This window comes from Hyaena hyaena, unplaced genomic scaffold, assembly GCF_003009895.1.
Source record: "Hyaena hyaena isolate Hyena2069 unplaced genomic scaffold, ASM300989v1 scaffold_41, whole genome shotgun sequence".
Taxonomy (NCBI): domain Eukaryota; kingdom Metazoa; phylum Chordata; class Mammalia; order Carnivora; family Hyaenidae; genus Hyaena; species Hyaena hyaena.
Genome location: NW_024080673.1, coordinates 634,416 through 764,686, shown reverse-complemented (window position 1 = coordinate 764,686; position 130,271 = coordinate 634,416). Strand labels below are relative to the sequence as shown.

General features: G+C 37.6%; 2 protein-coding genes across 4 annotated transcripts; both read right to left on the bottom strand.

The window, feature by feature from the left end:
• Nucleotides 1-9,948: 9,948 nt before the first annotated feature.
• Nucleotides 9,949-10,544, bottom strand: LOC120230381 (protein dpy-30 homolog). Its single transcript, XM_039229951.1, has one exon. The coding sequence runs from the start codon at nt 10,511-10,513 to the stop codon at nt 10,214-10,216; it is 300 nt and encodes a 99-aa protein (XP_039085882.1). The 5' UTR covers nt 10,514-10,544; the 3' UTR covers nt 9,949-10,213.
• A 4,935-nt stretch (nt 10,545-15,479) lies between these two features.
• On the bottom strand, nt 15,480-77,600 carry DARS1 (aspartyl-tRNA synthetase 1). Of its 3 annotated transcripts, none has more exons than XM_039229940.1 (16): nt 77,364-77,559; nt 75,377-75,434; nt 72,434-72,526; nt 62,166-62,268; nt 37,678-37,780; nt 34,615-34,695; nt 33,571-33,630; nt 31,732-31,843; nt 30,757-30,891; nt 27,811-27,958; nt 24,111-24,257; nt 22,788-22,830; nt 21,347-21,427; nt 19,933-20,044; nt 19,658-19,729; nt 15,480-16,153 (listed from the first exon to the last, which is right to left on the bottom strand). In XM_039229940.1, the coding sequence occupies exons 1-16, from the start codon at nt 77,427-77,429 to the stop codon at nt 16,062-16,064; spliced, it is 1,506 nt and encodes a 501-aa protein (XP_039085871.1). In that variant the 5' UTR covers nt 77,430-77,559; the 3' UTR covers nt 15,480-16,061. The 3 variants fall into 3 exon arrangements, with proteins under 3 accessions (XP_039085871.1, XP_039085872.1, XP_039085873.1); XM_039229941.1 differs by lacking the exon at nt 77,364-77,559 and adding an exon at nt 76,709-76,769; XM_039229942.1 differs by lacking the exon at nt 75,377-75,434 and having other exon boundaries at nt 77,364-77,600.
• Nucleotides 77,601-130,271: the final 52,671 nt, after the last annotated feature.

The window sequence follows — 130,271 nt, the reverse complement described above, 5'->3', positions numbered from 1 at the left end:
GTGCCTAAAATGTCTGTACAAACAATTTGGTTTATGCTGAATTTGTTCTAAGAATCTGGAATCTTGACATGTGCTAGGTAGAGGGTGCCTGTGTGACCAGCTCCCAGTAAAAACTCTGAGCTTCTTTAATGAGCTTCCCTGGTAGACAGTGTAACATGCACTGTTACCATTTGATGCTGGGGCAGAATTAAACACATTCTCTATGACTCCACAGGAAGATGACTCTGGGGTGCTTGTGTTTGGTCTCCTTTGGACTGCTCCATGTCCTTTTTCTCTTTACTGATTTTATTTTCTATCCTTTTGTTGTAATAAATGGTAGCTGTGAGTATAGTCATATGCTGAGCCCTGTGAGCCTTCCTAGCAAATTATCAAAACGGAGGATGCTTTTGTGGACCCCCAATACAATATACATATCTATTTTTGCCTTCTTGTAAAAGAGAATTTTAAACAGACAGAAGTGTAGACAGAATAGTATAATGAACTTCCACTATAAGCTGCAATATCCATCAACATGTGGCAATTCCTGGTCCAACCACACACCTCTCTGCTTTTCCTTCTCCATTATTACTACTGTATTTTTAAAAATTCCATTTTAGAATGGTCTCAGATTTACTAAAAATTGCAAAATATAGTAACAGGTTCTTATATATTCCACGCCCATTTTTTCCCTGTTGGTAACATCTTACTTTAATACATTTATCACAATTAAAGAACCAACTTTGGCACAGTACTAGTAACTTAACTCCATACTTTATTTGGATTTTGCTAGTTTCCCCCTAATGTCCTTTTTCTCTTCTGGGATTCCATTCAGAATACCACATTACATGGAGTTATCATGTCTCCTTAGTCTCCTTTCATCTGTGACAATTTCTTAAACTCTCCTTGTTTTTTTTTTTTTAATTTTTAGTCTTTATTTATTTTTGAGAGAGAGAGAGAGACAGAGTGCACGTGGGGGAGGAACAGAGAGAGAGACACACACAGAATCTGAAGCAGGCTCCAGGCTCTGAGCTCTCATCACAGAGCCCAACATGGGGCTTGAACTCACAAACTTTGAGATCATGACCCAAGCTGAAGTCAGACGCTTAACTGACTGAGCCACCCAGGTGCCCAAACTTTCCTTGGTTTTGATGACATTGATAGTTTTGAGTTATACTGCTCAGATATTTTGCAAAACATCCCTCAATTGGGATTTGTCTGATACTTTTGGTATGGTTAAACTGTCACTTTGGGTTTTGGGAAGAAGACCACAGAGGTAAAGTATGGTTCTCACCACACTTTTTATAATTTTGCAAATCCTAGGTATAGTATCATTTCAGACGTAGATATTTCAGAATGAATCTCTAAAAGATACCAGCTATTGGAATATTATTGAGTAATAAAAAAGAATGAGATCTTGCCATTTGTGACAACATGAATAGACCCAGAGGGTATTATGTGAAGTGAAATAAGTCAGGTAAAGACAAATACCAGATCGTTTCACTTAAATGTGCAATCTAAAAAACAAAACAAATGAACAAACAGAAATAGAATAATAAATAACAAAGAACTGATGATTGTCAGTGGGGAAGGAGGTAGGGGGATGGGTGAAACAGGTGAAGGGGATCAAGAGATACAAACTACCAGTTATAAATAATTCATGGAGATGAGAGTACAACATAGGAAATATAGTCAATCAGATGGTAATAACTGATGGTGACAAATGATGACTGTACTTAATGGTGGTGAGCACTGAGTAATGTATACAATTGTTGAATCACTATGTTGTACACTTGAAACTAATATAACATTGTATGTCAACTATATTTCAATAAAAAAGGGCTATTTTTCCCGAGACATATCTTTGGCTTGGAAGGAACTTTCCTTCAAACAGCTGTAGCAGAACAGATTAATGATGCTAATTCTTTTAAATCTAACTGTAATATTTTACTGGATTACCAACACTTCAACTTACTATGAATAAAACTAGCAGATTAAATTTTTATGTGATTTATTTTAGCTGGTGTGTGATGTTCAATAAGATATTTATCAAACATTATGAAAATATCAAACATAAATTTTCTTCCAAACATCGTCAATCCCCGTCTTATAAAATAATGTAATATATCCAGGGGCACCTGGGTGGCTCAGTCGGTTAAGCATCCGACTTCAGCTCAGGTCATGATCTCACAGTTCATGGGTTCAACCCCCCGCTTTGGGCTCTGTACTGACAGCTCAGAGCCTGGAGCCTGCTTCGGATTCTGTGTCTCCTTCTTTCTCTGTCCCTCCCCAACTTGAGCATGTGCTCTCTCTCTTTCTTTCTCTCAAAAATAAACATTAAAAATTTATTTAAAAATACGTAATATATCCTACCTCTTACTAATAAAATACAAAAAATTTATGCTAGTTACTGACCAATGAGGTTTTAGCAGTACTTGATGAAATGCCTTTTTAGTCATTTGCCTTTCTCTTTAGTTACTTATACATGAGAAGTTTGATCATTTTGTCTATCAAAAGTAGCACTGAGTGCAGTGTGAATGATGGCAGCTTTTACCTTTTTTTATGTCATACTTATTTAATTTTTCCCAAAAGCTAAAAACCAGAATTATACACACAGAGAGTTACTGAAAAAATATTTAAAACTCTGATCATACTTCTCATTTCATAATTTATTTAAACTATACCTTACATTATATTGTTATAAATTAAAAGAATGAGAAACTACATACAAATTTACTATTGTTTTTATAGCTTTTATAAAAATGGGTATGTTAGTCACATTTTATCTGTGTTATTTTCATATTGATTTGACTGCTTTTAATCATCAGTTTTATAAATTATATTCCGTATTTTGTCTCCCAGTGGTTTTTAGACTATTTCTTGAAACAGGTATTAACATGTCTGAATTGAAAAATGAAGTTGTATTTTTTTCTAACAAACAGTATGATTAAGCTGATTTATATATTTTTTACTTTTTTATTAATTTTTTAAATATTTTATTTTGAAAGAGAGATACAGAGCATGAGCAGGGGAGGGGCAGAGAGAGAGGGAGACACAGAATCTGAAGCAGGCTTCAGGCTCTGAGCTGTCAGCACAGAGCCCAACATGGGGCTCAAACTCACAGACCATGAGATCATGACCCGAGCCAAAGTCGGATGTCTAACCAACTGAGCCACCCAGGTGCCCCAGAGTAAGCTGATGTAAAATGAGTATGGGCTTTGCTTAGTAGGTTAAATGGTGAACACCCAGACTTTGAATGACCTAAATCTTCAGCTCCAAGATTTTGATGGAAAAATATTTTTAAAAGATTGTAAAATGAAAGAACTTCATTAAAAAATAAATACACACATACATGCCTATCTTAAAGATACATACTGGACTATTTACAAAAGAGATTATATGATGTCAGAAATTTGTCCCCTAATAATTTGGCATCAGGAGAGATGGACAGTGGGCTTTTCAGTCCAAGATTGGACTAGGTGGTGGATACATGTAGGTGTATGGAGCTGAACTGTCATATGCCTGAATAGCTGATTCAAGCAACAAGCCCAAAATGAAAGCCTTAAATCCTTCACTGCTTTTAGCAAGATGCTAAAAATGGAGAAAGCAAAGAATTTTCTGTTGCATTTCTCCCACAGACTGATGAGTGGTGAAGGGTCAGGTGGATCAGTGCAGATGTGGGTGTCATCTCACTGTTGAGGGAGACTTGAACCAAAGGCTATCGTGGTTTTATTGACACTGAGGTGGAGAGTTGTACTGAGGCGGTGTGGGAAAAAAATGTCTTCAAGTTTTCCCCCTCCCCTCTTCTATAAGGAGGTCTCAACAGACCTGAAGAAGACTTCTGTCCAAGGCTTCAGATGGAAAAAACCTAAGAATGAAGTTTAAGAATGTAAATATATGAAGAGTATGACCAGCCAAAGGGGTCTGAGTCCTTGACTGCATCTCACTTCCAAGGTTGTGATTCATTCGCTATGTACCAATTTGGTGTGGGGAGGGCACTTTTCCCCTATGAGACTTTCCAGGTAAAGCCTTTGTAATTACCTATGGCCAGGTCTGCAAGATCACACATAAATTTATTTATTATTATTATTTAAAATGTTTTATTTATTTCTGAGAGACAGAGAGAGAGAGAGAGGCAGCATGAGCAGGGGAAGGTCAGAGAGAGAGAGAGAATCTGAATAAACAGAATCTGAAACAGGCTCCAGGCTCTGAGCTGTCAGCACAGAGTCGATGCGGGGCTTGAACCCAAGAACTGTGAAATCATGACCTGAGCTGAAGTCGGACACTTAACCAACTGAGCCACCCAGGTGCCCCAAGATCACACATAAATTTTTAACCCGGAGTTGAACTCAATCAGTAGACCCCATGGTATTGTGCCTACTGCTGTGCTATAAAGTGGGACTCTTAGTATGAGTTGTAATATGGGATTCCATGTTGGTAGATCAAAATTTGTAAGCTGCTGGATACTGCTACTAGATGATACTTTATGAAAAGGAAAGGAAAAGGAAATAAAGGGGAGGGGAAGAGAGAGAAAGGAAGGGAAAGGAAGGGAAGGGAAGCCATATCTTAAGTATGTGTTGAGTCAAGTCAAGGTGAATTGCTGCCATTTCTAGGGTGGAAGTTCACCATTTCAACATGGTGAAAAGTGAATAATTGGTTTCCTCAAGAGATGGTGTCATACTGGGGCTCAGCACTGATTTCTGTCACTGACAGATATGACATTTAGCAGTGAGAGTAATTAGATCAGATTTGATGTGTGGAAACTCACACTGGGCCAACATACGCTATCTCTGTCACCTGGCTACTCTTGTAGCCATGTAGTCATGTAGTGGCTGATGACACAGGCTGGCTGACATCAATTGGTCCAGTCACTCTGTGTACCAATGCCTCTTCCATGGTGGTTTTTCTCTGGTGGGCATTAACTTGTGATATTAAGATCTTTACATTTTGTGCATATGCCTTTTTAAAAAAATAGTTTATTGTCAAGTTGGTTTCCATATAACACCCAGTGCTCATCCCCACAAGTGCCCTCCTCCATGCCTATCACCCCTTTCCCCTCCCCTCTATACCCATCAGTCCTCAGTTTGTTCTCAACAGCATATGCCTTTTCTATAAGTCTCCTTATTCCCAATTTCCAATCTTCCTCTTTCCAGGCCTACGACTAATCAGTGTAGCCATTTCCTTTGCCTGTAAATGAATGCATAGCTTTACCTAGGACCACTTCTCTTTCTAGACAAAACAGATAGCCAGAGGCACTGTCCACTGGGAGGATCTCAAATCTTTCAAGTCCACCCTTGAGCGGTAGTAGTGTACAACAGTAGTCACTTGCCAAGGCAGCCCAACCATTAACCAAGATGCTCCTTTTCCTCCTCTGCCAACTGGTCTTAAGAATCTTCTTTCCCCCTCTACCCTATATACGTGGTCATAAGTTTGAGCTGAGGAGCAATGAAACAACAGTAGTGATGACAAGGGACTTTGGGAGTCCTGATTATCTAACTTACTTGGACTTTTTTCAATTCATGCCCAATCCCAGATGTGCCAACCATTATCTAATGATGGATTGCTTTTGACCCTTATAATTTGATGGATCTGACAGAATCTAGAACATAATGGGAAGGTCTAGCCACATGTCAATTGATGTCCTATAGCCAGGTGCTCTAGCCCCACCAGGGCCCTGTAACAAGCCAGGGGCTATTTACTGAATGGTGGTGTATGGTTTTCTGCAGCAGATGGCATAGCATTGCTCTGGAAAGCTATGGGGATTATAGCTTATTGAGACCTCCTATTGAGACCTCCTATAAAATCTCCTTGGCAGGTTTCCCCACCACTGATACCATTAGAACCATAGATTCTGCTGCTTGAACCACAGCCTGGACCTAGTGAAAAGCCTTCTCCTGTTGTAAGCACTGCTCACACATGATGGCATTCCATGTATATGGGCCAGAACAGTATTCTGTTAAGTAGTCTGTTAAGAGTTATTAGTTCCCCCCCAAAAGTTATTAGTTCCATATATTCTGGACTTGGAAAATAAAAGTAAACTAGGATATTATTATTACTATCACTAGTATTATTACACTTTTTGAATGTCTTATAAAAAGTGGGGCAATCACAAAAATGTTATGGAGGAAACCTCTCATTAATCCATAGTTATGAATATAGCACAGTGCCTTCTGCAAGTATTGCTGGAGTAACTGTCAGGGCAAAAGGAAGGAGTCCCAGTGAAGAGATCTTTTAGGATACTCTTGAATGATAGGTTTCTTTAAAAACATTCAAAAGGGGAACCTGGCTGGCTCAGTTGGTTGGGCATCCAATTTCAGCCAGGTCATGATCTCGCAGTTTGTGAGTTCGAGCCCCACATTGGGCTCTGTGCTGACAGCTCGGAGCCTGGAGCCTGCTTCAGATTCTGTGTCTCCCTCTCTCTCTGCCCCTCTTCTGCTCATGCTGTGTCTGTGTCTCTCTCTATGAAATAAACATTAAAAAGAAATAAAAAATAAAAACATTCAAGAAATGATTTTCTTTCCTATCACTTTTAAATAAAAACCAAAAACTCCCACAAAAAACCAGAACCTTTAGTATTTTAAATGATAAAGTCACATGTGCATTTTCAAAATCCATTTAGTAAATATATTTAGCCTCACCATGTCTCCTTGCCTTGTTATGGCAAAAAGAAAACAAAAGAATTTTGAAATTAGTATTTTAGTGCTTCTGGGAAATTCAGTTAGGTCTGGTCCTGAAGGAAATATTAAGTTAGATTTGTGGAGGCCTTGACTAATACCCAGTTAGAACAGCAAAAGAGCTGTGTGTGCATGTCAATAGTTTTCCTGCAAAAAGGAAATGTTAACTATCCCAAACTGGATCCAGTGACAACCCAGATGCAGGAGTGTGTTACTGCATAAAGCATGTTTTGAGTTACTTGTTTAAAGAGTACTGATACAAAGATATGCTGCCTGTATATGTTAAAGAGTAGAGTACAGGCATACCATCATTTTATTGTGCTTTGTGTTATTGTGCTTCACATATACTACATTATTTACTAATTGAAGGCAGCCCTGAGTTAAGCCAGTCTATTGGTGCCGTTTTTTTTCAACAGCATTTGCTCACTTCATGTCTCTGTGTCACATTTTAGTAATTCTCACACTATTTCAACCTTTCTCATTATTGTTATATTTGTGGTGGTGACCTGTGATCAGTGATCTTTGATGTTATAATTGTAATTGTTTAGTGGCACCACAAACCATGTCCATAACATGGCGAACTTCATCAGCAAATGTGTGTGTTCTGACTGTTCCATCTACCAACCATTCCCCCATCTCTCTCCCTCTCCTTGGGCCTCCCCATTCCTTGAAACACAACAATATTGAAATTAGGCCAATTAATAACCCTACAATGGCATCCAAGTGTTCAAGTGAAAGGAAGAGTCACACATCTCTCACTCTAAATCCAATGCTAGGAATGATTAAGCTTAGTGAGGACGGCATGTTAAAAGCTGAGACAGGCTGAAAGTTGGGCCTCTTGTGCCAAAGAATTAGTCAAGTTGTTAACGTGAAGGAAAAGTTCTTGAAAGAAATTAAAACTGCTACTCCAGTGAACAATACCTAAATGATAAACAACTGAAACAGCCTTATTGCTGATATGGATAAAGTTTCAGTGGTCTGGATAGAGCAAAGCAACCACAATGCTTTCTTAACCAAGGCTTAAACCAGGGCAAGTTTCTACCTCTCTTTAATTCTTTTTTTCCCCTGAATGTACATTTATTTTTGAGAGCGGAGGTGACGAGGGGCAGAGAGAGAGAGGGGATAGAGGATCTCAAGCAGGCTTTGTGCTGACTGGAGTGAGCCCAATGTGGGGCTTGAACCCATGAACCGTGAGATTATGACCTGAGCTGCAGTCAGATGCTTAACAACTGAGCCACCCAGGTGCCTGCCCCTAGCTCTCTTCAATTCTGAGAGAGATGAGGAAGCTGCAAAAGAAAAATTGGAAGTATCAGAAGTTGGCTCATGAGGTGTAAGGAAAGAAGCCATCTGTGTAACATAAAAGTGCAAGGGGAAGCAGTGAGTACTGATGTAGAAGCTGCAGTAACTTATGAAGGACATCAACCTAAGGTAACTACTAAAGTTGACTACACTAAACAGATTTTCAATGTAGACCAAACAGTCTTCTATTGAAAGTAGACGCCATTTAGAACTTTCATAGCTAGAGAGAAGTCAATGCCTGGCTCCAAAGCTTGAAAGGACAGGCCGACTCTCTTTGTTAGCAGCTAATGCAGCTGGTGACATGAGGTTAAAGCCAATGCTCACTTACCATTCTGAATATCCTAGGGCCCTTAAACATTATGCTCAACCTACTTTTTCTGTGGCCTATAAACAACAAAGCCTGGATGAGAACATGTCTACTTACAACACAGTTTACTGACTTTTAAGGCTACTGTTTGAGACCAACTGCTCAGATAAAAGAACGCTTTAAAATCATTACTGCTCAGTGACAACACACCTGGTCATCCAAGAGTGCTGATGGAGATGTGCAATGAGATAAATGTTTTCATGCCTGCTAACACAACATCCATTCTACAAACCATGGATCAGGAGTAATTCTGACTTTCAAAGTCTTATTGTTTAAGAAATACCTTTCATAAGACTATGGCTCCCATGGATACTGATTCCTCTGATGGATCTGGGCAAAGACAATTGAAAACCTGAAAAGGATTCATCATTCCCAGTTCCATTAACAACATTCATTATTCACGGGAGTGGTCAAAATATCATCACAAACAGGACTTTGGAAGAAATTGATTTCAATGCTCATGGACGACTTTGAGAGGTTCAAACTTCACTGAAGGAAATAGCAGGAGAACTAGAATTAGAAGTGGAGCCCGAAAATGACTAAATTGCTGCTTTTTTTTTTCTTTCCAATACATCATAAGGAACACTGGCTAATGGTTCAGTTAGATCAACAAAGTTAATCTGATGGGGGGGTGGGGTGGGGAAATCTATGTCATTAGCTGCAGAATTGCTTCTATCTTAAGACAAAAATTTAATGGATGAGGAGTTCCTTCTTATGGATGTAGTTCCTTGAGATGGAATCTACTCCTGGTGAAGGTTGTTGAAATAGCAAAAAGGACTTAGAATATTATATTAATGTAGTTGGTAAAGCAGTGACAGGGTTTGAGAGGATTGACTCCAATTTTGAAAGAAGTTCTATTGTTGAGTAAAGTATTATCAAACAGTATTGCATGCTACAGAGAAATTGTTCATGAAGGAGTCAATTGTTGGAGCAACATTCATTGTTGTCTTATTTTAGGAAGTTGCCACAGCCACCCCAACCTTTAGCAACCACCACCCTGATCAGTCAGCAGGCATCAACATGGAGACAAGACCAGGCAGAAAGTTTACGACTGGCTGAAAGCTGGGATGATGGTTAGTTAGCACTTTTTAGCAACAAAGTGCTTTTTTTTTTTTTTTTGATTAGACAACAGAAATTTATTTCCCCACAAAACTGCAGTCTAGAAACCTGACATAGGGTGGCAGCAGGGTTAATGTCTTCTCAGGCTTCTCTCCTTGGCTTGTAGATGGGGATTTCCTTGTCTTCACATGGTCATTCTTCTGCGCCTGTATCTTTATCTCCTCTTCTTATAAAGGCACCCGTCACGCTGTGTAAGAGTCCATACTGATAACCTCATTTTAACTTCAGTATCTCTTTAAATATGCTATATCTAACTATAGTTACATTGTGAAGTACGGGGCAGGGCAGGGATCACAAAATCAACATATGAATTTTGGGTACACAATTCAGCCCATAACAAAGGTCTTGGGTCATAATGTAAATTAAGGGCCAAGCTGGAGAGTGAATATATACATATATATATTATTTACTTGCAATTATCCTTTTTGAGACACAGTAAGTTTGGGATGCAATGAAATCTGTTCACCCCTTTGTGCTGTGCTGGCAGAGCCCAATCCTTCTTTTTTTTTTTTTGACATTTTAACAGTTTATTTTGAAGGTTGTTTTAAAAACAAAGTTAAAGACAATCTAAGAAAAAATTGCACAGAATACACTCATTAAATAAGCATGGTGATTAAATCAAAATAAGGGAAATGTTTTCTTCTGCAATTCCGGAAATAAGTTCTGTTGTCCTGAAGGTTCGTATACTTCCAAAGGGGGGGAATCTTGGCAATTAAAGCTGCCTCTTAATCATGTAAATCTACAGTAGAAACCAAATTTTTCTGTTCTTCTCAATAAGTCAGTTTCGATCTTCAAACTGTGCCTTGTTTTTTAAAAGATATGATGCTAGAAATTCAATGGGATTTGGTGGTCTTTCTTTTGCAAGCACAGCCAGTCCCTGTAATAAAATAGGCATAACTGTCTGATCCAGGTAGGCACTAGTTGGCAAAGACTGGAGATCCACTTTCTGTTTTGATGACTTTTCTGCATTAATCTTCTCATTGTCTACTATCCTCTCGACATTGTCTGTGAGACTGTACTCAGAGTGAGGATTTTCTGCAACCTGCGTCTGTCCCTCCAGCATCTGCTCTGGCTCCATGGCGGACCCTGCAAGTCACAATCCCTGGAAACCAGTCTTGGAAAACAAGAAGAACCGTGAGTTACCCGGGAGATTTCAACATGAAGATGCCAGGATCCCAATCCTTCTTTTGAACCACCCCTTAGGGTAAATACAACACCTAGGATTAGAGGTAATTAAACAAAAAAGGCACTTAATGCATAAACCAGTGGCACGCAATTCCTGTGTTGGTGACTCGGAAGCTGCAAAGATTTATCACAAACATCATGAGACCAACAATGACCCTAAGAGATTTAGTCTTTTACTGCAAGACAGCACCCAGAACACAGATCAGGTATTGTGGGTTAACACTGGGTCATATCCACACCCTTACTTAGAAGGGATTGAGGAGTTCCAGTGACCCATAACTTAGATCAGCAAATGAAAAAGCACAGAGGTCAGCATCCTTAAGCATGTTGGGTGGTGACTGATGAACGTTATTGGGACCTGCCAGGTGGCAAAGGTGAAATGACTTATGATACAGAAACTGGCAATGACTTCAAGGTAGTAATGACTCCAGACACATCAGAAATTGTAATGCAGCTTCTGAATTTTTCCCAAATAGCTGAAAATGTTGACATTCAGGTGAACAAAGTTAAATAAAGGAGGTAGCTGCCTCATAAAATTCTTCTCTCCTCGCGTGATTACACTCTATTTTTTTTAAAAATATTTTTATTGATTTTTAGGAGACAGAGAGAGAGACAGCATGAGCAGGGGAGGGTCAGAGAGAGAGGGAGACACAGACTCTGAAATAGGCTCCAGGCTCTGAGCTGGCAGTCAGCACAGAGCCCGACGCGGGGCTCGAACCCACAAACCACGAGATCATGACCTAAGCGAAAGTCGGACGCTTAACCAACTAAGCCACCCAGGTGCCCCTATACTCTGCTATTTTAAACCTTTTCTGCAATGTGAACTCTCAAGTGTGGAATGAAGGCAGATGGCTGGCTAAAGGAATTGTGTCACTCAGCTCACTCATGAGGGCTTACTCTAGTGTGAATTCTGATTTTAATGAAACTGTATCTTTGGCCAAAGGATTACTCATGTTCTTTTTTTTTTTTTTAAATGCTATTCAGTATTGAGTTCAACATTTTCTTCTTTTTTTTTTTTAATATTTTTATTTATTTCTAGGAGAGAGAGAGAGACAGCATGAGCAGGGGAGGGTCAGAGAGAGAGGGAGACACAGACTCTGAAATAGGCTCCAGGCTCTGAGCTGGCAGTCAGCACAGAGCCCAACACGGGGCTCGAACCCACGAACCGCCGAGTTCATGACCTAAGCGAAAGTTGGACGCTTCACTGACTAAGCCACCCAGGTGCCCTGGATTACTCATGTTCTTTACATTTTGTCTTACCTCAGGATGCACTAACAACTTATCATGTACTAGATAGCTTGTAAACAACAGAAACTTATTTCTGGAGGTGGGTATCTGACATAACAGTCCCTAAGGGGTCTGGTTCTATGTCTGGTGAGGACCAGCTTCTTGATTTATAGATGATCTTCTCAAGGGGTCTTCATATGATCTATAGAGGAGGCAAGTTCTCTCATAACTCTTCTGAGGACAATAATTCCATTCATGAGGGCTTCACACTTGTGACCCATTCTAATTCAAATTACCTCCCAAAGACCTCACCTGATAATCCTATTGTGTTAGAGGATAGGAATTCAACACATGAATTTTAGTGAACATAAACATTCATTTCATAATCTCACTCATAAGGACTTGATCTACTGTGTACCTTCTGTTGTTGAATGAGCCTGGAGCTTTGGCTGAAAGATTTCCCACATTCACAGCACTCCTAAGGCCTTTGTCCAGCCTGAACTCTACAACGATAACTAAGGGCAGTATGACTGACAAAAGATTTCCCACATTCACTGCACTCATAAGGCCTTTCTCCTGGCTGAATTCTCCGGGGTTGAACAAATGTTGCTTTCCACTTAAAAGATTTCCCACATTCATGACACTTAAAAAGCTGTTCACCAGGGTGAAAGTTTACATGTACATTGAGGCTATTTTTTCAGATAAAGGGCTTTCCACAATCATTGCACTCATAAGGCCAACAAAGTACTTTTAAATGAAGGGATGCACATTGTTTTAGATGTAACACTGTTGTACACCTAACAGGCTACAGTATAGTGTAAACATTAATATGCACTGAAAAGCCAAAATGATTCATTTGACTTGCTTTATTGAGATATTTACTTTATTGTGGTGGCCTGGAACTGATGCACAGTGTCTCTAAGGTGTGTCAGGGGTTAATTTGAAAACTATTTCTACAGAGTTGACTAAATTAGAAAACTGGATAACTGGGGCGCCTGGGTGGCTCAGTCAGTTAAGCGTCTGACTTCGGCTCGGGTCATGATCTCATGGTTTGTGGATCTGAGACCCACGTCGCGCTCTGTGCTGACAGCTAGCTCAGAGCCTGGAGCCTGCTTCAGATTCTAGATCTCCCTCTCTCTCTGACCCTCCTCTGCTCATGCTGTCTCTCTCTCTCTCTCAGAAATAAATACAACATTAAAAAAAGAAAAAAAGAAAAGAAAACTGGGTAACTACTCTGAAGCTGAAAAAAATCCATCAATATATATATAGATTTTTTAAAGTTTATTTAAGACCGAGAGAGAGAAAGAGAAAGAGAGAGAGAGAGAGAGTATGAGCAGGGGAGGAGCAAAGAGAGAGGGAGAGAGAGAGAGAATTTCAAGCAGGCTCCGTACTGTCAGTGCAGAGCCTAGTGCAGGAATTGAACTCAGGAATGGTGAAATCATGATCTGAGCTGAAACCAAGAGTTGGATGCTTAATTGACTGAACCACCCAGGTGCCCCCTACTTGCTTTTTTAAAATGTTTATTTTTCTGAGAGTGCAAGTGGGGGAGGGGCAGAGAGAGGGGAACAGAGGATCCGAAGTGGGCTTTGCACTGACAATAGTGAGCCCAATGTGGGGCTCGTACTCAATGAAACTTGAGATCACGACCTGAGCTGAAGTTGGATGCTCAACCAACTGAGCCACCCAGGGGCCCTACCCATTGGGTAGGTATACATTTTTATATAGGTAGGTATATTTTTTTATATTTTAAAAGCAGATAGGGAAAAAGCAAAAGGTTAAAAATGATGTTACCATTTATATCTTTTCAGACCTCTGTCAGTGCGTGCACATATTTGGATATGTACCTATAATCTTCCATACACAGTGTGACATGGCATCTAGGTTAGGTCCTGGTGGGAAACATGGCACACTCAGGAGTGGTATGCTGGAAGACAGCTTTGTGACATGGTCACAAGCAAAGGTTTGGGAAGTTTAAAGAAAACAGAAAGGGATGGTGATGCATCCTGGAATCAGCAACTATAGGAAGTTATTGTGGCCTCTGGGCCTGAAGGGGTAAAGAGAGAGCACTAACTGGAACTTGAGAAGCTGTGGCTGTACAGAAGGCACTGTGACTGCTCAGTGCAAGCTGTGGCCTTCAGGACTGGAAAGCACCCATGGCCAAAATGTGGCCCAGCAGAGAAGGAAAATAAATATCCTGCCCTTTCTCTTCTCCTTCCTTCTAATCTCCCTTTGGTGACTTCCGAAGGCCAAACCCAACTAGAAGCCTTTGAGAAGGGTACCTGGTTGATGCAGCCCAGAGAAGCTGGCCTCCCAGGGCATAGAGCATGAGTGGAGAAGGGAAGAAAGTGAGAGAAGGGGAAAATAGAGAATGCCCAGCTTACATAAAGAGATTTAAATAACAATGAATATATATATATGTAGTCCTAGCTTGGCATGGTTCTGATACATACAGCTTTCAGGTACCATTGTTTGGTTAAATTAGACCTGACTTCTAACAATTGGTTCAAATTCCAGTTATCATGGTATATTAACATGGTAATTCCAGTTATCATGGTGAGTAACTGCATAAAATACAAACTTTACTGCTAGCTCTCCAGTCCACATATCACTCCACAAATAACAGATATTCATCATGGTCAGTGACCGATCATATCACTTCTTGCAAAGTCTGTCAGTGATTGGTCACTGCACACATTATTCAGTTCATATAGACAACGAAGTATGTATAGACAACAAAGTATGTAGCTGTGTTTCCTTCTTGTCTCCACCTAATGAACTCATGTGACATTTTACAAAGACAGATTATTGAAAGAGGAATTGGCCAAGAAAGATGAAAGTAATGCAAAGAAACAAAGAACTCTGTAAGTGAAATCTGAATCGAATGTACATGGAGTTCTGGAAAAAACAGCTGGCTGGGGGTGCGTGGGTGGCTCAGTTGGTTAAGTGTTTGGCTTCAGCTCAGGTCATGTTTGTGAGCTCAAACCCCTTGTTGGGCTCTGAGCTGACAGCCCAGAGCCTGCAGCCTGCTTCGGATTCGGTCTCCCTCGCTCTCTGGCCTTCCATCACTCACACTCTGTATCTCTCTCTAAACATCAAAAAAACCCAAAAAACCGCTGAAGAAACAATAGGAAGGAAGAGTAACAAGAATTTTAACTTACATTCTTAAAAGTTTATTTATTTTTGAGGGGTGCCTGGATGGCTCAGTCAGTTAAGCGTCTGACTCTTGACGTTGGCAACCGAGCTGCATGTCAGGCTCTGTGCTAATGGCACAGAGACTGCTTGCAATTCTCTCTCTCCTTGTGCCCGTACCCTGCTCATGCTCTTTCTCTCTCACAAAAAAAAAAATAAATGTAAAAAAAAAAAAAAAAAAAAGAAATGGAAAATTCTGCAATATTTTTAAATCTATATGAAATAGGCTATTAAGGAGCCCAAGCTTTCAGTTTTAAGAATGCTATCCTCTTATATCCATCTGAACTTGTATCTTGATATGAATACATGTTGTGAATATATCAGCGTTCATTTGTTTTTAGGCATTTATAGAAAACAGTTGTATACTTTTTCTCTTCCCAAATTATAAATACCAAGAACCAATTACAAATTCAGAGTGCCATGAAATTACACAAAGACAAATGTAACCAGCTTTAAAATTTTATTGAAATTCAATTTAGAAGTTAATAATTTAATATAGCATTATTTTGAATATTTTCTAACCAGTTCACCTGCTTTACATGATTTTTGGGCACAACTTTAAAGATTTGATACTTTCTGCTTAACTTTCCATGATATGTCAATTATACATTCATTAAAATCTCAGATAGTTCCCTAAAACTGTTCTTTTGTCAATGTCAGAATTTAAAAAAATAAGCTCAAATATTGAAAATTTAAGACATTAATATAGCCACTGTAATATAGAAAAGAAAAAAAAATACCTTACACAATCTGACTGTTTAAAATTGTTAACATTTATTGTAATAATGCAATATGAATTTTTAACATAACCATATGAATTTTTCATTAAAATGTTCAACCATTTCCTACTGAAGCATGTCCAAAGTTATAAAAATCTTCTCCTTTAAAGTAATCTATACTGAATTAATCCAAAGTAACTGTGGCACTTTACATAAGACATTTACTCCACTGTATATTTTAAGTAGCTAAGGGAAAGCCTGATCAATAGCAGGTTACTGGAAAGAATAAAAACTGCATGGTTTTCTTCAAGGAGTGAGTCGTTTGGGATCACGGGGGAACATTGAGGTCTGGCGAACATTATGCAATCCCAAGAAAAGCATAGTGACTCGTTCCAATCCTAGGGGAAAAAAACCCATTAATTCCTTTTCTGAAAACCTTTCAGTGTCTTACTTGATGAAACTGCCAACATAGTATCATTGATCAACAAAATACTTCTTTTATTTTGAGTTTATTTAAAATGAAGGGTTTTGGGTCTGACACAGAAATGATGCTGTATGTGGGAAGGACTAAATGAGATATCCTTAAGTTGTGTGGATTCTGCTAAGTACAAAAATCTTGTAAATATCCAAAACTTATGATTTAAACAAACATAAAAAAGCCATTTTATAAGCCTATATTGTTTTTAAATGAGACCAGAATCTTAATTATGTAGCCCAGGCCACCAGTATAAGATGAGGGCCATAAACTTGTTCACAGAAGTTTATTAATGGAAGTACCAGAAATTTACTATAATTCAATAGCTGTGTAACATGGTGGTTCCTAGTATAAAAGACTCTAGGATACATTATTGTAAATGTTCTGAGTACAGAAAAGACCGATTTTGAAATGTGACTTAAATACTGTATTGCTGTCAAGAATTAAGACCGAGTACCACCTAAGAAACTGAGAACTAGCAAATGAAACTTTGTGTAATTTAGTTATTTCACCAAAGTTGTAGAAGACATGGATTATAGAAAAAAGGCAAAGAACATATTTATATAGCCATAATTTTTAATTTTAAAGGAAGGTATTTAACTTTTTAAAAAAAGTTTTTATTTAGGTAATCTCTACCCAATGTGGGGCTGGAACTCATGACCCCAAGGTCTAGAGTCGCAGGCTCTTTCAACTGAGCCACCCAGGTGCCCCCAAGAATGTATTTAACTTCTAAAACAGATATAAATAAGATAATTAACATTTTTTCAAATGTTTACTTATTTTTGAAAGAGAAAAGAGCACACGAGCAAGTGGGAGGGAGGCAAAGAGAGAGGAGAGAATCCCAAACAAGCTCCATGCTGTCAGTGCAGAGCTTGATGGCATCATGACTTGAGCTGAAATCAAGAGTCAGAGAGTAAACCAACTGAGCCACCAGGCACCTCTGAGAATTAATTTTTTTATTGCTATCCCTTACCAAAAAATCTGCAGAAGTAAATTTGAACTTTGTATTAAAGTAATCTAATACTAATCTAATACCCACCACTATATCCCACTTTACCTTCAATCATTAATTACCAAAAAACAAGTATTTGACTTCCACTGTCAGTAACAAAAATATGTGAATTAAACAAAATGCACAAAATTCACAAACAGTTGTGAATTTCCCATTAAAACTTAAATTCTAGGGGTGCATGGGTGGCTCAGTTGGTTAAACATCTGACTTCAGCTCAAGTCAAGATCTCATGGTTTATGAATTTGAGCCCTGTGTTAGGCTCTGTCCTGACAACTCAGAGCCTGGAGCCTGCTTCAAATTCTGTGTCTCCCTCTTTCTCTGCCCCTCCCCTGCTCACACTCTGTCTCTCTTTCTCTCAAAAATAAATAAATCAAACAAACGGACAAAACTAAACTCTATATCCAATGTAGCACTGTAATAACAAAAGACTAGTATCAACCTACATGTCCATCAATAAGAAGCTGGTTAACAAAATTATGATGTACCCTTTCAAAGGGTTGATTCTATGTAGCATTAAAAAAATACTGAAAATGTCTTTAAGTACTGATAAGGAACAAATGAGAAAATACAGTAAGTGACAAATGCAAGGTATTGAATGATTTATATAGTATGCTATAATTTGTGTAAAAAAATATTTTTAAAAGTGTCTATTTTTGCATATGCAAAGATTATCTCTTCAAAGGTAAAAAGAAAACTAGAAACAATAGTTTCCTATAGGGCGGTGAATACATACTCTTCTATACCCTTTTAATTTGAAACATTTTAAAGTACTATATTACTTATTCACCAACCTCCCACCCCCCAACCAAAACAAACATCAAACAAAAATTTCAAGGAAACTATACATTCAGAATTCTTTTAAGAGTCTCTGATAGGGTCTTCTAGGGGGTGCCTGGGTAGCTCAGTTGGTTGAGATCTGACTTGATTTCGGCTCATGATCTCACAGTACTTGAGATGGAGCCCTGGGTTGGTCTCTGTGCTGACAGCATGGAGCCTGCTTGGGATTCTCCCTCCCTCCCTCTCTCTCTCTCTCTCAAAATAAATAAACAAACATTAAAAAAGGTCTCTGATAGGGACATCCAAAAATTTAGCTAAATTTTAATTTATTCTTTTATTTTTAAAAGATTTATTTTTTTATAAGTTTATTCATTTTGAGAGAGAGAGAGAGAGAGACAGAGCGAGTGTGTGCTCATGTGGGAAGGGGCAGAGAGAGAGGGCGAGAGAATCCCAAGAGAATCTGTCAGTGCAGAGACTGACATGGGGCTCAAATTCAAGAACCATGAGATCGTGACCTGAACCAAAGTCAAGAGTCGAACACTTAACTGACTGAGCCATCCAGGTGCCCTGATTTCTTTATTTTTTAAAAAGTAATCTGTACACCCACTGTTGGACTTGAACTCACAACCCTGACATCAAGAGTTGCATGCTCCTGTGACTGAGCCAGCCAGGTACCCCTTACCCTTTGTAAGTTACAGAGTGGTCTCTTACATTTACTCTAGAAGTGGTCCTAGAAGTCAATGAAATATTATTACATTACAACAAAAAATTTAGCAACAATCTGAGCTAACTTGAGGAAGAGCTTTAATTCGGGCTATTGTGAATGAACTCATAGATGCAGAGAAAAAATAGGGTACTCAATTTAAAACACATTTTGTGGGGCACCTGGCTGGCTCAGTTGGTTAAGCACCCAACTTCGACTCAGGCCATAATCTCACAGCTCGTGGGTTCAAGCCCCACATTGGGATCGGTGTTGACAGCTCAGAGCCTGGAGTCTGTGTCTCCCTCTCTCTCTGGCCCTCCCCCACTTATACTTTGTCTCTGTCTCTCTCTCAAGAATAAACATTTGAAAAAAATTAAAAAATAAAAGACATGTTGCTTCTAAACTCATCAGAAAAAAAATGACTAGAAATTTACTACAATAATGTAAAACACACAAATTAGCTGTTCATTTGGTTCCTTGGAAGTTAAATTTTCCTTTAGTCATAACTCACAAATTTGTTATAATTCATATTTGTACTATATTTAGCACTTATGGATCTATTTGTAAGTAATAACAATATATAAAAATACTTAAGAGTCTAATGCTGAAGAAATTTAGTTAGACCTGAACAAACACTCTGCCAAATGAAATCTGGGTTGGAAATATATTGTCAAAATATTACTTTTTTTTTTTTTTAATGTTTTATTTATTTCTTAGGAGAGAGAGAGAGAGACAGCACGAGCAGGGGAGGGTCAGAGAGAGAGGGAATCACAGACTGAAACAGGCTCCAGGCTCTGAGCTGGCAGTCAGCACAGAGCCCGATGCGGGGCTCGAACCTGCGAACCGCGAGATCATGACCTAAGCGAAAGTCGGACGCTTAACAGACTAAGCCACCCAGGTGCCCCTATATTGTCAAAATATTAAAATAATATTACCAATGCCTCCACCAGCATGAGGAGGGGCTCCAAAGCGGAAGGAATCAATGTATGCCTTAATTTTCTCCAAATCTAGGAAAAAAACAAAAAGAAATTCAAAAGCCAAACATAATTTATCATTTTATTTAGTAACTCAAAAAAAAGGTACAAAGCAATAATTATTATTCAATGAAGATGAAAACAAATGACTACGTTTCTGAGAAGTCTTTAAAAGGTTTAAAATGTGTTGCTTTCACAATATACATTACTCTCCCAAATATATTTAAGTTGTTTACCAATTCCATGATGTAAGGCTCTCTCCGTTAGCAGCTGAGGATCATGTATTCTCTGAGCTCCTGACAGTATTTCTTCTCCCCTCATGAACATATCATAAGAGTTGGACTGCTTCTGCAGGGAAAAGCAAACAAAAGAAAACACTACTTTTCTAATGGCTATCATTCTATTTCCATTACTCATATGAGGAAAAAAAATCTGTTGCTCAAAGAGCAAGGCCATTTTCCCATACAATTAATGATGCAATCTGCTCCAATGAACACAATTTGTTTCTCTAAAACAAGATTAAACTAGTGAGAGCTGAATAATAACTTCTTCCTTCCCTCTATCAGATATACTCCCCTTCTCCAATACCTTCCAATAACAAATCAGAGCACCATATCTAACTTGTAAGAAGTAGTGCTGATTCTCATTTCACTTTATCATCTGAAATGTTTTTAAGTATGATATAATTTTGAGTCATTTTTGGAACTTCAAATTATCAACAGGTGTAGTCTTTTTAATTTAGATTCTTAAAAATGTTGGGGCGCCTGGATGGCTTAGTCGGTTAAGCGTCTGACTTTCGCTTAGGTCAGGACCTCGCGGTTCGTGGGTTCGAGCCCCGTGTCGGGCTCTGTGCTGACTGCCAGCTCGAGTCTGGAGCCTGTTTCAGTCTATGACTCCCTCTCTCTCTGGCCCTCCCCTGCTCGTGCTGTCTCTCTCTCTGTCTCTCTCCTAGAAATAAATAAAATATTAAAAAAAAAAACGTTAACAAAAGTAAATTGAAAATCAGTTTACCATAGCTTAACCTATTCCCTTATTATGTTTTAACTTACTTTCCCTGTCTTTCAATAAACCAGTGGTTCTCAAAGTATGATTCCTGGACTAGTAGCCTCAGTATTACCCAGAACCTGTTAGAAATGCAAATTATTAAGCTCCTCCAAGACCAACTAATCAGAAAGTCTGGCGATGGGGCCCAGTCATTAGTGTTTTAAAAAGGCCCCCAAGTGATTCTGATGCACACTGAAGTTTGGAAAGCACTGTAATGGAAAAACAGTAAAAGGCCAAAAGATAACACAAATTAAATGAACTCCCAGGACAGAATGCTGTTTTTTAGTTCAAAGTCAATGATAATATGTACTATAGTCTGCAAACCTAATGATGCTATTTATTATTTATATGGCATTTCTTCCTCATAAATCTTTAAAAAATGAACCATGAAAATGATTTTTAATGTAGGTTTTGAGACTAATTTTCTAGAATACTCAAATTCCACAGTATCATTTTGACCTCAAATGACAGAAACTAGTAGTCATACATATAGTGGTCCATCAAAATTGCATATTACTGATGAAAACCATTATTCCCACTGTACAATTTAATAAACTCACAATAAAATTTCCCCCTTCCCCAATTGTTTAAAATAAAACTACTTACAGGATTTCTTGGGTCAGGCATGGTATAGAACGGTCTTACAGCCAATGGATATTTATCAAGAATATAAAAATCTGTATCATACTATAAAAAAATGATTAAAATAAATTAAAAAATTTTCAACCAAGGTAAAAAGAAGGCTAACATTTTGATAACTGTCTTTTAAAGAATAAATTTTGTTTTCAAAATTATCATAATGACACTGTATATACAATAAGTACTCTGTTTCTTTCAAGGAACATCTGTATCCTATAGTATTTTGCCACTATGTTATAAATTCCTCTAATAATTTTTGGCGGCTATTTACTGTTCAGTGATAGTTCAAATATTGTTTTCTTCTTCTTTTTTTTGGATAGGTAATCTCTTTCTAATTTCTTCCCACTTAAAATTATGCTGCAATAAACCTTTGATTTTCATTTCTTTCTTTTGGTAATCTAATTTCAGATACAATTTAACTTTTGTTAAATTATTCTAAATCTCTTTGGGTTTTACAGAAACTATATTAAATCTATAAATTATATTAGGAAAAGCTGGCATCTTTTACAATATTCATCTTCAAGAAAACCTTGATTATTTTTCCAATAATTTACATTTTTGTATACATATCTCAAAAATATCTGGTAATATTCTTTTAATGAAAACTATAATTGAATTAAATAAGTAACATTAGCATGAAGTTATGACATTTTTGTTAGAAAGAATAGTTCTATATGATTTAGATTTAATGAAAAAAATCACATTTCAACAGTTTTGATGCTAACCATTTTTGCTACAACTCAAGCATAGAGAGAACATCAAATGAGCTGACAAACTGGAACCGGCTCTGCTGAAACAGCATTAAAGGTATAAACTCAACACTGTAGTTTCAGGAAGAGGTGAGCTCCCCTGTCAGTTTTGAGTGCAACCACCAGGAGGGGCTCAAGGACCGTCTTCATTCATACACAAGTCTGAATTTCTTGAAAGATCACACTAAATTCAGCTTTTACCTTTTTTCAGGTTTTAAACAATGAGATAGGAAAGCAGCAGAGGTAGAAAAGAAAACTCATTCACCTTCAAGTCCCATCAGTCAGCGAAGGTACTCAGAGAAGGCCATTTCTAAATAATTTCAAATCATCTTGAGGTCCTTTCTGACCAATCTGATTATCTGATGCAGGTACCACTTTTAGGGATACCTCAGTAAAACTTACTACAAAAATCAAATATTGAGCTAATTAACCTGACCGAGTAAAGCCTGTCTGAATATTTTTTATTTTCCCAATAATTAAAAAAAAAAAAAAAATCAGCTTCCTTGGTTTTTAAATTGGTGTTTAAAACCAGCCTCCTTGGTGTTTAAAATTTATTCTGGAATCCTAACATTCCGGAAGAATGTTGCCCCCTGCAACTGTTCTTTAGTACCAGAATATGTTTCAGATTTAGAAAAATCCCGCATGTACAAGTGTCCTACCTTTTCCTTCACCAAACGACCCAACAGTTTTTCATTTGGTGTACTGAAACAAACAAACAAAAAACTCCATAAAATTAGATATCTGAAGATCAAACAGCAATTTATTTAAACAGTTTTAAGTTAATAAGGCACTTCTATTTGAGGTTCTCAAAGGACAAAAAATTTGGACAAAATATATAGTTGTCTATCCTGCTCCTTTTTAAAAAGGTAATTCCAGTGACTTAACAGTAGGTGTTACTCAAAAATATTTAAATAACATGATAAATAGATTTAGCAATCACAGACTCAGAAATTACATGGATAATTTTTCTACAATTATATATAATAAAAGTTCACTATAGCAACATGGGTTACATTCTTGCCATTAAGTAGTTCTACTTTCAGATGGTCTCTTTTTTGTTACTCTTTATTTATTCATTGAGAGAGTCTGCAAGCAGGAAGGGGGCAGAGAGAAAGGAAAGAGAGAATCCTAAACAGACTACATGTTCAATGCAGAGTGACATGGGGCTCAATCTCACGACTGCAAGACCATGACCTGAGCTGAAATCAAGGTTGGACACTCAACCGAATGAACTACCTAGGTGTCCCTGTTACTCTTTATCAAAGGTTTATAAAACAAAAATCAGTATTTCCAAGTCTTTAAAATTTAATAGTGTTATATAAACCAATTAAATTTTTATACCTAAGACGCTGTTACTTTAGCTTCTATCTTATGTAAAAGCAATTGCCAAAATACTTAAGAAAATATTGCTCAGCTTAAAATAATTATAGAATTTATAGTTTCCTTTAAAATGCAATAAAGTTTTGAGCAACATAATGCTTTAAAAAGCACCAAGAAAGACAATAACCACCCTTTGCACTCCTATATCCATATGAATTATTGTGAGGGCTTAAATATTTTAATTTAAGAACTTTGAACAGATATTTTTATAACTTTTGGAGATCTTAATTTTATGCCCTAATCCTGTGTGGGGATGGATTTAGTTTGCTGTCTACCCTCTCTAACACACTGACTTAAAAAGAGAGCTAACATATTAAAGGACAAAATCACAGCCAGAAGTCCCTAAGTTCTTCATATATGGGGGGGGTAGGGACAAAAAATGGTCTGCATATACAAAACTATCAAAACTCAGGCAAACCACATCACACAACATTTTATTTCAGATCACACATTAAACAAAACAGCAACATGTTCTATAACCAAAGTTAATAAAACTAAAGTTTATTACCTGTGTGAAAAAAAATCATCATTCATTAATATACTCATTCTTTCATATCTTAAACCTAATTCCTAAAGTTTAAAAAAAAATCACAAAGTCAAACCTCAGATCTTCTTCATCTCCCATTTCGATTCCAGCTTCCCTAAGCATAGCCAAAGCTTCACAATACTCCAGTCTTAAAGTTGGCTCCAAAAATTTGAATGGCTCACACGGGAATTGTTTATTCACTGTCTGAATTTCAGTTTGAAACCTATTTGTACAACGATGTAGTTAGTAAAAAAATATATGAAGTGTTTTCTCCACAAGAGGTCGCTGTGGCAATACATAAAAATAAGATTTTAGAAAAATTTTTACTAATACTGGTAAAATAAGCAGCATACAGCTTTATTCTTCTACACACTTGATACACGTTTTTGTTTTTTTTTTAAAAAACAAAGAAACATTTTTAATATTTCACATGAGTCATTATACGTGCAATGATGAGGAAAGGGCAATGAGTCGGTTCAGTTGGGATAGCAGCTCCACTGTCAGCCAAGTGCCTTCTCCAGCTGAACCACCCAGCCGCACAGAAGCTTCTAGCTGTCCGGGAAGACCATTCCCTAATGGCCGGCTGACGGAGACCCAAGAGTCTACTGCACATATTATTAGTTCTATGTGTTCCACTGATAACATTTTTTAAAATTCAGAGGTTATAACTGAAAAGGAATTGCTTTTAGAGCAAAGTTGTTTTGTGTACCATTAGCCTCAATACAAAAATTGCCTTGGGGACTTTTAGGTAGGTGTTAAGGATCTATTTATGTCATATAAAATCACTCTTTGAATCATTGAAGCACTAGGAAACAGTGTCATCAAGAAATTCTTTACGTTAAAAGATGAAATTTAAATACTCAAAATATTTTAATACCTTTCTCAGTCTCATCTTGTTTTGTTACCCCAGTGACATTAAAGGATTAAAAACTTTATAACTTACAACAGCTAACACTCTTAGTAATACAAAATACCCATTTCATGAGGCACTGAAAATAACTTTTTAATCCTTTAACAACACTTGTTACATCAAGGGAGACCAAATTAATGAATACTTATCTTCCCCATCCCTATTATACTGTAAGTCTGTGAGTGCCAAGTTCCCATTTTAATAATCACTACAGTATAGTGTTTAGCCTTTAAACAGCAGGCATAAGACAAGTATTTACTGTACTGAATTGTGGAAAATCATATTTTAGTAAGATTTAAAAAGCTATTTTTTAATTAAAAAAATTTTATCTTATTTTTGCTATTTATGGATGAAATGATACCTGGGATTTGTTTCAAAATACTAGGGGGTGGGAGAAATGAGTAAACAAAATGGACATGGTTACAATGGATGAAACTGGGTGATGAGTACATGCGGGTTCATCAGACTAATCTTTCTACTTTGTATCTGTCTTGAGATTTTACATAATTAAGAGAATTGAAAAGTGTGTTTCTATTCCATGAAAACAGTAGAAATCAAAACTTTATATTTCCTGACTAGTGTTAAAGACTTTTTACGGGAACAATATAGCTTAGACACTGATTTATTCAAAACTTTTCTTTAATGTTTTATTTATTTTTGAGAGAAAGAGAGACAGAGTATGAGCTGCGGAAGGGCAGACAGAGAGGGAGACTCAGAATCTGAAGCAGGCTCCAGGCTCTGGGCTGTCAGCAGAGCTTGATGTGGGGCTGGAACTTGTGAACCATGAGGTGATGACCTGAGCTAAAGTCGGATGCCTAACTGACAACCACCCATGCGCCCTCATTTATTCAAATCTTGATGTAAGAAGGGCTAAGACCTCAATAATTGATTTTTATTTATTTTTTATGTTTACTTATTTTTAAGAGAGACAGAGCACAAGCGGGGAAGAAGCAGAAAGAGAGGGAAACACAGGAATGGATGCAGGCTCCAGGCTCCGAGCTGTCAGCACAGAGTCTGATGTGGGGCTCAAACTCATGAACAGTGAGATCATGACCTGAGCTGAAGTTGGAAGCTTAACCAACTGAGCCACCCAGGTGCCCCCCAATAATTGATTTTTAAAACGCCTTTCTTTGCTTTAGATATTAATCCACATTTGCATCTATCAATGGTAATACAAAAATATAACTACCAATATTTTAAAATACATTTGTATATTATTCTTCTATGTGAAATAAGTACTAAGGATAAACATGAGAGGGACATGACATAAACCAGGTAACTCAAACTGACACAGAAGAGGTGCCTGGGTGGCTCAGTAGGTTAAGCATCCGACTTCAACTCAGGTCATGATCTCACGGTCTGGGAGTTTGAGCCCTGCGTTAGGCTCTGTGCTGATAGCTCAGAGCCTGGAGCCTGCTTTCGGTTCTGTGTTAACTTCTCTCTTGGTCCCTCTCCTGCTCATGCTCTGTCTCAAAAATAAAACATTAAAAAAAATTAAAACAAAAACTGACACAGAAACTTAAAATTCCTAAATGACTTAGGGAATATAAGAAGGCGGCTTTCCTTTCTAGGTTGCCACCTTAAGTCTACTTGAAAAAGTCCAGTGATGATGGTGGCCAAATCTGTAATTTGTAAACAAAGATTTGATTAATCCCAAGGGCCCAATTCATGCTTGATCTCTTATTACAGGAACCAAAGTGGAAATTTCATATTCCAATATTAAAGAGAGAAGATTATTAAAACCCCAAATAAACAGGCTTCAGAAACTTTGAGTTATAAATGTGAAAAGAGAATGAGAACAACTCTGCTGCTTCACTGTAGTTCAAAGGGCATTTTATTTTATAAGGAAAGATTAGTTGTCTCATAGATTATCTGAATAAAAACTGCTTTAAATAAATTATATGGAAATGTTTCAGAGAACAAAGGTTTAAAAAAAGGCTGTCTACAATTAGCTAGTCATCAAAGTAACAATGCAATGCAGAGAACCCCTGGAAAATATCAGTGCTTATGCTACAAGATTTTTATAAGATCGATGATTACTTTCTATGTCCCTGAAGTTACTCATTAGACTTGCAATGGAACATAAGTAAGATTTATACTATTTCTGAATCTTTTTTAAGTATCAATGAAACATATCTAAAGACATCAACAGTTAACAGTTAAATCAGCAGTCATCAAATTAAAGTTTCAAATACAGTCCTTTGTCAATTATCAAAGCATTAGATAACTCTATTGTGGCCTACTTAATATTTAAGTATTGTCCCAAGTACAAAGGGAAAAAAAGACTCTTGATCCTCCTACTTGTTTTCTAACTATTTTCTCTGTGTGAAACATCAAGTAAACAACTTTCAATGACCTTTAAGAGGGAAACTATTTGCCAGTTTAGAGGGCGTACCTAATGTGAACATTTTACATAATTCAATTGAGCCTCTTCAACATGTTTAATAATTTTCTGTTAAGATTCTTATCACATTATTATTATTACGACTACTAGTTTAATAATAAACTGTTATAAAGGTAATATAGGTTCTATTTCTTTCAGATACTCGTAAGGAAACATAAAGGGAATGTAACATAAATGTAACAGAAAGAAAAAATATAGTTAGGTTGGTTCACAATCTGGTAAACTTCCCCACCAACATAAGGTTAACTAGGTGAAGTCCAAACTGTCTTGGATCCAGAAGTACTATTTTGAAGTGTACATTCCTTCACTAATTAACTATTGATCATCTAAGTGGCAAGTGCTCCCCCCTCATATATGTTCAATATAAACTTAGTTTTCCATGTTTAAGAATTGCTTTATTTTGAAGAACTCAAACTGATTAGACATTAAGTCCATCTAGGGATATAAAATATTTGTTTTTACCTTTCTTGGAGTCCTCTGAATATTTGTACTAAGGTGTCAGCAATTTCTTCCACAACTTCATGGTAATGGTAATTAAAAGCCATTTCAATGTCCAAACCAACAAATTCAGTTAGATGCCTGTGGGTATTTGAGTCTTCAGCTCTGAATACTGTAACATCAATAAAAGAAACAACTAGTAAATGGTGTTTAAAATTTTGGAAAAATTGGAATTTAAACAAAAATTTATTTACTAGTACTCAAACGGTCTTATTGTCATTATCATTACAGAGTTTTGGAAAGACTTTTGATAAGCCATCTGTTTCTGCATTCTCTTGGACAGCAAGTTCATTACTAACTCTTAAGAGTCACGTAGTAAAAGCTATAACAAATGTAAATTAATAAATGAGGCTCATGAGAATCCTGAGGGAATGCAAGATCCTGAAGTGCCTTCTCAATAATTAAAAATAGGTTCAATAGTGAGTTCTCAATTTTATTAAAACCTGACTCAAACTAAATGAAATTTGTACAAATGCAGTAACATTATATATATTCCAGCCTTTACCTCAGTCCAGCTCTTATTGTTCTCACTGTACTGTCCTCCTTTCCCCGTCTTCCTGACTCTAGCTCTGCTCCATCTTTCACATCATTTTAAGATTAATATTCCTGTAACACATCCTTGCTCAGTAATTAACTACTTACTGATCATCAATGGTTCCCAAATGGTGACTATAATAAAATATAAAATGACAAAAAAAATCTAAAACCTATATGTTTTCATAATTTAATGTTACTCTTTATTTTCCATTTCTTCTTAACACAAGTCTTATCTTTATTTTCTCCCATGCTCTTTACTCATTCTGCTTCCGCTAACTAGAAAATGTAGTCTGTCCTTAAAGCCCACTTCAGTTTGCATTCTCTTTTATGGTAACTCTAGCAAATTCCATCTTTTCCCTCTTTTTACACTATCTATGCTACATAATTAACACCAATCTGCTGATTGTACACAGTACAATCTGATTATTCACTGTGAAAGTCCGTTGATTATTCCCTGAGACTGCAATATGTATGCATGTCTTCTTCTGTCTGGGGAGCAGGGACAATGTTTATTCCCTTGTCACTCAAAACTGGGTCTGCAAATCAGCAGCATCAGCAGTACCTGGGAGCTTGTGAGAACTGCAGAATCTCAAGCCTCCCTCCAGACCTAATGGTCAGAAACTGTATTTTAACAAGATTCTCAAGTGATTCATGCGCACATTAACATTTGAGAAGTGCTGGTTGACTTTTCTTTTATGTACATGTTATCTAGCATAAGCCTATGTATGCAGCAGGCATTCAACAAATTAGTTAATAAATTCAGAAAATTAACACAATTAATGCTCTTGCCAGATTCTCTAACAACAGGCATTTAATTTTTATTTATCAAAAAACTTACATATGTAAAATAACTTGGTAAGTTTTGCAGAATGAAGCAAAGCTGGTTTTTGCTTATAATCAGCTTCATTAAATAATCTGCCACATGATTATGTGATCATGCTTAACTTTTAGCCAATATTTCTTAAAAACCATGTTAACATAATGTAGTAAATATCAGAAATTTCTTGTTAATAATTTCTAATGGACTTTAACATATTCTCAATATTAAGAACAGTACAGACAGTAATAGTAAAACAGAATAGCTCTGAAATAAAATTGGTAGCAAAGTATACAGAGGTTCATTTGTAAGCTTACAACAGTAGTAAGGGGCTATCAAGGAAAATAAAATATGTTATTTGAAAGATTGCAACTACTTGTTCTTTGGTGTTTATGGAGAGTTGAAAAGAGAGTCCAGGGGCACCTGGGTGGCTCAGTTGGTGGGGCATCCAACTTCAGCTCATATCACGATCTCACAGCTTGTGAGTTCAAGCCCTGAACTGGGCTCTGTGCTCACAGCTGAGAGCCTGGAGCCTGCTTTGTATTCTGTGTCTCCCTCTCTCTCTGCCCCTACCCTGCTTGCGCATGATGTCTCTCTCTCTCTCAAAAAAAAAAAAAAAAAAAGCTGAACTTTTGAGAAAAAAAGGAAAGAAAAGAGAGTCAATACAGGAACTAATTCTGTTTTAATTACACTGAAAAAATAAAAAATAATATACTCAGAGAGGGCATACATTACCAAAGCATGCATTTTTAAAGTGAGATATTCCCAAGGCAAACATTTCCTTTAGCTATCTTCTCTAGGAATATCAAATGCTTATGCATCTATTCACATAAACCATGTTCAACTACTTAAGGAACTACCGAGCATACAATTTTTGGGGAGAAATTTCTACCTAAGCACACTGTCATTTTTACCTAAAATCAAGTGGTTTCCAACCCGCCCCCACCCCTCATTTTGTTTTAAAGTTTATCTCTTTTGAGAGAGTGGGATAGAGAGAGGGAGTGTGAGAGAGCTCATCACAAGTGATCATGGGGGAGAGGCAGAACAAGACAGAGAAAGAATCCCAAGTGGGTTCCCGCTGGCTGTCAGGCTGTCATTGTGAAGCCCCACCTGGGAGCTTAACTCAGGAACTATGAGATCATGACCTGAGCTGAAATCAAGAGTCAGATGCTCATCCCATTAAGCCACCTAGGTGTCCCAAGTTTTAAGTCTAGTGTTTATGTAGCCAACATATAAAAAGATTTAAGCTTTCAAAATGTCTATATGTAGAGGCATCTGGGTGGTTCAGTTGGTTGCGCATCCAACTTTGGTTTAGGTCATGATCTGATGGTTCATGGGTTTGGGTCCGCATCAATCTCACTGCCATTTGTGCAAAGCCCACTTCAGATCCTCTGTCCCCCTCTTGCCCCATCCCCTGCTTCTGAGTACTCTCTCTCAAAAATGAAATAAACATTAAAAAACAACAATAAAATGTTTGCATGTAAAATGTGTTCCTAAGACCATACCTATGGTACAATTAATAAATTTTGAGAAAACTATAACCACCAATACCTTACCTGGTCCAATACAGAACACCTTCTCAAAATCTGCACAAATACACATTTGCTTGTACAGCTGTGGGGACTGGGCCAGGTATGCATTATTTTTAAAATATGACACAGTAAATACATTGGCTCCTCCTTCACTGGCAGCTGAAATATAAGTATTTATATTATTATAAACAACTGCAAACTGATCAATGCGAATTTCTAGTAAAAAGAGTTTATATACTTTTGGTTTAAGTACTTCACTAAAAAAAAAAAAAGAACTGGAAAATCAAAAATTGCAGAGAAACCATAGTCTATACATGTCTTATACCTGATTCTAAACAGTTCGTATTTAGATCAGATTTGGCTATCCCTTCATTTTACTTCTTCGGATATATACACTTCCTTTCTATATCAATTTCAAATCTATTAGATACTGTAGCATGACAAAAATTTTTTTTAAAAAGGAAGAGATACTGTTAATGATTTTTCTAAGTATCAAGAATTGCAATGTTCAATTCTTGATTTATAACTAAATGCCATTTATAACATATTTTTTTAGTGTTATTTAAGTAAGTCTAAAAAAAGTAAAATGATTAAAATAAGGTCCCCATGTAAGAATGAGAATTAATGTGATTTTTTAACTAGTAGTATTTAGTAGTCTTACAATGCGGTTTATACAAAACAAAATTGCAATCCCAATTTAGAAAGAAACCTACAGAACGTAAGCAATTTCTAGTGCAACTTACATAATAATCTTGTTTCATGTACTACTGCCTCATTTCATAATCACTACCACATAAGGACTTCTGAAAGGAGATGTTGTATTGTTGGTGTCAGTGGTATGTGACTGCTGCTATATTACACAGTCTTCAAAATATAAAAGTCTCATAGCAATACACCTTCAGGGACAGTCTGGATTCTCAAATTAAAAAAAAAATATTAAGCAGCTTGGGGGAAAGCAAATTTATTTTTAAAAATTAAGAGAAATCTCTTAAAGCATACCTGAGATAATTTTAGGAGTTTGGATCTCCACAAAACCCTTGTTAATTAAAGTTTCTCGGAAAAGATGGCAGATACCAGACTGAAGACGGAAGATTGCCTGACTAGTTGATGTCTAAAAGACAATAATAAAATTTAATGAAATCAATTCGACACATTAACTGAGAGGGAGTATTTTCTAATCAGGTCACCTGTCTGGAAAGTTCACAGAGGAAACAATTCATTCTATGAGAGAAAAGTTAGGTCATAGGAAAATTAGTGTAAGGCTCTATTTTTCATATATGCAAAAATGGCAATTTTGTCCTTTAAGTCTCCAATGTCTCCAACTCTTGACTTTGCTGAGAGTCTATAAGAGATTAGAGAGTAGTTTAGACATAAACTAAGATGCTCAAAAGATTTCAAGTACACAATACTTCCCAACATGTAAAGTCAAAGTAGGGGTTAAAAATGTGAATGCTTACAAAGGCCAGACAAATAACCTAAATGGAATAAATGAATGACACTTTCTGAGTAGTGCAGGGCATAGTAAAGGACATAATTCTCCATCTAGAGTGCTAACTAATGTTGCCATGCCACAGTATTGCCAGATTCACCCCCAACATTTTAAGGAAAGCCATTTACACTTACTGTGCAAATCCCTACTTTACAATGGCAGCAATGAATTTAAATTAAAAAAAAAAAAAAATGCCCAAGAAAAATACTCCTAGGACCAAATTCTACAGGCACAACCAATAACTTGTGTGAATAACTAGCATGGGCAAATAGAGTATGATGTTTAACTATTGTGGCCAAAATTATGAAAAACCTGAGGTTTCTAGGCAGCATCAAGAGGACTTTTGAGTACTGTTATAGCCTTTCTATAGAGACTATAATTTAAAATGGAAAAGGAGGGGCACCTGGGTGGCTCAGTCGGTTAAGCGTCTGACTTTGGCTCAGGTCATGATCTCGCGGTCTATGGGTTTGAGCCCTGCATCTGGGCTCTTAGAGCCTGGAGCCTGTTTCAGATTCTGTGTCTCCCTCTCTTTCTGCCTCTCCCCAGCTTGTGCTCTCTCTCTGTCTCAAAAATAAATAAACAGTTCTATAAACCTAAGCTATTTATTGTTAAAAAAATAAATAAAATGGAGAAAAGGAAGAGGGACAAAAAAAAGCAAATACTCAGGGGAAACATAAGAGTGTATAAAAAAGGTAGACCCATATGACTGCAGAAAAGTTGGAAAGGATTCTTAAGGTGACAAAGAATTTAAGCTTTACGTAGAATGTTTAAGGAGGAAGATGTGGTCAAAACATTAAGAAAGAGAGATGACACTGGTTTTACTACAATGATGAAACCACTGAACTCTTTCACTTGCAACCAAAGCAGAAAGGGAAATAGAAGATGTATGAGATTGCTAAATAACCACTAGGGCCAACTACTTCTTTATTATTAATTCTATGCTCAGACTAAATCCAAAGGATCGAGGCATTAATTACTAATCTCTACCTGGTCATTCTAAAATGTGCATATAATTTCTTTCATAATTCTGTAGTGATATTAATGGTTATGTTTTCACTTACTAACTTGTCTAAAACAGGTTATCACCTGGGAGCAAACCCATTTATATGTTGGCTTCATGTTCCTTTGTCATTTTAAAACAAAGCAGGTTAATATCCTGTGAATCACTGCTCCATGGTCCTTGTTGCCTGCAATTCTTTTTAGGGAAAAGGTCGGTCAGCAGGGTAAATTGTTTTCTGTATTGTCATATGCATAGGCAATTAGTTCTATAAACCTGAGACATGTATGGTATCCCTCCCTCCTCTTGATTTCGGCACAATCATGTCACTTAATAAATAAATGAGGCGTACCCTAAGATCAATGACTCTGTTGTCCAATCTTGTATCCTGGTTAACAGTAGCTCTCCCTTCCTAAAAAAGGATGAAAAAATAGATTTTACAAATTTTTAATAACACAAAAACACTTTAAGAAGCCATGTTTACTTTTAAGTGAGAACAGGTGTGCTTATATGTGTTAATATTATACCCCCAAATCGGGGGTCTGAGAAACAAGCAGCAGGGCCAGAGAGAAGTTATTGTTAAAAGAGAGATGGAAAGAAAAGAAATGTGAGTGAACAGAGGTCAATGCTTTCTTTACATCTACCACTGCCTCAAAGTCTTGCCTTATTACCTGCAACATCAGAAGAGCTAACCACCTGTACCTTCATTGATTCCTGGATTTTACCTGCTAGTTAAAGACTGAAGGGACAGATAAAAGCTGACAGAGTAGTGGGTCTCAAAGTACGTTCTGGGCACCACTGAGTGTCCCAAGGACACTTTGAGGGAGTCCATGAAGTCAAACCTATTTTTCACAATGATACATTTTCACTCTGTACTGAGTTTTTCCAAGGCTTCATGATAATATGCTATCACAACAGAATAAATACAAAGGAAGGTAAGAGAATTTAATTGTTGCCTATTAAGGCAGACATTACAAAGATTTGTAGATATATAAGACAGTGTCATTCCTGACACAAAACTATTTTGTGAAATATTTTTCAAAAAATGTTATTTTTTGTCTTTCATATGAGATTACTAAACATAAACACATGATATTACTGTTACTCTTAATAAATACTAAAAATTTCCTGTGTTAATTTCTAATACTGTAAATATTGACAGATATACCTAAGAATATAAAAGCTTGTGGGGGCAATTACTTTAGGGAGGTAAAGGGATCTTGAGATCAAGAAGTCTGAGAATTGTTGATGTAAGAGTAAATTCAGATAAAAAATGAAGTTCAAATCAATTCACAGGTATCTTCATACAAAAGAAGGACACCAAGCATTCAATGTTTTATAAACTAAACATACAGAGGAAGCACAGTGTTTCAAAAATACAAAAACACAATTTAACCTCTTCTCCTTCCACCTCAGGCCGAACAGCATCATCCAGCTGCAAGGGCAGGCGGGGCTCAGCCAAACTGACCACGTAAATCTGAAAGTGAGAAATTACCAGAAATACCATCAGGCACACAAAACCTGTTATCTTTACTTAAAAAAAAATCTACAGTTGACTTAAATATGAAGCTATGTTTGCATAGATGTTAACTGAAACTCCTTGCTAAAATCAAACAAAGATATACATGTTTTTCCACCTATAAAACGGGAATAATAGTATTTCTTGCCAACCTCCCTCAGTTGTTGGAACAAATGAGGTAACACATATATAAATACTCTGTAGACTCTAATATGCCTACCAAGGTGACAAATAAGTACTAAGTGTGGTCAAGGTGCCTGAGCTTAAGGCCTTGCTTTGTCACATAAAACTTGTTGTTAGGCAAATCATTTAATCTCAGAGCTTCATACCCTACTCTGTAAAAAGATCTGTGGGAAGAATCAAATGGACTCATGAATATGAAAACACTCTGCTCTTTTGAGGGAGCCATTAAACAAATGTGTTATTATCATTGTTAACAGCATTTGGCCATTTCTATTACTAGGACCAAAGTCAACCCAACTCTGAGGTACATCTCCTCCCATTTCTCATTCTTCTTCCAAATATCCCTTCCTTGCTATCTTTCACCAAACAAGTTATATCTCATTTCTTACTGCTCTTCTGGGCTGAGAGCCACCACAGAAGGTATTCCTTTATGGTGTTAAATTCACTCATATTACTTGTACATTTTAGTGCTAAAAACCAGTTGGGTCAAAAGAATGAGCCAGGGTTTCTGGCTACTTTTAAAAATGTTACCCTATTAGTTATTCCCAACTATGCTTGTTAAAGCACAAAAGGGAAACGGATCTTATTTAGTTAATTCAGGAAAGGAAATTATATTCTTCCAGTTGGTAGATCACAGTTAGCACTCAGCTCAGACTCTTCAAGAAAAAGTTTCAGAACACTCCAGTCTTCCTTACAGTAAAATAGATTTGTCACCATGTCTATACTTAAGTCATAGTGTTTCCCTTTGATGAGTTAATAGAAACTTGATTTCCCATGCAAAGTTGGAGAATGGAACAGCTTCCCCTTCTACTTTTATAACCAGCAGAAATTCACTTCATTAGGTTGTGAGCACTCCCCATAACTTCACAGTGCTGGAAGAAACTATGTACTCACTAACTGTTGGCTGAAAAAAATAAATAAGTGATAGGAAAGAGTCAGTGCTTATTATAAAATCCTTTTCAGGATATAATACTTTATACTTTGTGAGATACTTTATAATTATTTCCATTAAGACAAATTTTATAAGATCTTAAGGCTTTATATTTATCATTAGCATTTATTAAGATTGTATTGAATGCTAGATATTTGAATATTTAAATTTTTAAAGTTTATTTTGGGAGAGTGAGCACATGCATGCACTAAGTAGGAGAGGGACAGAGAGGGAGAGGGACAGAGGGAGAGAGAATCCCAAGAGGCTCTGTGCTGTCAGTGCAGAGCCTGACGCAGGGCTCAATCCCACAAACTGAAATCATGACCTAAGCTGAAATCAAGAGTCAGAAGCCTAACTAGCTGAGTCCACCCAGGCGCCCCAGGCAATTAGGATATTTTAGGAGTACATTTACTTGCTCTATTCACTTAAATTTTTAATTAAAGTACTGAAAAAGAAGTATTACTTAGAAGATAGGTTTTGTTTTTTTTTTACTTGGTCAGTATACCCTTAGGTTGGTTTGCCTTTACTAGGGTACAAACTTCTTAGTGGGCTTGGTTTGAAATGAAACTTACACAAAGAGAAGAGAGTCATCTGGCAAGTTAGGTCAGTAATAAATATAAGGTTTTCTAAGTCTTGAAGTGTTCCCATGATGACTCCAGTTAAGTACAACCTAGTACTCCTAAATTAGTGTGTATGTAGGAGTCTATCTTTCTGCATCCATCAGTCTTCTTGACTGCTCTATCTTACATATGCTCACACACAAATACACATACAGGGGTGAGGGTGGTAAGGGATTATTCCTTAAGAAAAATTTAATGATGCCTACTGTAAATACAATCTAGGCCTAGACCTAAGAACTGCAGGTTTAAAACTGAAAGGTTATTTCAAAAGTAGTAAATATGTTTGAGTTCACTTACAGTATTTAAAAAGTCAGTGATACTGAACACTTCCAGTTTTTTTGTCCAAGAAGAAGACAGATGTGAGATAAATCTTGTATGAAAGGAAGTTATTGCTGGAATGTAAGACCAACAGTTTTGCCTCTTTTGATCTCTCTATACTATAAAGTATCAGAAATATGATGACTATAAGGAAATATAAGCATTAGGAGTTAGTATAATTAACCATTAGAAGTATATTACCAGAAGAAAGTTATTATCAGAAGAAAGTTCACAGCAAAGAAAATGCATAATACCTTTTTAGACATTTTTTCCATTTTTATATATTTTTAAATAATTTTTCCCCTGTGTGGTAGCTGGCAAAAATGGCTCCAATAATTCCTCAGGCTCCCGATTACATGCCTTTATTTAAAGATGTTGCCTTTCTTCCCATAAAGAGGTGGGATCCACTTCTCCATCCATTAAATCTAAGTTTTTTCATGTGACTTGCTTTGATCAATGACATATTTAGCAAATGTGATACAAGAGAAGCTTGAAAAGAGCTTGCACACTAGGACTTTCTCCTCTTGCTGCTGGGAACCCTTCTGGCACCATGTCCACAAGACCAGGCTAGTCTGCTGGAAGAACAGAGGCCACACGGAGAGACGTCCCAGAAATATCAGTAGACCCAGTTGTTATGCAGAACAGAGGAGCTGTCCCAAATAGGCTGACCCTAACTGCCTGAAGTACAGAATCATGAGCAAATAAATGCTGTTTTAAGTCACTAAATACTGGGATGGGGTTTGTCATATAACAAAAGCTAACTGATTCAGTAATCAATTTATAAATATCAATATTTTATATCAACTCTAATTAAGAACATATAGACCTGTTTATAAGAACCATTCAAATCTATTTCTGTACACAATTTTATATTTTGAAAAAAGTTACCTTTTGAACATGTAACTCTACATCTTGCTGTGTACAGCTTCCAATTTTTTGATTCACTTTTCTCACAACACCTTCTACATCTACGATGCTCTCTTTGTTGATGCTGTCAAAAGAAAAAATTCTCAACTTTAATCATCTCATCAGAGATGTCAGATTTCATTTGGTGTTTCAACAGTAAAGCCGAATCTATTAAACTCCTCCTTAATACAGTAAGCCACTAGAGATAAAGCCAGTCTATTTAACCTACTTACAATAGCTATTATGTAGCACTCTTTATGAGATTCCTTGAAGAGATGATTTTCTAGATGCCATAATTTAGTTACCATTCGTAAAATACTCTGAACATAAATGGCAACAGGACTAGCACAAAATTGTGAAAAGTAGAAAAAAGTATTTCAATTATTTATTAAGGAACATTTCCTTTCCTACAATTCACAAACATCAGCATTTCCTATAAGGAGAAGCATGGGCTTCAATTAATGCAATTACTGGTATGTAATGGAATTAAATAACAGAAGGTAAACTGAAAAGATTTCAAGGTAATAAAAAGACATTAGATTGCTGCAATTAAGCGTTCATTGCCTATAGTTTCTGAGTACACAATGTCATCGGAATTATGGCAGATAACCTATAGGATTGTGCAATTCCATTTAAGAATGTCTGTATGAAGCTCAATATACATTAAATGAGTCTCCTGTGTAGTTTTATAACAAACTTGAATTCTGAATATAAGACACTCAAATTCCGAAATATGAAATAGATAAAGTAGATTATTAAACTCACCAATTGATTATTTTTTGATCTCTAATACATAAGCAAGGGAGAAAGGGTATAACCCAAAATGGTGGTTCTCGTACAAAATGTACCAGTTTTTCTTTTTGTGTATATTACTGTGTTGAGAGAATGTATCATAATATATTTGTGGAAAAGGATTAAGATTTAACTTTCAGTTCTTGGAGAGTGATGTGAGCACCATGGCAGCTCAACTGGCCAAAACCAGCAATGTAATACTACCAACTAAAACTCTTTGAGTGGTAACTGAAGCTGCAGAAGTAAGGTGAAAAGAGAAGGAAGAAAGAACAATGCAAGATAACTGGGAGAAAGTGGAGTTCCTGACACAGCTGGCATAATAGAAAGGGCAAACATGCATCAGGAAAATCTGTTCCGGACTCCCTGTTTATCTGCTATGTCATAAGCCCTAGAAACCTTTTATATTAACCTTTCATGGCTCAAGTTCCAACCCAGAATCTTGTAAAATGAATGTCAAGAATCTAAACAAAACAAAAGAAAAAAGAGAGAGAAGATTTAACTTTCACAGGAAAACTCTATTTATTCTGATAAGGAATTAGGTCCTTAATAGTTGCAGTGCCATTTGACAAGATTCGAGAAATCCAACAATCCTTATTTCACCCACAAGAATACCACAATCCATTTCAATGAATGTTTGCTCAGGGTTGGAAAAGGATCAAAATGAGACTAATAAGAGAAAAGTGGTGAAGAAAGGAAGAAACATTTTCCTTTCACTTATAATACTGACTAGAATCCTATTATGTCTGATACCAACTGAAACAAACCAACAGCATACCTATCTCTTGCACTCTCGTAAGTCTCCTGCACTAGAAATAGTACCTAATTACTAGCTAAAATCTTGTGTATTGAAGAAACTCAGAATTTATTGTGGCATACTGTTAAAGGGTTTTCTAACACTGGCAATCTAGGGTCATTGGATTTTTCTTCAGTGTTATTTCCATCTACCAGTCACCTTTTCTGTTTGCATGAGTAAACTTGATCCCTGAGTATAAGATTCAGGCTTTATGAGAGTTCTGTTGCTTATCTTACATGTTTCCATGGGGAAGGCTTTCTCTTCCTTACTGATCACATCATGCTTCATCGAGTAATCTGTCCTGCCCCAAGAGAGAGAGCTCTACTCTCCCACATTCCTGTTATGAGCCTGGCACTTTGGGGTCCTCCCCTTGACTCCTTAGTAAGAGGCCTTCCAGTATCAGAAAATCTTCTTCAAGCTAACTCAAGTTAAACGTATCTATTCTCAAGATTGAGCATTAAGCTAATATCCTTTCAGAAAAAAAGATGGGATGTGATCAAACACTCTGCCCTACCTAACGGTCCAATTAAAGAAACAAAATTTTCTTTCTTCCTCAAAAGTACCAGATGGCTTCTTCTATCCAGGACCTGAAACTTGTACCTAAGTCTACCTTTAGTACTTTATTTAATTTGGCAATATTATGTGATAAAATACTTGGAACAGCTAGACAAAAAATAACCACCATTTTAAACATCATTCCCAATACCAAACAACTCATAAAAGGGACTTCTGAAAACCCAACCTAATTTTTAAACTAGGGCCAAAGATAAACTTCTATCACAAATTAGTCTACTGAACCAATTAGAATGAAGGTAGAATTAACCAGATACAGAGGATGGTGATAATTATTTTTTTTTTGGTCTTCCCAATCTCAGTATTATCTCTTTATTATACCTAGCAGCCATATACTGTTAACAGAATAGTCTCTTTATTTAGATAGCAGTGACACCATTCCATGAATTTTTTCAACCTTGGATAATTTAGTTCTAATATCTCTACATCTACATCCATATCTATATCCATCTAACCTTATTTATTTGTAGACATGAATGAATTCAGTAGAAAAACATTAAAATAAAACAGAGTCAAATTTGTAAAAAAGGATAAGACCAGAACTTACTAGTCAGCATTAGTGAAGGGTTATAGGAGGGTTTTAGGTGTATGTATGTGTATAACTAGAGTCAATGCAAGAGGGATAAGAATACTTAAATAAGCTATTGCTAGTAGAAGGGTGATATTCTACTTTTAGAAAAAGTCTAATTTATATGATTTTAACTGATATTGTATGTTAAGATGGCTTAAAACTTTATAGTGTATCTACTATAGTTTGACTGCTATTGTAAAGAGACCCTACTAAGGTTTCAGCTTTACATTCTGAAACTAGTATGCCACTGTACCTTTTTGAAAGAGGATTGTGTCTAACAGACAACTAAAAGCCTTGGGTTTTTAGAGGATATGGTAGGAAAAAAATCCACAGTGGAAAGCAGAGGAACTCCTGGGAACTATTTGATTGTAGAAGAAATGGATGAAGTAAATTAAACACATCTTTCAAAGAGCTTAGTCAGCTATTTTTATTATTATCACCTCTCAACACTCGTTATTACTGTGCTGTTTTGCACCTCTTCTATTTTTCAACCACCCTTTTGACTCTGCTTATAATTAATCACTCTACAAATAAGTTAAATTACTTACAGCCTTGATATTAAAAATATCCTAATAAGGCGATCCTGCTCATGTCATCCACTAGAAACTGCCAACAATCAATTTAATAGTTTACTTCTAACTTGTCTTTAGAAAATAAAATTTTAAGGAGCATCATTGTTTATATCAAGTATTTTATAAAAATACTGAGTTGGCTGTCAAGTTTTTTTTTAAACAAATGATATAATGTATGGATAGCTCAATTATAAAATATGCAACTTCAGAGAAAAACAGTATTCAGGTATCTGAAGGAATAAAATTCCATTTTTCTAATATGACTGCCATACAGTTTACTACTTAGGGCCTCACCAAATACTTTCAGGGGTACTTTCATTACCTGTAGTTGTATCAATCTTGATTGTAAATTTTCATAACTACATTATCTAAAACACAACAAACTAAAGAAAGTCTCATAGAACTATTAGAAGCAGACACAACTATTGTTGAGTTGACTGCTGAAGAATATATATTAAAAAATAAACAGAAACAGGAAAGTGGCAAAGAACTACATTGTAACTTAGCATAGTAATATAGTAATAGCTCATAGTAATGGCTCTGTCATTAAGAAAAACTTAAAAAGGGGGGCGCGTGAGAGTAGCTCAGTCAATTAGGCGTCTGATTCTTGATTTTAGCTCAGGTGATGATCTCAGTTCATAAGATCAAGTCCCATATCAGGCTCTGTGCTGACAGATTCTCTCTCCCAGGGGTTCTCTCTCCCGTTCTCTTTGCCCCTCCTCCCTCACAAACTCTCTCTCTCTCAAAAAAAGAAAAAAAACCTTAAAAAGGAAGAATGTGTAAAAAGAACTTCAAAGATTCTGTTAAGATTGTTAGAACAGTTTCAGTACTTGAAGGATGTAAGCTTCATAGCTTAAAATAATTACCAATGAGTAATGCCTTACTCTTCAATGTTGCCAAAACATTTTTCAAGTTCTTAGCTTATGTCTGTCGTGGGCACTGAATTCTTGTTCTCAGTTCTTTGCTCCCCTATGGTAACAGTATTCATCCACACTTTTGCCATGGCTTCAAGGTAGACAGAAAGTACTTCTTTGTCTTGTGGCTTTGGGTTTGGCCATGATTTGCTTTATTAATAAGCTGTCAGTAGATATGATGCCAGTAAAGGTTTGAAATGCACTTGTGCAGCTCAATTTGCCCTTTAGCATTCCCGCTTTTCTCCATAACATCATGCCTAAAGTAGTTGTTGGTCCAAGGAAATTGAGAAACACAAGGAGGAGACCAGGACACAAACCACAGCTTCAAAACAAGCCTAGATGAGCTGAACTTTTTTAGCTCAACGTAAGAGCAAGAATTCAAGGTTTATTGTTGTATGCTGCTGAGTTTTTAAAGGTTTTTTTTTTTTAATGTTCATTTTGAGAGCGAGCAAGAACATGCAAGTGGGGGAGGGCCCTAGAGAGAAGGGACAGAGGATCCAAAGGGGGCTCTGTGCTGACAGCAGAGAGCCCCAATGCAGGGCTTGAACTTGTGAACCACGAGATCATGACCTGAGTTGGAGTTGGACACTCAACCGACTGAGCCACCCAGGTGCCCCTAAAAATGTTTTTACTGTTGGTAAAGTATACAATACATAAAATCACCATTTTAATCACTGAATTAAAAATTCAGTGGCACCCACCACCATTATCCATTTCTGGAACTTTTTTATTATCATACAACTCTGAACTCATTTAAGTAATCGACACCCCATTTACACCACCCCTCCCTCTAACCATAGCTACTGGTAACCTCTATTCTACTTTCTGTCTCTATGAACTTAACTACTCTAGGTACCTCAGGTATGTGGAACCATAATTTTTGTCCTTTTGTGTCTGACTTATTCCACCTAACATAATGTTTTCAAGATTTACCTGTGTTACGGATTGTAACAGAACTTCTTTCTTTTTTAAGGCTGAATAATATTTCATTATATGTACATAAAACATTTTACTCATACATTCATGTGTTGATGGGCATTTAGGTTGTGTTCCACTTGGGTTATTGTGAATAATGCTGTTATGAATAAAAGCATACAAATATCTGTTTACTCCTTACTTTCAATTCTTTTGGGTATCTGTCTAGAAGTGGAATTGCTGGATCATATGATAATTTTATGTTTAACTTTTTGAGGAACCAGCATATTGTTTTCCACAGCAGTAGTGCCATTTTACATTCCCACCAGCAGTACATGAGGGTTCCAATTTCTCTACATCCTCACCAATACGCATTATTTTCCTTTTTTTTTGGATAACAGTCTTCTCAATGGATATGAAGTTATATCTCATTGTGGTTTTGATGTGCATTTCTCTGATGACTAGTGATGCTGGGCATCTTTTCATGTGCTTCTTGGCCATTTGTATATCTTCTCTTGAGAAATGTCTTTTCAAGTTCCTTGTCCATTTTGGAACTGAGTTGATATAGGTTATTGGAGTTTTATATATTCTGGATATTAATTCTTTATCAGATATATGATTTACAAATATTTTCCCCCCACTCTGGGTTTTCTTTTCACTCTCTTGATAGTGTCCTTTGATGCACAAAATGTTTTAATTTTGATAATGTCTAATTAATCTAGCTTTTCTTTTGGTGTTATATCTAAGTAATCACTGCTAAATCCAATGTCATAAAGCTTTTGGCCTATGCTTTCTTCTTAGAGTTTTCTAGTTTCAGCTCTTAGATTTAGGCAGTGGATCATTTTGAGTTATTTTTATTTCTGGTTTATAGTAGGTCTTTGGCATATGGATATCCAGTTTTCTCAGTATCATTTGTTGAAAAGATGGTCATGTCCCCATCAAGAAGTCTTGGTACCCCTGTTGAAAATCAGTGGGCCATATATACCTGGGTTTGTTTATGGGTTTTCTCTTCTATTCCACTGGTTTATGTGTCTATCCTTATGTTAGCACTCCATACTTTTGGTTACTGCAGTTTTATAATAAGTTTTATTTATTTAAATTTTTTTAAAAAAAGTTTATTTATTTTTGAGACAGGGAGAGGCACAGAGTGTGAGTGGGCAAGGGGCAACGAGAGAGGGAGACACAGAATCTGAAGCAGGCTCCAGGCTCTGATCTGTCAGCATAGAGCCTGACATGGCTCAAACCCATGAACCGTGAGATCATGACCTGAGCTTAAGTCAGACACTCAACCAACTGAGCCACCCAGGTGCCCCTTGTAATAAGTTTTAAAATCAGGAGGTTTTTCAAAACTGTTTTTGGCTACTCAGGGCTGTCTGAGATTACACATGAAGTTTCAGATGAATTTTTCTATTTCTGCAAACAATGTCATAGGGATTTTGACAGGGATTGCACTGAATCTGTAGAGGCTTTGGGTAGTATTATCATGCTACAAAGTTTAAGGTGGTTTGTTATACCATTTTTTTTCAACAGCTGAGTAATAATACAACCTTAAGCTTAAAGACTTGTAAAATTAAAAAAATATGCTTGAGTTCAAAGCTCTCCTCTGATCCTAAAAAAGGGCTCTGAAGTAAGTGAAAGTTTATCTGTATTTATTAAATACACATTGCAAATCTCCACTGTGTATTATGCATTATAAAGCGATTTACTGGGCACCTGGATGGCTTGGTTGGTTGAGTGTCTGACTCTTGATTTTGGCTCAGGTCATGATCTCACGGTTTGTGAGATCGAGTCCTGTGTCAGGCTCTTCACTGGTAGCATGGAACCTGCTTGGGATTCTCTCTCTACCTCTCTCTCTCTGCCTCTCCCCTACTTGGGCTCTCTCTCAAAATAAATAAATAAACTTAAAGAGAAATTTAAAAGAAAATATACAAAATTTGACTATGAAATATTAGGGCTGATTTAATATCAAACACGGAAGTTATCCATTCAAGTGAATATTAAAATTATTTTTTTAATGTTTATTTTTGAGAGAGAAAGAGACAGAGCGCAAGTGGGGGGAGGGACAGAGAGAAAAGGAGACACATAATCTGAAGCAGGTTCCAGGCTGCGAGCTGTCAGCACAGAGCCGGACGCTGGGCTCAAATCCATAAACTGTGAGATCATGACCTGAGCCAAAATCAGACAATTAACTGAGCCACCCAGGCACTCCCATTCAAGTGAATACTGAATTCCTCATCAAAGGGATTGTTCAGGGAAAGGTTGTAGGGACTATAAACATATCTGAAAATCAGCACTGCCTAATACAATCTTAAAAACTTATCTGGAATTACTTCTTGGTTTTGCCACATGTTTTTTAGAGGGGCTACCACATTTATACCTATTGTTTACTACCTGTCAGAAATGCCAAAGATCATGACAGAACTCTGGGTAGGGGAAAAAAGGAGACAAAAAAGAGTAAATAAAAGAGAGTGGCATTAGAGATGCAAGAAACAACATGTTTCAAAAAGGAGGGAGTAATATATCAACTATGGAATTAATACAGATAGAGATTAACCTTACAAACAGGATTAATATAGACAGATATAATTAATATATCAGCTATTGGTTAAGTAGCTGTCTCCAAACATTTCTGGTAATGTGATGTACTCTTATCAGTAAAAAAATTGGAGGGTATGTACCCCAATTTGTATATACTTTATTTATCTTAAAATTATATGTATGTAATCTTAAGTATAAGTTATTACCCTCAGGCAAACATAAATTCAGGGTAAGGCTCATAATTAGCTACAGTGAATGCAAATCCATACTTTTACACAGTCTTCCCGATAATTCCTAGTTGGGGAGCACTGACATCTTGCTCAATCTGATTATATTATCATTTAAAAAAAAAGGTGCAGAATGCGGCTGATACAAGGATCTCACTCTAAGACTTGTACAAGTGATAGTGTTAACATTTTCTCATTTGTGCTTATGTTTAAATTTTATCCTGTCTGTGGTCTCTCCTTGGTTGAATGTTTTTTAAGCCGCCTGTTCTTCTTCTTTGAGTCAGTTTATTATTTTAATACATATAAATAAATATAATGCCTCTAAAGCAAAATGAAGCACAATAAAGTGCAACTGGTTACAATATGCCAAAGTGAACCTGAGTTAGGTCATCAGTGTTACCTCCTTTTTGTTATTGGAATCATGCAGTCTTGCTTCAGGGACCTCACGTACTATATGCGACATGTAACCTTCTGAGATGTGATCCAAGTGACAGGCTCAGAGCTTCTCTATGAACTATTAGATAAACTCAAACTCTTTCTTACTTTTTTAGGTAACAGAAGGAAGAAAAGAAGGGAAATAAATAGCAGCTTAATTATTTTCTTTCCCTCAATGGGTAATACACTGTGAAGACCACTGAGATAGAGAACAAGAATCATAAACACTGAGAAGGGCTGCTGGAGTAAGTGATTTATATAGTCCATCAGTGAAAGTTTTATTTCTGTACAGTCCACAGGTGAAAAAAATACTTAAGAGCACATGGCTTTAGCTAAAGAGATCACCATCGTGCATATGAACGGTAGAGAAATGGATCTGGGCAAGAAGTACTCTGTCCACCTCTTGTTGCTGGGTCCCAGTGTGAGGTGCTAATTCCAGCAAGTTGTCCTGGAGAACAAAGAAGAATCACCTCCAACTTACACTCACCGACTGCCCCTCATCAGGGAGGGACAAGAAATGGCAGGGTTTGCTCTTATGTTTTAAAGTTATTTTTGAAACACTTTTGAATATGTTGGTTCAAAAACTTTTTTATTATAAAAGAATATACTTATTTATTGTTACAAATTCAAATGTTAAATAATCATTAAAATTTAAAAGTTTGACTTTCCCACCATATATTCAACCTCTTCTTCCTATAAGCATGGTTTACTACTTGGTCTATACTCCTACAAATTTTTCTCCTTTGCAAAAAATGTGCAATGCTTCATAAATTTTGTGTTGTCCTTCTACAGTAGTTTTGTTCATTTTTCTCTGTATTTTTTTTTAATGTTGAAGAAGTAAGAGTTTCATTTTTACAGCTCAAACAAAACTGATTTATATATACATAAACACCTCAAGTATTATTATTCCCACATCACTGACCAATTTCCTTTTATGTTCCAGTTCCTGTGTGAAGTGCTTTACACATATACCACTTCACTTAAGCTTCCCAAAGGTCTACAAGATAGGTATTACCACCATTTTATAGCTAAGAAAACTGAGACTCTGTAAGAAATCAAGCAAGTAGCCTAAGATCACACAGCAGTAAGATCATGTACTGATTACTGCACTAGACTATTCTGTTCTGTTACAGACTCATGAATTACACCAAATTCTGAATACTCCAGAATACATCATCAAGCTCACTTTGAAATAATACATTCTCATGTGTCGAAGCTCACAAGCTGCCAGATTCCTTTATAGTTTATGTGAAATCTTCTGGAAATAACAGGCCCTTCACAAATAGTTTTCATACTGCCCAAGAATCGTACTATCTTCTTGTAACACTAATGCATCTTGATGTCCTGCTGTTACTGCCAGCCTCAACAGAAGTTCAACAGAATCTTTGTACAAAACACTATGTTATTACTTAGTTATATTTACCTTGGAAATTAAACCTATAAACTGAGAATTTTTCACAGATTTTAGACCTACCTAATTTTAAAGCACATCTTCGTTAAAGTTTTCAAAACAAATGTTGTACTAGATAGACAAAGCCAAATATAAAAGTTCTGTTTCTTCTCCAATAGATAATTACCTCAATCCAACAAAGAGGTATAAACCATCTATGTGAAGCTTTTCAAAGAGCTGCAATCAGGGGCGCCTGGGTGGCTCAGTTGGTTAAGCATTTAACTCTTGGTTTCAGCTCAGGTCATGATCTCACGGTTGTGAAATTGAGCCCCGGACTCTGTGCTGGGTGTGGTGCCTGCTTAAGATTCTCTCTCTCTCCCTCTGCCCCTACCCCTCACGCTCTCTCTCTTTCTCTCTCCATAAATAAACAACAGAGTTTCAATCCACAGCAGTATAATGACCTAGTCTATATTCACCAACTTATCCACATGATGCTCAAGGAGTACCCACATGCCCACCTCTCTCTGGGCCTCAACTATACATGAGGTATTTATCCACGCACCACAGCACCTATAGCATGTCTCTGTATGCAGTTGTTAATCTATTTTTGCCCTCTCCCCAAATTAAGTTCCTTATGTGATATATGTGTCATTGTATACCCACACCCTGCAGAGTGCCTGGACTAGAGGAGGTGCTAAATAAGTTTTCTAAACCAGTGAGATTTCTTCTGAATATTATTAGGTATTTTACAGTTATAAAAGCTAGTGCAGCAACTGAAATTTCAACTTACCAACTAAATAAAATACCTATTTTTAGATGAAAGATTTAGAAAGGAAAGAAAATGCACAAACTTGTATGCAGCTAGGTGACTCAAAGAATGAAAAGCATACTTGTGACTCACCGGCTACGAATAAATCACTTAACCACAATGACTAATATGAAGAAAAAGAAAATAAAATACCTATGTATACAGCCAGCTGTCTGAAAAGAGCCTTTTTGCCAGAATCCAAACATCTCTAGGCTGGGTGGGAAGATGGGTGTTACATAGGCACAAATAGCAAAATTTAATTTTTAACTTTAACTCTGTTATTCAAAATAACTGTAGCCCCTTACAGAGGTCACTATAACTTTGGCTTGAAACTTTAAACACTGTGTTTACATTCACTGTAGTCCTTAATAGCAGTCAATACAAAAAGGCCTCTAGAGCAACCATTACAAAAATTTTGTCTTTACAAAATTCAACCATAACTAATACAAGACTACTTTGTTCATTACTTTAAGATGGTACTAAATAAAAACTAATCTGATAAGAAAAAAAGGGATGACTTCTTATTTCAACTCAAACATCAGCTACTAACACTAAGTATTAGAAGAGTCACCATAAGATGGAGATCCAAAAACACAGGCCTGGATGGGTATCCTATCTTCCTGCTTCCAGACAAATTTCATTTAAGGAATACAAATCATTTTGGATACACAATTAAGAACCTCTTCTTAAAGATCTCTAGGGAATGAGATGTGCCAACCTTCCTATGTAACTCATTTAGTTGCTTCATTTTTATATGCATTCAACCATGAGAAAATTGATCTTTCCAACAAATTGATTAAAATAATGTGTTGAAGAGTCCTGTGGCACTTAAATCCAATTAGCGAGTCAACTTTTCAGATTAGTATATTGATGAATTGGATATTCCTAAGAAAGCTAAGTGGGGAAAACAACTGACCTCATATTAAGTGCCAATGTTGCTCTTAAGGAATATATTCAAAAGCTAGAAACTGCCAGTAGTATAATCTAGTTAGTAAGGCAAAGATAAGCACTTCAGATTTAATATCTAAAGTAAATGCTAAGATAGTTATCTACTTAAGATATTAAAAGTGACCTCATATTTTGCCTTTTAAATGATTGGGAAACCCCAGCTGGAACTATCTGATTTGATATTTTTAATAGTGGACTCCTTGCTTTTTTCCACCTGGTATATGGCCAGAGGGAATAGAGTTAAATATAGGGCCTCATGGAATTAACATATAAATACCATTATTTCTACCACTTTGTTGTGTAGTTCACATGCTTTAAATGTCTAGTCTCTCAGGGTAGCACTATTCAAAATGGAAACACCTTGAGAATAAACAAACAGTCCTTAGGCACTCCTCTGATACTAAAGATAATTGCAAGCATTTCACATATAAGATCTGACCAAGGACAGAATGAAAATTAATCAAGGATCAGAAATGGGCTTCTTCTTATGGATGTATTTCTAAGCATCCTATTTTCCAAACCAAAGATTCTAGCAAATGGGTGGTTAGCTGCCTTACTAACTAAGCTGCTATCTTCCCAAAGTGAATGTTTTAAGTAAGGATTTTTGCTTTACTTACATAAGAGTGCACCAGAATTTATTTGTGGTTCATGTGCTGTTTTTTAAGCATAATACAAGGCTGACAATGTATTAAGCAATGGAACTCATAGTGTTTCCCACATTTTTCTTTTCTAATTAAAAAATTATATTTAGAAACCAAGGGATAAAGAGGAATGAGATACTGAAGAGTTCAGTGAAACGAGGAAAACAGAGGCAGCCTACAAACCTCTATTTTCATTATAAAGTAGAATATATTCTACTAGGCCCAGCTGAGGAATAAAAATCAACTGTTGTGCCACAGATACACAATCTGCTCCTTAACTTCAGTGTTAGATTATGAGATTGGCAGTCTATGGGGTATGCCAAAAGAAACAAAGAGAAGGGGGGACAGTGGATAATGATGCAATGAGAGCATTTCTGGGAATGAAACTGGCTTGTGTGAGGACAGAAGAAGTAGGAGAAAAAAGGAAGACTGGTAAAAAGACCAGAAGTCTTGATGAGGTCCAACAGAAGATTAAGAGGTGCGGAATAGGTAAAAAGATAAAAATTATGGTTAGAGAGAATGGTCACTGGAGTTTAAAACTAAGTTCTAAGGGGCAAAATCCAAGCGGTGGTCACAGAAGTGCGTTTTTGAAATGAAGTAATAGTGAAACTAGTGGAGGAAAAGGAATTTTAAGGCAAAGCTATTCCAAGCAGACACCTAAAAACATTTAGAATGAGAGGACTTAAAATGGGAGGGACAGGATACTACCAGCCAGAGAAACAAAATGGCTTTGAGTAAAACAACCTTTTTCAGTCTTTGGACTCTTCATGAACCCAAAAGGCTGGAGCTACTCTCCAATTTACTTAACAAAGACAAACTTAGGTGATACTGCCAGCTGCCTATCCAAACCCAATCTCCTTTTCTTCATGGAGAACAGAGCCCCACACCTGTTCAGTATCTACTCTATCTGGCAAAGTGCTTTCAGAGAAGGTGAGCCCATCACAGCTCCAGAGAGTGGGTTGTGGTTAGTCCTAGCCCATCCTGGGAATTTAGTCCAGATTGATGGTGTCACTTCCATATATGTCTCAAACTGGAAACTTTAAAGTAATTTCCACTTCTTTCTTTTCCTCACCCCACACATCAGCAGCCATTAAACAGAGAAGACCCATGTTTTTACCCACTCACTGGGCAAACATAGTTATCTCTTTAAAGAGTACCATCAGTTTTGCTGTAACACTTGTTTTGAAATGTGAATTAATTCCAACACAACTGATATATTAGGTATCAATTTGAGCATAATGATAAGTCTGGGCTTGCCCATGTCACATTTCATGGGTGAGAAAAACAAGGTCAGTATGGACAACTGTACTCAGGTGAAATCAAAACACATATACCTCAAATATCTATGTTATAAGCTACACCTATTCACATTTGGTGGTAAAACATGTTTTCAGGTTTCAGACAGCCTTCCTTCCACCACTTCACAGTGATTTATAAGTTGCAACTTTCTGACACCCACTCCACAAAGAACAGCAAGTTTTTTTGTAGGACAAAGTGCTGATAACAAGTCAGACAGAGAAATCAAATACTATATGACTTCTCTTCTATGCAAAATCTAAAAAACAAAACAAATGAACAAGCAGCAAAATCAGACCTATAAATACAGACAACAAACTGATGGTTGCCAGAGGGGAGAAGGTAGAGGGATGGGTAAAATAGGTGAAGAAGAATGGGGGGTACAGGCTTCCAGTTACAGAATGAATAAGTCACAGGGATGAAAGAGCACAGGGTATAAAGTCAATGGTATTGTGACAGCACTGTATGGTAACACACAACACTACACTTGTGTTGAGCATAGTATAGAGGTGTCCAATTTCTATGCTGCATACCCAAAACTAATGTTAACATTGTATATCAACTACACTTCAATAAAAAATACAATGTGACACTTATTATGGTATTATTTATGTACTTGTCAACTATTTGATATGTACCAAGCTATTCTATCTACATTTTTAACAAATTAGGTTCTTTCTTTCTTATGTCACTGATAAAGTTTTTGACCTTTGTGCTATTAACCCATAAACCTTGAGGGGTTTTTTTTGCATTATTTTGCAGAGCATGGAGATTTTTAGGAAAGTTGTTATATTACAGCAGAACTGAATATTAGCACTACTTTATAAAAAGTTATAATCACATGCAAATGTCCCAATATCTTCTACCCCACTAACAAAAGAGCAATTTTACCAGAAGATTTTTGTTTGTACAAGTATGTAACAGAGAGCCTGATGTGTCAAGGAATAGCACCAGTTACCCAGCCAAACTCTTTCATTTCCTTCCTATGTGCAGAATCTCAGTAAAGGATAAATTCTTATTCTGAATTCAAAATTTATGGTTTTATTTTCCACATCAATTGCGTATATCACACAGTTGCTTTGTTGAGCGACTCTGTGTTTTACTTCTCATAACAAGAGTAAGGTGCTAAGAATGTGTAAGATATACTGTGTGGCAGTGCTCTTGATGATAAAAAAGACCAATAATTAAGCAAAAGTAGATGCAGCTATTAAATATGCCTGGTGAATTTTAGGTTTCATGTTTATAACTATAGCTATCAAATATTTTCATATTAAAATTATTCAAGAAAAATAACTCTTTGCAAACATTGAACTCTTTAGTTTCTAACCACCACCCTCCCCTGCACTGTTTTTACAGCATGCTTTTTAACAATGGAGGTGACTCCTTAGGAAGGCAGCTACTGCTTTATGGTAGAGGTATTCATTAGTATTAATAATGGCTAGAAAAAATTTTAATTGCTCCTTTGGAACTATTTTTAGCATTAGCTTATGACTCAACATAAAAATATTTTTTATTACCTTATAATTAGTCATATTTTAAAACCAAAATTATTTTTCACCAGTTTTGGTTTTCAGTAACTCAGGGGCAGTATCTAAAAGCCACTGTCACCCTCAGGAAACAAAATAGGTATCTACTCCTTTTTATTTTTTATTAAAAAATTTTTTGTTGTTTATTTATTTTGAGAGAGAGAGAGAAAAAGAAAAGGTGGGAGAGGGGCAGAGAGAGAGGAGACAGAATCCCAAGCAGGCTCTTCAATGTCAGCGCAGAGCCCGATGCACAGCTTAAACTCTTCAATTGTGAGATCATGACTTGAGTCAAAATCAAGAGCCAAATGCCTAACCAAATAAGCCACCTAGGCACCCTAATAGGTATCCACTCCTTGAGAATATACCAGAATAAACTGCACACTCTAGAAAAGATACTATTGACGGGCACCTGGGTGGCTCAGTCAGTTAAGCATCTGACTTCAGCTCAGGTCAGGATCTCACAGTTTGAGTTCGAGCCCCACATGATTAGGCTCTGCACAGAGTTGGCTTGGGATTCTCTCTCTCACTCTCTCTCTGCCCCCCCCCCCAAACTCTCTCAAAATAAATAAACCTAAAAAAAAATAGAAAAGATACTGCTGAGGCAAAAAACAATACTTCGAAACAGAAAGCATTTCCTAGTCATCAACACATTTCAATGACATTAAGGTCGTATTCTAAGTGAGCTATACTGGGGTGAGCTTTGGACTAGTATCATTAGGCTACCTCAGAGAAGCAGGATGACATAGCGGAAGCATGAACCCTAGAGTCAAAAGACCTTAGTCAAAACACTTGGTACTTTAAAATTCCATTTCCTCAACTGTAAAAATGAACAGACAAAAAGAAAAAGTTTCTACACCTCATAGTGCTGCTGCGAAAATCCAGGGACAAAGTGCAAGTATGGCATATTGCAGCTCCATACTTAGAATACAGTAATAGTTAATCATTACTGCTGCTATTGTTTTATTATAAAGAATACTATTAATTAATAATATTGCTGTTATTTCCCTGTACCTCAGAGTCTGATGTACTGCATCCCAATGAATATAAAAGTTCATGATTGACAACTGAAAAGCTTGGCAAGATAAAGAAAGAGCAGTCACTATACTGAATTTTAATTACAGGTCGTTTCTTAAGCATTTTGTTTCTTAAATATTAAAAATATTATTTGACATGCAATAAAAGTCCAGGAGAGTATACTGGGGTGGGGTGGGGGGACTTTTTTTCAGGCCCTTCATCTAAGAAATATATGCTACCAGTTAACAGAGGTCACTGAAGAGATTTCCATCATTATTCATATAATCTATTCAGTATATCCAAGATAACGACAGAGGTTAACAAGAATAACCTTTGTATGAATAGTGGTTTTTACCTTTTATTTCACATTATTTTAGGCACCACATATTTAAGGCCCTCAGAGTGCTTTTACCAAACTAGGGGCGCCTGTGTGGCTTAGTTGGTTAAGCATTTGACTCTTAATTTCAGCTCAGGTGATGATTTTGTGGTTCTTGAGTTCTAGTCCCAGATCAGGCTCTGCTGCTGACAGCATGGAGGCTGCTTGGGGTTCTCTCGTTCTCTCTCTCCCCCCTCCTCTCTGTTCCTTCCCTGCTTGCGCTGTCTCTCAAAATAAATAAACTTAAAAAAAAAAAGTGTGTTTACCAAACCAGCTTGTCACATTAAAGGCTTAAAATATGTTAAGAAATCCTATATATTAATATATGCTGATTGTTACTTAATAGTAGTAGGGATAAACCTGGGAGTTGGTGAGAGCTAGGTGATGACCATAATTATAATTTTAGGTAGTCATCAGCTCATTTTTCAAAACTATTCCCATTTCTACTTACTCCCTTCTCCTTTCCCCCCCAAAATCAATAATGGTGGAAAAAACCCACCAGTTTAAAATTTCTTTTTTCATATTTATATATTCTAATATCAACAAACACTATTAAAATTTTAACACTTCTAAAAATCTGAGTATTAAAGGTTTATAGCAAAACTACAACAAATTTGTTAGCTTTCTGGTTGTCAAAAATAATTTGTTGAATCTTATTATTATGTTACTCAATGAGAAGTGTGCCCCACAGATCTATATAACCACCCATATTCAAATTAATAATTTTTAAATCTTGGGAAAGGTGTAATAAAAGATTAGTTAAGAAAAAAAAAAGGACATATAAGGTAACTACACCAAGTAATACAAGTAATACACCAACATAAAGTGCATCAATGGTGTAAATTAAATATTCAATTCATTGAGGCAAAGAATTTGAAATTCCCAAACATGAGAAACCATATATTTACCAGTTAAATCAAAATAGCATCCCTAAAGCATATATTTTGGTAGTTTTAAAAATAATGACCTATCTTTTGATAATAAAAATCTCGATCCCAATTCTGAGGTAGGCACAACTTGGTTTATATGTCGAGGAACTTCAATCAATGAATTGGTACTACCACACTCAGTCTCAGACCTTTATATTTCCCAGGCATGTGGAAATAAAGATGTTTATTAAAGAAGGGTCTTAGCTGTAAAGAATGGAGTAAGACTAGCATAGAGAAAACAATATGAAGTCATGTGGCTAGTTAGTGGGGGGCCAAGTTTCTGGGCTCTCTGGCCTTCTATTACACCAGCTGTCCATAAGTCCTTTGCAAAACTTAGTGGTTTAAATTACTCTGTGAACTCATTTGTCTGCACCAAAACCCCAAGAACAAGTTCAAAATACGCATGGTAAAAAAATTAAGCCACTACTCTACATGGCACAGACCAATGGTTCTCAAACTACTACATGGGCTCTCTTTCACAGTATAAGCAATGTCAGGCACCCACTTTAATCACTTTTATCATGTTAAATACCTTCAAATATAAAAGTAGTATGAATGCTATATGCTTATAGCCTTTAACTTTTTTCTTAAGTTTTAATTTAAATTCCAGTTAGTCAACCAACAGTTTAATACTAGTTTCAGGTGTACAATACAGTACTTCAACACTTGCCTACATCTTCCAGTGCTCACCACAAGTGCCACTCCTTAATCCCTATCATCTACTTGACCCATTCCCTACCTCCTAAGGTAACAGTTCTCTTGATCTCAGGGTTGTGAGTTCAAGCCCCCTGTTGAGCACTGGGCCTACTTTAAAAAAAAAGTCTGTTTCTTGGTTTGCCCCTCTTCTCCTTTATTTATTTTATTTCTTAAATTCCACATATGAGTAAAATTGTATGGTATTTGTCTTTCTCTGACTTATTTTGCTCTAGTTCCATCCATGTCATTGCAAATGGTGAGATTTCATTCTTTTTTTATGGCTAATACTCCATTGTGTATATATCTATATACCATACCTTCTCTATCCATTCATCAGTTGATGGACAATTGGGCTGCTTCCATATCTTAGCTATTGTAGATAATGCTGCTATAAACATTGGGGTACATATATACTTTGAATTAGTATTTTTGTATTTTTTGGGTAAATACCTAACAAAGTGATTGCTGGATTCTAGGGTAGTTCTATTTTTAATTTTTTGGTGAGCCTCCATACTGTTTTACACAGTATATAGCCCTTAACTTTATTTTTGTTTATTTGGAGGGGGGTACCAAATTATAGGCTTTGAAAGAATGGTACAAATGAAAAAAGTATATATGAAGTAAGATGTACAACTTATAGAAAAGGTATAGGTAACCCCAACATGGATGTACTGCCTCAATGACCAGGGAAGTCACCCTTGCGGCTATGAGATACTGCTCTTAACTTTAAATCAAACTGAACTTTAAAACAAAATGAAAGCAAATATTAAAAATAAAAGAATTAAGGTAACAATATTAAAGTCTGCTAAAACTAAATTACTGACATTTGTTTTTATGTATAGAGCTTTAGTCTCAGATCCAGTTCTATATTTAATCTGTTTCTATACTTTTACTTTATTAGCAGTAATTTAAAAATGTCTGCTCACAATTATATAAAATGTTAAGTGTGAGGTTGGTTCAGTACAATTAGGCCCCATAATTAACCAAAATTCTGTAAACAGCAATCCAAGAAATGACAATTTAAATAAAGTTTCAGCTGATAATTTTATGGAACTATCTTGTTCATGTGAAAGGGGTATCTAATTTGATAACTATTAGAATTGGAAACTGAAACATTTTTCCTTGCAATGGGAGCTATTATACTATTAGTGATCTGAGGGTCCTATATAGACAAAAATAGGATTCAATAAATCTGCTTGAATGGCATAGGCTTTTGTTTTCTTTTCATTTCTAAAAAAAGTTTTAAAATTTATTTTCGAGAGACAGAGTGTGAGTGGGGAGGGGCAGAGAGAGAGGAAGTCATAGAATCTGAAGCAGGCTCCAGGCTCTGAGCTGTCAGCACAGAGCCCGATGTGGCTCAAACTAGTGAACTGTGAGATTATGACCTGAGCTGAAACTGGACAACTGAGCCACCCAGGCGCCACAAATGGCACAGGCTTTTAAAAGTTCAGGATGCTTCCTAACTACCAAGTACCACTAGTAACCCAACTTGTTCTCAGTATGTGTTGTTATTCAAAACTACAGTGAAATCATCATTAGTATAGAACATGAATATCATCTGGCTTCCGCTGGCACGAACACAACTGTAAACATAACAGTAAACGCTATATGAAAAGTCCTAAACTCACACAGCAGTTCTGCTATAAGTTAGTCTTTAAAATGATATGGAAAAATACCCGTATACAACTTCAACGGAATCAGCAAAATGTATACTAAAATTAAAATAACAACAACAAAAACCTTCCAGTCTTCTAAGAGCATATCTATGGACCTTAAAGAAATGGAAAGAGAAACCACTCAATGAGGATCATGAAGGACATGGGCTTAAGCTAAGTGACAAAGAAGGAAGATTTAATGAATAAAAGCAAAACTTTATGATAAAGAGAGGTCATCGCAGACACAGAGAATCTGTCCAATATGAAGAGTATATATGGGGAAGTAGTGGGAAGTAACATTGTAGTGAGGGAATCAACAGGTATAATTAACATTGCATATGGTTGGAAACAGGAAGCCATTAAAGATTTTAGATAAAAATACCATTGGAAAATAAACTTCTGGAAAGTATAGACTTTAGGAAAGAGCAAAAAGAGCTTGATCTCAATAAAAACTAGTTTAATAAATTATTGGACTATTTTGTTCCAACTCAATTAATGTGGCGGAAATTACAAAGAACAACAATGAAAAGATGTCCCCCGCTCCAAAAGCCAAATACCTTGGAAAACTCATTTGGAGAGACATAAAGATGACTTTACTCTCAAATAATTTTTATTCAAGTTTATTTATTTATTTTGAGAGAGAGAGGGAAAGACAGAATCCCAAGCAGGCTTTGTTTGCACTGTGAGCACAGAGCCCAGTGCAGGGCTCGAACTCACAAACTGTGAGATTGTGACCTGAGCTGAAACCAAGAATCAGATGCTTAACCAAATGAGCCACTCAGGTGCCTTGTCCTCTCAAAAAAACTTTAGTAAAATTTTGGACAGAAAGTCCATGGGATCTTAGGGTTTTTGCAGTATGGTATAACAATAATACATGATATAACAATAATACATGAGTATAATTAGACCACAGCAAGTTATAAAAATTCTTACTATTTGTTAATGTCAAATAGAGTAATTCTTTTTATCATTATTTACCAAATAGAGTAATTCTTCTTATCATCATTTAACAATAACCACACCTTAGATTCCTGTTTTACACAAGTGCCAGCTAACCAAACACCTCAAAGATAAATGCATGAGAGCTACCTTAATTTATGTTTTCACAATGGAGCCAATGAATACTCATTTCATTCATCTGTATTTTTAAAAAAAAGTTTATTTACTTATTTTGAGAGATACAGGGAGAGCACAAATGGGGGACGGGCAAAGGGAGAATCCCAAGCAGGCTCCACACCGTCAGCGCAAAGCCTGATACGGGGATCAAACTCATGAGCTGTGAGATCATGACCTGACCCAAAGTTGGACACTTAACCAACTCAGCCACCCAGGTGTCCCTATATACTCATTTTATTTTAGTTTTTTGAATACTCATTTTAAATAAAATAGTTTGTGGTAAGCCTAGCCAGTAAACATAATTTTTAAGAAAGAGATTTTGAAGGATAAAGAATAAAACCAACACATATTTTTCCTTAAAAAGTTCTGAAAGTTCTTGAGAATTTGTATTACAACTTCACTTGATTTATTATTAATCATGAAAAGAGTAGGTAATTTTCAAAGTAAAATTTTTCTGTTCATGACTTTCTTCTTTAAAAATTAGCACTTTTGAATATAAGATCATACTGGCTTTCTGTCAGAATATAAGATCATTCTGGATTTCTCTCAGAAATGATATGTGCCTTAGGGGTGCTCGGGGTGACTCAGTCAGTTGAATGTCCGACTTCGGATCAGGTCATGATCTCATGGTTTGTGGGTTTGAGCCCAGTGTCAGGCTCTGTGCTGACAGCTTGGAGCCTAAAGTCTGCTTTGGATTCTGTGTCTCCCTCTCTCTGCCACTCTGTGACTCATGCTCTGTTTCTCTCACTCTCAAAAATAAGTAAACGTTAAAAAAAATTGGAAATGACATGCTGCCTTAGACTTCTATTACCAAGAAAGATGAGAATTTCTGTACTATCTGAGAAGTACAATCTAAAGTCACATTAAAAAAAAAAAAAGCTGCCTGACCTATCGGGCATGAAATCATATTCCTAAAAAAATTATCAATCAATCACAAAAATTAAAAATTTGTCATTTTTACATGGATGGACCTACAGAGGCATTATGCTAAGTGAAAAAAGTCACATAAAGACAAATACCATATGACTGTACTTGTATGTGGAATTTAAAAAACAAAACAAGTGAACAAATAAATGAACAAATGAAGCAGAAATAGACCCATAAATACAGAGAACAACTGGTAGCTGCCAGAGTGGGTGGGGGGATGGGAGGATGGGTAAAAAATGGTGAAGGGGAGAAGGAGATACAGGCTTCCAGTTATGGAATGAGTAAGTCATGGAGATGAAAGGTACAGCATCAGGAATATAATCAATGATACAGTAAAAGCACAGTATGGTGGTCAGCAGAGCATTTTGGATAGAGCTGTTGAGTCACCATGTTGTACACCTGAAACTAATGTAACATTGTGGGTCAACTACACTTCAATAAAAAAAAATCTCATCACTTTTTACCACACAGAGTCTCAGTCATGAGAATTTTCCTCTTTCACATGGTAGCAAAAGTTATTAACACATTTACTCTTAATTACTCAGGCTAGACACCTTAACATATGAGTAGTGCCAAAAGCTAAATAATTATAACCTAAGTACTACATGTTAAGCCTATTGTATAAAATTGGCTCCATTCACTTGCATATAACCAGCCAAAGGCTTTATAATTTGCAATAGCTCTATTATGAAACCATTTTCTCTCACACATTACTAATTAAATACAGTCTGCTTTTTAGGGGGCAGGAGACTAAAAATAGATACAGTGCTTCACTTAGGGAAAGAAAAACCAAGTCACAAATTGTTAAACTGAATTACATCTAGGTCTTGATTGTGATCCACCTCTGGATTATGAAATCCAGACTAAATTATCTAAATTCTTGTCTAAAAGAAAGATAACCCTTACACTATAACATTTAGATTAAAGTCTTTCTTTAGTTTACATATCATTAGGACACAGTAGCTCTGCTAGCTAGTAAGCTTTGGATGACCTTTGAAATGGTTAACTGCTGTTCGTCAAGGCCCAGAAAGAAGTTTAAGAAGATCCAAAATAATAAGAAATAACTATTCATGGACTATTTGAACGTGTTTACTTTTAAAGACATCAAATGAATCCATTGTCCTTTTGTCATTAGAACATCTCTTAGTGAATACTAAGGGTAAATGGGATTTTCAAAGATTTTTAGACTAGAATATTTTCTTTGGGAATATTACACTAAGGTTATAATACAATTTAACAGAAACACGTATTCTATATAAAATTATCAGCTCCATTGTTTAGTTTTCAGAAACAATTTAATATGTAAAAGACAAAAGCCATGAAGGTTATTTATTGATTTTAAGTTGATCTTTTCCCAGTATTTTCCAGTATACTAAATATAATTTAGCATATATGTCTACGGTTTTCAGGGACTCTATTCATAGATTCTCATTTATGAGAATTTCTAGAACCTATTTCTAGGGACTAAGCTTATTTATGTTCCACTTCACACGATACACTCTGAGCTTAAAAGGCTAGCTAACAATGTACCCCACAGGCATATACCCTTATAGACTATGAAAAGAAGACAGCAAACCTAATCACCAGAAGATACAGACAGAAGAGATGGAAGTTTCTAGGGAGCAGGACTGGGAGACAGGATAAGGTGGGGCTACCATACCAGTTAATACAAATACTACTTACTGAGTAGTAAGTGAATTGATATAATTATTGGCATTGGAGTTTTTAAAGTGCTGTGTATTATATCACAGGAGTACAGATACTGTACTGATATAAAACTAGATTTGGTAAGTAAATCTCTAAATCCACACCAGTTGCTGAACATTCACTGCATGTAAAACACCATGCCAGAGGAGTCAGGGAAGGCCCAAGCATAAATTAGGATGTTACATTAGATTGTTTTTTAATTTCTTTCTAGAAATTATCTGTTCTAAAATTACAGATAATTCTTATCTATATTCACTCATCTTTGAAAGTTTGTATCTAAAGAACAGAGATAAAAATCAATAGAAAAATATACCATTTGTGCCTATACTCTTATCACTGAAAACAGAAAGACTGCCCACTTTTCCAAGTCTTCTTTGATCATTATCATGCAAATAGAATTTTGATTAAATTGAGAAAAATATACAAACAAAAATATACAAACATTACCAGCTATTATTACTTTAGAACTACAGCATGCACAACCCGTACACTATCTCGATATCCTGCCTCTTGCAAACTGAACAAAACAATGCATTTCTACAGGAACTCTGAGCCAGACAGCAAGACCTGGGGGTGGGGGGTGGTGGGGAGTGGATTCATTTTACTTTTTTTTTTTTTTAACCCTTTTGGTGTCAAAATTAAAAGCTGTAACATGTTATGACATTTGCATTACTTTGTTGGGGGGTATCATTTGCAAAACTACATTCTTTTATTTTATATGCTTTTATTTTTCAGTTAGAAAACCTGTTGCTTAATATGCAAATTTCAAACTGGGGGAGGGAGGGAGGAAATGAAGCTTAACAAACACAACAAAATAAAGTTGCTTTGCTATGTTGAGGCTGCCAGGCTTTTTGTTACTCTACTTGAAAGTAAATGTGACTTGTCTGTAGAGAGTGCTGCTTCAGCAGTTCCAAATGAATTTCAAGCCTGTGCTCCATATTTTCTCTTTTGTAAGTTTAATGTATTCAGCAATACTGAACTGACAATTTAAATAACTACATTTTTAAACAAACGAAGCATTGATGTTAATGTATGAAAATGGTCCAAACCCCTGGGAGTCTTGGTTCCCACCATTGTTTATTCTGACAACAGGATATAATTGCTTACTTACTTGGCAGCAAATTTAACCATCTGCTTGCTTGCATGGTCTCCCACTGCTACGAGCGCCTGGACGTTAAACTGCTGCTGACGTAGGACTAAGAAAGACTGCTTCCCTGAATAAGACAGAAAGAACATGAGTGTATTAAGGACATGCTACTTCAGGTTTTACAAAGAAGAAAAATGTTTCTCTACTTAAAAATTGAGCCAAAATCTACCCTACTCATTAGTTATGAACACACATATCCGGCTTCCACTGCCAAAATACCCATTCTGTTGACAAGCTTTAAAGAAACCCAAGTTCCCACTAGAGTAACAAAAATGTTTTTAACATGCTATGAGGACATAGGTGAATCACTAATTTCAAAAAAAAAAATCATAAATCAGAAAATTACTTTATCATGGCATTATTAAACAAATTTGAAGTAACTTCAGATAACTCAACATTCATACAATGAGTGTGTGTATTCTACAGGCAAAGGCACTCTGCTAACCTCTACAGGTTCTTCAACCGTGCAGACACAGAAGTGCTAATCAAGGGCTTAGTAAAGAGAATGCAAGCATTCTGTGGGGGTGGTCCATTTTACTTCCTACCAAGCATTTAGTAGGACAGGCTAGTTTCTTCCATGTCTTATTTTCCTGTATCATCTTCCTCATTCTTCATCCTTTATAAATAGTTCCACATTTTCTTCACAGCAAATAACTTACTTTGTCTATAAAAGATCGTTCTCTTTATGCTCTATAACCAGTTTAATCCAGTTTAATTTTTACCTATTCTGGGCCTTGTGATTCCCTCTCCTTTCATAAGGAACAGCCACTCCTTATTCTTAACTTTTTGAAAAACATTGTTCATTAATAGATTCAACAACTATCCTTGTGACCTCTCTTTTCTCCAAAGCAGAATCTTCAAGACTCTGATCAAGTTTTGGGAAATTACTTCCTCATAAAACAAGTCTTGTTTTCAAGACCACTTTTCTCATCATGATATTTTATAAAACATAAAAATATTTCAGTTTTTAAACTAAGAATGATTCTTGCCAAAAAAAAACAACAAAAAAACACAGGCTTATAGTTATTACTTTCAATATTCAACATACTATATTTTGAAATGCAAATCAGACAGCAATCATGCGTCTAAAAAGAAAAAAGAAAAAGAACCAGACAGGTTGCAAACAACGTGCAAACATAGACACAATCTATAGGCTTCTGAGTAATATACGACTGACATGTTTTTAACCACTAAATAGGCCCTCATTTTCCCTTTCGTTTGGAGTATGATCCAGTCATGAAGTAAAATCTTAAAAAGAAAGTAACACATACTAAACACAGTCAAGAGTACTTTAAGATACTGAATGGATAAAGACTGTTATCATAGAGAAATCTGCAGATGGACCTAAATGGCATTATCCTAGGAACTACAGAAACCACAGGTTTGTGAAACTCTGAGCAGAGTATTAGTGTGAAATGGAAGGGAATGTGATTTAAAAAGTATTTTAGCTGCTCTAATAATGCAGACAGGCAGCACAGTCCTAGCTGTACCATAAAGCCACGCTGCAAAGAACTCCAAGGTGACACAAGACCTTGAGAGAGAATAGAACTCTACAGGACTTAACAAAGTTAGCACATGAAAATGTCTCTGGGTCAGCACTAGGTGGTAACACTTAATATAAGGGCTGATAAAGAGTAAAAGCTTGGAAATCAAAAGACCTAGGATGGTATCCTATCACTTCCTATGAAGGGGCCTGTAGGAAAATTATTAAACTGCTTTATGCCTCAGTTCTTCATCTGCAAAATGGAGAAAATAATAATACATTACTCATGGTTTTCTCAAGCTTTCTCCTATAATACTGAGGACTACATAAGTAATATGTTTAAAGTTGTGACATACCCATTTAATGTTAAGAATGAATAAATGTTATTACTTAATGTTAATTATTATTACAGTTCCACAGCCACTGGCTCCTTATTTGAGGATTGATTACCATTTCCTATTTTGTATCTGGATTATAATGTGTAACAATCATGCCAGGCACTGGGAACACAAAATAATTATTTGACAGATAATCACGATAGACTACCATGTAAAGAAAGTGATAAAAACATATAAAGTATAATCCCAATTTTGTTTGTCTAAGAAGTATATTAAAATTGACTGTGTAGGGAAAAAACCACCAAAATGTGAAACTGATTGTATAGGAAAAAAACAGACTGTGGCTACTAACAGATATGAAACTGTAGGAAATTATGCTATTCTTTATATGTTTTTTTCCTGAACTTTTTACAATAAGCATGTACTACTTTTCTAATGAGAAAAAATACTTCTTAAGAGAACAAATACAGAGAGGTAGATATAGAAGAAAGGTAAGGGATGAAAGGAAATCTTTAATACAAATACTACGCAGAACCTGGGGAGTTCTAACAAGCTAAGTATAGAAGGAAATGCACTCCCTGAGATTTGACATGACTGCTAAGGAAAACAAATCAAGAAATGAATGGTTATGAGCGAAGATTATTTACAGTCTTCTTTTAATGTTTAATATGTTTACTGTATGTAATTCTAAAAATTACACCTCTTATTTTTCAAAAAAGGAAATGGATGGGGGATGTGAATAAGACCTGGATCATGAACATACTATATAAATCTACTAGTAAAAATGTCCCAGCACAAAAAGAGCCAGATGAAGCAGAAGAACAAACTCAAAGTACACTGTATTAAGGAAATTTTAATTTCAGACGGAATTGAGGAAATAAAATAAGTGAATAAAGACTGAGTAAAAAATGAAATTGAATATTAAACTGTACAAAGGAGGAGGGGAAACCTAAGTTTAAAAATTACAGAATATCTATACACAGAAAATGGAAATACTGGGAAAAATTATTTACTGACTTATGACTTATATGAATTAACATCTTTAATACATAAAGATCATAAAGATTTATGAGTAAAGAACATTGAGATTCGAACAGGTAAATGGGCAATAAACTAATCATTTCTTTGTATCATTAGTAAGGAAATATGAGGAAAAAATGAAATGAAGGTAATGCAAGTGGAAGCAAAGATGACGCATAATTTACCTCTCAAATTAGGAGAGATTTAAAAATATGTAATATTATCTAATGCATGGGAGAATAAAATGAAAACCTTTCCTTCATAATTTGCTCATGGCAAGGCAAACTTGCACATCCTTTTGGAGAACCATCAAGCAGTAGGCATGAAAAGGCTTAAAAACGTCTCGGCTTCAAAAAAATGTATTTCTTTGAATATATGTTAAGGAAATTGAGTATGTAAAGACTTATAGTGACAAAGGTGTTCACAGCAGTATTATTTCTATAAAAGCACTGAAACTCTATTATCACTCACTTCATATCTATGCAGTCTCTACTAGTGGAACGATCTACATTTGACTCTAATGCTATGGTTTCCAGGTTTTCAGTGTTCAAAGCACCTTCAGATACTAGAACCTTGACTGTCCCCTCAAAAAGATTTTTAAAAGACTCAAAAAAAAAAAAAATCAGTACTGGTTTCCTGATAAGTAGACCTGTCTGCTCAGACTTCCACCAAGTACTTTTGAGACCAAGTTCCTGCAAGTTTGTAAACAAAATTGTTCCTTCTTTGGCTCTGGTTGGTGATATACTGCAGGGCATGCTTTAGGTTCCATGTTTTGCAATTCACTGTCTTACAGACACGGACAACAGGAGCAGCATGTGAACTGCCATCCCTTTTGTATAATTAAAAAATAAAAAACAAAGAATACACCTATGCTCATAAATGCACTTTTTCCCTGGAAGGACACACAAGGAAACAATAGTGGTTATTTCTGGGGGAAGAGACTATAATGAGATGGAGAAGTTAGAATGGTGAGTTCTATTTTTTTCTTTTAGTCTTTCTGCACTTTTGGAATTTTAGTTTTTACTACACCCATATATTACTTTTTATTCTAAGAAGCAAATATGTGATTTCTCACTTCAGCAAACAGTTCTATGTTATGTAAGTTAGTATTGGAACTTTATAGGGCAGGTAAACCAACTGCTAAATATTATTCATCTTTCTTCTTGGAACCCTTCAACCAGACAAGTTGATAGAAAGGAATATAAAGACTATCTTGAAACAGCTGAATGAATGCACTACTTTTAGATATATTTAGCTCTGTAACAGTTAAGAATTTGTGTTGCAATTTGACTCTTAAGTTATTAGAAGAGGCAGTTTATTTTTTAAGTTTACACAAATGTAAAGTTTGATACCCCTTATAGCACCAGGTGCATTCTTTAGTTCTAATATCATCTCTATTACAGTGATGGCTCAGTAATAAAGTATGCTTTTAAGTTAAAAATTTTTTTAATGTTTTACTTTATTTTTGAAAGAGAGAGAGAGAGAGAGACAGAGAGAGAGAGTGTGAGTGGGGGAAGGTCAGAGAGAGGGAGACAGATTTCTAAGCAGGCTCCAAGCTCCATGCTGTCAGCACAGAGCCCAAGGTGGGGCTCGAATTCACTGTGAGATCATGACCTCAGCCTAAATCAGAGGCTTAACCAACTGAGCCTCCCAATAAAGTGTGATATTGTGGGAATACTAGTTTATCCAAGATGTAAGGCAATCTTATGTTTTCATCTCTTCCTACTGTCTTTTAGCTTGCCAAGCTCCTGAACTCATTATTTAGATAATGTATCTTAACTTCCTAATCCCCAACAGTAATATTTTCCTTCATCATTTATTTTGATTACTGAATAAAACAGCAAAGACCTAAATATTTTAAAGTACTTTCCATTTGCTATTTCTGAAATATTCTTGCATGAACACAACTTGAGGTTCTAAACTACATAATTACCAAAATATACTAGCTATTTTGGAAGTACAAGCAAGTATTTAGGAAGAATAATACTGAAAGAGAATAATTCTGTGCCAACTGACTTCAATGTAGTATATTTAAAATTTGAAAGGAGCCACAGATATTTCAATTACTCTTTCAACATGCAGGCTTAAGCTCATAAGATTTTACAAATGAAAGACACAAATTTTAAGCATATCACTAAGAGTTAAAAATTTCTTCTTGCTCCTATACAAACCACTTGATTTTAGAGATGTGATACATAAACCTACCGTAAGAAATCTGATTTAACTTTTTAAATTGTATGAAACACTACCCTTAATTTAAGAAATATTAATTATAAACCATAGGTTTTTGGTTTTTTGCATAACAGGATTCTAGTTGTCATACTTCTGAACTATGACTTTGACACTTCCATTTCCTTATTTGTGGTTTTCCAGAGCTTTGCTTTACTTAAAACTGCCAGCATGGGTTGTTTCTCCAAGTCCAGTTTTAATGTGTTGCTACTCCTGGAGTTATAGTACTTGAATGCTTCCAAGTTAGTCATATTTACTGACAATTTTTCCTATTAAAGGAGGAAGGCACTAGAGGCAATCAGGGTTTTGCAAATTCAAAACACAAGATTTTATTTATTTCTTTAGATAATCTACTTTGGCAGAAATAAAAAAACATTGACAATCATAACTGGCAACATTTAGGGAAAGTGGTACTGTCACACACTCGGGGAGTATAACCGAGTAAAGCTTTTTTGGGTGTAATCTGGTATAAAAAATTTTAAGTATGCATACGTATACCCTTCAACCCAGCAATTTCACTTCTAGATATTAGTCATGGAGAAATACTGCCTTATGTAGATGTACAGTATGAAGCAAAGATCTCCAAGAAACACTGTTTGTTAAATACTGTTAATAAAAATGCTGCAGAATGACATGTAAAATATGTCTTCTATGTAAAATAAGACAGGTTAAAAGCCACATATACAAAAGAAATAAAATCTGTACATATGTATGTGTGCATATGTGCATTAAGAAGAAATAAACACGATGAACAATAAAGCATTAACAGCAAAGGCTGGAGCAGAGAATAGGGTATAGAGAAGAAAAAAGGGAGTATCATTTCTGTATTCTCTGAAAAATTCATGTGAAAATATGTATTACTTAAGTAATTTATAATTTAAACACATACACATACATATATACATACTTAAAAACAAAATAATAGGATTTTCTTTTTTTTTAATTTTTAAAAATGTTTATTTATTTTTGAAGGAGAGAGAGACAGAGCATTAGTGGGGTAAGAGCAGAGAGAAATGGAGACACAGAATCCAAAGCAGGCTCCAGGCTCCGAGCTGTCAGCACAGAGCTTTACGTGAGGCTCAAACTCACAAACTGTGAGATCGTGACCTGAGCCGAAGTTGGACAATTAACCGACTGAGCCACCCAGGCACCCCAATAGGATTTTCTAATAAAAAGTTATGAAAACCAGATTAATGCAAAATTCCAGGGGAAAAAAAAAACCTCTGAAACTTAACCTAGTACTATACAAAAAAAAATAAGACCCACAACTTTGCCATTTTCCGTTTATTCCAAGAATCCAAAAATGGTTCAACATTAAGAAATCCACTACTGTAAATCATTACAATTACAAAGAACTGATTGTCGTTAATTACAGTAGTTATGTTCTATAAAGTCACCAGAACAATGAATTTGCAAATACTGAACCACTGTCCCTAGGGGAAATATAAGGTTAGGTTCCCGTGAGCCTCTAGTCACAATATTTTCGTAAGTCCATCAATACATAACGTTGTGTGTTTCTGTTTAAAGACATACTATTTAATATATACTGTTGAATCATTAACATTGAACTCATGGCCAACAGCACTATAACTTATGCTTGAATGAAACTTATGCTTCTCTAACATATATTTTCTCATAAGGCACAAGCCTTCCTGTACTTAGGAGCACTGGAAAACACTATAGCACTATGCTTGGTGGCCACTGTGAACAGCCATTATCACCAATAAAGAGAAGAAAACAGTGAAGAACATGGCCGTAAATAGATTGTGAAAAGGGCACTTGTTCATGAGAGCTGTTATAAGAAGGCTGAGCTTCACTTTTGACCTCAGCTGGGAACATGTGTGCTGGGTGAGTCAAGTTTTTGCCTCTCTGCATATGCATATGTCTGGCATGTCTGTGAATGACAGTGAAAGTGCTGCAGGTATTGATTTTGGGGGTTACAAACACATTTTAGCAAGCAGAAATTGCAAATACACACTCCATGAATAAAGAGGATCAACTGCATTTTAATTTTTTATTATATGGAAAACTTCAAACAAACACAAAAGCAGAGAGAATGGCATATGAACCACTATATAAATACACTCAACACAATTATATTTTGAGGGAAAAGAACCGATTGAAAAAGGTCTAATAAAATGTAATATCTATTCCTGGTAACAGAAAGTTTGGACTAGAAGAAAATTTCTTTTAATCTAGTCTTTAAACTTTGGCATTGTTTTCTAATGACATTTTATGTACAACACCCAAAGTCATGAAATAACTCATCAGGAGTTAAATCTCTGCTGTTTGAAAAATTCTTCATTGAGGGAATCCCCGTAGTACTGGAGAATCTACTAATCATTGCAAAGAGAAACAAGAAATGAGATAAACATTTGAAAGAAAAGGACAAAAGATCATAATTTGTAAATGATACCAATGTCTACCTACAACCTCCATGTACTTCAATAATTATTAACTCAGGGCCATTCTTGTTTCAGCTTTATCCCAATCCACATATCCCTGGACCTCTATACTACTGTGAAGCAAATTCTACCTGTTATTTCATTTGTACATAGTTCAGTACATTATTCCTAAGAGATAAGATCTTTTAAAAATTAACATTACCATAGTACTATTATTACAACTAAAACAAAAAAAAGTTTTTTAAAATCAAACATCCAGCTAATGTTCAAATTTCCAAGAGTCTCAAGTATCCTCTGTTTTTACTTACTCAGTCATTAATTCGTTCATTTACCTTTGGATCCAAGTAAGTGACTGGTTGAAACATAAAAAAATTTTTTTTTTTTACATTTATTGATTTTTGAGAGACAGAGACAGAGCACGAACAGGGGAGGGGTAGAGAAAGAGAGGGAGACACAGAATCCAAAGCAGGCTCCAGGCTCTGATCTGTCAGCACAGAGCCTGACGTGGGCTCAAATCCACAAACTGTGAGATCATGACCTGAACCAAAGTCGAGCGCTTACCCAACTGAGTCATCCAGGCGCTCCAAGAGATAAAACTCTTAAGTCTATTTTAATCATATGTTTCTCCCTCCCTTTTTGATTTGTTGAAGATATCACGTCATTTTTGCCCAGTAGTTTCCTATAGTCTAGATTTTGCTGACTGCATCCTCACTGTCACTTAACGTGTTCATTTATCCTATGTCTTTCCTATATATTGGTAGTTAGATCATAATGGCTCTAAAATTCAGGTGCAATTTTTTGTCCAAGACAGTAGCATTGGGTGGTGTTTGGTTCTTTCATGAATAGACATATAAAATTATTTCTGAATGTCTCTCTACTGTATCATTAGTAATCACTGATGATGAATGGCTCGACAATCTACTAAGGGCAAGATGATGAAGCTCTAACATGCTTTTTTTCATTTTATTCACTGGAATACTTCTCTAGTATCTCTCCTCTATCCACCATTTGGTTAGCCAGTGATACAGAATCCCTACAGAAATGATACTTTAATCAGTTTTCAAAATAATGAGTTTGTTTCACCAGTGACCAACTAGGTTTTGTTTCCTGGCCTTAGCGTTATTATAAATTTATGGATTTAAAAATACCTGATGTGCATCAATTCACTAGTTACCCTTATTGATACAAAAATTGCTCCATTTAGGGGATGTGTGTAAAGGGAAGTATTCTTGGTTCACTCAGACCTACATGTAGCATACATTCTATCTTTTAATTTGCTAAATAACTAGGTTTAGGAGACATAGTGGCCAGTTTGGACAGAACAAAGGCTCTCAGTCTAATGTGAAAAAGACAACTAAATGAAGGAATACAAAACAGTGTGATTATCTTTGGTAGAATAAATGGCCTGAAATTTCAGGAAGGCAAATCAACATTAAAAAAAAAAAAATTAAAACTCCACCAATATTCTTCTCAAAGCCCAACAGTATTTAGCTGTTTGGGGGGACTATACCGGAAGAACAGACAAACTTTTAGTAGTAGTGATTCTGAGAATAAGATATAAATCTAAAATGTTAGAATTTTAAAAATAATGGGACCACATTAATTCTATAATAAACATTGAAAAACACTGTAAAAAATAATGTAACATAGCATGTATTAGGTATTATGGAAGTAATCAGCTCCACTAGGGAGACTAAGAGTCTTAGAAAATTACCACATTCTGTTCATATTCTACCAATTACCATGAGAACCTGGGTGAGCAGCTTTCTCATTGGACGTCTCAGTATCCTCAATTATAAAGTAGAATAGCAAAGTCTGTTGTGCCTACTTCACAAATTTGTAGGGATGATCAAATGTAAAAAAGTGCGTGAAAAGTGTAAATTATAAACTAATGTTAAGTGTCATTAATATCTTTATACAATTTTGAACACTAGGCTAGGACAATTTTCTGTAAGGAACAGGGCTATCTAAACTACCCGAATCTTTCTTCATTACTAATGCTAAATTCTCAGTACAGTCCAATAGAACTTTCTTAGTGATAAAAATATTCTGTATTTGTGCTGTATTTTGGGACCCACTAGCGATTGTGGCTATTAAGCACTCAAAACACAGCTAGTGACTCGAACTATTGAATTTAAATTTAGTTACATGTAGCCAGCAGCCACTGTATTGGATAACCTGATTTGTTAGCCTTATTTCTCTATCATCTATCTTACCATCTAAACATTAAACTATAAGAATATTAACAAATGAAAAGCTTCTCAAACATTCTCTTCACTTAAAAAAAACTCAACTTTTAGGGGCACCTTGGGTGGCTCAGTTGGTTAAACGTCCGACTTCAGCTCAGGTCATGATCTAATGGTTCACTGGTTTGAGCCCCACATTGGGCTCTGTGCTAACAGCTCAGAGCCTGGAGCCGGCTTTGAATTGTGTCTCCCTTTCTCTCTGCTCCTTGTCTGCTCACTCTCTCTCTCTCAAAAATGAATAAAAATTTAAAAAAAGATCAAACTTTTGATGCTAGAAAAGTACCTTAAAGTCTTAGACTTAATCTGAGTCTTCAAGGTCAACTTTTTTTTAAGGATGTCTTATAAGAACCTAAAATTAATTAACCATGGACTAATACTTCATAGTGATTAAAGAAAGAAAATAGATGGTTTTGTTTAGTTTTGAAAGATTTACTTTGCTCTGTGAGGAATCTACAAAACAAAAAATTCAGAATCCTTACCAAAAGGGCTATAATCATCAAATCAATCTTACCTTTAGCTCTACTTGTATGAACCCTTGCACGCACCCAAACAACTTCATCAGCTTTGTGTATTGTCAAGTCGCTAACCCGAACCAAAACTCGATCTGCAGCGGATAAGTGAAACAATTTTGTAATTCAGAATTTACAAAGTCATAATTATTTCGGTATGGCAGCTAGCATGAGTACTTGGTATTATCTTAAATAATTTTCAGTCTCTGGTAACACGTTCTTCTCTGTCACTCTTCACATAAAATTTGCTGCTTCAAGTTTTATCAACTATACTAAATACATCTCTAAAATCTATCCAATTCTCTTTTACCTTCATTGCCCATTTCAAACCAAAGAACTATTACTTTTGTCTAAACTATAGCAACAGCCTTAAAACTGGTATTCCTCTGATCCCTTAACTCAGTCTACATTGGAGTCAGACAGTTTCAAAACACAAATCTCTTAAATACTTTAATGGCTCAAAAAAAACACAGCTGAGAAAACAAAAACAAAAACAAAAAAAAACACAGCTGGTCTTTACCTGCCTTTGTCTAACTGGACATGGTATTTTCCCTTCCTTGCCATAGCATATTAAGTCAACTACACACACACAGGAGAGGAATTTCTGCCAGGTCTGGACAGTCACAGTACCAGGACACAGAATGATGCAGGGAAGGCATGCTACACCCATCCAGACTCTCCCAAACAGGAAAACTGTGATAAAACAACTATTATGTTAAGATAGTGATATTAGGCAATCATGATCCAGAAATATTTTTATTCTAAATATGCAGTAATCTGAATATTAAAAATCTCAGTATTAATTATAAAAACACAGTAACAGCCATGATATCATAACAAGAGTAATAAAAGATCTCTACTCTCAAGACTTTTATTCCCTAACTATAACCAAATTTGTCAATATCATGTTCAGCAAAACCTAGTTACTACATTACTAAAAATACCTTTGAGAGGATATTATAATGAAATCAAATTATTAATCTATTTTACCTACTTTGCTAAATGTATTTATAACTTGTCTCTTGAAGCAAAGATGCAGCTTAAAGAGAATTCAAGTTACAGGAGTATACCATAATTCTCACTGCCAGAAACAAAGATAAGGAATGAGGAATTTAAAAATAATTTTTTTTAATGTTTATTTATTTCTGAGAGAGAGAGAGAGACAGCATGAGCAGGGGAGGGTCAGAGAGAGAGGGAGACACAGAATCCGAAGCAGGCTCCAGGCTCTGAGCTAGCTGTCAGCACAGAGCCCGACACGGGGCTCAAATCCACGAACTGTGAGATCATGACCTGAGCCTAACTTGGCCGCCCAACTGACTGAGCCACCCAGGTGCCCCAAGAATGAGGAATTTTTAAGCAATGAGGTATTACAAGAAAAATTCTGCAAAATATTGCCAACAGACCTTAGGAATTAAACCAACTTCCAAATCTGATGTGTAAACTCAGGCAAAAGAGAAGTGTGACAGAGAAAAGACAGACAATGCAGCATAAAATTTTAAAAGGCAATTCTGAAAATGCCAAGATTGACAAAGCAAATGACTTACTAACTGGGAAGTCAAAACTCAAAACCAAATGAAACAGAGTAACATAAATCTAAAAGAATAAACTTCTAAATAAACAGCATGATTAGGGTAAGTCTAATAGTACATTCCAAAACAAAGAGTAACATCCCTTGTTTCATGTGGCATTCCAACTAAATAGCACAGGGTTTCCCAACCTTCAACATGTCCATACATACTTGAAGGATATGTCACACTCTCACCAGTAAGACAGGCTGAGACCATGCTCAGGGGCAGCAGGGTTTCAGTCTGAAATCTACTACCTCTTCCACGCTTGTAAGTCACTAGCATTAGAATGAAGGAATTTGGAAAAATGGAAGCAGATTGGAAGGAAACTTTGTGTTGAACTAGGTAATAGGATTTTAGCAGAGATAAAACAGAATTCTCCTGTTATATTACAGTAATTTTAAGAGGGGAGGACAGTAGTCTGAATTTGCCAGCCAAATGGGAACAGTAATTATGACAACAGGTGATTGGAGTTTACGTAAGAGATTGAAACTCCAGCAGGATTCGTTGTTATAGCTCAAGAAAGTCCAGTTTAGGAAGATACCTGATTTGGAAAAGTCTCGAATCACCCCTCCTCCTCATCTGGGCAAGGGAATGTCATCTCCTATACTATACTGTTTATATTCCATTTTATACTAAATTATTTTATTCCACCATTTTTTCTTTTGGAAATGGTTTACTTTTAGCAAACTATTTAGTATTTTAATGCCTACTTTGCCAACAAAGTTGGGAAGTAAAAGTGATTTTGTGATGCTGCAATAAATCAAATATACAATAACAATAAAACTGACCTGGAGGTTTATTATTTTCAAAACTTAAATTTAAAGGCAGGCTTCTAAATCAGAAGTACTTAAAAAAAATAATTTGAGGGTGTCTACCAAAAGAAAGGGAATTGTTAAGAGTAAGATAAATCTGCTGAAATTGCATGCATACACATATATGAAAATATAAACAAAAGGAAGGCAAATGCTTATAAACAGAAAACCTACAGGTCTGAGAGAAACAGAATGTGACAAGTCAATTTCAAAGAAATATAATAATACAAGAGGGAAAAGAAAAGGAGGTGGCTTTATAAAACATGCAAAAAAGTTGCACTTAATGAAGGTAGTTAACATTAACCATTCTTCTTTTATCTCCTAGTTCACAACTCAATCTTAGTTAAAATTTTTACCTAGTCTTTTAAATGTAATTTACCATTCTTCCCTTCCTAGATTAGTAATCCCAAACTAACAATGCTTATACAGGGTTATGGTGTCTGAGAGGGTTATTTACTCACTTAACCTTTTCAGAGTTATGTCAAACTTACTTAAAACTTTATGAAGAGCCTTCATAAATTAGAAAGAAGAAAAAAAAAGGCTTTATTATCATACAACTACTAACCTGGTTTTTCTTGTGATTGTATCATTGAAGATACTCCATATCTTTCTTTAGCATAATCCTATAAAAAATGTTTTTGGATTATGACTTTTTATTTAAACACTAATAGCATAATACACACATAAATACAAATAACATAATATACAAATGAATTCATTTTAACTTTCAGGACCATTTTATAAACTAGAGAGGCAGTAGTCTTAAAGTGTGGAAATGTACCGTTTACCTATATACGGAAAAAGTTTCTGGTTGATTTGTTTTGAAGATCACCGCTCCTGGATGAATATACCATACACAATAGCTCTCTCAGATAAAATTTATACACATGCACAACACATCTTAACTACCTTCTTCAAAAAGGAGATTAAATGACTTCAAAGCAGGGATATAAATTTCCTCTGTGAAGGGAGTAAGGATGAAGTACAGTTTTATTAACTTCCTATTACAGGAAGAGATGTTCAAAGAGAACTAACGTCTTGGGGTAACCTTTCTGAGCACCAGATGTCCTCATTTTTCAGAAACTGGAGATGTTGGACATAAGCTACAACTTTGTAAAACAGCAAAAAAAAATCATCAGCTTCCTGTTTCTGAAAACTACCTTCAGCATACAGGGTTGCAAGCAGTTGGAAATTGACAATATCTAATTTCTTGTTAAATTTTAAAGTTAGCAACAAGAAATGGGAGATATAGGGTACAGACTATTAACCATAAACTATACTTACAGAAAAAACAAGTGGTCTTTCACTTTATCTCACTTTACTTCTAAAATGGTATCTTAAGATCCTTTTAGCTATAAAATGGCATTATACTACCTCAACACCTTCCTTATATCTAGACCTATGCTATCTGCAAGAGAGCAGTTTATATAATTAGATCAAGGATACGCAAAATTTCCCTAGGTTTTACACGGCTTAAAATGTATATGAAACAGTTTCCGTCACTCTAAGGCTATCTGCTGGAATCCTTTCCTTCGGATCTGGTGGATACTGGAGTTTGTGTTTATAACAAAATAAACCAAACATGTGAAGGAGCATACTGAACAACAACAACAAATACACCTAAAGACAAAGATAACCCAGCCCTAACAGAGATACAGTCACACAAGATAGCATGAGGCCAGCATTTACAGATTACAGGGTGTGAGTAAAGGGTCACTTATCAATACTGTTCATATTTCAGCAACTTTTTTTCTATCAAATTTTGTTAAGATGACCTATTCCTTATGTAGCTTATCACAAACTCCTAATACCTCAAGAGAAAAATTAGGAGCTGGGTAGGGACTAAGGCCCAGTTATCCTACAATGCACATAAATTGTAGGATGGCTTTAAACTTACATTTTTGAAAAGTATTGAAGGATCACTTAGGTATTATGAACTATCCACATGATTTTGAGCCACTTCATTGCAAACGCTCGCTCTGTAAACTTCCCTACCTACCGCACTGGGTCACTAGAAGGGAGAAAGTGAATAAAAGTGGCAAGCGTTCTTTAAAGCTGTCACATGGCAAATGGTCATTAAACACATCAGCAGATCGTTTTACTAAGTACTGTCATTACTTGCAAAAACATTAGGAACACGAGAGCTGAAAAGAAAAATCGATTACTAGGGGGCATTAACATTATACGGGGCGAGGTGTAGGGGCAGATTACGTGAAGGACGTGCCTAACCCAGGCACGTGTGACCCCACCCGCTCCTACTTCCGGGACAGTCTCTACTCCACGTCCACCCCACCCCGGGACACGCTTCTGTTACAATAGCCCTCCAAGTGCCCCAACGAGAAATGAGATGCGGAGTAGGTCTAGCTACGAAGCTGGCGCAAGGACCGTGGAAGCCCAGTGAGGGCCCTGTGCCCCCGGACCCGAGGCCTGCGGCCCGCACGCGAAGTGCCTACAGGGAGCTGGAAACAGGGCCCCGCTCACCCTCCTCCCTCCCTCAGCGCGGTGTGGCCCAGGGGTCTGTCCTCCCAATCCCGGGGAAGGAGAACACCCACTTCCGCCGCGTCCATGATCTCCCGCGGCTTCTCCTGACTCCTGCGGCTTGCGCTGGCGCTGGGCATCGGGACAATAGGACCGGGCAGCGGTCACTACCCTCCCTCGCAGGCTTCCGTAGGGCAGGCCAAAGGGGCTTCTCCCTCCCACACAGTCTCCGCCCTCGCGGCACACCTGCCACAGCACACGTACGGGGACTCGGACTCCCAGCGAGGGTCGGGTTCGGAAAGATCGCGAGAACTGAGATTCCTAAACGCTGTAAGGCGAGCGACCCGCACCGCCGTCTCCAGTTGCCCCGCCCCCACGGGTGTTTACCTGGAGTTTGAGGGAATTCCTGGGAAGTTGTTGTAGTCTCGCGGGATTGGCTCTGTTCGGCTCCAAACGCCAGGGCTCCAGAAGGCGTGCGGGGGTGCTTGGTTTTTGTTAACTCTTGTTCCAATTGCAAGTTGTGTCAACTTCTCTTCTCAGACTTATTTACCCCTCCCGGCGTTAGCTGCAGACTATTCACTGAAACACCCACCCAAGCGCAGGCCTCGGCTTTTCCTCCCTCGGACTGTCCCGTCTTCACACTCCCCAGCGGCATTGTGACTGCCAGAGGTTATGAGAGACCTCTTCGCAAACTGCCCTCTGTGTACTGGGTACACCGGAGTGCGGGGTTAAAGGCAGTTGGCTTGCTAAGGTAGGATCGAGTATCAGTACCCAAGCGATAAGTAAAGTGTAAACACAATGGTAAAGACCCCACACAATTGCATCGATTACCCGGATCCATGGCATTACAGGATGTGCTTTGTGTTGGTTGTTCAAAGGACAAATAACCTTGTTAGGCTTAAAAAAAAAAAAAAAAATCCATGAACTTTTATCGAAATTGAAAGTAATTTGGGGGCTAGATTAAATACTGTCTCTCCTGCTAGCTTTGCACTCTGTTAAGTTTTAACTGTGTTGGTAGTGTCTTAGCCTGGCACCAACTGGCACAGTTGATACTCATTAAAGAATGCAAATCAAAGTGCTCTGGAGGCTACCTCATTCGGGTCCTGGACTATAGTAGTGAGAAGACAGACATGGCATCCTTGCCCTTGTGTAGCTTACCTTCTAACTGTAGATGTGAAGCAGAGAGGTGCTACGGAAGTTTCTTTTGAGGGCATTCATCACAGGGTTCCCTGAGGAAGTGATGCTTAACTAAAATCTAAAGTAAGTGTGAGGGTCAGCCAGGTGAAGAGGGGCTTGAAAAAATGTAATATTCCAAGACAAGCGGGTAGGGAGAGAAAGATCATGGCTCAGGTTTGGAGATAGTGCATATGAGATGTTTTTGAGACATACAGGCGGCGATGTCCAGGTAACCATTGGTCTTGTGGGGTCTGGAGCAGAGAAGAGAGGTCTAGGCTACAGATAAAGACGGGTAAGACACAGGCAGGTAGGTGGTAATTGAAGTCTTGGACTAGGGAAGAGAATGTTAAAAGAAGAGAGTGTTAACATTGATTGTCACCTGCTGCAGAGACCTCAAGTAAAATGATGACTAAAATATATATATATATGTTGGATTTAGCAACATACAGGCCATTGGTTTATTCTTAGTAAACACTGTTTATGGTCAGAATGGGAGTGAGTGACAGTGAAGAAATGAAAGTACTGTAAAGGTGATTATAACAAACCTTTGTATGGCACTTTGTCCCAAGCCCTGTTGTCAGTGTTTTACATATACTTATTTAATTAATTTTTAAAAATTTGAGGTATAGATGAAACAATATTATATTTTAAGTGTACAACATAGTGATTCAATCTATATACATTATGGAATGCTCACCACATTAACTTCAGTTACCATCTATCACCATATAATTTTATTACGTTTTATAAATGTATAAATTTACATATATAACTTACATATATACGTATTTACATTTATTTATTTTTATTCTGAGAGAGAGCCCACAAGAGTGCAGGGGGAGGGGTAGAGGGCAAGAGAGAATCCCAAGCAGGCTCTGCAGCTTAGAGCTCCATGCAGGGCTCTTTGCCAGGAATTGTGAGATCATGACCTGAGCCGAAATCAGAAGTCCCACACTTAACCAACTGAGCCACCTGGGTGTCCCACAATATTATTGATTATATTCCCTATGCTGTACTTTATATCCCCATGACTTATTTTATAACTGGAAGTTTGTACCTTTTAATCCCCTTTACCTGTTTCACCCATTCCCTCATCCCCTTCCCCCTGGCAACCACTACTTTGTTTTCTGTATTTAGGACTCTATGTTGTTTTCTTTTTTAGATTCTACATATAAGTAAAATTATATCTTGAATTTGTCTTCCTCTATCTTTACTTATATCACTTAGTATAATGCCTTTTAGGTCCACATATGTCCTAGATGGCAAAATTTCATTCTTTTTATGCCTGAGTAATATTCCATTTTGTGCATACCACATCTCTATCCACTCATCTATTAATGGATACTTAGGTGGCTTCCACGTCTTGGCTACGGTAAATAATTCTGCAATGAACATAGAGATGCATATATCTCTTTAAATTAGGGTTTTCATTTTCTTAGTGTCAATACCATGAAGTGGAATTACTGGATCATACAGTAGTTCTATTTTTGATATTTTGAGGAACCTCCATACTGTCTTCTATAGTGGTTGCACCAATTTACATTCCCTTTGTTCCAGTGCATGAGGGTTCCCTTTTGTCCACATCCTTGCCAACACTTATTTCTTGTCTTTTCAATGCTAGCCATTCTGACAGGTGTAAGATGATGCCTCACTGTGGTTTTGATTTGCATTTCCCTGATGATTAGTGGTGTTGAACATCTTTTCATGTGTCTGTTGGTCATTTGTATGTCTTTGGAAAAATGTCTGTTCAGGTGATCTGCCTGTTTTAATCAGAGTTTGGGCGGGGGTGTTGGGTTGTATAAATTCTTTATGTATTTTTGGATATTAACCCCTTATCAGATATGTCATTTGCAAATATCTTCTCCTATTCAGTAAGCTGCCTTTTTGCTTTGCTGATAGTTTCCTTTTCTGTTTTAAAGCTTTTTATTTTGGTGTAGTCCCAGTAGTTTATTTTTGCTTTTGTTTCCCTTGTCTGAGGAGAAATATCTAGAAAATGTTAAGGCTGATGTCAAAGAGATTAATGCCTATGTTTTCTTTCTTTTTAAAAAAATGTTTATTTTTGAAGTGAGGAGGGGCAGAGAGAAAGGGAGACAGAATTCCAAGCAGGCTCAATGCTGTCAGTGCAGATCCTGATGTAGGGCTCAAACTCATGAACTGTGAGATCATGACCTGAACTGAAATCAAGAGTTGGACGCTTAACCAACTGAGCCACCCAAGCACCCTGCCTATGTTTTCTTCTAGGATTTTTATGGTTTCAGGTCCCACATTTAGATCTTTGATCCATTTTGAGTTCATTTTTGCCTATGTTATAATACAGCAGTCTAGTTTCATTCTTTTTCCTGTAGCTGTCCAGTTTTCCCAGTACCATTTATCAAAGAGATTGTCTTTTCCCCATTGTATATTGTTGCCTCCTTTGTTGTAGATTAATTGACCATATAAGAGTGGGTTTATTTCTGGGATCTCTGTTCTGTTCCATTGATACATGTGTCTGTTTTTGTGCCAGTACCATACTCTTTGATTACTATAGCTTTGTATTATAGTTTGAAATCTAGGAATGTGATATTTTCAGCTTTACTTTTCTCAAGGTTGCTTCAGCTATTTGGCATCTTTTGTGGTACTATACAAATTTTAGGATTATTCATTCTAGTTCTGTGAAAAGTGCTATTGGTATATTGATAGGGATTGCATTGAATCTGTAGACTGCTTTGGATAGTGTGGACATTTTAACAATATCACTTGTTCCAATCTGTGAGCATCTTTCCATTTATTTGTGTTATCTTCAATTTGTTTTATTCTATAGTTTTCAGAGTACAGGTCTTTCATCTACTTGGTTAAATTTATTCCTAGGTATTCATTCTTTTTGATGTAATTATAAATGGGATGGTTTTCTTAATTTCTCTTTCTGCTAGTTTGTTATTGGTGTATAGAATCACAACATATTTCTGTATGTTAATTTTGTATCCTGCAACTTTACTGAATCCATGTATCAGTTCTAACAGTTCTTTGGTGGAATCTTTAGGGTTTTCTATATATAATATGTCATTTGCAAATAGTGAAAGTTTTGCTTCTTTCTTACCAATTTGGATGCCTTCTATTTCTTTTTGTTGTGTGATTGAATGAAAGTGGTGACCATGGGCAACCTTTTCTTGATTCTGTTTTGAAAAATTTTTATTTATTTTGAGAGAGAGAGTGTGTCCGAGTGGGAGAGGGGCAGAGAGAGAGGGAGTGAGAGAATCCCGAGCAGATTGCACACTGTCAGCACAGAGCCCCTCACAGGGCTTGATCTCCATGTTCCAAACCATGAGATCATGACCTGAGCGAAAACCAAGAGTTGAATACTTAACTGACTGAGCCACTCAAGAGCCCCATCTTGCTTCTGATCTTTGAGAAAACTATTTAGCTTTTCACCATTGAGTATGATGTTAGCTGTGAGTTTGTCATAAATGATGTTTATTATGTTGTGGTATATTCCCTCTTTGCTCACTTCATTAAAAGTTTTATCATGGATAGATGTTGAATTTTGTCAAATGCTTTTTCTGTAACTGTTGAGATGATCATATTATTTTTATCCTTCATTTTTTTGATGTGGTGTACCACATTGATTTGTGAATGTTGAACCATCCTTGCATCCATAGAGAAGATCCTACTTGATTATGGTATATAATCTTTTAATATATTATTGAATTAGGTTTGCCAATATTTGTTGAGGACTTTTACATCTGTGTTGATCAGGGATTTGGCCTGTAATTTTCTTGTTTTGGGGTGTCTTTGTTTGGTTTTGGTGTCAGGTAATGCTAGCCTCATAGAATGAATTTGGAAGTATTCCTTCCTCTTCTGTTTTTTTGGAAGAGTTTGAGAAGGATAGGTATTAACTTTTAAAATATTTGGTAGGATTCACTTGATAAGCCATCCGGTCCTGGATTTCTCTCTGTTGGGAGTTTTTGTATTGATTCAATTTCATTACTGATTATTATCAGTTCAGGTTTATTTCTTTATAATTCAGTCTTAGAAGATTGTGCGTTTCTAGGAATTGATTTCTTTTCAGCTATCCAATTTGTTGGCATAATTTTCTAGTAGTCTTTTATAATTGTATTTCTGTGGTATTAGTTATAAGTTATTTTTCATATAATTTCTTTGATTTATTTGAATTCTCCTTTTTATTTCTTGAGAGTCTGGCTAAAGGTTTACCAATTTTGTTCATCTTTTCAAAGAACAGCTCTTAGTTTCATTCATCTTTTCTATTGTTTGTTTTATTTGCACTCTCATCTTTATTATTTCCTTTCTTCTACTAACTTTGGGCTTTACTTATTCTTACTTTCCTAGTTTCTTTGGTTGTAAGATTAGGTTGTTTATTTGAGATTTTTCTTGGTTCTTGAGGTGGACCTGAATTGCTATAAACTTCCTTCTTAGAATTGCTGTTGCTTATCTCAAAGATTTTGGACCATTTTGTTTCCATTTTCATTTGTCTCAAAGTATTTTTAAATTTTCTCTTTGATTTCTTCATTGAGCCATGGTTGTTTAGTAGTATGTTATGTATTCTCCATGTTTGTGGGTTTTTTTTTCTAGCTTTTTTCTTGTAACTGATTTCTAGTTTCATACCATTGTGGTTGGAAAGGATGTTTGATATTATTTCAGTCTTGTTAAATGGACTGAGACTTATTTAGTGGCCTAAGATGGGATCTTGGGGAATGTTCCATGGACATTTGAAAAGAATATGGGGGTTCCTGGGTGGCTCAGTCAATTACGTGTCCGACATTGGCTCAGGTCATGATCTCACAGTCCGTGAGTTCAAGCCCCATATGGGGCTCTGTGTGACAGCTCAGAGACTGGAGCCTGCTTCAGATTCTGTGTCTTCCTCTCTCTCTGTACCTCCCCCACCCCCCTCTCTCTATCAAAAATAAACAAAAATTTTTAAATGCTTAAGAAAAGAATGTGTCTTGGGACATCTGGATGAATCAGTCAGTTAAGTGTCTGACTTTGGCTCAGGTCATGATCTCATGGTTCATGAGTTTAAGCCCCATGTTGGGCCCTGTGCTGACAGCTCAAAGCTTGGAGCCTGCTTCAGATTCTGTGTCTTCCTCTTTCTGCCCCTACCCCACTTGTGCTTACTCTCTCTCTCTCTAAAATAATGAATAAACACTAAAAAAAAATTTTTTTTAAAAGCAAAGAATGTGTCATTTGTTGTTTTTAGATGTAATGTTCCATATATATCTGTTAAGTCCATCTGGTCTAATGTGCATTTAAAGCCAATGTTTCCATGTTGATTTTCTGTTTGCATGATCTATCCATTGATATAAGTGGGGTATTAAAGTCTCCTACTATTATACACAAAGATAAATTCAAAGTGGATGAAAGACCTCAATGTGAGACAGAAATCATCAGAACTGTAGAGGAGAACACAGGAGCAACCTCTTTGACCTCGGCCAGAGCAACTTCTTACTAGACATGTCTTGGGGGCAAGGGAAACAAAAGCAAAAATGAACTGTTGGAACTTCATCAAGATAAAAATATTCTGCATAGGGAAGGAAACAATCAGCAAAACTAAAAGGCAACCAATGGAATTGGAAAAGATATTTGCAAATGACATATCAGATAAAGGGTTAGTATCTAAAATTTATAGAACTTATTAAACTCAACCCACAAAAGCGAATAATTCATTTAAGAAATGGATAGAAGACATGAATAGACATTTTTCCAAAGAAGATATCCAGATGGCTAACAGACACTTGAAAAGATGCTCAACATCACTCATCACCAAGGAAATACAAATCAAAACCAAGATGAGATACCACCTCACACCTGTCAAAATGGCTAACATTGACAACTCAGGTAATGATAGATGTTGGTGAGGATGTGGAGAAAGAGGAACTCTTTTGCACTGCTGATGGCAATACAAACTGGTGCAGCCCCCCTGGAAAACAGTATGGAGATTCCCACAAAAGTTAAGAATAGAACTACCCTACAATTCAGCAATCACACTACAAGGTATTTACCCATAGGATAAAAAAATCCAGATTTGAAGGGGTACATGCACACTGATGTTTATATCAGAATTATCAACGATAGCCAAACTATGGAAAGAGTCCAAATGGCCATTGATTGATGAATGGATAAGGAGGATGTGACATGCATATATATGTATGTGTGTATGTATATGTATGTATAAAATATTCTATTATATATTCCAATATATATTTTGTTATTTTTTAACATTTATTTTTGAGAGACAGAGCATGAGCAAGGGAGGGACAGAAAAAGGTACACAGAATCTGAAGCAATCTCCAGACTCTGAGCTGTCAGCACAGAGCTTGATGTGGGGCTCAAACCCATGAGCCTTGAGGTCATGACCTGAGCCAAAGTTGGATGCTTAACTTTCTGAGCCACTCAGGCAACCCTATTTTATTTTTTAATGTTTGTTTATTTTTGAGAGAGAAAGAGAAAGAGGGAGACAGCATGTGTTGGGGAGGGGCAGAGAGAGAGGGAGACAGAATTGAAAGCAGGCTCCAGGCTCTGAGCTGTCAGCACAGAGCCTGATTCCAGGCTCAAACTCATGAACTGCAAGATCATGACCTGAGTCAAAGTCAAGACTCACATGCTTAACCAACGGAGCCACCCAGGCAGCCCCAATATATGTTTTATATACAATGATACAATATAAATTTTATATACATTTTACATAAAATGGACTATTACTCAGCCATCGAAAGGAATGAAGACTTGCCATCTGCAATGACATGGATGGAGCTATAGTGTATTATGCTAAGTGAAAAAAGTCAGACAGAGAAACACAAATATCATATGATGTCTCATGTGGAATTTAAGAAAAATTCCTGTAAGAAAACATACAGGAATGTGGAAAAAGAGAGAGAGGGAAACAAAACATAAGCAACTCTTGGGGCACCTGGGTGGCTTAGTCAGTTAAGTGTCTGACTTTCGCTTGGGTCATGATCGCGCAGTTCATGGGTTCGAGCCCCGCGTCGGGCTCTGTGCTGACTGCCAGCTCAGAGCCTGGAGCCTGTTTCAGTCTGTGACTCCCTCTCTCTCTGACCCTCCCCTGCTCACGCTGTCTGTCTCTCTCCTAGAAATAAATAAAACATTAAAAAAAAAAAACATAAGCAACTCTTTACAACAGAGAACGAACTGAGGGTTGTTGGAGGGAAGTGGGTGGGTAATGGGCTAAATGGGTATTGGGTATTAAGGAGTGTACTTGTGATGAGCACTGGGTGTTATATGTAAGTGATTAATCTCTTAATCCTGAAAACAATATTACACAATATGTTAACTAGGGTTTAAATAAAAATTTGAAGAAAAAATACATTAGTATAGAAAAAGCAAAACAAATTAAAAGTCTACTATTACTGTATTGCTGTCAATTTCTCCCTTTAGGTCTGTCAATATTTATTTTATATTTAGATGTGCTTTGTTGGGTGCATAAATATTCACAGACATTGGATTGATCCCTTTATTATGTGATACACTTGTTTCTTGTTATAGTCTTGTTTTAAAGTCTATTTTTTCTGGGGGTGCCTGGGTGGCTCAGTTGGTTGACTGCCTGACTGTTGATTTTGGCTCAGGCCATGATCCCAGGGCCATGGGATTGAGCCCAGCATCAGGCTCCACACTGAGTGTAGAGCCTGCTTAAGATTTTCTCTCTCTCTTCCTCTCTTTCTCCCTCTCCCTCTCCCTCTCTCCTTCTGCTTTTCTCTATCACTCATGCGTGTACTCTCTCTAAAAATAGAAAAAAGTTTAAGGTATATTTTGTCTTATGTCAGGTATTGCTATCCCATTTTTTTCTTCACTAACATTTATATGGAATATCTGTTTCTGTTTCTTCACTTTCAGCCTGTATGTGCCTTGAGATCTAAAGTGAATCTCTTGCAGGCAGCATATAGATGAGTCTTGTTCTTTATCTATTTAGTCATTCTTGTCTTTTGATTGGACTATTTACTCCCCTTTAGTCCAAGTAAAGTTATTATTGTTAGATGTATACTTATTTATTTATTTATTTTTAATTTTTTTTTATGTCTTTATTTTGTTTTGAGAGACAGAGAGCGAGCAGGGGGAGAGGGAGAGAGAGAGAGAGAGAGGGAGACAGAATCTGAAGCTGTCAGCACAGACCCCGACATGGGGCTCGAACCCATAGACTGTGAGATCATGACCTGAGCCGAAGTCGGACGCTTAACTGACTGAGCCACCCAGGTGCCCCATTAGGTGTATATTTACAGCAATTTTGTCAAATGTCTAGTTGTTTTTGTAGTTCTTCTCCATTCCTTTCTTCTTCTTTGGTGATTTAATGAATTTGTTTAGTGTTGTGCTTGGAATACTTTCTCTTTATTTATTTATTTTTTTACAGATTTTTGGTTTGTGGTTACCATGTGGTTTACATATAACACCGTATGTATATAGGAGTCTAATTTGATTGTTGCTTAAGTTCAAACACATTTTAAAAGCACTACAATTTTACTTCCTTCTTCCACATTTATGTTTTTGATGTCACATTTTACATCGTTTTATTCTGTGTATTCCTTAGTTAATTATTTTAGATGTAGTTGATTTTTACTACTTTTGTCTTTGAAGCTTCATAATAGCCGTATAAATGATTGATCTATTATCTTTACTATATGTTTGCTTTTACCAGTGAAATTTTTCTTTCATAATTTTTTATTTCTAGTTTATGATTTTTTCTTTTGCACTTAAATAAGTCCCTTTAACATTTCTTGTAAGGCCAGTTTAGTGGTAATGAACTCTTTTGGAAATTTTTTGTCTCTCTTTCAATTCTGAATAATAACTTTGTCAGATAGAGTATTCTTGGTTGTTGTTTTTTTTTCCTTTCAGCACTTAGAATATATCCTGCTGCTCCCTTCTGGCCTGCAAAGTTGCTGCTGAAAAATTAGCTGATAGCTTTATGGGGTTTTTCCTATAGGTAACTGGTTGCTAATCTCTTGCTGCTTTTAAAATTCCATCTTTATCTTTAATTTAAAAACAATATTTATTTATTTTGAGAGAGAGAGGGCAGAGAAAGAGGAGAGAGAAAGAATCCCAAACAGTCTTGCAATGTCAGCATGGAGCCTTCCCTGGGACTTGAACTCACAAACCATGAGATGACCTGAGCTTAAATCAAGAGTTAGATGCTTAACCAACTGAGCCAACAGGTGCCCCTTTAATTTTTAACATTTTAGTTATTATGTGTCTTGGTGTGGCCTCTTTGAGTTCCTCTTGTCTGGGATTTTCTGTGCTTCCTGGATCTTGGTGTTTTCTTCCTTAGGTTAGGGGAATTTTCAGCTTTTATTTCTTCAAATAAGTTTTCTGCACCTTTCTCTCTCTTTTCTCTTTATGGGACCCCTATAATGTGAATGTTAGTATGCTTGATATTTTCCCAGAGGGCCCTTAACTGACCTTCGTTTTAAAAATTCTCTTTTCTGAGCAAAAATAAACAATTGGGACCTCATCAAGATTAAAAGCTCTGCACGGCAAAGGAAACAACCCACAAAACTAATAGGCAACCAACGGAATGGGAAAAGATAGTTGCAAACGATATATCAGATAAAGGGTTTATATCCATAATCTATAAGGAACTCACCAAACTCCACACCCAAAAAACAAACAACCCAGTGAAGAAATGGGCAGAAGATATGAACAGACACTTCTCCAAAGAGGACATTCAGATGACCAACAAACATATGAAACGATGCTCAGCATCCCTTCTCATCAGGGAAATACAAATCAAAACGACACTGAGATACCACCTCACACCAGTCAGAGTGGCTAAAATGAGCAAATCAGAGAACACGAGATGCTGGCGAGGATGTGGAGAAATGGGCACCCTCTTACACTGTTGGTGGGAATGTAAACTGGTACAGCCCCTCTGGAAAACAGTGTGGAGGTTCCTCAAAAAATTAACAATAGAACTCCCCTATGACCCAGCAATAGCACTGCTAGGAATTTACCCAAGGGATATAGAAATGCTGAGACATAGGAGCACTCTCAACAATAGCCAAAACATGGAAAGAGCCTAAGTGTCCATCCACAGATGAATGGATCAAGAAGATGTGGTTTATCTATACCATGGAATACTACCTGGCAATGAGAAACAATGAAATCTGGCCATGTGTAGCAATGTGGATGGACCTTGACGGTGTTATGCTGAGTGAAATAAGTCAGGCAGAGAAGGACAAATATCATATGTTTGCACGTATAGGAGGATTAGGAGGAACTTGACGGAGGAACAAGGGGGAGAAGAAGGGGGGAAATGGTGGGGGAAAGGGAGAGAGGCAAACCATGAGAGACTCTTGAATGCTGACAAAAACTGAGAACTGATGGATGTAGGGGGGCAGGGGGATGGTCATGGAGGATGGCACTCGTGGGGATGAGCACTGGGTGTTTTGTGCAAACTAATTTGACAATAAACTATTTGTAAAAAAAAAAAATAAAAATAAAAATTCTCTTTTCTGTTCAGTGTGAGTGATTTTCGCTATCCCATCTCCTAGATCAGTTCTTCTCCATCCTCTCATCTGTTGTTGATTCCCTCTAATGTATTTTTCATTTCAGTTGTACTTTTTAGATCTTACTGGGTTTTTTCATAATTTCTATATCTTTGTTGGAAGTTCTCATTGAATTCATCTACTCTTCTCCCAACTTTGTTGAGCATCCTTGTGATCATTATTTTGACCTCTATAGCAGGTAGATTGCTTATCTCTATTTCATTTAGTTCTTTTTTTTAAGTGTTATTTTTATTCTAAGTAATTTCTATATCCCATTCAGGGCTCAAACTCATAACCCCAAGATCAGGAATTATATGCTCTTCTGATTGAGCCAGCCAGACACCCCTCATTTAGTTCTTTTTCTGAGGTTTTTGTCTTGTTTTTTCATTTGGCACCTATTTCTGTCTCCTCATTTTGTCTGACTCTCGGTTTGTTTCTATGTGATAGGAAGGTCAGTTACGTCCTCGTCTTATAGGTAGTAGCCTTATATAGAAGATGTCTTACAGGGCTCAGAAGCACAATTTTCCCTGGTTACCAGAACCATGCAGTCCATGGGTGTTCGCTGGGCTGTGTGTATTGTGACTGGGCTGTGACCATTGTAGATGGGCTGGTGGGTGGGGCTGGCCTTCCTCTTTTCCCCTGGGCAGAAGTCATTTTGGAAAATAGTAGAGCTAGAGTCCACCCTGTGCTGAGCACAGAGCTTGCTTGGGGTTCTCTCCCTCTCCCACTGTCCCTCTCACCTGCCCATGCACTCTTGCTCTCTTTCTCTCAAAAAAAACAAAAACAAAAAAAGCTCTTTATATTACTTTGATGCACACTCAAGTTTGAGAAATGCTGGTGTAGGTATTAAAGGATGTAGGAACTTGACTAGCTTGGGTCCATATCCCAACAGTACCACTTACCAGCTGTGTGATTTTGGGTACTTTTAAAAGCCTCTTTGTGTTCCAATCTCCTCTTCTGTAAATGAGGATAATCCTACTCCTTATCTGTAGGTTTCTAAGGTGTAAATGAGTCCATCTGTATGAAATTTAAAACAGTGCTTGGTGCATAGTTAATGCTCAACAAATGTGAACTGAGTGTAATAGATAACATGTAAATGTTGAATCTGAATCTCATTTTAAATGATTGGGTTTAGAAAAAGAGATAGTAGCCAAGTGTTTTGGAATTATTTGTAGAGTAAGGACCTGGGGACCCTCTTGAATAAGATTTTTTGGCTGCTTAAAACCCTTTTATCCTCCTTACTTCCTGGTTTATGATCGTGATGTGGAAAATTTAGAAGGTGCCAGGTTCTTTGGAGTTTATGCAAATAATACATAGCACACATTGTTATGTTGCTCTTCATTTTCTGCAAAGTCCCCATTGTCATCAATTTTATACCCTGTTCCCATGAGAACTTTACCTTTTTCTTCCCTGCATTCCTTTCTTGATTGATTATCTAGTTTCTTTTTTAGACAACTTACCCTCTTTCAGTGATGGCCCATTCAGAAGCACCGCCTATTAAAAAAAAGTTTTCCATTGAGACATCTGTATACTCATTTCCCTTGTTTTCCATGTGCCTTCTATCAGAGGTGATTCCAGTTGTTTTGCAGTGTGCAGCTGCTACTAGATACTAATGACATTTTCACTGGGTGAGTTGCATTTCCCAGCCTTGTTTCTAAGAATATGTTTGATTGTCTTCAGTATTTTATGTGAGTTGTAAACACACTGGGTAGAAACAACTCAATAAATGACAAACAGTAAAATGAATAATAAAAAGTTATAGTCTCATAAAAGGAGAGTTGGGCCCCTCTCCCAAATAGAAGTAAGCCAGGGATATCACTATGTTCAGAAAACTACTGGTTAGCTGCTACTTTGCTTTAAAAATATTCTCTTAGTCACAAACTTGTTTTCTCCTGTAATGCACAGTTCATTTTCCCTTCTGCTGAGCTTCTTAGTCACTCCAGGAAACAGCCATTCATTTATCATCGATGTCCCAAATCTTGGTGTCATTTCTTACTGCTTATTTCTCTTCTCCCCAACATTGAAAAATCTACCAAAGGTTTTCTATTGCTTTTTTAACATTATCCATCTCTAACTTATCTCAAAGACCAGACTTTCTACAATTGTGGAGCACTGGAAAGTCAGGATAAATAATTCATTTAGTTAGATTATCTCTAGTCTTACTTTGTAATTACATACATGACTATAGCCATATCCAGAAATTCTATGAAGACTTATAGACCCACTTCCCCCAATACATAGAAATGGAAAACACAAAGTAAGTGTAAAGTATATCACACTTTTAAAAGAACTGTATATGAACCAGGAGATAGGGAAAAAAATCAAAATTTCAGTATCAGCAATTATAAGACTCTTTGGGCCTCCTCTCTGACTTTCCCTGTTTATTCAGATGCTTTTTATTATCTTCTACTTTGTTCACTTTAACATAATACCTTTTGGTTTTTCACTGTAAGTTCACCATTGTCACTATTTAGGGAGTATGCAGTTTTACCGTCTACCATTTAAGAAAAAGCTTTTACTTTTAGAAATGCTCTCTACTGAAAATTATTTTCTCCAACCTAATGTCCTTTATCTATTCTCATTTATGCTTCTGCATATGACTTTGACCCAAAGAAACTGTTTTCCTTATTGTGAAGAATAACCCTATGTAAATCATATATAAACAAGTTATGCTATGTCAAAACATTTAATTCCATTTACTTCTTCATTTTAGTAACTTAGTGATCCAAACTCAGATTAGTCTTCCTTATTGAGTCACTCAATTCAAACACTGTTATGAACATGTAATTTCTTACTATTCCCGGAGCTGTGATAGATCATGTTTCTAAAGATGGCTGCAACAATATCTCACATCCCATATGTTCTTTTGTAATGTGCTAACTACTCCCTCGTCAAGAATAGAGTTTGTTGTCATTCCCTTTGAATCTAGACTGGTCAATGACCTATTTTGACCAATAGGATGGCTCAGAAATGATGCAGTCTAAAATCTAAGGAGAGGCCTTGAGAAATCTGTACCTTCTCCCGTAATGTTTTGGAATGTTCTTTCTTGGAACCAGCTGCTAGAGTGGGAGGGAGCCCTAGAAGCCATGTGAACAGATCTCATCAAGGAAAATCAAAGACCTTGGCTAACAACTCCAGCTGAACTTCCTGCTGGGATGTGAGTCAGGCCATTTTGGTTGTTCCAGCCAACTCAGGACCCTAGCCAACATTCTATAAATGAGAACTGCCTGATCAACCCATAGAAACATGGAATATAATAAATTGCTTCTGTTTCAAGCCACTACATTTTGAGGTGGTATAATGCAACAATACCTAACTGGACCACTGGGACTCCACTGATCTTCTTTTTGAGGACTTGTGCCAAGTTTACCAGCTTATCTCACCACCCTCAGCAAGGAGGGTGTATACATACAAGGAAATATAACTTATTCTCTGGGTCTTCACAGTCTCCTTTTAGCTTTGTGGACAAAATAGCCCATGCTTCAGTGAAATTGCCAAATCATAACACTAGTGAACACTTTTTGAATGCTTATGATGTGTCAGGCACTATTTTAGCTATAATATATTTATTAAGATTTCTAATCTTTAAAACAAATTTTTGAGGTAGCTATTATCTCCATTTCACAGATAAGAAAACCAAGGTGCAGGGAGGTGAAGTAACTTATCCCATACAAAGTCCAACAGCAAGTGGAGTCACCATCAGAACCCCAGTATTGGGTTCCAGAGCCACATGCTTAGTCACTGTAATGTACTGCCTCCCATAAAAAAATGCCTCAGGTTCATCGGGTTAATCCTAAAGTGACTGAGGTAAGTGGAGTTTCTTTGACATATGTTATCTTTTGTTAAGAAAGTCCTTTATTCTCCCTCTCTCTCTGCCCCTCTCCCACTTGCGCTTGCTGTCTATGTCTCTCTCTCTCTCAAAAAAATATAAACATTAAAAAAAAGTCCTTTAAGGCTTTGATTGCTTCATTCATGTGACTAAATTCTAGGCTCTATCCCATGCTGCCACTTATATTTAGAAAAGCTTAAGGTTAGAAAAGTCTGTACCCTTGACTGTTTTTACTTTCACAGTTTAGGGTAGGACAGAGCGCCTGCTTGGTTTCCCCAAGTTCCTCATCCCACTGGGCCTCCTCCACAGAGGGCAGCAGAGTGACAGGCAGGCAGCAATTTGGAGGAGGGAGCAGAGAAGCAGTGCTGGTCTGGGCCAGAGCTCTTTACTCCTCCTCCAGACCGCAAGAGCCTGGCGGGAGCACTGCACAAAGCCTCTTGGCACCTGTCAGACTGAGGGAGGAATGTCTGTTGCTTCTGATAACTGGAGCCAGAGGCAACCAAAGCCATGCTAGTTAGACTTACAGTGGAGGGAAGCCTCTGTGCTTCTTAGGCAGTTGCAGCCCTAAGACAGGCTCTCAGGGCTACTTTCCCAGACTGCTGCCTTCCAGTCTCTCCTAGGTAGCCGTTTCACTGCAAGGATGTGGGATTTTTGCTTCAAATAGTCTTAAAGTCCTTCTGCCTCCTATTCTGCCCCATAACTGTCTCAAAAACTCTGAGGGAAGTAAAAAAGCTAATTCCAGAATTCAATAGGTCTGCATTGTCATGCTGTATTCAGAGCAAGGCCTTTGGAGATGGACAGTTTTGGGGTCAGAGCCCCATTTTTGCTGCTTAATCACTATGTGATTTTGGGAAACTTGCTTTCTTCTTTCAATCAGTGTCCTAAGCTATAGAATGGGATAGTGATATTTACCTTGTGTGGCTGTTGTGAAGAATAAGTTCCATGGGCAGAGCTCTTCGCCTTGTACAAACCAAGCAACCATCAGGGTACCTATGAGTACATAGACAGTATATATTGGAAACCTTTGTAACCATGAGATACCATTTGGCCTTAGAGTATAAGCTGGTGTTTCAGACTCTACTATTTAATGGTTGCTCAGGAAAAAGGCAACTGCCACAATCTCTTTTAGAAAAGTACTCTTTTAGGCCCTTCCCTTTTACCTTTATCCCTTAAACTCTCTGGAGATGTGTGGTATAAAACCGACTTCTCTAATTTTAAAAGATACCTAAGTTTTGATCACATGTTTTTAAAAAAAAGGTTTTTTTAATATTAAAAAAATTTTTTTAAATTTATTTCTGAGAGAGAGAGAGAGAGGCAGCATGAGCAAGGGAGGGTCAGAGAGAGAGGGAGATACAGAATCTGAAGCAGGCTCTAGGCTCTGAGCTATCAGCACAGAGCCCAAGGCAGGGCTCGAACGCACAAACTTTGAGATCATAACCTGAGCTGAAGTCAGACGCTCAACCGACTAAGCCACCCAGGCGCCCCTAGAATTTTTTTTAACATTTATTTATTTTTGAGAATAAGAGAGAGGCAGAGCATAAGCAGGGGAGGGGTAGAGAGAGGGAGATACAGAATCTGAAGCAGGCTCCAAGTTCTGAGCAGTCAGCACAGAGCCTGATGTAGGGCTCAAACCACAAACCATGAGATCATGATCTGAGCAGAAGTTGCATGCTTAACCGACTGAGCTCCCCAGGCGTCCCTTGATTGCATGTTTTTAATCTGAGGTTTACTGGTCTCCAGGAGTCCATGACCTCCTTGAAATGGTTTGCAACATTTTGTGTGTCTACATATATGTGCATTTTGGGGGGAAGGATGATTCATACTTATTAACAGACTCTCACAATGGTCCATGTTTGGACAGAAGACTAAAAACTCTAATACAGAAAGAGCCTTTTAAATCTTCTACTGAAAGTGACTTGGAGGCCTTCCCTGACTTAAGACAAAGCAGGCACAACTTTGCAAAACGCTGGAAATGGATCCTGTCTTTCAGCCAAGGCCCCGTCAATTTTCCCCAGTGTGTCTCTAACAGAATGGGAGGCTGGCTGTTCCCACTGGCACAGGTAATGCCATAAAGACAGGACTCTGTGGGTGAAGAGGTGTTGCCCTCCCTAATTACAGCACACAAAGACCAGAGCCTCACTTCAGCTGTACCTTCTGTCTCTGGGAAGTCACTTATGGAGCAAACCTATCATTAGGATTTGCTACCTGAAATATAATTCCCAGGATGACGAATATCTAAATTATGTCCCCAGACACATACCTGAGACAGAGCCCTGAGGGCTGATGGTTTGTGTGGTAGTCTTCATTCAGGGGAGATTAATAAATGAGGATGATATCACTCTGAATCTCTGAAGAGGCAGATGTCCAAGAGGCCCTTTTGGCTTCTGCAGTGGGGCCTAACAGCCTGTGCACTGGGCTCCATAATTTATGCCTCTAGCACAGAATCCACACAAAGCAAGAATAGCCACATCAGTGTTTTGGGATTTAAGGCCGTCTTCTCTTTTCCACAGATCCTCTCTCCCAAATTGTAAGGATGATTTGGCTAACTCCACTGTATTTTTAAAAGAAAATGATTGTTGGTGTATTAAGTAAATGAAAATATAGTTCTTGGGGAGGGGATTTAAAATAATTTAAAAGTTCAATGGATGATGACTAATTTTGCAGTTGTTATTCTTATATCTCTTTAGTGGACAGATTATTTGTGACTTATGGAGTATACAATATAAGGTATATGGACTATCTTAGGGAAATATTTTTGACCCATGTAAATAAATTGAGATAAATGGTAGGTGCACCTGTTCCTAGCCTGTCTCAGGAATATACGAAACTCTGGCACAGGATGAACGTCTGTTGGTGTCATTGTGACAATGACAAAACAAAGCTGGCACTGGGGTCAGGAAGTCTTTGGTGGGCGGGGAGCCATCGTCTACAGCCAGAGCCCAGCTGGCTGTGTGTTCTGATGTCCATCAACCAGGAAAGGGAATCCAAGGTTTCCAAATGATTTTCCCCCTTCACAAAGCTGCTATAAAATAAAATACAAATCCTTCCTGAATGTTCCTAGCTTTCCTTCCTTAAGGAAGTTTTCAGTCAATGGGAAACAAAGTCTTATTCAAAGGATTAAAGCCATAGTCATTCTATTGTTTACAGCTTCAATAATGTGGCTTTCCTTCCACAGACAAAATTTCCAATTCACAAATCATCTAAAAAACAGGAAATTTGGGGGAAACACGTGCTTATGATAACAAACAAGGGATCTAGTGGGAGGTATAGAAGTTTATGCAAGGTTTTTTAAGGTTTTAAGGTTGTTTTTTTTTTTTTTTTTTTTTAACTGCAGCATTCTAGGAAGATTTTTCCTTAAAGGAGAAAGCCATATGGTCTATAACATAAAACTACTCCATTCCCATTCCTGCCCCCAGAAAGGGGAGGGGCAGGGAAGAGGGGAGGCAGATTCTGGCTGTATTTATTTTTTTTCTTCCTTCCTTCCATTTTTTTTTAAGTTTATTTAGTTTGAGAGAGTGAGAGAGAGGGAAAAAGAGCAAAAAAGAGTGCTCATGGGGGAGGGGCAGAGAGGGAGGGAGAGAATCCCAAGTAAGCTCCATGCTGTTGGGAGAGGTGGGGTTCCAACTCATTAACCATGAGATCATGACCTGAGCAGATGTCAAAAGTCAGTCACTTACCTGACTGAACCACGCAGGTGCCCTGGTTGCATTTTCAAGTTTGCACTCCAGGTAGTGCTATAGAGGCCAAGGGCTTCTACCCTGTTCTGCCTGCAGGTTGTTAGTCCTCAGTTTCTCCTCTCTCTCTAGCCAAGCTCCAGGCCCTTACCTGGGGGATGCCGGGAGAAGGGCCAGCAACTTTGGTTAGCAGGGCTGGAGTGAATGTGTAAGAGAGGGAGGGGTGGGCAGCTTTGAGCTCTGGCTGTGGGCACTAGCCACAGGGAGCCATAGGAGGTTAAAGAGGTTGTGGAAACAGTCATTACATTTTTCTTTTTTTAAGTTTATTTATTTTGAGAGTGAGTGAGAGAGCAGGACAGGGGCAGAGAGAGAAGGGGAGAGAGAATCTTAAGCAGAATCTTAAATTTTAATCTGTCAGTGCAGAGCCCAATGTGGGGCTTGAACCCATGAACTGCGAGATGGGCCACTTAACTGACTGAGCCACCGAGGCACTCCTACAGTCCTTACTTTTGTAAGCAGGGGGAAAGCAGAGCTGGTGGGGCCAGGAGGAAGCAGCAGCGCTAAATCATGAACAGAGTGACTCTGGAAATCTATTCCAGCTGTTTCTAAATAAACTACTAAGAATTTTTTTTAAAAAAATTTCAGATTCTTTATTTTGGTGACAATGTTTTAGTCTTTTCTGTATTCTAGAAGTAAGACCATAGTTCCTCCTGAATAATAATTTTTAGTGTCTGGAATTCCCCAACATCTTTTTTTCCCCAGTTCCCCATCTTTCACCATTCTCTTTAATTTTTATCCATCTTTAGGGAAGATAGCACTTTTCCCTGATTGAGGGATAACAGAGTCTGTTTTCATCTATGCTTTTGCTACTCAAGGTGTGCGCTGGCTCCCAGCAGCATCGAGCTTGGTAGAAATTCAGACTGCCTGTCCCTGCCCTGTGACCACGGAGTCAGAGTCTGCATTTAAGGGGATTCCTGGTGATTTGCATGCACATTAAAATTAGGTAAGGGCTGGTCTATTCCCTACAACAGACCTAACTCATAATTTACATTACCAACACCTGCAGGATCCTATATGCACTGACCCTGCCCACTTGTCCAGTCTCCTCTCATATCACCCTATGCCCATTTGCTAATCCCAGCCCCTGAGCTTTTGCATTCTCCGTTCCCTCTGCCTGGAGGGCTCTTATCCCCACTTAGTACTGCTAACTCCTTGATTTCATTATTTCATATAGAGACCACTCTGTATGAAGAACCACCCACAACCCAGCCACTGTCTATCCCAATACTCTGTTTCATACTTTTTAATAGTACTTGTTATCTGGAATAATTTTATTAATTCATTTTTGGGTCTGTTTTGTGGAGGATTTCATTTTCAGTGCACAAGCCACTGGCACGTTGAAAGTGCTTAGAAAATATTTATTGGATCAATGAATAAAGTTTTGGGGATTGTGAACAGTGAAAAGCTGTGCCTAGAGAATTATATGGGGCACCTGGGTGGCTCAGTCGGTGAAGTGTCTGACTTTGGCTCAGGTCATGATCTCACGGCTTGTGAGTTTGAGTCCCGTGTCGGGCTCTGTGCTGACAGCTCAGAGCCTGGAGCCTGCTTCAGATTCTGTGTCTCCCTCTCTCCCTGACCCTCCGCTGCTCACACTGTCTCTCTCTCCTCAGGAAAAAAAAAAGCAAATTCTTGGGCCCCATACCAGACGTACTCATAAACTGATTCAGAAACTTAGTGATTGCCTTAAATTGTTAAAGTCCAGCAACCTGTGTCTTAAAAAGGCCTTTAGATGTTTCTGATGCGTTGCCCTAGAAAATACCATCATCTTACCTGTGTGGAGAACCCAATACTGTTCAAAGCCCTTTCACATACATCACTATACTTCTGGACTTTAAAAAAGCCCCGAGAAGTAGGCAAGGCAAGTGTCATTCCCATTTTACAGATGAGGAAACTGAGCCCTAAGAAATGATTCCCTTTGCTTACGGTCATATAATTTTATCAGAGTCACCTGGGATACCTAGGCCTATCCCAGACCTACTGAATGAGCATCAGTGAAGGTGGGGCTCTGAAATCTGGATTTAAAAAAGAAACAAACTTTCTAGGAGATTCTGAAGCTCCCAAAAGTTTGAGAACCAATTATGCTAGAGATTAGAGGAATGAGAATTAGAACTCATAGCCCCTTGTTGCTAATATACTGCTCTTATAGGGTCTTGAGGAGAATAAGCACAAATGATACTGACCTTTACTGAAAAGAGTTAAACTAAGGTCCCAATAATTCCATCACATTTATTAGAACCTGTCTCTATTTATTACTTTTATAAGCAAGGGAGAATCAAATTCCATGACACAGGCTGTATTTGGAGTATGGATTAGTTGTGATTATTATGGAATTAACTAAGCAGACCATCACTTAAGGTTTGGTAGTTATTGCTAATTTACAATGCAAGAATTAAAAAAAATTTTTTCTACCATGAGAATTATTGTCAACATATTTCACCTGCTTGACACCTGGGTGGCTCAGTTGGTTAAGCGTCTGAGCCTTGATTTCAGCTCAGGTCATGATCTCACGGTTTATGAGATTGAGCCCATGCTGTCAGCTTGGAGCCTGCTTGGGATTCTCTCCCCCTCGCTCTCTGCTCCTCCCCTGCTATCTCTCTCTCTCACAAAAGAAACAAACAAAAAAACATTTATAAAAGGTATTTTACCTGTTTGGTACACTCTTGCAATCCTTTACCAACTGCTGTATTTAATTTGCTTTGCTTACATCTTCTAGTTAAGAAGAAAATTTTAGAAAAATAAAGTCTTTCAAGCCAAAAGCTACAGCTGTTAAAGCAATCATTACAACCTCAGACATCATTTATTTACCTGGCTAGCCTGGAAGAGATTAACTTTTAAAAGAACTTCTCTAAATTCTCAGATAACTCCCAAGTCTCTTGTGCCCAACCAGCTCCCACAAACTCCAGACTCATAAATTCAACTGTACGTTGGGACAATTCTCTTCTGAATGTCCTGTAGATATCTTAACTATATCCAAAACCAATTTCATTACTACGCCACCCATTCTTCCTCCTGGTTACACTATGTAAGCTAATAACTATACCATTCACTGCTTCATTCTGGCCAGAAATCTAGACATTATCTCTGGATTCCTTCCTTCCTCACTCTGGATAGCCAACCACTCCTTTCATTTTACTCCTTAGATCACTTTCTAATCCCTTTCTTCCTCTTCATGTCCACTGCAGCTCTGCCTCAGGCCTTCATCATCTCTTGCTTAGGTCCCTTTGATTAAGCTTCTACCTGACTTCATTTCCCACCATTCCTTTCTTCAGTGCTGCTGAGCTGCTTTCACTACTCAGTGAAGTTTTGTGCTTCTGTGCCTTTGCAAGTGCTGCTGCTCCACTGATTTTTCTCTCTGCACTTCTTGTGTATGGCAAGCATGTTTTTCATGATACTCCTCAGTGCTCCCTTCTGTATGAAGTCTTCCCTGCCTTCCCCACCTCTGTAGGTGGACCATTCTCTCCTTTGTGCTCCCAATCTAACATCTAGTCTGCCTTCATTATAGTACCTCATTCACTAGGTTGCATGATTGCTTATGCTTGTTTCTCTCTCACAGAGCACGAGCTCCTTGAAGGAAGAGAACATGTCTTATTAATATTTGAATCCCCACCTCCTAGCACAGAACAGGGTCCATCAGATATACTCAAACATGCGTTTAGTGAAGACCTGGCTAAATTTCTGAATTCCAGAGATGGTTGAGGATAAGAGGAACTGAAACGTATTGAGCAACTATTATGTGTGAAGAGCTTATGTATCTAATTTTTACCAATACTAGTTTGAAGTAAATTATCCTAATAATATACATGTTAAAATTTACATGCAGAGTAATTAAATCACTTGCTTGAAGGCTCAGTTCGTAAGTGATAGTGCTTTGAGTTGAATTCAGGATTTTCTGGCTCCAAACTCCATTGTCCCTCCATCCATCTCATGTGACCTCCAGTCTTGCTTTAGCATAAGCCATAGGTTTTAAAATGACTTCATGCTCTGTTTGCAAAACGTTAAAACATTATCTCAAAGTATAATGGTGAGGCACCTGGGTGGCTTTCTTGGTTAAGTATCCAACTCTTGATTTTGGCTCAGGTCATGATCTCATGGTTTGTAAGATTGAGATTGGGATTCTCTCTGTCTCTCTTTGCCCCTCTCCAGAGTGTGCAGTCTCTCTCTCTCTCTCTTTCTGAAAACAAATAAATAAACATTAAAAAAAAAAAAAAAAAGAGTAGTGGTGGGGCACCTGAGTGGCTCAGTCTGTTGAGCATCCAACTTCAGCTCAAGTCATGATCTCACAGTTTTTGGGTTCGAGCCCCACATTGGGCTCACTGCTGTTCATGCAGAGCTGGCTTCGGATCCTCTGTCCCCTCTCTCTCTGACCCTCCCCTGCTTCTCTCTCTCTCTCTCAAAAAAAAAAAAAAAAAAAGTAATGGTAATATTCTGTGTAGTAGGTACTCACCAAAGATGATCCTTAATGAACCCTGCCCCCTGATATTCATGCCCTTTTATAGTTCTCCTCCCATATATCTAGCCTTATTCTATGTAAGGAATAGAATGAAAGCTTATTCTATGTAGGCAATAGAATGAAACAGAAGTTGTAGAATGAAACAGAAATTGGGGCATAAGAATCCTTGCAGTGCCCACTGAAAAAGGGAAAGGCAGTTGCCATGTGAGAGATCTGACTCCCTGGAACCACCATGTTGTGAGAAGTCCATCTTGTCCACATGGAAAGAGACCTTTGACCAGCCCCCAGCTTTGCCAGCCCAGCTCAGGTACCAGACATGTGAATGAAAAAGCCTTCTTAGATGTCCAGCCCCAGCCACCATCTGATTACACCTGCATGAGGAGCCAAATATTATTCTCTCTCAGAAAATCATGACAAATAATAATATATTGTTCGTGGAAGCCACTCAGTCTTGTGGTTTGTTAGGCAGCAGTAGGAAACTAAAGCATCATGACTTTATTTTTTTAAGAAAATTAACCTAATATTTATAAGCATAGCTTATTAAGCTTCTTTTTGTTGTTTTCCCTTTATTCAACTACACTCTGCAATATAAGTAGATTTCTAGCTCAGTCCTTAACAAGGTTTATGACCTCGAGCAACTTTCTTTATAATAATGTCACTGAGCTTCTCTTGCCTCAGTTCTAAAATGAAGGGCTTTACTAGTTAATCACTAAAGTCCATTCTAGTTCCAAAGTTGTATCATTCCCTTCAGACTATCAGAGAAAAGCTGAATCCTTGTCTGACAAGTTTTAACTTGAAGTAAAATTTTACAGGCACAAGAATTTTCAGCGAAGCAACCTGTGCCAGAGAAGTGCTGACTCAGCACAATGCTGTCCATTAGCATGAGGAAAACCCACTCAGGAGCAACTGTAAATTTGATCCTTTCAGCTCCTTCTCCCTGAAGCCAAATTCAAAGAGATGATTATCTGTAACAAAACACTTGGAAGAGGATTCTTAACTTCTCCTTTAAAATCTGTCACTAAAATCTGTGGGTGACTTCAGATCTTTTGGCTGACTATTCAGTGCTCCATGGTTGACTCAGTCTCCGGAAGATCCCTACACACAAATGCTAAGTTTAGGGCAAGTGGACTGAGTGATTCCTAGAGGAAATAAACTCTCGCCTGAGAACAACAGCTGAAGTAAAATCCCATAAGCCAGGAAAACAGCCACACAATCACAGTAACAGGTGGTCGGTTTCAAAACAAATTTCAAGGTCTGACTTGTGTGGCACCTGCTCTAGAACCACAGACGGCAGTGTAACTTTGTCTGCATCTGAGTTAGGTCATCCTGCCACGCTAAAGGAAGATTAACTACCTTTATTAGCTGAGCTAAGTCATGGTGCATTAGCTGACCGCCTCTGTTGGGTAGTAACTCTTGGGTTTCCTGTCAGAAAGGATGAGGGAATGAGAGAACCTGGGAACCAGAAGGGAACGTGGAGGTTGACTAGTTTGATGCTCTTGAGAGCTGAGCAAAGTGAAGCCCAGACAGGTATAAATTTGCTCAAGGTCACATGACCTATGGAAACAGACCCCTCTGCCCCCAATTTTGTTAGAAAAAGTTTCAAATACACAGCAAAGAATGTTCGCAGGGAACACCATTACCTAGATTCTACTGTTACCATTTCATTAAGCTTGTTTATCACCTATCTATCCATCTAGCCATCCCTTGATCCTTCTGCCTTATTTTTTGGATGCATTTCAAAATGAACTGCAGACATCTATACTCTTTCTCTTAAAGCATTATGTTTTATCAGTATTTGATACTTCAGTTTTCTTTATGTTACAGAACCAGCCAAAATTACAAAAAACAAAAAATCACTGGACACAACAAATATAAGTTAGCATCAGCTAGCTTGAAAGGCAACCCAACATCCTAACTCCAGGGCCCTTGAGGATTCTTCTTAAGAGAAAATTCCAGAGGAGGCAGAAATACTGGTCAGTACACAACACTGCATATGCTGCTGCTCCTACCTGGAACCCTGCTCTTGCCCATTCCCCAGGAATGGCCTCATACATCTGCAAATAACAGGGGTTACTGTTATATATGTAATCCTGTTTTAGGAGGAAATAGTTATTTTAAAAAATCTGAAATGGCAACTCCTTCCCAATGCCTTTCCTGAACCCTGAGTTTTAATCTTTCTCATTTGAATCCACACACACTTTTCTTACCACCTTTCTTACTTCATTCAGCCTTGCTACAATTTAATATTTATTTGTTTATCATTGCTACTGCTACTGCTATTACTATGGTTAATTCCTCTCTGTGAGGGACCATACCTTAAGATGTATTTCTGTATCTCCTGCAGCTCCTTGCATAGAATCAATGTTGAACATTAAATGACTTCAAACTTCAAATTAGGAGTGCCTAGGTGGCTAAGTCGGTTAAGCACTGACTCTGGATTTTGGCTCAGTTCATGATCTCATAGTTTATGAGATCAAGTCCTGTGTGAGGCTCTGTGCTAGTGGCATAGAGCCTGCTTGGGATTCTCTCTCTCCCTCTCTTTTCTGCCCCTCCTGTGTTCATTCTCTTTCTTAAAGCAAATAAATAAACTTTAAAAAATAATTTAAAAACATTCAAATCAGTGTTTGGGCAGTTTTGTGAAAATTAGATCTTAAGGACCTGAGTGATTTGTTTAATGTGCAGATTTCTGGACCTCCTTCTTGCAGAAATGCTGACTCAGTAGGTTGGAGGTGGGGTCCAGGAAGCTGCATACAGATTTAGCAAGTGCCCCTGGTGATTTCAATGCAGGTGGCACAGAGATTGCACTTGGAGAAATCTACTCATGGGTACCAATTACTGACTTTATTCATTTTTAAACCAGCATCCCCAATCGGTCTGTTCCTTTGCTGGACCCCAGATAAAGGTGTGGCTGTCACGGTGGGGTGTGACAGTCACAGCATCATCCCTCACCACATCATGTGCTGCCAGTCACCACTCCTGCTGTTGCCACCAACCCCCAAGTTTCCCTTTGTCACTTCCCCCTTGCCACCACCAACTGCCACTGCCTCCCTTGCCCCTCACCCTCCAAGGCTGAGTCAGACCCACTACAGAGCACTTGAGGAAGCACATTTTGGAAGACAGGATGAGGGTTTTCACATTCTACATTCACAACCCCATGTCAGGGAGCAAAGGAACACCAACTTCTGACCATGACTTCTTCATAAGTTCTGCAAACCTGGTTAGAAAGTTGGGCCCGTGGTCTGGAGTTTCTGCTGCCTTTGATTTTACAATGAGTTGAAACCCAAGTTGAGTAACAGACCTCTTGCTCAAGTGTTAAGGGCCACCACAAAGCATAGAGCAATCAATGGGACAGGAGCTCATAAAATGCGGTTGCTCCCTCCTCTGGGCCCAGTATTTCTGTGTAGGGGATGTCATTTGTACTCATCTCCAGTGTCTGGTTTAACAGTATTTTTTATATATGCTGAAATTTACTTTTTAGGTGCCCAAGGATAATAGTAAGAAAAACTGTGGAAAAGAGAGTTGTTTTATGAAGCATAAACTGAAATATGTTTTGAGTTGAATATACTTGAAATCATTTTCTCTAAGACATTCACAGCACTGTCTTTTTTAGTTCAACATATTTCTTTATTGTGGTAGTTCCCATACTTCAACAGGCATCAGATTCATCTGAAGGGCTGGATCTCACTTACAGACTTTCTGATTCTCTAGGTTTGGGGAGGGGCCAGGAATCTGCATTTCTAACAACTTGCTAGATGATGCCCCTACTGCTAATCTGGAGATCATGCTTTGGGAAACACTGATCAAAGAGAAAGTAAAATGGTGCTACTTAGGCTATTTGCTGATTTGCCTGCCTTGTCCTTTTTTTTTCTTTTTGCTTGCCTTGTCTTTTTATATCACAATGGCTCATGGCAGTGATTCTTATTCTTAGCTGTTCATTATAACTCGCAAAGCCTTTTAAACATAGGGTGTGGGTAGGATGTTCAGACCCTACCTGAGACCCAAACAAATCTGCAGCTCTGGGATGGGGCCTGACAATTTATTTATTTATTTATTTATTTTTACAAATAGTTTATTGTCAAATTAGTTTCCACATAACACTCAGTGCTCATCCCCACAAGTGCCCTCCTTCATGCCCATCCCCCCCTCCCCCCCACACCCATCAGTCCTCAGTTTTTGTCAGCATTCAAGAGTCTCTCATGGTTTGCCTCTCTCCCTTTCCCCCACCATTTCCCCCCTTCTTCTCCCCCTTGTTCCTCCGTCAAGTTCCTCCTAATCCTCCTATACGTGCAAACATATGATATTTGTCCTTCTCTGCCTGACTTATTTTTCTTAGCATAACACCCTCAAGTTCCATCCATGTTGCTACACATTGCCAGATTTCATTTTTTCTCATTGCCATGTAGTATTCCATGGTATAGATAAACCACATCTTCTTGATCCATTCATCTGTTGATGGACACTTAGGGGCCTGACAATTTTTGAAAAAGATCCCCAGGTAATTCTAATGGGTATCCAGGATTGAGAACCATAGGCATATAGCAGATTCTGGCCTTGTTCTGCGTTAACATATGACTATCATTTGACAAATATTTATTGACCACTCAATATATGTGATAGAAAATGACAGAGTGTCTAAGTAATGGTCCCTGACCTCAAGCAAAGATAGATCACATACCCAAACATTTAAACAAAAAGCTGGTGTGTGGCAAGTGCCAATTAGAAGAATAAACCATTACTGAAAACAGAAGGCTAGACGATCCAAGGTAAATCATTGCTGTACTGGAGCCTCACATTGTTTGCAGTTAAGTTATGTATGCCTTTGCCACACAGGAAACATATTCCTTTGGTGGGGGAAATTGCTCATTTATTGGTTCATTGAAGATGCTCCAACTGATTCACCATGGTAGGCATGATTGAACCATGGAAATGATAGAACATTAAATCAATAACTAGTCAGCTGGCAACCATTCCTCCGCTAAGTATGCTATTAAGGTTCCATTTCACAAACCCAGTGCTCAACAGAAGTGAAGATTTTCAGTGGAGAAATAAAACAGGAATTATGTTTAGAAACCACTTCAATCTGGAGTTTTGAGTAAACATTTCTTAAATATATAGAAAAAAACTTGAATTTATTTGTGAATTAAAAGCTAAGGATCTTAAAAAATGTGCACTTACATCCACTGGACTACAGAATAACTTAATAATTCAGTGATAGCTGGCCCATGAAGGGGAGAGTTTCTAGAAATGAGAAAATATCCTTTTCAGATATTACTTATATATTAATGGCATTATTTAATTCATTGTGCTCTTTAATTTGGTTACTTTTTTGGAGATATTCTTTTCATGTGGGGGACTTCCCAAGAATAAGAGATCCCAAGGACAACAAAAAGATAATTGTTTTCAAGAAAAGGAAATAAATACTTTTTAAACTGTTGCATTTATTTCCATTCAAAAACACGAGAGGCAGCATTTTAGGCATTGTGGGAGATAACATGAATATGACAAAATAACTGGCTCTCAAGGAAAGTTATAACCTAGTAGAAGGGAAAGATAAGTACCTATTTGGAGCAAAATATGATACATGCCTTCAGAGAAGAATAAATTTTAATGAGGCTTCAAAGAGCTGGAAGAAAAGGAGGTCAGGGTTCAAAGAGCCTAAGATAAGGCATAGAACTGGGCTTCTGGTACAATGCATTACTGCATGGCCAATTTTCAAAGGCCAGCTGTTTCCAGTCAGATGAAGACAGAAGATGAGGGTGGATGCAATCAATGGGAAAATCAGGCCACCCTCCCTTATTTTCTTGCCAATGTAGTTTCAAGATCAATAGTTTTACAATCTCATTTCAGGAAGCAGATGAAAATGAATCTGATGCATTCTTTTTAGTTCACTTCTTACTAACAAAATCCAATTTAAAGGATTTTATATGTTGGCTATATGGCCACTAATATTTAATAAAAATGTATCACCTCATTAGTAATCAAAGAAATGAAAATTAGAATAGCAATACAATAACTGGTTTTGGCCTATCAAATTGACAAAGATTTTATTTATTTTTAATTTTTTTAAACTTAATTTATTTATTTTGAGAGGGAGAGAGAGTGCCTCTGTACAGGAGGGGCAGAGAGAGAGAGGGAGAGAGAATCCCAAACGGGCTCTGCCCTGACAGCAGGGTGCCTGATGTGGGGCTCAAACTCACGAACCTTAACCAACTGAGCCACCAGGCACCCCTCAAAGTGACAGACTTTAGATGACTACCAAATGTTGGGGGCTCCTCCTCCTGCCTGTAGAGTGCCCGTAGTTCTGCCTTGTTCATCATAGCTGGAGAACAACCCATATTCTACAGTTCATCAATTATAGGAATATATAATATATTCTAAGGAAATGGTATAGGTATGTGCAAATACTTGCGTATGAAAATATTCCTCAGCACTTTGTTGATTATTGGGAAAAATCAGTAAAGAAATAAGTGCCCAAAATAGGTTAATAAACAGAAAATATATTAGGCTAGGAAAGAAATAGTAGTGGTCCACTCACCTGTAAACCTAGAAACCATGGTCTATATAAAAAAAAAAATCTTCCTGAGTGTTTTAGGTAAGTCAGTCCCTTCCACCCAAGATCAATCCCCTTCCCTTCATTATCTCCTCTTCAGATATTCTATATTTCTCCAAATAGGACCAGGTGCTTCATGTGCCCTGAATCGGTCCTCTACATTTCTTCTGCCTCCTTGCCATTGCTCATGCCTTTCCCTGTGTCTGAATCCCTTTCCTTGATCTCTTAGGTCTCTTATCTTCAGACCCAGTTTTGTAAGCCTCCCTACGTGATGCGATAATGATATTTTTCTACATCACCTGGACAGAAGGGTTTATTCTCTCTTTGTACCCTCAGAGCAATTTGGTTATCTTCTATGGCCCGTCTCACCCTCTGTACTGTATTAGAATGATCTGAATATATATACTTTATTTTCTGTATTAGATTTTGCACCAACTGAAGAAAAAGGCCAATCTTGTTCAGATTTATATCCCCTCATAGTTAAAAAGCATGCTGGGTATGGTTGGTGAATGAGGGAATGAGTGAGTGAATACTACAGAAGTGCACCTGAAGCCAAATTCTAATGTTCTCCATAGACATAGGATGAACTTGCAAGTGCCAAAGAGCAATAGATTAGAATTTTAACCAGGAGGGAAAACTGATGAAAACCTTTTGCAAAGGAAAGTAAGCACTTCTGATCAGCTATCAGTTCTTTGACCATCCCAATAACATCTGTTTTAGTCAGTAGGTCTTAAAAACAGCACATTTGTCAACAAAATGAAGAGAAGGGATTAGCAGATAATTGAGGGGCAAAATACAGATGAAATGTTCTCAGTGGGGAAGAAAGGACTTTGAAAGAGTTTTAATGATGCACATTGATTTATACATTCCCAGATTCAATAGGCAGCATAAATGCCATTCGTGTTGATGGTGAAAATGCTTTGATACTATCAGTATGGAAATTAATAAGCTGAGCAGCTGAACTACTATTCAAAATAGTCAAGCTTAAGTCTTGCTAAGGCATTTTCTATCCCCACCTGGTATAACCTACATGTCCTATTATACTTAGCAATACACCTGCTGGCTTTTGTGGGCCTTTAGGAAATGCCTTTACTTCCTGAAGAATGCAGCAAACTACAACACAAACACCACCGTGGCCAGCTGACACTAGACTGTAAACTATAGTTACCTCTCTGAAAGGCTTAGGTGCTTGGGTGATTAGTATTTGCAGGTTGTGCGATGGCCAAGTTCACAAAGGAAGTTCTTACATTAAAAAAAAAGAAGAAATATGTATATGCTAATCCAGATAGTATGGCTTCTATATATGTCTGTATAAATCCATGTATGTGTATATATATGCATTTATAATTTTGGTGAGGGGCTGTCCTTGTTTCCTTATAAAGCTCCCTAGTGTGACAAAATTAAGCCTCACTGGAATGGATTATTTTTATCAGTAAACAAAAACAAAAACTGCTTTTCACCAGACAAAGCTTCTGTCCCTCTGCCAAGCAGCAGTGATTTAGAGAGCTAACATGTGAGCAAATGGGAAATACTATATTTCCAGACTTGGGTAATGAATAACCTCTGAGGGCTTGAACTTTTCTCCGTTCCCACAGACTGCATCCACAGAGCGGTGCTCTTGCCCTGAAAGGAAGGATTTACTCCGGTTTGGAAGGAAGTGGAATAAATAGAACTGGAAGTGGCAAGGTCACCTTTAATATCATATGAACTGCCTCTTAACAAGCTTCACAATTGCTTTGTTTCTTCCTCCCTGGGTTCTATAAACAGGCAAAGTCAAAGCAAACTCCTAGAGCACACACAGTGCATGGAGGAAGCTCCCAGAGTGGTGAGGGGGAGGCTGCAGCCTCCATGGGGCCCATCCCGCACGCCAGGGTTACAATTGTGTTACGGTGTGGTGGCCAGAAGGGAAAACTGCTTGTTTTTAAAGGAAGGAGTTATATTGTCTTAAATTCCTGTGTATAAAATATAGGACAAACAAGTTACAGTGGGAATATTGAATTGGAGTATGTGGAATATATGGCATATTTACCTTTCACTTGTCTTTTCCCTATTAACTTTATTGCATGGTAACAGCATAAATACAAAAATGTTATTTTAAAAACGCTCTTCTCTAGGACCCAAACACCATGCAAGCTCTTTACTGTCTTTCTGCTTCACAGAGAGAGTTTTCTTCATTTCCAAAGTCCTTCGGCCACATGCAGCTGCGCTTCCCTCTAACCCTCTGTTGTTTTTAATTTCTTTTTGAATGTCTCCTTACCAAGGAGAGGAAAGAATATCTAGTATGGAAAAGGCACTAAACTATGTTGGGATGCCAGACAGTCGGGCAACAGGACTAGAATTTTGGTATCCTGGCTCTTAGTAATTCTTAGGTAGTCCAATGTGTAAGTCATCTTGGAAGACAAATGTGGGTGAGTTGTACTGTCATTATCAAAGCAAAACAACAATTCAGATTGCTCTTTGAGTCTAAGGTAGCCTTGCATGGCTTAAATACAGATTGTCAAAGAAAGCATGAACGAAACAAAACTGAGTCGGTGCTCTGTAAATTGTTACTTATTCCCTGTATGGATTCTCCATGTTTGGCAAAGGTGTCTAGGAAACTCTTCCTTATATTTTGAAAGTGCGGTAGAGCTATGGAGTATTGTAATTTCAAAAAAGTGTGTTTAAAAGGATATAAGAAAGATACAATAAAAGTCCCTAAGGGGTAGAAAGAAAAACCTAAAGGGCAGTCTCTGTCTAATCTGAATTTTGGCCATTTCTTTACACTTTCAGGATAATATGAGTTCTTGGCATTACAGATAATGGTTCAGAGCTGAGCTATTATGGAAACTGCTAGATGGAGCAGGAGCTATTATGTGGCCAAATATTTTGATCTGTGGATACCATGTAATATCAAGAGATTCTGATCTCTGGTAGGTATCTTAAATTGTCTACAGAGCAGAGCAGACATTGAGGTATCAGTCTAGAAATTTTAACAAATGTGCTCTACTAAAATGCTGTACTAGAATGGACCTGACCAGGCTAATCAGCTAATCAACCTCTAAAGTGCCTCCTGCATTATAATAGCTATAAGACATCCCCTCTGCCCCGCCCCCCCCCCACTTGTATGAGGGATGGGGTGAGGAAAGCAGGAGCTCTTCCTCTGTACTCTGACCACCTAGAACAGTATGGCTAATCTGCTTTGTCTAGCAGTAAGAATTTTCAGTATATGTTTAGCTGTGAGGTTGGGTGTGTGCATGTGCATACACGCATGCTCACACTTACTTCATATCTTCACGATTTTCACCTTTCCTAAAATATGAAAGCAGTGAATCCATACTGAAACTCACCACACCTTTCAATGCAACAACTCTTTTCCCTGAGGATAGCAGGGCATCACTCAAGTGTAGCAGCTGGGCAGTTGTGCTGTTATTTCTTTCCAGATGACAAAATAGCAACATGCTTTATGATGATGAAATCCAGTTTTATTTTTTTCTTTTCCCATGTAGTTCTGTTTGTAGCAAGAATCTGACACCATTTACTCTTTGTGCAGTAAGTCCCCCAAGTCTGAACTATGTGATTGCATGAGCCCTGCACCCTATTCATTAAGACTGCCCCCTTTGAAACGGAATTGATGAGTTTTCAGTGACCATTCGTAGCATTTGAGATCCGTAGGCATCAGGGCTTGATGCATGGCCCTCATCTCCGTAGGCTTCTGTGCAATGATTCTCATCTGTCTTGGTTAGAAAGTGAATTAATCTTGACCTTGGCCTCTGGGGTGTGGTTCTCTGTCCTTTCACACATCTTCAACTCACTTTTTTATCAGAAGCACTTCTTGTTTTAGGCCCAGGCTCCCCTAATTTAAATTTCAGCCTTTTGTCTTTAAAGTGCATTACTTTGATTTTAACCAAAATCTCTATTTCTAGTATTGTATATTATATTTCTAGAAAGTTTCCATTCTCTATAACTAATTATATGGACCATTAAAGCTTTGAAAGATACTAAAAGGCAGAAAGGGATTGACAAAATGGAAGTTATTATTAGGAATTACAAATCACTTAGTATTTCAACATCACTCGTCGGATGTGGGCATTTTGTTGAAAGAGACGTTTTGAACAGTGACAGTGCAGAAGACCTTTGGAAGAAACAGACTTCTAACCTGATTTCTATTGTTGCAGCATGCAGAGGATATTATCGATTATATTTTGTATCAATAAGATAATAGATTTAGAAATACTAGTAACAGAAAACTTGATGTATTAGTGCTATACCACGTCAGTCCAATGACTGTACTTATTTCCATCCATACTTTCTTTGGATGTAAATGATACTTGTATTTTACAATGGAAGTAAAATTGCTAGATATTCTTATTTATGCCTTCAGTGGGCTGAAGAGTTGAAACATGATGACAGCTCTATTGGTTAGGAAGGTAATAAAAAGGTGGTTTTGGGGATTCTCTTTCTTTTTTTAATGCAATAGATTTTATTTACTTATTTTTATTATTTTTTATTTTTATTGAAGTATAGTTGATACAGGATTATTCTTATTAGCAAGCATTAGTTAAATGTTAAATATAGGAAGACATCACACAAGTATTAAAGTATTAAGCCATACCATGTGCATAAGGTTAATTATGAAACAATGTATGGTTACATTTATATTTTTACCAAATTTCATTGAGTTTTTATGTTCAGTTTTTATATCTCAGGCAGTGGCATATTAAAAGTAATTCTTGTCTGAAATGAGGAGCAGAACAATAGTATTTCATGTACACAGACAGTAGACATGGTTGGAAAAATCACAGATAAATTGTTAGTTATTTGTGTCAAGTTTAAAGTTCTCAGGTTCTGCTGATAGGCCATGTAGAGAAAATGAAAGAAACAAAATGGTCTCTAATAAGAACATTTACTACCATTGTGTCCCCAGCCCATTCCCACTCAGTGTGCCCTAACTTAATTGGCTCCTTTCATCTAGGCCATTTCAAGGAGGGTGCTAAGCAGTAAGGACAGTGCACTCACCACTATCTGGTCTCCACTCTAGCTGTCAGTTCCATTTGATATGGCTACAAATGGAAATGCTATACATTAAAAAAAAATTTTTTTTTAATGTTTATTTTTTTTGAGAGAAAGAGCATGAGTGGAAAGGGGCAGAAACAGGGAGACACAGGGGCGCCTGGGTGGCTTAGTCGGTTAAGCGTCCGACTTTCGCTTAGGTCATGATCTCGCGGTTCGTGGGTTCGAGCCCCGCGTCGGGCTCTGTGCTGACTGCCAGCTCAGAGCCTGGAGCCTATTTCTGAGTCTGTGTCTCCCTCTCTCTCTGACCCTCCCCTGCTCGCGCTGTCTCTCTCTCTCTCTCTCCTAGAAATAAATAAAAATATTTAAAAAAAAAAAAAAAAGAAACAGGGAGACACAGAATCTGAAGCAGACTCCAGGCTCTGAGCTGTTAGCACAGAGCTGATGTGGGCCTCAACCTCATGAACCACGAGATCATGACTTGAGCCAAAGTTAACCGACTGAGCCACCCAAGAGCCCCTGGATATACCATATTTTGAAAACAATGGGATCATGGAGATTGTTAATATTGAGTTGGAAGTCAACAGTTGAGTTGCTTTATTGAGTCAGTGACCAAGGAGCTAATTATAGATAGCTGCTTCACAGGAGACTTGAATTAAATGGCATTTTCCCTTTTAGAACTTAACTGATCTAATCAAGTTATTTAAAAATTGCGCCAAAGTGCATAATTTCCCCTAAGTCCCAAGTTCTGTTAAACTACTTCGAGGAACTGAGAGTTATATTTTTATGTAATCTGCACATCAGAGTAATTTGTGAAGCCCTGGGAGGGAAATGTGAGTTGTGATGGTATCTCAGCTTGAAACACATGAAGAGGAACCTGAGGTCACACTCATAACCTGTCAGGAATTAAAGGAAGTGATTCCACTTGAAAGACCCTAATGTACATCAAGACTGGTCCTTGAGGTCCCCAGAGTGGAGAGAAAGGACAAATAAAGACGGAGAGATGATCAAGAGGGAAAACAGTTACTTGTATTGTCCCTCACTCACTGAGTGAGTGACTATCCTGTGTGCTCTAAGTTCTGAATTTGAATGTCATTGATCTCCCATTCAAACTTCCTTTAAATTCATCAAACCACTGAAGTCACAGCTTGATTCCTTCACCAAGTTCACAGTGTAGGTTAATATGTGTTTTCACTGGACTGGGATTTCTGCTGCTACCAAGGCGGAAAAGAGCAAGCTGAGGGAAGATGAGCCTGACTCGGCTGACTCCAGCCCCTCAGGAACACTAGACTGCACACTGCATCCACCATACAGACCTTCCCAGGGAATTCTTCACCAGACTGCAAAGGAAACCAGAAGAGCACAAAAGAGCTTGCTGAAGGGCACAGGCTGGATTTGGAACTAGTTGGCCTTCCTCTGCTTCCTTAAATTCTGTGTATATATTCTCTGATCACATCTCATAGCTTAGTAAAAGACAGTTTCCAAATAGTTTATTAAGAATGTGGCCACAGGGTGCCTGAGTGGCTCAGTTGGTTGAGTAGCCAACTCTTGATTTTGGCTCAGGTCATGGTGTCATGGTTTGTGAGATGAAGACCCACGTTGGGCTCTGTGTTGACAGTGCAGAGCCTGCTTGGGATCCTCTCTCTCTCTCTCTCTCTTTCTCTCTCTCTCTCTCTCTCTCTCTCTCCCTCTCTCTATTGTCCCCTCCCTCTGCTTGCACTTGCTTTATCTCTAAATAAATAAATAAATATTTAAAGAAGGAATGTGACTAAGGGGTACCTGGATGGCTCAGTCGGTTGAGTGTCTGACTCTTGGCTTCAACTCAGGTCATGATCTCATGGTTGGTAGGTGTGAGCCCTACTTGGGATTCTCTGTCTTTGCCTTCTCCCCCCAGCTCTCTCTCTCTCAAAAATAAATAAACAATTTTTTTTAAAAGAGTGTGACTAGGGGCGCCTGGGTGGCTCAGTTGGTTAAGTGTCTGACTTCAGCGCAGGTCATGATCCCATGGTTCATGAGTTTGGGCCCTGCGTTGGGCTCTGTGCTGACAGCTTGGAGCCTGGAGCCTGCTTTGTATTCTGTGTCTCCCTCTTTCTCTGCCCCTCCTCTGCTCATTCTTTCTCTCTCTCTCTCCCCTTCTCTCTCAAAAACAAATAAATGTTAAAAAATTAAAATAAAATAAAGAATGTGACTAAGAACTGGACTGCCTGTGTTCACTTATAGGTGCACCTTGAATTAGATATATGACCTTGGACAAATTACTTAACCTCTCTGAGCCTCAGTTTCCACATCTGCAGAATGGAGATAATCATAACATCTACCTCCTAGCGTTTTTGGGGTCAATGTGTTAATATGGGTAACATGCTAGGAACACTGAATGAAATATTAGCCATTAATGTTATTATAAATCTATCTTTTCCACTAAAATATCAGGTTCTAGCAGTCAAGGAATTTTTGAAGTTTATTTTTGACAGAGAGAGAGAGGGAGAGAGAGAAAAAGAGAGAGAGAGAAAGAAAGAGATGCTCTCTAACAGCATAGACTCTGACAAGCGGCTGAATTTCATGAACCCTGAGATCATGACCCCAGCTGAAATCAGGAGTCTGATGCTTAACCAACTGAGCTACTCAGGCACCCCCAGTCAGGGAAAACCTGTATATATAACCCTTAGCAGACTAGAATATTCATTATGTATTGAATGTTACAAGGTAGTTTAAGTAGGTTTGGTTTATTTACTTAGTCACTCAACAAATGTTTCTTGAACCAGTACCAGGGATCCTGGTAAATATTGGGTGCACCAAAGGAAGATCTCTGCCCTTGGAATTCAGTGGTAGAAATTATAAAATAATAAATATAAAAATAAATGTATAATTATAATTTGTCTTAAGTGCTTTGAAAGGAAAGACTAGAGAGCTATGAAAGAGAAGAACCTTTGTTGTCCTCAAGCCCCTGATCAGCAATACTATGGGGAAGAGATACTGGAAGATGGAAGAGAGTTTGTATATGGGCTCCCCATATTGTGTTAATAAATGTGGGTAATCAAGATAGAATATCTCAACTGATCTTTTCCTGTTTTTTCTTATGCTTTGACTTAATCAACATATAATGCTCTCTGATGTCCATGGCTGGTTAGCTCATTTGATTAGCTAATGAGGTCAAGGTCAGAGGCCAGCATGGGTCAGTGAGCTTTTCTCCTTTCTGTGGCCAGATTGCACTCTTAACCTCAGTCATCTTTCAAAAGTGTGTGTTTGGTCACGGGAAGGCTGTGTCAAGAGAATATGGATAGGGGAGCCCCCAAATTACCCTCACTGATAGTTGCTCTCCACTGGCATTTTCTTATACTTATGATAGTATGCTATAATTTATTATTCTCTGTCACTAGTTAGGTTCTAGTCCTATTTTTGACAGAGTTAGCCAATAATTTCTATAGTTTTTTTTTTTTAACCCCAGGAAAGAAAACTGCCATTCAAAATATTCAAACCACTTTTAAACATTATGTCTACTGGATGGAAGCTGTCGATGAGAGAAGTGCTTCTCCAATGGTAAGTGCATTAAAACACCTGAGGCATTGTTAAAATGCAGATTCTGGCTCAGTAGGTCTGAGCGGGATTCACGATTCTGCACCTCTGCCTTACTCCCATGTCATGCTGTTGCCGCTGATCCATGGAACATACTCTAAAGAACATGGGACTCTAAGCAGACAATAACGAATCAAAGCTAAGTCTAGATTTTAGAAATGCAGCAAATACAAAGCATGGTGAGTTTGACCACTGGTGCAACTTGCTGGAATGTCTACTGTTTAAGGCACTTCATCATTTATAGACAAGCTATCTCCAAATGTTTCCTTTCAGCTTATTTTAAACAGTGTTCTGTTTTCCGGGGAGTGTAAGTCTAAGAAAGAATTCAACATACTTTCATTTTAGACAATATATTTATTATATATAGTCTACACGAAGCTCAAAGGGCTGGAGCTACAGCTAATTCCATGTTATGCAACATAAAATGCCTTTGAAACACAAAGCCTTTTGTTTTATGGTGGAGATTTTAGTTTCATCTTCAACTTACTTCACCGTATGTGACAAGTATAGTAAAAATCTTTTGTGTCTTCTGTATTTATTTTTGGTAATAAAAGGAGACAGCTTCTTTTTCCATTGCCCAGAAGAGGCCCATTCCCCTGCTGACATGTCTGTGTAGCTCCTATTGATACTAAGAAGATCATGAGCATGAAGTTGCCAAAGAAACTGCTTCTCTGAGGAAATTTCCATGAGTGTGAAATCATGGGAATCAAAACTGATGGGAAAGTCCCTTTGAATATGTGAAAATTTCCAGGATTCTTATAGGAAAAGAGCCTAGAAATGCTATGATTATCTCCTTTACTATTTTAGTGAGATGCATTTTTATTGCCTTTGGAGAAAATGGTCAAGCTCTGCTTGGTGCAAAATGCTTCATTTATTTTGCTTCAAATGCTTAGGTGGATATATATTTGTAAAATTAGGATTTTCATACTTTAGATTATTTGGTCCAGTCTCAGAATGTAACAGGCAAGAACACCCAAGTCCAGAGGATCTAAATGATCTTTAAGATGTCACATCCAAGCTAGAGGTAGAGCCCAAGTCTCCTGGTCCTTGCTATTTCACCTCTGTACCTTGGGTGCCTCCAGACATTCAGAAGGGTGGAAATTTGAAGACACGTTGATTTGAGGAAAAGTTTAAGATTTATACATATCTTGGCTCTCAATTTATTTAAGCAGTCTATCAATAAGTATTCAGTTAGCCTCTATGATGTGCCCAGCACTGTTTTACATAATGTAAAATAATTTAATATTTATTCATTGGTTCAGATTTTCTGGCAGTAAACTACTTTGGGGTGAGTTAGGCACTTTGGGTTACTGAAGTAACTCTTGGAGCCCACTTGAGAGCTATTTATTGTAACAAACTCCTGCAAATTTGAAACCTCCATCACGTTTTACTCCTTTCTCTCATATCAGTGGCTAAGGCTCTTTCCCAAGTGCATCTTACATCATTTCTTTCCTTTCTTCATCTGCTTGTCTTGAAGGCCCTGTTACACAACTACCGTCTTTAGCCTGTGGTTGAGGCTTGGGGCCCCTTCTTCCAGAGATCCTCCATACCCCTGACATCCCTATTCTCTTTTCCTTCATAATGTATGTACCCTATATTTGCTCCCCTGAATTTTCCAGTTAACTGAAGCTAGTTTACGACCATCACCCTAGTTTCCTTCCTACAATCTTTGACCTAGACCCTTCCAAACTTCTCTTAATGGGTGTCCTTGATTGCAGCATTTCCTCCCTCCTATTTGTCCTCCACATACAGCTACTAAGTCCATGTTTCTAAAGTGTAGTTACCTGTATGCATGACCTGTCTTGCCTGGAACCATCCCTGAAACACTGTAGGCAATTAATAAGTGTCTTCCTCTTCTTTTTCTGCCTAGCTTATATATACAAAAGCTGGAAGAAGTCCCTAATGATTCTTTGTTTCCACATATGTGAAGTGGGGATAATAATCGTACCAATATTTTCATAGAGTTGTTGTGAAAGTTTAGCTATTACTATCACTGAGAAAAATTCCAAGCTACGAATAGTTTACTCTTACTGTTCTCTGTCACTTGGTATCATTTAATGTATGCTAGCTTCACTCTGTTGAAAACCAAGTAAACCTCACTGTCTTGAGGAAAAGACAGTGCTTTGCTTTTTGGAAGTCTCTGTGGACTCCAATCTGCTGCCTAGCACAGAGGTGTGAACTCAGTTGGTGTCAGCATCAGCTGGTTCACACCCATGCAGGCTACTGATGCAGGGTCCATGCTCATTGCTAGGGTGTCTGTTCTGATGGCTCAGTGCTTGTGCCACATCGGTTGACAGATATTTGCACATCACCCTCTGCTTGATTGATTTGCTATAACTGGAGTTTGACATTGGCCAACGGTAAAGTTAAAATAGATTCAAGGCATACAGGCCTTTGCTCTCTCCCTTCTACCCCTGTAATATGAGTTCTGTAATTCTGTAATAAATATAAGATATTACTGTATATTTGAATCTCGCTCATGGCCTCCTATTATAGAGAGAGGGAGCCGGAATAATGAGAGAAACACAAAAGAGTGGCAGGAGGCTGCAAGCGCAAGTTACACCCAGATTCAGATCTGGGCAGTAACAAGAATGCGGAGTTGTGGGAGGAGTGCCTGTGGCTCTGCCCCTGGCCTGCGGATGGCGCTGTGGCTGGAGCCCATACTTGGGAACACTGCTGGACAAGTCATTTCACACTGATAACAATATTTAAAAAAACCCTGGTAGCTAACTGTTACCTTTTTGCACTTCTCCCTCAGCAAGTAAGAAATTATATTAAAGAACTGATGCAGCGCCCTTTGTCCGTTACTACACTGTAGAAGGAAAAACACTCATATCGTGGCTTGTTTTTCCTTTGGACAGAGACCCCTTCCAGCTTTCACATGCAATTGCTCCTGAGTGTGACTTAACGTTTCTCTTCCCAATTCACCACCGAATTTCCCCGAATCAGAACGCACCGCTGAACAGTGAGTCAGGGTATAAAGGGTGGTGAATTGAATGTAACTCTCTTCGTACTGGAAGAAGGGGGAGCGTTGGGGAATCCCAAGGACTCTGCGCTGACTTCAATCTCTGAAGTTTGGGGAGTTTGGCAGACACCATAGAAAAGCTCCCTTCATCTCTTAAATTGTTTGAGTTCCATGGCAACAGCAGGCTTAGAAATTTGAGAGAGAGAGGGATGGGGGAGCAGGGGATGATAGAGAAAGAGATAAGAAAAGATGACCGAATAGGCCTGGGATTTTATATTCGGCGCTTAAGAGAGAAGGAAGCGAGTGGGGAGGAATGCCCAAGACCGCCGCCTGAGTGATCTCATACCAGCCAAAAGGCAAACTTCGGCCTGGCCGCCAGCTGAAAAGAACAAAGGCGGTAGGTGGGTGGATGAAGCGGGGGGGGGGGGGGGGCGCACAACTCGCCCACGCTTGCGAAGCGCTTCAGCCAGCGTGTGACAGGCCGGTAGTTCTGGCACCGGGAGGGGAGCTACCCAGCCCACAAAGACTCTGGCCCCAAGAATGGCCTGGCACGTAATTCAGTGCAGGGCCCGTGACCACACTGGAGTTGTAGCCTTTTGTGTGAGCTACAACAATGGAGGGGAAGAAATCAGGCCACAGGCTCGCGGTGCAGACGGGCTGGTGCGGATGTGTCTCGGCCCTGGCGGCAACGTGTGCTGCCTTTCAGGCCGTTGCCCGGCAACCGGACGCCGCCCGCCTATGCCTGCGGAGCCCATTGAAAGGCGCGGCAGCCCAGTGAAAGGGAGAGCTGAGCTGTTCACAGGCCGGGCTGGGAGAGGAGGAAACAAAGGACAGGGAGCTGGGGCAGGGATCGCGTGGGACCAGGGGAAGGCCTCCTCCGTACAAGAGGAAGCACTAGAAGCCTCTTCTTCTGAACGCCTGAATTGGTGGCCTGCTTTGGCTAGCGTGTGGGCTGCTTGAACAAATATAGCTCTTCCTCCATCTTCAAGTTCACAGCTTTCCTGGCCCAGATGTATTAAATTGTTTGGCTATTGTGTAAAACATGTAAACAACAAAAACAAACCCGGTTCAAGTGGCCAGCAGAAAGTCATTTGTTAGACAGGAATATTTTCCAACATAGGACCATGCACTTGGTGGGTGAATAGAGGTTCACCATATTAAAGTGCTCCTTAAATGCAGTGTGGTATCCCGGATTGCATCGTGACACATTTGTGGAAACACTAGTGATATAAATTCTGTAGTTAATAGCAATATTATAAAGCTAATTTCTTGGCTTAGGCAAGTAGTCTGCAAACTTTTTCTGTAAAATACCAGGAAGTAAAGACTGGTAAAGTAAAGGCTCTATGGTCTTTGCTGCAGCTACTCAATTGTGCCAGAATACTGGTCAAGCCTCGACAGACAATATGTAAAGGAATGGGCTGTGTTCCAATAAAATTTTATTTATGGACACTGAATTTTGAATTTCATATTCTCTCTACATGTCATGAAATATTCTTCTTTAGATTTTTTTCAACTATTTAAAAATGTAAAAACTCCAGGGCACCTGGGGTTGCCAGTTAGCATCACACTTTAGCTCAGGTCATGATATCCCAGTTAGTGAGTTCAAACCCCACAAATGGCTTGCTGCCGTCAGTGCAGAGCCTGCTTCAAATCCTCTCTGTCCCTCTCTGCCCCTCCCCTGCTTGTGCTATCTCAAAAATAAATAAAAAAACATTAAAACACACAAGAAAACTCTTCTTTGCTTGTAGGCCCTACAAAAACAGGCAGTAGGCAGGATTTGGCCAGTAAGCTGCTGCCATTTGTCATTCTCTGGTTTAGACAAATGGACCAAGGTTATATAAGATGTTACCATTAGGAGAAATTGATGAAGGGCATATGAGAACTCTGCTTTCTTTGCAACTTCTCTGTAAATCTAAGATTATTCCAAAATAAAATGTTTATTAAAATATATAAATGGATAGCTTTTTGGATAGAATGTTTGGAAAGGGGTTTGTGGTGAGGAGAGGGGTAAGTTAGGGTTTGTAGCGTGTTTGTGTGTGTGTGTGTGTGTGTGTGTGTGTGTGTGTATGTGTGTGTGTGTATGCTGGAGACATAAAGGAATATATTTCTTAGTATTTATTGACTTATGTTTTTAAGACTTCCCAAGATGTAACTCCTTCCTACATCAGTATATAGGTAATCAAGCCATTAACATCAAACAGCCTGAAAACAAAATAACATTCCAATAATACAGAACTCATTGACCCTGAGGGTTGGGTGAAGAATATTTTCAGCTCCCACTGAACCAGGATGATGGATGCCAGAACAAGGAATAAAACCCATTTTGCTCTAATAGGAAACTAGAAAATTCTCAGAAGCTCATTTTTAACCACACACCCACATATGTGCTCACACACTTCTTTTTTCTTTCCCAATCTGGTTAACATTGATACCAAATAAAGGACACACGAGACTTTTCTTTACAAACCAGGATCTGTATTCCTTTCCTGATATTATTAGTTCTACAAATACAGACTCTTCTGTGTATTTGCCTGAAAATAGTATGACATTATGAGACCCTCTTTTTGCCTTCTTTCAGTTTGAATTCTGTAACATCCTAGCTCAGGCTGGACACAACCGATTAAGAATGATGAGAAAGTGCAGAAGGGCATTTTTCAGAAAGCACACCTTCTTTCTGACTGCAATTCTAGAAGGGTGTGAGATGTAGTATAAAGATGATATAAAAGTCCACAAGTAGTAGACTGGTGTAACGCCAGGCACAGTAGACAGAGGGAAGCTCGGTAATGAGAGGTGATATTGAGAGTAAGGGAGATAGTTGTTTCTTGGCAAAATGTGAAGCAACTGGAAATTTGGTGTGGGGGATTTTCTGTCACTCCTTTCCTCTGATTTCTTTTCCTGGTCTCATACTCTCAATTGCTCCACACAAAGACTTTATTTGTTGTTTGTTTTTTCAACCAGAGATATTTCAGGACCAACTTTTTTCAAGCGTGCACTTTCCTTATGGTATGGATTGGTCCTGGATTGGAGTGGGAGGTATAAAGATGAATTAGAGATGGCTTCTAGCCTTGAGCATCAAGGGGCTCTGTGTGCAGATAAGGCCGAGTTCTCCAGTGTTTTTGGTGGACACCAGCATCAGAATCACTAGAGAGGGTTTTACTTACAAATGCAATCTGCTGGGCCTGTTTCACACTCAGTGATTTGAATTCTCTGTACAAAGCAAAGGGAATCTATATTTTTAGTAAAGTCTTCAAGTGAATATTTGACATCCCTAAACATTTGACATCCATCCATTGAAACTGTGAATAGATGTGAAAATGCCTTAAATATGCTACTGCTGCTATGAACTGGTTATTACAGAAGCATAGAAAGGGGTGAGGGTGACGTCAAAAAGGAAGTTCCCTAAAAATGACATTTGAGACTAATCTTAAAGAAAGAGAAGACAAGAGCAGGGATGAGGGTGAAGGATAGCATGATAAAGGGAATGAATGCAGGAAGTGAAATTCTGAAGTGGGAGAAAATCACACCTTCTTATGTAGCTGGAATATAAGCAGCAAAGAGGAATGAATGTCTAATGGTGGACTTTCAAGCATTTCGATAGACAGTGGAAAACTCATTTTGAGCAAGGGATCCTCCTTTATGTCACTCTTCCTAATTATAAGTTCAAGTCCACTCCTCAAATATGGGTATATAGTTTTTGTTAAAGGTGTGGCCTTTTCCTCATAGTATATTCTCTGTAACACAGATACCTGGAGTGCACATGTGCTCAGTGTCCAAGGGTGATAGCAGATAAGGGTGTATTGAGTCATTTATGCTACTCTGCTTCCAGAGTTGAACATTCCTGGAAATAGAGCTATCTTCCTTTTGATGACAGTTAAGCAGTCAGCTCTGTGATGTGTAACCAAGGGAGGATGTGGGTTACCCTTTTGTGCTGTTAAAAGAAGGCAGGCAATGCTTCTGTTTGCCGGGGATGATTATGAGGGAGTTACGGGAAAAGAATGTGGCCTCCCCTGGCCCCCCAACCTTCATTTCTAGTTTGATCTCTCATTGCATCCTCATCAGTGTTTCTATCCTCTTCCATTGTTTCTTTTCCTGGACTTGAGCAGGTGGCCTTGGCATTGCAAGACTTTGATTCTTCTCAAAATGAGAGGATTGGGTAGTCAGCCTTATCTTCTTTCCCACGGTTTCACGTTTCCTTCCAGGTTGATCTGGTTTCTTTGACTGTCCTATTTTAAGAATGAGGCATTTTGCTTGGTCAAGTGCGTGAATTAATGTAGCCAGAGCAGCTAATCTAGACAGAAAAATACACAACACACAAACCTCCCAACAGCTGCAGAGACCATAATCTATGCTCTTTTTCTTCACCAGATAAAGAACCTCAATTCATCAAAATAGTTGAAGACACTTGAAAAGTTAGCACTGGCCATTTGGCTCCTGGAAGAGAGAAACATTTGTTTTGTGCTAAAAGTAACCCTTTGTGTCTTGAGGCAAGAAACCATAGATTTAGCTGAAAGTGAAATGGTGACCAGTTACACTAAGTTAGAGAAGAGGGTATTGAGGTTGGGGGGGAGTGGAAATTAGGGAGCAAAAAATACATTTCTATCCCATCCTTACACAGCCACTTCTGCACCCAACTGCACAGAATAGTTGCGAAAAAAACAAACAAAACTCCAGTTCAGAGAATCTGAACCTAGGTGCTGTTGACATTTTGGGCAGGACAATGTTTTGCCTGTAGAGGGCTTTTCTAGGCCTTGTAGGATGTTAGGCAGCATCTCTGGCCTCTACCCACTGGATGCCAATAGCAACAACCCCCCCCCCCCCCTCCCCCCATCCCCAGTGGTGACCATCAAAAATGTTTCCAGACACTGCTGACTATCTTCTGGGAGGTAAAACCAGCCCCTGTTAAGAATCACTGCTCTAGTAGAATCACTTACCACTTTAATAAATCAAGCAGTATCCACAGTGTTTACACTTGTGATGGGAAGGCAGGATGCACCAGTGGCTGCATATTTGTGGCTGGCAGCTTTCATGGGCAGATCAGGCTTAAGTGGACACGGAGCATAGCTTCACCTCAAGAATGTGACAGTCACAGCTGTGAGTTGCAGGACGGTTGAAAGAAGTAAATCCTTTTGGATAGGGTATCCTGTGAGCATAATATGTGATATTCATCAGTTTTCAAAAGTAGCTTTAAAGTTTTTTTTCTTCTGAGGCTTTATGCCATTGCTTGTGTCTTCAAGCATATAATTTCAATTCTTCACAGTTCATGGGAGTTGCACCAGAAACGTTTTTTTTTCTCCCTTCATGTAGCCTGTGGGTCTCCTTAACAATATACTAGTATCCATAAAAAAAGAGAAAATCACCTGAACTTCTAATTTGTGGTATTTGATTTCACCCAGAGTCGGAGAATGTTCCATACCCCAGGTCCCATTAATCTTATGGTAAAAATTAAGCTATAGACTGGTACATCCTTCAGTAGGAAATTCCCATGGTTCCAGGTCCCTAGGGTGGGTCCCTGTGCTGATTCTGGAGGAAGTCCATGCTGCCTTCTCCAAACTGTGTTAAGCCTTTCCTTTGCTCTTATCAGGCTTGCCCTGGCTTTTAATACAATAAGGCCCGAACAATGAAAAAGTAATGCTGCGATTTAGACCAAAAAATCACAAAGGAAGGAAATTTTGAATTACTGCTTTCACTCAGGCTCTCATTCAACAAGTTCCAGTGTTATCAAAAGATCAGGGAATCACATTATACATCCCACAGCATATAATTATCTACAAATATACTATTATAGGTTTAGAATCTTAAAATATCTCAATCCTTGAACTGTTAGGTAAAAATCCAGAGTACTAGCCAGGATGTCTTAGAGAACCTGGAAATAAATTATGGGTACCATTGTAATTCAACTTAACAGAATGTGGTTAAGATTAGTAGTTATATCTTTGGTCTTTGATCAAATTTAAGTTGGTCTGGATTTTAATGCCATACCTAGATATCCTGACCTTCTCCCATATTTATATTGTCATCACAGTAGGATACGCATTGACATATTGACATTAATTTGCAGGGATCAAGTTGCTTTCATCTTTCCAATACTGACATTAGTTATGTCTCTTTTAAAGCAGCAGTTTGAGTCTGTGGGTTTTTTGTTGTAAGTCGGCTGTAAGTGAGAGATTGTAGTTTTACTCTGTTCTCGTGGGTGTAACTGAGCGCTCTTGGGTTTACCTTGGCATGTGAGATAGTCATAATAACATTAAACTTGAAAATCTCCAGGACAAAATCTAGGGTTTGAGTTTCCCTAACTCTTTGCAGAGCTGTTACTTAGGTGGAAAGTTACATTTCAATTGAGCATTCTATAATTCTCTGAGGTATTGCAGTAAATGAGTGTAAAAATGCCGAGCACATCCCATCCTGGCACTTCTTATTAAGCATATAACATTCTTGAGTGAAACTAATATCACAGAGTAATTTGGTTATTAAGGCAATAACAGCATATCTTGTCCTGGTGATAAAGTTACCTTTTCTTAACGCTTTCTTCCCCATTTTTAATAGCTGCATTAAGAAAGATGCTTAATTTCCTTTCACCACTATGCCGAAGGCTGGATGACAAAGATGACTATCCATAGGACTAGTGAATCTAAAGATTTCACATAAATGATTAATAAATTAAAGACTTTGTAAGTCAGACCTAGAAGGATATATTCTTTTTGTTTGTTTGTTTAAGATTTAATTTTTAAGTAATCTCTATACCCAACATGGGGCTTGAACTTATAACCCCAAGATCAAGAATCTCATGCTCTACTGACTGAGCCAGCCAGGTGCCCCTAGAAGGATATATTCCAGATGCTTTTTCATACGTAGATGGTAGGGTTACAGGTGATTTGTTAAAGAATTTTTTATTTGTGCTTACCTGTGTTTTCAAAATTTATGCAATTCACATGCATTATTGTGTATTTCAAAAGCTTTATTTTGAGAAGGTTAATGGATCTAGCTTTCTAGCTATTTTACCACAGAAGTCCACATTATTAAACCACAGGAATTCAGTAAAAATTTTTTCATCCAGTGAAGATATTTTGATTGCTTAAAATGCGTATAGGCAATATTTTCATTCATACACCTTGTTTAACAAAGAAAGAAGCAAGTCATTCTTAGCTTTTGGTTTAGGATATTCCTAGGGAGATGTGAGTATATTATGTATTCATTTAAGCATTGCAGGTGGATCAAACTGAAACAAATGAAAGAGTTCATTATGCATTCAATTGACTTGCTTTTTAAGGATAAGTGGTGCTTGGAATGTATTCAGATACATTCTTGATAAGTGTTTTTACGTTGGTTAAATATGATTTGAGGATGTCATAAGTACAGAAGAGCAGCCTTGTAATGTAAAGGTATGAGAAAATAAGCACAGCTATCTGCCACTCAGTTTGCTCCAAACTTGCCTGTTCTTTCTGTTCATCTGTTATAATTCAGTGGAAAAAAGAAAGAGAAAACAAAAATCATAAGTAGGAAGCAAAAATGCATATCAGTATCCAGTTAGTCAACAATGAATGTTAAGTAGTATGACATGCTAGTCATTTGATTGGGTGCTGTGGGGAACTCTAAGCCTTAATAATTTTCTACCATTATAGAACCTGACACATAATACGTGCTTAATAAATATTTGTTTTGAGTGAACACACGAAGTCATGAAAGATAAGTTGTGATAATGAATAAATAAGTGTAGAAATTCAGATAAATTTCTATTTATCTGAGAGGTAAGAGATAGATAGACTATGGTGTGGGTAGTTTTTACCAAGAAGATGGAACTTCAGTTCGACCTTGAAATATGGGTACTTCTTAGGTTGAGAAGGCAGGGAACAGATGGATTCACAAAGATCAGATCTTTCCTGAGTAGGAGGGAAGGTTGTACTTAGGAAGAGAAGGAAAAGGTGGTCAGGCAGAACTGTTCAGATCTAAAGATAAACTCAGACCTGCTCATTCTACCTATTTGTTAGATGGACCCCAAATTGTCTTAAAGGGGATTCTTGGGTCCATTTTCAAGGAGTTCATTGAGATCTCTGACATTCTGTTTAGTTTGCAGTTCTTGTCTAACTTTTCACCTTCTCACTAATATTACTTACTTGTGCCCCAGCAGGGCTGACAGTTTAGGACACCTGACACCTACCTGGCTCTTCTTACCAATATGAGTTTAGATCATTGCTGCTCAGAGCTTAAGAAGAACTGAGTGGAGAAAATAATCTAAAGGGAAGGTTGTCTCAAGAATTCCTCTAGCTAGTGGTTTTCATGGAAAAAATACTTAGTGATGGTAAGATATATATTTATATATGTCATGATGTCATGTATATATCATAGTTACTATGCTCTATATATATGTACACACATAGAAACAAGTTTCATTTATTATGTTAAATTTTATGTATTTCATATAATAATAATATGTACATATTCACAATTAAAGAATACTCTAGGGGCACCTGGGTGGCTTAGTTGGTTACATATCACACTCTTGATTTCAGCTCAGATCATGGTCTCATGGCTGGTGAGTTTGAGCCCCACATTGGGCCCTGATCTGGGAGCATGGAGCCTGCTTGGGATTCTCTCTCTGGACCTCCCCAACTTGTACATGTGCACTCTCTCTCTTAAAAATAAATAAACATTAGGGAAAAAAAAGAATGCTCTAATTCTATGCCCTTGCAACTTGTGGGATATATATTCTAGTCTGTTCTAGATGTAGTCTATTCTAATCTGTTTTGTATTTCATTTCTTAAAGTGCTCATCATGTCTCACTGAATTCATTTCACACCCCATAATGAATCTACCCATAGACTGAAAAGCTTGACTCTAGTCAAAGTTTCCTAGACATCAGCGTGCACCAGAATTACTTGGGAAACTTTTTAAAAAGAAACCTAAGTTTCTGAAGCCCCTTACTAAAGATCCTGATTCATTACATTTTAGGGGAGTTCTAGGAATCTACATTTTAAAAGTCAGTACCCCAGTTTGTATTGCTGATATATAGATCACATCTTGAGGAACATGACATCTAGGTATTTAAGAAAACAAAAACAAAAACCCATCTCCAAATTAAGCCAGACCAACTAAAAATAGATCCTGTGGCTTTAGAGCCTCTCATTTCTATTCTCACTAATTTTCACTCCCCCTCACCCCTGGCATTATACCAACTGCCTACATTACAGGATGTATTTACTCTAAGAATATTATTGAGGATGGTTATTGTTTGCCAAAGAGCACAATATCTTTTTTTTTTTATTTGTGCAGTTTATTTATTTATTTTTTTTTATTTTTTTATTTTTTACAAATAGTTTATTGTCAAATTAGTTTCTACATAACACTCAGTGCTCATCCCCAAAGTGCCCTCCTCCATGCCCATCCCCCCCTCCCCCCCACATCCATCAGTCCTCAGTTTTTGTCAGCATTCAAGAGTCTCTCATGGTTTGCCTCTCTCCCTTTCCCCCACCATTTCCGCCCTTCTTCTCCCCCTTGTTCCTCCGTTAAGTTCCTCCTATTCCTCCTATATGTGCAAACATATGTTATTTGTTCTTCTCTGCCTGACTTATTTCTCTCAGCATAACACCCTCAAGGTCCATCCGTGTTGCTACACATGGCCAGATTTCATTGTTTCTCATTGCCATGTAGTATTCCATAGTATAGATAAACCACATCTTCTTGATCCATTCGTCTGTTGATGGACACTTAGGCTCTTTCCATGTTTTAGCTATTGTGGAGAGTGCTGCTATGAACATTGGGGTACATGGAGCACAATATCTTTCTGTGTGAAGACCTTAGACAGAAATTTCTGTCTGTTTTTGGTATCAGAAACTATTAGGCTTATCCTGAGAAATTGGTATGTGTTTTCTCTTATTTACATAATGATTCAAGTGTCAGATTGTGTACTTCTCACAACATGCATTTTGTATAATGCCTTACTCTTATTTTCTAACCATAATTATTCCTTATTTCTTACCTTATTTTCTAACCATAATTATTCCTTTGTTCCAATTTAGTGACCAACTTATTTTAAATATTGTGTTATCTTATATGAAGTTTTGTAAACTCCCTGAAATTTTATTTTGGAAGAAGGGACATATATAAGTAAAGGATAAAAATGATAGGGAAAGATACTTAGGACTCACCTAATAGATGTTGTGGTTCCATTATCAAGCCTTGAACCCACTGTTGTCTGTCTTTTCCCCTGAGCTGCAGCCATTCCTTTATGCCTTAAATCCACAGCTGAACTTAATAGTTAATCCTTAACTATTCTGTTTAGTCTTTTTGTTTCTAGTTTGCCCTGAATTTATCCATCTTGTATAATTCCATCAGGCCAATCCTATTAAAACTGTCTTTCATCGTTTACTCCTCCTACTTAAAGACCATTAATGATTTCCTTGGTCTTGCATAGGGGGTCCTTTTCAATCTGATCTCTTTTGGCTTCTGTGCTTACTTGACATATCCTAGTACTTTCTGCAGGTCTAGCAAAGTACTAAGCTTCAAAGTAGTGTTTCATACATGTTGATGGAAGATGATGTAATTTGCTAAAATTCTACTATCCTTTTTTATATTTAGCTTCTGAAGAAGAAAAAGTAACAGTATTAGAAGTTAGATATTTTAAAAAAATGTTTATTTGTTATGAGAGAGAGTGTGTGTGTGTGTGAGGAGAGGAGGGACAGAGAGAGACAAACACAGAATCTGAAACAGGGTTCAGGCTCAGAGCCCGACATGGGGCTTGAACCCATGAGCTATGAGATCTTGACCTGAGCCAAAACCAAGAGTCTGACGCTCAATTGACTGAGCCGCCCAAGTGCCCCAAAAGTTAGATATGTTTAATATCAAGACTCAAAGAGGTACATACAGTCCCTGTCTTCAGTTAACTCACAAATTTTGTTGGGGAAAAAGAATCTATACACTGAAAATAAAAAATAATGATGCAGAGTGCACTCTGCTAAGGTCCATATGAAAGGTTCTGACAATATATTAAATCCATGTTCAGAGTGCAAAGTGTTTAAAGTCCTGGACAGAGTCTACAATGCTCTAATTGTACCTCTCAATGGACACTTACATCAAAGGTGCCAAGAAAGAAAAGCCAACTCATGGAAGAGAGAAATGGAGAATCTTGCTCACTGGAGAAAAGCTATTTATTTGTCTTATCTGCAAAACTAGAAATGTTTAGAAGTATTACTTTACTTAATATCTTCACCTAACTTACTATTTATAAAATTACAAAATATA

Excerpts from the sequence above, each read along its gene's own strand:
- LOC120230381 (XM_039229951.1), bottom strand. The coding sequence starts at position 10,513 with ATGGAGCCAGAGCAGATGCTGGAGGGACAGACGCAGGTTGCAGAAAAT.
- DARS1 (XM_039229940.1), bottom strand. The coding sequence starts at position 77,429 with ATGCCCAGCGCCAGCGCAAGCCGCAGGAGTCAGGAGAAGCCGCGGGAG. Across the intron at positions 62,269-72,433 it reads TCATACAAGTAGAGCTAAAG|GGAAGCAGTCTTTCTTAGTC; the intron begins GTAAGATTGATT and ends TGTCTTATTCAG. Across the intron at positions 37,781-62,165 it reads ATGGTTAAATTTGCTGCCAA|CATCAACAAAGAGAGCATCG; the intron begins GTAAGTAAGCAA and ends TTCTTTTGACAG.